General features: G+C 41.3%; 5 protein-coding genes and 2 long non-coding RNA genes across 8 annotated transcripts; 2 read left to right on the forward strand and 5 right to left on the reverse strand.

The window, feature by feature from the left end:
- Positions 1-1,943: 1,943 nt before the first annotated feature.
- LOC105927355 lies at positions 1,944-5,954 on the reverse strand. The gene is made up of 4 exons (XR_001166275.3): positions 5,799-5,954; positions 2,901-2,992; positions 2,474-2,770; positions 1,944-2,374 (listed from the first exon to the last, which is right to left on the reverse strand). It is a non-coding gene; the product is annotated as an uncharacterized LOC105927355 (long non-coding RNA).
- A 7,979-nt stretch (positions 5,955-13,933) lies between these two features.
- On the reverse strand, positions 13,934-25,880 carry narf (nuclear prelamin A recognition factor). The gene is made up of 12 exons (XM_012864081.3): positions 25,565-25,880; positions 24,964-25,043; positions 24,799-24,864; positions 23,351-23,479; positions 23,121-23,253; positions 22,836-22,970; positions 21,236-21,354; positions 18,896-19,025; positions 17,016-17,088; positions 16,718-16,855; positions 14,979-15,136; positions 13,934-14,880 (listed from the first exon to the last, which is right to left on the reverse strand). Exons 2-12 carry the CDS (start codon positions 25,030-25,032, stop codon positions 14,633-14,635), a joined length of 1,398 nt encoding a protein of 465 aa, XP_012719535.3. The 5' UTR covers positions 25,033-25,043; positions 25,565-25,880; the 3' UTR covers positions 13,934-14,632.
- Positions 25,881-29,737: 3,857 nt separating this feature from the next.
- Positions 29,738-35,161, forward strand: LOC105927369 (cytochrome b-245 chaperone 1 homolog). Its single transcript, XM_012864084.3, has 6 exons — positions 29,738-29,885; positions 30,720-30,807; positions 30,936-30,977; positions 31,087-31,257; positions 31,348-31,492; positions 34,479-35,161. Exons 1-6 carry the CDS (start codon positions 29,808-29,810, stop codon positions 34,627-34,629), a joined length of 675 nt encoding a protein of 224 aa, XP_012719538.2. The 5' UTR covers positions 29,738-29,807; the 3' UTR covers positions 34,630-35,161.
- hexdc (hexosaminidase (glycosyl hydrolase family 20, catalytic domain) containing) lies at positions 35,157-43,157 on the reverse strand. 2 transcript variants are annotated; one of them, XM_012864078.3, is made up of 12 exons: positions 43,005-43,157; positions 41,132-41,226; positions 40,941-41,056; positions 40,267-40,354; positions 40,007-40,171; positions 39,747-39,930; positions 39,528-39,599; positions 39,057-39,255; positions 37,123-37,284; positions 36,944-37,051; positions 35,696-35,785; positions 35,157-35,574 (listed from the first exon to the last, which is right to left on the reverse strand). In XM_012864078.3, the coding sequence occupies exons 2-12, from the start codon at positions 41,213-41,215 to the stop codon at positions 35,403-35,405; spliced, it is 1,440 nt and encodes a 479-aa protein (XP_012719532.2). In that variant the 5' UTR covers positions 41,216-41,226; positions 43,005-43,157; the 3' UTR covers positions 35,157-35,402. The 2 variants fall into 2 exon arrangements, with proteins under 2 accessions (XP_012719532.2, XP_021172925.2); XM_021317250.2 differs by lacking the exon at positions 43,005-43,157 and adding an exon at positions 41,812-42,668.
- Positions 42,786-82,038, forward strand: uts2r2 (urotensin-2 receptor 2). Its single transcript, XM_012864083.3, has 10 exons — positions 42,786-43,012; positions 43,181-43,425; positions 44,542-44,768; positions 47,800-47,875; positions 47,991-48,033; positions 52,888-52,952; positions 53,640-53,696; positions 54,078-54,231; positions 65,167-65,290; positions 80,329-82,038. The coding sequence occupies exons 2-10, from the start codon at positions 43,358-43,360 to the stop codon at positions 80,463-80,465; spliced, it is 951 nt and encodes a 316-aa protein (XP_012719537.1). The 5' UTR covers positions 42,786-43,012; positions 43,181-43,357; the 3' UTR covers positions 80,466-82,038.
- Positions 80,052-101,700, reverse strand: LOC105927357 (urotensin-2 receptor). Its single transcript, XM_012864063.3, has 2 exons — positions 99,480-101,700; positions 80,052-80,518 (listed from the first exon to the last, which is right to left on the reverse strand). Exon 1 carries the CDS (start codon positions 100,622-100,624, stop codon positions 99,527-99,529), a length of 1,098 nt encoding a protein of 365 aa, XP_012719517.3. The 5' UTR covers positions 100,625-101,700; the 3' UTR covers positions 80,052-80,518; positions 99,480-99,526.
- A 24,807-nt stretch (positions 101,701-126,507) lies between these two features.
- On the reverse strand, positions 126,508-127,978 carry LOC110368627. The gene is made up of 4 exons (XR_002428245.2): positions 127,906-127,978; positions 127,675-127,734; positions 126,643-126,720; positions 126,508-126,550 (listed from the first exon to the last, which is right to left on the reverse strand). It is a non-coding gene; the product is annotated as an uncharacterized LOC110368627 (long non-coding RNA).
- Positions 127,979-144,179: the final 16,201 nt, after the last annotated feature.

Genomic DNA, 144,179 nt, shown 5'->3' on the forward strand with positions numbered 1-144,179 from the left:
CACGCTTACCTTTTAAACTTCCTGATTTTTACTGACAGGCTTCATAAATCCAAAGAAGATGTTAAACGATCTTGGGTCTACATGTGTAATCATGGTTGAAAAGACATATTTTTTCCTGTATTGCCGCTTGCGGCAGTATGGAAATTTTTCACCTGATGTTGCAAACAACACAGTATACCTGCCCTGACTTGTACCTTCATGGACATATTGTTGCAGCGGCTGCTGGTGTGTGTGTGCGTGGGTGGGTATGGGGTGGTGTTTTCGGGTCCACAACAGATGTGCAGAAAGCCTTTACCAAAAAATTAGATTTTGCTTTTTTTTTTTTTTATTCTTCCACTTGTGTTCCAAACTCGACATCTATTGTCATTTTGATTTCAAAACCACCGAGGACAGCTCATTTAGCTTTGGATATTTGCCTTTCCCTATCAACCTTGTCAAAAAAGACACTATTTATGGGCAAAGCATCTATGTTAAAGCCAATTCATGTAGATAAAGTCACGTTTGGTCTGTTTGTTCATAAACTCTATTTACTTCTAATGTTGGACCTTGGATCTGGGAATGACTTTACCTTTCAAGCTGAAAGCTAAAAAAAAATAACCTTCATAACTGGAAACAGAGAGTTCTCCATGTACACAGAAAGTCGTTTTTTTGTGCTACCTGTTAAAAGAGTCAACTAGAAAGGAAATGAGTTAGATTTCTGACATTTGATATTCTGTTTCGTCAGAAGCCCTGATGTCAAAGTACAATGTGGCTGTCAGAAAAAGATGCCATTAAACAAGTTTCTTTGTGCTTTTAAAAGTTTTAGAATTGTAATCAGAGACGCACAATAACTTTTGCGACGGTTACATAAACATATCACATTACTGTTTGATTACATAAAAAACACAGACGCATTAATAGTGTTGTGTATTGCTCATAGCAGTTAACCTGTTCAGTACCGCGAGCACAATCATTTGCAGATCTCACTGCTTTCCTGACTTTTAAGTGGAAGAGGAGTTGGGAATGATCTCCTTCAGAGGTAAACAACATTGTTGTATTTCGTATGTCGCGAGTTCCCTCTTATAAAGATTTAGTTTTAAGTTAAGTTCAGTCAGGTTAAAATGGACTGATTCATTTTCATGGTTCACCTCCTAAATATTTCGAAGTTCATAGTTTCAACTTGATTTCGCTCTTGTTCATTTATCTTTTTCTTTTTCTTTTTAAAGTCATGATGTCATTCACAAATTAGCATTGGCTTTATTCTGATGGATGCATTTCCAAAACAGTTGCTCCTGTTCACATGTTTTAAAATATGTGTAATTTCTACTGCTAAACCGGCGAAATGATCTTCCACACATCAGAATCATCTGCCAATCCATAATGCCAGAGAGAGGAAGAGAAAAAATAATTCTGATATGGGCAGAAATGCTATATTATAACTACCTAACTAAGCAGGAAAGGAGAATGTAATATTCACACTAATACTATAGATTAAGCTTGTGATATCATCTGAATACCAAAACACAATGAGCACAAGAACATCCAAAAACTAAAAACAAAAAGGAAATGAATTTGTGATTATATTAAAAGTTGCAGACCAGACTCTTTGGTTTGATATGTCAGCATTACAAATGACAAGTAAAAATGTTTTGAACTGAGTATTTTTCACAAATAGGTGTGTGTTCTTGTGCTTGCAGCTGAGTGAGAAGATTTTTTCGCATTTTACTGGCAAAGTGAGGACTTAAATGTAAAGTCAGGCCTTTTTTTTTTGGTCCTTACTTTTTTATGGGCTAGAGATTAGGTTTAGGTCAGGCTTAGACCACCGCTGTGTGTGTGTGTGTGTGTGTGTGTGTGTGTGTGTGTGTGTGTGTGTGTGTGTGTGTGTAAAAGCTGAATCCTAGGAGTAGGTGAATGGCACTCGCTGAATGTAAAATGTAGACAGATTTGGAGTATAATAATACCTGTATGTTAAGAAATATCTTTTATTTACAAAAAAATGCAGTATTTACACAGTATGTACCTTTGTTAGAATTGATCATAGCACCAAGATAACTCACTCTATGGATAAAAAGCTTGAACATACAGATCATTTAAATGTACACAAAGCTACCACCAGCAGCAGCTTAATCACAGGTGGCTGATAGTCCAGGTTTCAGGTAAGTGGACAAGGGACTACTACTGTAGTAGTAACCTTCTTGCATTTCTTATAGAAGTTGACGTTCTGCTGTTGGCTCACTCTTTGGTGTAGATTGCTTTTTGGACACTTCAATGCACTGTTTAATAAGAAACACCAAAATTGCCACAACAATGATGGTAGCAAAAACACCCAGTATGCTTGAAATCAGATGTGTTGGGTTGCCCGGCTCATCACCACCAGATTCGCCTGTCTGACTTTCTAAAAAAAAGAAAAAGAAAAGTAAATACACCTTTATTTAATCATCTTGCTCTCATATGTGATCAGAAAACAGACTTTTAGATGCTGAAAGTAACTCACCAGAGGCATCCACTCTTATAGGAGGAGAAAGGTCCTCACCAAGGTCTGTCACAACGTAAACTTTGACATTTTCGTCTTTGGAAGCATTAACGATGGTCAGTAACACGTGGGAGTTATTATTCCAGTCACAGTTGTACTTTCCTGAGGCATTACCACATTCAATGTTACTATCTGGATAATAACAGTGGCAGGCTGTAATTGTACAGGTCCTGGAAGAATTTAATTTAATTGTACAGTTTATTGTCACGTTGGCTCCCTTTTCGACTTCCACTTTCTCTGGGCAGTCCAGTGACACTACTGAAGGAAAAAAAAAGCAAAATGAGGGAATTAATTAATTTGATTATTATTATTATTGCATTAAAATTAGTTACTCATGCTGGAATCTCCAAGTATCAATTTGCGATACAATTGGAAATAAAATAAATACCTTGATCTGATGCAACACTGTGTTGTAGGAGGTAGAGCAGACTCAAATGCACCCAAAGACAGGACATTATGGAATGTCTTCACTGCTGGGAACTGGAAGAAAGAGGATATATTAACCTAAAAACATGGACCTTCTACTGTGCCTCAGCCTGACTAATCTCTTAACATGTTGCAGATTGATGAGCAGCAACAGCTGCTTCTCTGAAAGTGTCTTTGCCGTTCTCTAAGCGCTCAGCAAACAGCCAAACTGCTGGCTTTTCTAGAGGCGGCCACACATGCGGCTCTTCAGTTCATGAAATCAAAGGCTTGACTTTGCTATGGCGTCTCTGTTTTGGCTCTGCTGCTGGCAGTGTAGGATCTGTTGGCGTATGTGGTTCGACTTGAATCATTTTAGAATGTGGAAAAGACAGTTTATATATATATATATATATATATATATATATATATATATATATATATATATATATACTGAAATGAAATTTAGAGCCTTAAAACTGAAAGAAGATGAACGTTTTGTTTAGCCGAAGCAGGACCAAGTCGTTGTGTCGCAATTTACAAGGACGTTTCTAGTCTTTCCGTCCAAGTCTTGAGTTAACTCGCGAGTAAATGCATGAAGGGCCAAAATCAAGTCCAAAGTGCTAAACCTTAAATTTTGACTCTTACGTAAACAAGTGATGTTTGCAGACATTTAAATTAGACAAATTGAGACTATTAATTGATGTTAAAAGGTGTGTTTGATTGCCAGAACAACCAGCAGGAAGAACTAAACTTGACTGACTGAAAAGTGACTGAAAAGCAGAGTGGATGCTCTTAATTAAAGCAATTATCAACTAACACCCCCAAAGTGTTTCCAGCCGGGTGTAAAGTTTTGTCTGGAACTCATCCGGGACTCATCTTTTGGCACATAATCTAAGGGATGAGACAACATTGTGCCTAAATTCAAAGGACAAGTTAATGTTGGAGATTTTTTTTTTTAATCAAATTACTTTACTCTTTAGGAGAACAAGTTTTTGTGTGCGGGTGTTTAATGAGGTAAAACTCAAACTCCAGATAAAAGTGTGAAAGTCCGTCAGCGGTACACAGGTCTCACAGCGGCCCAAAGGAGCTGTCACAAACACCGACAAGTCCCGGCAGCTCCTTGGCATCCCTGAGTTAAATATTTCAAGAATTTCTAAATGTTGTGAAATCAGCAAGCAGATCAGCCGGAGGCAGCTGCCGCCATCAGTGCTCAACAAGAAACCAGATTTATGGATTGTCACACAGAGATCCGATAATGAGTTTTAGTTTTGGCTATACCATTAAACGTCTTCTTGGAGTCAAACTGTTCCAGATTTCAAGCACCCACCTCCCATTTTGTTGTACTACAACCGCAAGTCTGAGCGTATCGTCATAGGATTTTATGTAACAGAAAATCACGACGTACCTACTACATCATTCTACAGAGGAAGGAAATGGATAAAAAGAATAAACTATTGCAGAACTTCACATTCACGCCATTCTTTCCAGAACCAACTTTTGGTACTCTGGGGACTGAAATGTTTCCCCTCTCATCTAGGTGAAATGGTTCAAGCTGGATGGAGAGTGGCTGTAAACGGTCATATTCAACCTTGTCAATGATTCTGGACTTTGACTAGGTCATTTGAAGCTAAGACATTTGCAACTTCTAAAAGGTTTTCATCCAGCTTTGCCCTGGATTTCGCCCCATATAGATCTTCCCTGTCCCAGCTGAAGAAATTCCTTCCCACAGCATGATGCCACCACCTCCATGTTTCATGGCAGGTTGGCAGCATAACTCTCAGGCAGGTATAAATCCCTATTTCTTCTCTACACGTAGGTTTTGGTGTGTAGGTCCAAAAGAACATTTTGGTCTCATTTATAAGAGAAGAGCATCTTCTTCCACTTGTATGCGGTGACCACCAATGCTTTTTTGGCAAACTGCAAACGAAGCTTGTCATGGCTTTTATTGCCACTCTCCTATAAAAAGGTCAGATTGTTAAGTGCGTGACTAATAGTTTTCCTATGAACAAGTTCTCCATGGGCCTCTTGGCTGCATCCCTGATTAGAAAACCTCTGAGGCAGGAAACAGAAACGGTGGATTTATCCACAAAGATGGACTCTGATCATTTGGAGACTTTTGAATCGGTTGCACTGTATTTCATTTAGGGGCATCAGAGTCTGTTGTTTAAATTCCCAACGAAATTCGTAAAAGTTTATGGCTGAATTTTAGCAGCTGTAACGATGCCTGTACATTACACATAATCCCTTTGCTCATAAAGTTTCCCCGGTACGATGCCTGGTGAGAGACCTTGGCCAGTGCGGCGTTGATGTGACCAACAGACGGCCTTCCACTGCGACGCGTTTGTTAAAAATCACAACCCTCACCGTCCTCACATTTAATTCTAAATACAACACATCTGTCTCCGCCTGATCAGACACACAATGGACGGCAAGTGCTTTCACTTTTTCAACACATAAAAGGAGATTTCTTGAACAATGGACATCTCCTTTCACTTAAATCCACATAAGAGATCTAAATAGGAAACATGAGGCGATCACATGCTGGGTTAAACACATGAACTTTACCAGGATAAGTTAAGAAAATCAAAGCAGAAAATACGATGACTACATAGAAGGTTAGATTCGGGGATACGGACAAACCTAAAACACATTAATAGTATGATATCAAGTTGTGTTGTGCAGCCTAGCTTCTTAAAACAGCTGAAACAAAATATTTCTGGAGCACGGAGAAAGATTTTAAAGCACTAACTCAGACTCTGGCATCCTCCGCGTGACTCCTAACGTGCAATAACTATCAGCTAATGATTAAATGAATCACGCGAATAACTGCGCACACCAAAAGAATATTACAGGAGCGCCTATTGACGAGGAGTCCACTTACTTGATGGAGAACGTCGCTGTCAAGAGGGCATCAGGGAGGGAATCTGCAACAGGTTACATCGCTACCCACAAGTGAGAGTGGATACAAGAGCTGATGCCACACTGCTTAGAACGAGCGAGGGAAAGAGAGAGAGAAAGAAAGCATTTAAAAACGAGGAAGAGGAGAGTAAAAAAATGTGAGGGAGGTTGGGATAAAGAGCATGTTGCTCAACAATGCGGTCAAAGCTCAAACCGCATGAATGAGAGGAGGCTAACGTTAGGATACGAGCAGGAAGAACTCCCCTAACCTGATGGGGAGGATGCTTCAGGTGATGGTAAAAACAGGTTCTCAATTAGAGAAAAAAGAAGGCGCACTTATATTCCCTATCAAATGACTCCTTATTGTTAGGCTAACCCTTATCACAAACCACAGCGGATGAAGATTTTCAGATTTTCTTTTTGGGAGTCAAGATTTTCCTGCTGCAGCCATAACTGCAAGAATCGGGGAGTGGGGTTTGCGGATAGACAATAAAGCAACATCCATCCATTGAGCACGATTCAAATGAGCTACTCAGTGTTCACAGATCGCCAGAAAAAGCTCACAGCTCTTCCTGGTTCAGTTGTCAAATTCTGTCTGGAAAAAAACAAACAATCGTCTTTATTCACTTTAATCAGCATATTGATCAACTGTTTTAGAACAGCTGCGTTCCTGAAACAGCTGCTACCAGCCGCACATTTGAATGCTTTGGTCGTCAGATGGCAGAATGACTCTGATATTTGTGAATGGAAAGATTACAGCTCGGGTTTGAAGATTAGTTCTGACCCAGCTGAAAGATGTGAGCAGCTGCACTCAGGGAGGAGACGAGAAGGGCCTTCCATTGGCTGTCAAGGTCAATGCTTATGTATTTTCTGTGAGGGATTGTCAATGTTCGGATTAACTTGTGTTTGTCATGTCTTATGCAGCCTGGTGCGGCACTGTGTGAGGAGGTGGTGGCCTCAGATTCGGAGTAGACGTGTTAGAAAATGGATGAATGGATGGAATAATCGAACCACAAGGCAGTCCATTTAGACTATTCTCCACATTGGGGTCACTTCTAACCTTCGTATTGTAATCGCACCACTGCAGATTCAGATTCAGCATGACTTTTTCTGGCATGAATTTTCATTATTACTGGAAATAAATATTCACTTGCAACTGTAAATTAAAAAAAAAATCCTTATTATTGCTGTTTTGACAGGCACCACGATAAAAATGGAACGAGCACACATGCATGCAGGGTACTCGTACGTACAGGGAAGCCTCTAATGAACTCGGCCCCATCTGGGAATGATGCCGATAGTTTCTTCAAGCTGCTTCCCTCAATTCATCAATTTAAGCACAAGCATAAAAATAACCTCCAAAAATGCATCCAGGCAGCATGTGGAGTGGACTCAGCTGCAGTATAAGTAAGTGAGAGACGGTTTTATTGGAAAACTTCTCAGTGTAGACTTGCACTCATCTGCTGTGGTTGCAACAACGCCGACTCTGCAGGCTGTGAGCACGTCCTCAAATGGCACCTTTCTTCTGCGTCTGGCCCACAAAAGCCCTATAAAAAACAGCTTTTTATATGTGCTGATAGATGAACGGCTGGCACGTCAAGCCTCTTCCTGACTTGAGAAAACGTGACGGTGCGGTGAGGCAGAACCGTGTGCAGCTTAGCTTCTCCATTTAACAGAGACGCAAGGCAGACATCGTAGAACAGCACAGACGATAAACGAGGATGCATCAGAGAAAAATCAACTGTAGTGGTGCCGTTGCCAACATTGTTCTCACGCACAATGCCGGTCTGACAAACTGGTTGGCCGGAGCTCCTGACTTGGCATTTCTCAGGAATTGGGTGTTCTGTTGGGGCATGCATGAAAAATAATTGAAAGTCATCCCAGAGAGAGACAAAGACAGAGAGAGAGAAGAAAACAGTAGCTCGGAGGGCCTTATAATAGCGTTCAGCGAGTTGTTTGGAGTGAATCTGCTCAAAGTTACACCTGAGGTGTGACTGGGGGGCATTGGGGGGGTTCATTGGTGAAACAGTTGAAGATTAGCACCATGAATGGGCGGAAATGTGCCAACATTACTATTAAGGCTAGATAATAAATTCACAAGAAATAAAGAAAAGAGATTTTTTTTTTTTATAAATATTAAAAAGTAGGGGACCGAGGACAGAGCCTTGGGGCATGCCGGTTGTGACAGCAGATGCATGGGAACTGAAGGACTTTAGTTGAATTAACTGAGTGAGACCAGAAAGGAAAAAGTAAAACCAGTCAAGGGGGCTGTCAGTGTTGCCAGTTGAAGATAATCTGTGGAGAATGGAGGGACAAATCCTAACAAAGGCGGCACTCGGGTCCAGAAGAATGAGAACTGAAAGTAAACCAGAACCGGCTGCCATCAGGAGGTGATTTTTATGAGAGCCGTTTCGGTGCTGTGGTGGGGACAGAAACCAGACTGAAATTGCTCATAGAGGTCATTATGAGTCAAACGGGAGCGAAGTTGAGACGGGACTGTTTGTTATAGTAGTTTGGAGATAAAAGGCAAATTTGAAAAGTGGCGGATGTTATTGGAGTTGCTTGGATCGAAGCCAGGTCTCTATGGCAAAGGGAGTGATAAGGGTCGTTTCAAAGAAAGCGGGAACAGTTCCGGTGGTAAGTGATGCGTGAATGATGGCCGTTATGAAGGGGAGAAGAGCCTGGGGCCAAGATTTGACAAAGGGTTGTTTGGATTGGATCGAGGCTGCAGGTACAGGGTTTAGATATACACCAGATTTCAGAGCCATCAGAGATGCTTGGAAGTAGAAAAGTGGAAAATGGCTGAGAGAGAGGCAGGATTTCAGAAGAGAATGTTGGTGACTTATTAGAAAGCAGACACTGGTGAATCTTTTTGATTTCCTCATCATCAACAAACTAAATGCAGGACTTTGAAAATGTTCTTGAACTTTTATTAACTCCATACATCTTCCTATTAACTCTCACCTGTTTCCCTAACCCTGCTGAGGAGAAGCACCTCCTCTGTTTACAGTAATGCTATCACCACCACCAGGCTCTCTGGTGTTAGCCATCGTCTATGCATCGTGTTTTTCTGGAGACCAGATTTTGGTCTCATCTGACCAGAGCACCTTCTCTCACATTTTGATCTTACTTACATGTTTGAGGCAAACTGGAGACTGGATTTCCAAAAGCTTTCTTCTTCCCACTCATTCATGAAGGCCAGATTTGTAAGTAAATAACTAATGGTTACCCTGTTAAAAGATTCCCCCGACTGAGCTGCGGATCTTTGCAGCTCCACCGTGGGTCACTCAGCTGATTCTCTGATTAATGCTCACCTTGCCTGGCATGCCAATATGTTCAGTAAGCCATTGCTGAGCGATCTTTCCATCTTTGGCTAAGAATCAGTGAGGGGTTCAAATGGGATGGTGTTATGGGATGTTGCCTCCCGATGACCTACCCTCTCCACAACATTTTTCCTGACTTGTATACAAGTGTTCTTTGGTCTTCATGATGCTGTTTGTTCTCTAATGGTTTAATGAACCTTTGAGGCCTTCAGAGAAAAGCTATATTTATGCTGAGATTAGATTTCACACAGTGGGCCTTTGGTACTAACCAGCGTCTGAATGCAGCTGGTCTCCCTACACTTTATTTTGGTTCGTCAGATTAAAGGGGCTTGGATACAAACGCATGCCACACTTTTCAGCTCTGTATGTGTAAATGAATTTGTAAAATCACGTATCGTTTTCCTTCCTATTCAGAATGGTGAACAAATTTGTGCTGGTCAGTCACATAAAGTCCCAGTAAAATAAGTGCGTTAACTGTGAAATAACTACTGTGCAATAACTATTTAATACCCTGTGCAATAATCCTGTACAATAATACAGTTATCCCACTTATTTTAGTATTTCTTTTTTTTTATTTAACAAACAGTCTTTTACCTGTTACCACTTTAATGTACGACCTTAAATCCACATGTATATAAGTCACCATAATATATCTGGATTGCGCTGTATATACTCCATGCACCTTTTCTTCCTTTGTGCACCTTCTGTTGATTATAAGAGCCGATGTGACATGTGAGTTTCTCCATTGTGAGATCAATAAAGTTTTATCTTTTATCTTAAAATACATATCAGTGCTTAGTGAGCTAAACCCGACTTCCCACAGAACGTAGCTACAGCATATGACATACTTACGCTGTCATCCCAAATGGGATTATATTCTGTTACAGTGAGCTATGTGTGGTCCAACCTTTTGACAATAAGATGTTTGCTCCCAATTTAATCAACTATGCACAAAGTAAAAAAAAAAAAAAAAGGCAGCCGCGAGAGTGAAAAAACAGCCTAGGGCGATACGTTCAGGCAGTCGGTGGACGTGACAACTATCAACTGTCATTTTGAGCCTTGAGGCTTTCAGCCAACGCAGTCAACATGAACTACAGTCAATATGTGGCCTTCTGGTTTCCTGGTTATCTCTCTGAGCAGATCCCAGTTGATCAACATGTGCGGACAAGCTCTTCACATGTTTGGGTTGACACAAGCATAACTCCCATTACAATCTGTGACTTTTGTTTTGCTTAGCTAATAAACCTATACATTTTATTTCTCAGTCATAGGCAAATCAAGCCTCATGAGAGACATTTATCTCATGAAGCTTGATGCACTAAATCATTTTCTGTCAAGAACTTGTTTTAAAAGCACCGATCACATGACTTTAATTACTCCAAATGCTTGTTTTGTTCCAATGTTGAAGCATTTTATTAACAGTTGTATGTCACCACCATTATCACATCACCAGCCTCTAAGTCATACAAATATACAGCTATGTCAGAAAATATTTGCATGCTTGCAGATTATTTCTGGTTTCCGTTTTATTTTTTTTTTGCACTTAAATGTTTCAGATCAAACAAATGTTCATATCAGACAAAGAGCATGATCCAGGGTTCCACTAAATATTCATCTACGTCCCTAAAGCAGCAAACCATCACACTACTGCTAGTAGACTCTTCTTTTGCTAAAATCCTTTTACTTTTACTGTGGTTCTCTAAGTTAGTTATTTTTTACACATACACATTTTCATTCTGCATATTGTGAAACATTTTTATTTGTCCCACAAATGCTCTTCATCACCGCCTGTATTTAAATTTATATCCAGCTTGTATTATATATGAATACAAGCTTGACATGACAACAACATAGCATGACCAACACATACTAAGTTTATGTGCTTTTATTTCATTTTGCTTTACAACAATCTTTGTTAGAACATGGAACTCTGGTTCTGGGAAACCCGACCTTTGGCTCTCCATTTTAACTACACAGCTGCGAGTAAACAACTGGGGTTGTTTGTGCTGCAGGTCCCCTAGAGGCGGAACAAAGACACACAGGACAAACTGTAAAATAGATGTAAAACTACTGATTACATCTATTTTCTTTGTTTTTTACTTTCCAGTTTGGATCGGCTAAAGGGTTGGTGGTGCTTTAACTTCAAGTTGCTACATGGTGAGTAGAGATATGGGATCGAGGCCCTTAGTTTCACCCACTGTGGCCAATGTTTACATGGATGGGGTGGAGAGCAGGGAGGGGAACACCACCATCTCACTGGTTTAGATGCATGGCTGACACCTGGGTCAAACCCCAAATCCAAGAAGTTGAGGCATCCACTCAGACAGCAGCACCGAGGTTACCAGAGAAGATACTGAGAACAACATGTTACCTTTTCTGGACCGTGAGATACACAGTTGTAGGAAGATCTCAAAACAGATGCTTACCAGACGCCCACACACACACACACACACAGATCAATATCTGCTTTCTGATTCCCATCACCTGCTGGTACACTTACTTAAACCTGTCAGAACTCTTGAGGTATCAGGCAGACAGCATTCCCTCAAGGAGAGACTAATAAAAAGCGCGGCAGGAAATCAGTGCGAGCATGTGGTTATCCGAACTGTGCGTTTCTTACGTCGGCCAACAAAATTAACAGGATAAAAAACAACAACCTTGTGTCTAACACAGAGGAGAAAAACATTGTCATCCCGTATGTGTCAGGAGTTTCTGAATGACTTAAAATACGACATGCTGGTAAATTTCAAACCTAATAACACTCTCAGACAACAAGTTGTTCATCCCAATGAGGGAACAACCAAAGCGCAGCTGAGCGGCGTTGGGTATGTGGTGTGATGCAGCGAGGACTCCTACATCAGAGAAACCAAAGTACATAAAACGCATGAAGCAGCACAGGAGAAGGTCTGTCATTAAAGTCTGCTCCTCAACCTTCAAGTGCTGCTGAAGTTTTCATCCACCAGTTCTTTTACAGGACTGTCTCAGAAAATTAGAATATTGTGATGAAGTTCTTTATTTTCTGTAATGCAATTAAAAAACATGAAATGTCATACATTCTGGATTCATTACAAATCAACTGAAATATCGCAAGCCTTTTATTGTTTTAATATCGCTGATTATGGCGTACAGCTGAAGAAAACTCAAAAATCCTATCTCAAAATATTAGAATATTTCCTCAGACCAAGTAAAAAAAAAAATTATAACAGCAAAACAAAATCAAACATTTGAAAATGTCCATTAATGCACTCAGTACTTGGTTGGGAATCCTTTTGCACAGATTACTGCATCAATGCGGCGTGGCATGGAGGCAATCAGCCTGTGGCATTGCTGAGGTGTTATGGATGCCCAGGATGCTTCAATAGCGACCTTTAGCTCATTTGCATTGTTGGCTCTGGTGTCTTTCAGCTTCTTCTTCACAATACCCCACAAATTCTCGATGGGGTTCAGGTCAGGGGAATTGGCAGGCCAATCAAGGACAGTAATGCCATGGTCAGTACACCAGTTACTGTGGGAATCTTATGTCGTCTCTTAACCACTACCATACTTGTGATTTAGTTTACTGAACCAAGCTGAGTGTTTTTCAAGGCTCAGGAAACCCTGCAGTGTTTCGAGTTAATTAGACGATTTAAGTGATTAGTTGAATAGCCTACTAGTATACTTTTTCACGATATTCTAATATTTTGAGATAGGATATTTGGGTTTCTTAAGCTGTAAGCCATAATCAGCAATATTAAAACAATAAAAGGCTTGCGATATTGTAATGAATCCAGAATGTATGACATTTCATGTTTTTTAATTGCATTACAGAAAATAAAGAACTTTATCACAATATTCTAATTTTCTGAGACAGTCCTGTATGCTCTTCATGCACCTTCAAAGTTGGTGAAGTTCTCCCAGAAACGTTTGGATTGCACCACAGGAGAACTCATTTACCTGTGGAAAAGGTTGTTTTGCCACCCAGCTGATGGTATAGACTTGTTTTGTTTTTTTCTGAGGCATTTTAGCTTGTTTTTTTAATATATAAAGGACAAAAATGTACTGCAGAATATTTTGACTGCAGTAGTTATGAATCTAACAGAAAATGCAGGAATTGCTTCATTAGTATCCCCATTCATGCATCCCGTTAAAGCAGATGTCCCTCATGTTACTTATTTTTTAACCAAGTCGAATTAATGTGCATACCAGTGGCTGATGCCACAATAGACTGAAAACAGTGGCAGATCTTTTTTTTTTTTTTCCTATTTAAAACAATAAATAGGAAGAAAGAGAAATTCTGATTTTTCTGTATGACACAAAAGTCGCAAGATGTTGATCTGGCTTTTACTTTCCCCGTTTGATTATAACTTTGACAGAGATTGTTCTCGACCTTCGGCCAAACTAAATGCTTTCCCCTTAATTTAACATGAAAACCCCTCCCAGTCTGCTTAATCATCACTTCTACCCAGGGTCATCCCGTGGCTGACTGTTAGATGGATGCCCCCAGTATTTAGGAGATGATATAAACCTGTTTTTGTGAAGTTTGCAGACAGTTCATGAGAAAAAAAAAGACTGTATGTTGCCGTCTACTAGAGGAGTGGTGGCCCAGTGGTTAGAGCAGCATGCATGTGCTCTGAGAAAGCTGCAAGAAGCTGCCCACTGCTCCCTAATGGATGGATTAAATACAGAAGCCAAATTACTTTGCACTGTACAATTGCAATAACAAAAAAACATTTTTTCCCCCATCATGACTGCAGGTGATAAGACATCCCAGTTCTTTATAAGCACGAGCATCATCGACAAAAAACACACATTTGTCTGGAGAATATTGTAGTTCTTTATCTTTCACAGGTATGTTTGATCTTTGAACATGAACACAAATATATAACTTAATAAAAAAAAAGCTTGCTTTTGGAATTGACAGAAACAGATGACGTGGATAAAAACATGAGTACCACTTAAAATACCTACGTTTCATAGCCTAACCCCTCTGTGTCGGCAGAGATAAGATGCTGTTGCATAGTTAGCTTTGTGTCGGACACAGTTCACGTCTGTCGTCATGACAGGAACAGAGCAAACAGCTGAAACACAAAACAAAAAACAGCAGATCCCACGCTGGACAGACGGATTTGGATTACATTAAAACGTCCCCTTTGGTTCCACGTGTTTGGGAGTTCCTCATGTCATCCTACAGCCCTGCATAGTGATGAAATTCCCACTCAGCTCTGGACTTTGCATGTTCCAGAACGGTTAGCACATGATGGAGTTTATCTGTTAGCTTTGATCCCGACATGCTGATGTTGCTGCTTCGGTGAGCAGGAATGGAAAGTGTGTGTGTGTTGCTGTGGACTCTGGACCCCTCACATCTTCTTAGCTTAAGGTTTAATACAGAGGCAGACAGCGCCCCCCTGTGGTTAAATGGACGAATGACCTGTAGAGACCTCTGGGTCCTTTTTGCTGCGTGATCCACAGCTCGCTGGTTGCAAACGGGTTCGTGGGAGTGGAACCAGGCCCGCTCTCACCACTCCATGTGTGGAGGCTGCGTGTGGCTCTGGCTCTGACCTCTGAACTCTGTGTGCAGCAGCCTGCTGGCCTGTGGAGAGTCCTGGCCCTGCAGCCAGTCCTGATACAGAGTGTTCAGGATGGGGTTCAGTTCTGGTAGGCGGACAGGCAGACTACTGTAGACTTCCTCCATCTGCTGGACCAGGGCTTTATCAATGCGCCCCGCCCCCTCGCTCTCTGCCTGACCTCGGCCACTCAGGCACCCTGAAGTAGAGATGAGATAAGGGGGGGAAAGGATCAGAACTGAAGCTCCTTGGGGGATTAAAGCAGGTGTGGTAGAAAGCGGCAGCTCTGACGTTTACCTCCAGGGCAGGACAGCACCTCCACCAGCTGGTAAGGGACACGGCCCTTCCTCATCCGGTGCACCAAGGTCTGGATGTTCCTGAAACCGTAGATGGCAGCAAACTGCAGCAGCGTCTCCCCGTCCCGCTCCAGCGTCACTTCCTGGAAGTCACGGTTCCTGTAATACAACCAATAATTTCTTCTAGAGAACTGTTTGCGGACAAACAGCAACACTGCATGCGAGGTTTATGAACAACCAAACGTGACATTACATCCATACAGACAGGAGACTTTGCATGACAGATGAATGCATTAAAAACTGTTCATACACTCAGATCTCAGATACAAAATTCAATATTTTAACTACAATTTTTTTTATGACCGGTGAAGGAACCAGTGCATACTTGTGACGTTGAAGGGAAAGGATAGCTTTCAGATTTTGTTTCCCCCAAATAAAAATCTGGAAAGTGTAGCCTGCAATTCAGACCCTATCTGATTCAGATCTGACCCCCTTAAATAAATTCCATTCCTTCAGAAGTCACCTACTTAGTGAATAGAGTGCATATCTGTGTGACTAAATGTTGGGATAAATCCGGCGGCTTTAACCATCAGCATCAAACGGCATCATGGAGAACAAGGAACACAGCAGGACTGGTCAGGGAAAACATTTAAATCAGGGGTAGGTTATCAAATAATGTCTCAAGCTTTGAAGATCTGACAGAGCAGTTTAATCCATCCCTAGAAAACGGAGAAGTCTATAGCAGAGCTGCAGACCTGCCCAGACATGGCAGTCCAGCTAAATTAACAGGCTAAGCAATAATCAGAGAAGCAGCCACGAGGCCCATGGTAACTCTGCAGGAGCTGCAGCTCAGGAGGGAGAATCGGCTGACATGGCAACTAGTAGTCTTAGACTCCACGTCTCTGGAACTTCATGAAAGAGAGGGGGGAAAGGAAGCCATTGTTGGTAGTAAAAAAAAATAAATTAAAAAAATAAAAAAAAAAAGTCAAAAGAGGTTGCAGTTCTTGTTAGATGAGAGCAGATTTGACCAAGACACCATCTCTGCACATCACTCAGACCCCACTGTGACACATGGTGGAGGCAGCATCATGCTGGGGGAATGCTGTTCTACAGGGAGAAGGACGCTGCTCAGAGCTGATGGATGGAGCTAAATACAGGACAATCCTGGAAGAAAATCTGTTAGGGCTTCTAAAGACAGGAGACCGGGTTAGAGGTTCACCTTCCAGCAGGAAACAAACAAACATCCAGCCAGAGCAACACTGCAATGGATCGGATCAAGGCATATTTAGGTGTCTGAATGGCCCACTTAAAGTCCAGAACTGTATCCAACTGAGAATCTGTGGCAAGAAATTGCAGGTCACAGACGCCGTCCAATCAGATTGATTTTAGGTTATTTTACAGAGAGTGGACAAAAACGTCTGTCTCCAAGTGTACAACGCTAGCAGAGATATACAGCGATAAACGTGAATCTGTAAATACAGGGGAAGGTGGTTCTGCCAAATACAGACTCAGGGAGGCTGAAGATGAATGCAAGCCGCACTTTTCAGATCCTTCTTGGTTAAAACAAAAAAAACATTATCCTCTTCCTTCTATTGCACATTGATGCTCTGCTTTAGGTTAAGCCATTACATTAAATCTCAAAGGTTTACAGTGTATTTGTTTGTAATGTGACAACATGTGGAATCGTTCAGTGAGCATAAATCCTTCTGCAGGGTGCTGCGAACCCATCGGGACCCTGACCTGAGGGTTTTGTAAGTGATTTCCTGCACATCCAGACCGAATAGCTCTTTAGCTGTGTGTTTGAAAACATGTTCCAGGAATCCTTCAGAGCCTCTACCGTCGTGCCTCATCAGCGCCTCCTCGCCGCCTTCTCCCAGCCTGCAAAACACATGAAACAATTACTAAACTCTGCCTAAATCAATGCAAAGAACACGCACACTTTAAAAACCCTCTTCTATAGTTAACCTCATTCTATCGATTGTAAGAGGAGTGAATTAGAAAACACCTAATTGGTCAAACTGTATCATCTTCCACTCACACTTGATCCAGCGGAACAGAGTCCAGCTCCTCCACGGATGTTCTCCTCTTCTCCATCAGGTGATAGATCTCCTCTGAAACGTCAGTCACACAATGAAACTGCATCATCTACAAACAACTTTACAGTTCTCATCATTTGAATGATCTAGTCAGGACAACGAAGAAACGCTCATAGAATGGTGAGAATAAATAGGCTTTAAATTTTAGCTAATTTTAGACATTTTATGTCAGATTTTTTATTATGGCTTTGTTGTAAAAACCTGCATTTGTGAAAAGAGACTAAATTTACGAGGGGCATTCGTTTACTGCAATTTTGCACCATTATTATTTTGCACTGCCAACATTGAACTTTTCAAATGAATGCCTTCTTTTGCACCATTATCTTTGCACTACAAACATGGTTCAACATTCTTTTGAACACACTTAAAAAAAAAAAAAAAAGCTTTTCTCCTGCACTGTTACATTATCACTGCTGCATTCTATATTGTATGTTATTGTATTTCAATGGCAATCTTATTACATTGTCATAAGCAGTATGCAATGAAATGTATGCATATTAAACAACAATAAAGTTTATCTGAGTTTAAGTTCTACGTTTCTTTGGCAGTGTCACAGCGCCACCAATGGGCCAGGCATACCTACTACAGTGCCTTCAGTGGTGCTGTGTCCTCTCGTGTGGATACACGTTTTTTTCTTAGTCGTTTATAAAGTTTGCTGTGTTCGTCTTGGTGTAGGTGGAGCTTTGAAATGAAAAATATCTGATCCCAGGTAAAGGTGCAGGAGCAACGCATTTTTAAACAGTCGTTATGGGAATCTCTGACTAAACAGAAAGCCTGAAACCTGCTGATGTTGGTCTGTTGTGATTTTGTCAGCAGCATCCCCAGCAAGCTCGTCAGCTGCAGTTTACATGCCCTTTTTGTCCTTTTAATAGGAGCCGGTTTTTGTGTGTTTTGTGCACACAGCCTTCCAAACAACATTTGACAAAACAGACGATGTGTTTTTCCATCTTGTACGACGGTGTTGACAGTGGTCATGTGACCAGCTGTACGCACTTTGCCCCCACGACCGCCCTCGGCTTAGTGAGCGCTGAGACGAGAGCAGCGGAAACACCAGCCAAACGTTCATGATGCTCATAGCCTTTACGTTTACGGAGCCGGAAAACAACCTCTGTTAGGTCAGGTAAAACGTGCAACAAGCACTCATGCTGGTGAGTTTTAAGTCAACACTACAACTTGTAAAAAATAAATAAAATGAATTTTATTTTTAAGGTCTTTCTGCTTTGGGTTTATAGCAAACATGGGCACCAGATATTAAGAATATCTAGTCTATCGGAAAAATTTAACATTTCTTTCTAAACAAGGTTTGATTAAAAAAGTTGCTTTTGCCTGAATAACAAAACTGAACAGAGGTCCAATTTTTGCATATAAGCGTGCATTTCTCAGTTTTCTAGAAAAGCGGAATGCTCTCCTCGGCTCGGCTGAGCATGTTTGCAGATTTGCTGAGCAGTGCTTGGAACTACTCCAAAAATCCAGATCAATTGACTGATGTCAGATGTGAGCTTCAGTACAAATAGCTTGAGGGCAACGGGTCAAAAACTGCGTCTTGTGGTTATCTCAGGTTGTGGACGTTTGTCCCCGGCTATCTGGGTGCTTGTGTGCAGTGTTTGGGTTTCCTACGTGGCTTACAGAAAAAAAAAAAAACAGAACAGAACAGAGAAGGAGGAAGGAGGTAAAGCTGTTGAAGAGGAAGTGGCTCCTGCTCAGTGGCTTGAATAAAATGTACTCTAACCGAATAATTGTCATTCCTCCACAGGCAGGGAAAGTGTCTGCGTTCCTAGAGACGCTGTAAACGGCACCCAGGAGCAGCTTTAAGGAATCTTACTTGAGGTGAGGACACAGTCCACATCTCTGGTCTCCATCAGACTGTTGTAAAACTCCTCTCGGACGGCCTCCAGCTTCTTGTCAAAGCAGGGAGCCACCACCATGTGGTAAACCTTCTCCGGACTCAGCTTCTGTGGGAACACGAGGGGTAAACAAAACTAGCGGTGGAAAATATAAATAATAATAAAAGGAAAGAAGAGAACTGAAATATATTTGCCCTGAACAGACATCTGGACAGGACACTCTCAGGTAACAGATTCGGTCTCTCCATCAGATCTTTGTAGGCTTTTAAACCCTGATGTTTGAAAGGTCTCCATCCCCGTTTATCCAAACTCACCCCAAAGATGGCCCGATGTTAAAAGTCCTAAATCCAGCCGTTTTGAACATTTAAGTGTGTTTGGCTGCGGTCTTTTTCTCTCTCCATTCTACAAAAGGACACCTTTGAAAGCTTACAGAACATCGCCAGCCCTTGGCAGAGCTTGATAGAAGTCATGTTCTGGGTCTACATGCGGTCAGGTAGCCTTGTGTAGCTGTGACATCTACCTCTGCTACCGGTACCAACAGCATTCTGGACCACGTCTCAATAGCAAGAATCAGCAGAACGGCAGGCATATGATCCACTGCTGCCTGGACGGCACCAGAACTTGAAGGCACAGACCCATTTGTGTCCCAGTTGGGCATTGGTGAGTGGAGGTACTGGTGAGGGGACAGAACCATGGTTATTTATCTAAGCGTTGCTTGTTTCATGTGGAGGCCCTGCCACTGGTGCTCCAGCCTTTCCCCAGGTAAACGCATGTGGACTCAGCTCAGACGTGACCCTCTACCAGAACTCAAAGGTTGTGGTTCTGGTAAGGCCAGAGATCAAACTGCTGTGTCCAGTCCAGAGGGGTTCATCGCCCTACTGAGACACGGCCACTCCATCATGTGTATTTGTAATTTTTCTTTGTATATTTGTACTTAAAATGTCTTCACTGAGAGCAAATTAAAAATCAAACTCAGATTCCTTGTTTGGAAGCACAAACTTTAAAAAGCAGATTGTGATTCATTTGATCTACTGCTTTAATCATGACCTTTTAAAGACGCCATTTATTTATCTCACTCTGCCTGGGTCCCTAATGTTCAAGCTTACCTTTATTATTTCATCTTTTTGTTTTCTTTCTTTTATCTCCTTTACTGATGTGTTGACAGTATCTGTATGTTCTATGCCACTGAAACGTGATCAAAATGTCCTGTTCTGAACACTATAAAGTCGTTCTAATAAACAGGATATAATTAAGGAAGGATTGGGAGCGGTAAAGAGAAATGGTGAGGAATTTTTTTTTTCCTCAACTGGGATCACAGCAGCATCGACTTGTGGGTTATTTAAAAATAATTTGAACTTATTTAACAAAAGGCAAGATTCTACAAAGCAGCATGTTTAGGTCAGTTCCTTGAAAGCATGGTGAGTTAGGGTATATGATGTTAATTTACAGTAAACATGATCATTGTCTGTATAAAATACAGACAATGACCAGTTTACAATATCAATCAGTATAATCTGCTTTACATTATAGCACAGTTTACAGCAGCTAGACCTGTTGCCTCCAGGTTTAGCGCCCCTGCAGGCCACTGGCAACATTGCACTGTCGCAAAATTAAACAGCCTCCCTCCGTGTTTTGGAATCTGATAGCAGACAAGTTTTTGACCCAGTTTTGGGAAGGGCGGCCCGCAGGGAGCGTCGACACCCTCCAGGTGCTGTATGTGCGAAGTTAATTAATATATGTCAAATTAAGCCAAAGCTTGGGTCAAAGCTAACACAGTGCTGCTTTGAAGCTGAGGCCAAACTGAAACACATTTTACTCATGTTCTGACAAGCAGCAATGCATGCCATATAATAATTATCCAATAAGGACAATCGTTAAGGCCACATAGTAATAGTTTCTGTCTAGATCTGTTGAGCATAGCAGCTGGAGGGTTGGATATGCTGCCTGCTGACATTGCTTGGATTTTTGTTTGGCTGAAACAATGAAGTTGACTGATCAGCAGCTGTGCTCTGTCACGTTGGTTTGCAACTCAGTTGACATGTAGACAGGAAGTGCAAACAAAGCAAAAAACAAAAAAAACTCTGCTCCGAGTTATTATGGCCAAGGATCTCTGCTCTTATCAACCCACATAGCTTCATTTGATTATTAAATGTTACATGCCTCTGAATTTGACCAAAACTTCAATCTCAAATAAGGATCACACAGCTGACAGGATTTTTTTTTCCTAATCTAATTTTTCAAATTAGATAATAGCAGACTATATTAAATGCAACGCCTCACGCGGACACCTTTGACGGGACTGGAGGAGCTGCACTCACCTGCTGTTTAGAGAAATAATCTTTCACCAGACAGCCCATGATCTGCTGGGGAGACCGGGCCGTACAGATGTGAGGGGTGACCAGGCTGCCCAGGACGCGTTCTGCATAGCGGATCCAACCTGCACAAAACAAATATAAGCATGAGAAACGACCCATACAGTCAGGCCTGTCCATTATCCCACCAAATCATAGTGGCTACCCATTTCAGCTCCGTAACGCATTTCCTAACGTGTGTATATCAACCTACTAAACATTTAGTTTATTCACGATTAACATAATACCCATTCAGGTCCTGCAGTAGAATAAGCACACCAAGAAATGCCTCACTGATAAAAGTTTATTTAACGTGAGCGACACAATCCTGACAGCAGATACACGGCAGGTCAGTGGACGGTTCGATACAGCTCCCGCGTCCTATCTCTGCTGTAGGGAGGGGTGAAGGAAGAGCTGCCTATCTGTCTCCACCAGCACTCCATCCCTATCTGAACTTCTAAAAACACAATCGGCCCCTTTTAAGCACACAGCACCTAAAGGTTGCAGGGCACCTTACCAGGAGGCAGGGTAGTGTTCTGTTTCTATTATTTTTAACTCCGCTCCGTTTCCGCCACAGTCACCAGGGTTTAAAAAAAATAAAAAAAGACACGCAATTTAACCCATAAAGACGACAGGGAGGCTGCATCTTCTTAACGACCCGGAGCAACTGTGGAGTTTTATCAAATGCGGTTCCCAAGGACTCCAGTCAAATATACTTAGCCATATATTTCAGTCTTCCCAGCTTAAAACCATCTGCAGTTTAAGTTTTACATCTTGGAATTCAGTTTCCAGCCTTTTTGTGAGAAACCAGCCGAGCAAATCCTCCAGTTAAACGCATCTTTTAGGTTTAAAAAAAAAAAAAAAAAAACTGCTGTAAAAACTTTTTAAAGCGTTTTTGTTTTCAGGCAAAACCAAAAAAAAAAACGAGCTCCACCCTGCTAGACTTTTAAGATTTTTAACGTTTGAAAGAAAAATGATGGAAGGAACGTTGCTTTGGGACACGTCCGGTTAAACCCGTTATTTAGTCCAAAGTGTAACCATTTTGAATAGAAAACAAAAATATAATTAATAATAAAAAAAACAGATAGATTAAGGGGTTGTAATCCTGATCTGAGCTTCCGTTTATTTCTCCTCCTGCTGTTGAAATGATTTCAAACCTGCAATCACGTCTGTGGGTGGTGTTTAAACTAACTCCTTGTGGGTTAGACAGATAGACACCGTTGTTCTTATACTAAATGATAGATTCACTGCAGAGAATTACAGCTTACGATTTTTCTCACGACTTCAGGATTACTACAATTTAACAGGCATTATTGGTCTGATTTCACTGTTTTCAGTTGCTTCCTCGACCGGTCTCTCTCTCTCTCTCTCTCCCAATGCAGTCCGAAGGCAGAAACGCCTCCTTAGCCGAATGAAGCTTTAGGAAATACGACGTTTCAATGGAATATTGCCGCTTTGCAACTGAACAATAAGAAAACAACAAGCAATAGACAACAAAAAGCCTCTCCGACGCTAATTGAGTTTGCCCCCCCTGGCATGGACAGAACTTCATAGCGAGAGAGCTCACCTGGGCAGGAGGAGGTGAACATGGGCAAGGCGTGAGAGTCATGGTGCCTCCTGCGATACCTCTGAATAAACTCCTTCTGGGTCTCTAAGATGCTGAAGCCTGCTGCCACGGTGGTGTCAAACACAAATGTTACCCCTGCAGGAAACGACAACAAAACCTCAGCGAACAGGCCACGATGAGGGGAAAATAAACAGGTCGCATGTGTAGTTAAAGCTCTAAAAATCTCATTAGAGGCTTTGTTTTTCTTTATGGAACTTATTCTGTGCATTAGATGAGTTGGCTCACCGACACTCTTGAGGAAGCTGCAGAGTTTTTGTGCTGCTTCGGTGACGTCCAAACCAAACTGGACGGCGAAGAAGGGCAGCGACTGTGGACACACCGACGCCACCACCACCCTGTGCTTGGACGTGTCGCATTTCTGCCAGCGCCACAAAAAAACAAGACAAAACAACAACATCGTGAGCTCCAACCGTTTCCCCCCCCTCTCCTCGTCAAACCTTCTGTGTGGGACACACCTTATTGAGGGCCAGGACGCGCTCCACCTCCTCCAGGTTCTGCTGAGAGATCCTCAGGGTGTCCTCCTCAGAGAGGCAGCCGTCACAGGAGAGACAGGCGCTCAGCAGCAACTGGGGTCCTTTATTTACCTAAAGCGATGAGAGCGTCTCAGATGACAGGCCGCACACGTTCCCCCTGACACTTTTATTTCACATCTGGAGCTCATGCGGGGCCTCGTAAAAATATTCACACCCCCTTGAACTTACGTTCTGTCAAAACGGCAAACATCAGCGTACTTTATCGCGTATTTATACGATAGATGGACCAACACAAGGTGGTTTTTGAACCCTTTCACAAATAAAAATGTTAAAAATGAACGCATCTGTTGCAATAAAGCCATATTTTTCATACTTGGTTTCGTATCCGTCATTAGAACACTTCCAGCACAATCTGAGACTTTTAACATCTGGGGTATCATCAGCAGACGTGGGCCTCTACTAATGTGAGACTCCATCCAACAGGCTGAACACAGCACTCGCCTGCAACATGTGCATTCATGACACACTGGGCCAGAGGACTGCTCATCAGAGAAGCAGCCAATAAACCCACGGTTACAGCTGAGGAACCGCAGAGATCTACAGTTCAGGTGGGAGAATCTGTTAACAGGGCAACTATTAATTGCACAGCTCCACAAATCTTAATGGAAGAGTGGCAAGACTAAAGATGACTCTGGAAGAAAAATAATAATAATAATCACAGAACGCCCTGTTCACAGTTAGCCACAAGTCTTGCAGGGGATAGGAAAAAAACAACAACTCAAAAAAGTCAAATAAGAGCTGAGTTTGGCTTTTTACCCTAAATGCAAAATATCAGAAAACTAGAACTGCACGTCCCTCTGAAAACACAGTGACAACGCTGTGATGGCAGCATAATAATAATAATAATAATAATAATAATAATAATAATAATAATAATAATAATAAATAATAATAGTTCTTCTTCCAGTTGGAAAACAACATTAAACATCCAGCCACAGCGCTACAGATTCGATCGAGGCATTAATCAAACTAAAATGTGCTCTCGTCCAATCGGACTCGTAAGGAAGAATGGGCAAAAAAAATGTCCGTCTCCAGATGTACCGAGACCTGCAGCTGTGACTGGTGGTTCTACAACCTCAGGGGTCGCTGAAAACAAATGCACGTGACATTTTTTCAGGTTTCAGTTTCTAAAACTAAAAAAAAAAAGAAGATTTTTTTTCCGCTTACCCACAACTTTGCACCCCTTTTGTGTTGGTACATCACAATAAATCCTAATAATCCACCCTATAATCGTTCTGTTGGTCACGTTCCAAAGGGTGAAAGCTTTCACTGGGAGTGAGTGCCTCTTTTCAGGGCGCTGAGTAAAATGAAAGGTAAATAGGAGGCGAATCAATGAAGAACAGCCTGGTCAGCAGTCAGTCAGTCAGTACCTGCCCGTTGACCTCCTGGCTCTCTGGGTCCGGGCCGGCGCCATCGTCCCCCTGCTTCTTGTTGCACTGCGTTAAACAAACAAACAATCGCAGAATTTCAGCGTCCGGACAACGAGTCTCCAGAAACAACGGCAAGCCAGGAGCTGATTTTCAACACATTCCTACCTGTTTGGTGCAGTTTTCACACTTCTCCTTGCGCTGCGCTATCTTGACCTCTGACATTTTCCCTGTCATTGATGGCAGTCCTGGTAGATCAGATGGGGGAGAGAGAGAAAAAAATAAAAGCATTAGGTCGTTTTCCTCCCTGCGGGGTCTCTGTGGAGAGCAGCCCGACGCTGCTACTGTTTCTGTTGGGAGCCCCACCCTCGGGTCCCCCCCTCCTCTGGCAATCCAGCTTATCAGGAACAGAACAGCCTCCTACTGCTGGGAAAACTCACAATGAACGTCAATCATCATGTAAATTATACACACAGCCACAAAACCAAACGCATTATACACCCGCGCACTCAAACCAGCGGTAATGCCTTAAAGTAGGGCAGGCCTCCACTGTAACCCGCAACTAATCCAGTTACTGTAGCTTATTGCCCTTTAAAAGTAGCTTTGAAAACAGATGTATCACAATTATTTGACTCTTAGCGACGTTTTTTTTCTTCTTCTTTGTGGCTAGAAATGACCTGCTGGTTTAGGACGACGAAGGCCGCGTAGAAGAAGGCGTAAAACCTGTTGGTAGCAAACACTAGGCTGGCTGTAAGTGGTAACAACTCACCGGACGGTGCTGCTTCCTTGCGCTTCGCGACAAAGACCTGAAAACCCGCAGAGGACAACGCAGGAGGAGGAGGAGGAGGTGGGGGGGACGGGAAGACTGCAGCGCCGACACCGTTCAGTGGCTAAACTCTGCCGGAACTTTGCGGTCTGTCCTCCCTAAAGAGTCCACGTGGGGGTCGGTGTCACTGACCCGTGCCTCGGCGGACCTGGTGTATCAGAAGCGACTGCTGCCCGACGACGGGAACTGCTATGCGAGCCGCCATTCGCGTCTATGTACGTCCACTTCCATTGTGAAACCCGGAGGATCTTCGGCGCGTGCGCGCACCGAGTGGCGTCACGCGCGGAAGTTGCGACGCAAAGCCTTTCAAAATAATTGGTACCAAGAAAAACGAAAACGGCAAAAATTTGATTTGACAGTCCAATGATATGCTGCCTTGTTGCTCAAAAATACAATAGGACAACATAAACATAGACTAATTGACCAAAAGTCTTATTTTAATTTATTATTAATAATTTATTAGTAGTAACAGTGGTATTCGAGCTTCATTTAAAAGGCATGTATAAAACAAGGGGCAGGGGTGCCTTCAGGAATTACAGGTCCTATCACAACAAAAAAATCGAAATCATCCCAAAACCTTATAAATTCGTAAAATGTTTTTTGGGGCCCCTCTCAGTCAGGGACCCTTGGAATTGTTTTAACATTTCCCCCCTATACAACACCCCTGCAAGGGGTCAACACATTTTTTTTTACATAAAGCCATGAACCTTGACAAAGACATTAAATGATGTCTTTATCGTGTCTTTGTAATGTCCATCCATCCATCTTCTTCCACTTATCCGGGTACGGGTCGCGGGGGTAGCAGCTTCAGTCCCTCTCCCCGGCCACTTGGGCCAGCTCCTCCCAGGGATCCCAAGGCGTTGCCAGGCCAACCAAGAGACATAGTCCCTCCAGTGCGTCCTGGATCTTTATTAAATAACTTTCTGTCTGTTAGGTATTGTCCAGTGAATATCATCTTATATAAGGACAATAGTTAAAAGGGTAAATTTTAGCACTGGCATTCTAACAGCAAACCCTGCACACATATGGAATAAACAAGTGACAACTTCTCAAGTAAGAATTTAACAGAACTAAATGTTCATTCAGGGAACACCATTAAAGAATGTTGTTTATCTGAATTAACGCATTGTAATCAACAAATCCTCTATAAGGCTAATGAAAGTTAACTAAACTAAGCAAAATTAAGATTAAAGAATCTAAGGAATTATGTAGACAAAAGATCAAAAGCAATAGTTGTAAACCATCATATGAATGATCCAGTGAATCTTTGGTTCCCTTAGTTCTTCAGTGAACCCAAGTTCGTCTTAAACACAATGCAACACCAAGTTAGATAAAGCATTTTTGACAAAACGTTTTAAAGAATGATTTGTACATTGCAAAGTCATAAGCTTTTGTTTTAATGATTTGTGGAAATAAGTAATGCTGAGTTAACAGCATTGCATTTCACACATTCGGGGAAGTCAGGATAAAAAAACAACAACTTTAAACTGTACTTTTCACATGTAAACACCACCTTAAATTTGGTTGGTTGAGAGTTCCAGCCGCTACATGTGACATTTTAGATGCACTCACGACTGTGTTAGAGCCCCATGCTCTCGTCCCAGGTGGTCTTAGAGAGGACACGGGCAGCAGCGTTCTGGATCAGCTGCAGCTGTCTGATCGACTTTTGTGGGAGACCTGTGAAGACACCGTTGCAGTAACCAATTAGACTAAAGATAAATGCATGGATTAGTTTTTCCAGATCCTGCAGAGACATTAGTCCATTAATACTGGAAATGTTCTTCAGATGATAGAAGGCCAACTTTGTCATTGTCTTCAGGTGCCTTTGAAGGATTCAGGTCTGAGTCCATCACTACATCCAGATTTTGGGCCTGATTAGTGGTTACTAGCTGAAGTAACTAAAGCTGTGTTCCAACTCTTGATCGCTCTTCCATTGGTCCAAGAATCATTACTTCAGTTTTGTTTTTATTCATCTGTAGAACATTTTAGCACATCCATGCATTGATTTTTTTTATTAAGCATTTACTCAGCGCTTGAATGAATATGACACAGAATCCCTAAATAAAGTGATATCACTAAAGAGTACAGTTTTGTTCTGCACTGGTACACCCAAGAACAGTCTTTTGTGACTTTACCCAGCAAATAAATGTACTTACTTAGGTCACCGTTTCTTGAAAATGGACATAAAAGTCAGCCGAAAAATGCTTTGGTTGTACTATTTACTCCTCCTATATGAGTGCATTCTCAAATAAAATAGAAAATCATGACGTATCGGTATGTAACCATTTTTAAAATCACTGACAGCAGCAAACTACCAACTATTAACAATAATCAAAATAGGACAGTCTCTCCCACAATGGAGAGCAAATAATTCTAGGTATATAGGTTTTTATGTCCCTTAATTAAGAAAATTAGAGAGAGGGCACATTAGTGTGGTGCAAATTAGTGTGGTGCAAATTAAGAGAGCCAGAAGAAAATTTAGAACATTTTGCAATGAAAAAAAAAAACAACCTACACAACCTGATTAGACGCACAACATGTAATTGCAACATATTTATGAGTTGGTGAGTGATAAATATGAAGAGAGAATGGAGTAAGCATTGATGCCAGCTTGCTATCTTATTGTCTTTATGCAGGAGATAATAGCATCAGATAATAGCATCGGATAATAGCTTTCAAGTTATTGCCAATGGGATGAGTGACATGAAAGCTGCATAAAGTAACATTCATCATGGTTTCCAGTACCGCAGTGACTAAGCCAAGGCCACTCTCCCTCCCATTGCTCACTGGTCGGTTCCTGTAGATGAATGACCTCCATTTGCGTGAACTACTTTGGAGCATTGTGGTCTTTGATTGTCCATTAATCACTTTCCAGCTTTTTAGGTTTCTCTCTGCAGTAATTTGGTTTTCGCTGGTGTGAACGGCCATCAGCTTGGACACTTCTTTGACTACTTTGTTGTTTTGGTTTGCTCCCATCTAGCTTCCTCCATATCTTTTCCTCAATCACCAAGCACGAAAATGTCTGCGCCCCGTTGTTGGAGCATACTGTGAATTTCCGTGCTTCAACTTTTTTTTTAAAAGCTCAGAATATGCTCAGTTGCTGTTGTAAGATTTTTACAAATGACAGGTTGGATTCTTGTAACAGTCTCTGATGTACCTCTTATCCATTCAGTCACCAACAGTCCTCTGACATCACATTTTTGCAACCCTGGCCATGTAGACTGGATACCTACTTGTACCAAGCAACCCTTACTAATAGAAAACCTTAAGTGAATAGAGCTGAGTCGAGCTGTGCTGAGTGTAGGTACTAACGGAAAGGGGCCTAAAAACTTCAATAGTCCTATGAAGTCTGAATTTCAGTCTATTTAGGAGCATGTTCACTCAGGATTTGACTGCATAAAGTGGAGAGAAATACATAGTTAGCTTGTATTGGTCAAACTGTTTGCATTGCAACCGTTATAAAATCTCACTGATTTCCTAACTTTCAACTTGAATGTGCTCATCTTGTTTCTTGACAAATTGTCTTCCAAAACCTTTTGAATGCAGCATTTGATTATTGTTGGGCTGACAGCTACAACTTGGAATACAACCAACAACAACGCCATTTTGTGGCATTGTTGTTGGTTGTATTCCAACATCCTTAGGCTATAGACAAATATTGAAGGTCACTATATTTACTCTGATGCATACAGCAAGAAATGTTATTTAAACCCGAAACCTTCCCTTGGTTTTGTATTTGTGGAGGTAATATTGAAAAATAATTATTTACTTAGTGGTAATTCTGACCTCAGGTGTTGTCATGTTGTAGCTATTTCGGACTGGGAACTTGGAAAATCAGATTTTTGAGTACAACAAGAAAGAACTGTAAAGTGACATATTGCAAAATGGTGCAGCAATCATTATGTTTTTTTTTTACTTTCTATTTCTTGTACACATTATATAAAAAAAAAAAATCTAAGCTATGATCAAAACGTTTTTAACCTGCCTTTATCTGCAAGACCCCAAGCTTGGCGATATGGGGAGCCACTGCTGCAGACACTAGGGTCTTTTCAGCTTTTATTTTGAAAGGCATTTTGGCCTGGGAGCCCATCCAATGAGATGTCACGAAACCAGGAAGGAAAAGTCGCCCGTAGCAGACGGTTGTTGCGACAAGACGAACATGACTTCCTCGTAGCTCATTCAGTGCATGTTTCGTCGTGTAAAGAGCGTTTTTTATTTTCTACAAGTTGAAAGCATACAGAAAAAAAAAAAAAAAGAATTTAAGGTAAGAAATTACAAGAATAGGAAATAACTGCACTTATATTTTATCCTGGTGTGAGACGATGAATTAGAGAGCATGATATGCACCTTACAGCATTCTTCATGATGAAGAAACAAACAAACAAAAAAAAACAGCATCTATATTCTGTTTCAGCTTCGGTTCAACGATCAGATCATCCAGTAAAGAGGCAGAGATACTTTTGTCACTATTGAATTAATGCCACGAGATCAGCTTCTTTCTATGCTGCTCAATGTGGCTGAAACGTGTTAAAACATTTCCATATGTAGATTAATATGCTTATTTTGTTATTAATAGTGTTTTTAATGTAGGTAAATAAAAAAAAAACGTATGGCACTAAAACCTCCCTTAAAATAACTTATGCTAAACTGAGTCTGTACCATCAAGGGATCCTTGATCAGATGTAAGGAGTGTTGCGGATTTGTGGTGAAACAGGAAGTCACTTCAGCTTGGAGGAGTAGAAGAAATCAGTCTGCAGCCTCCTCATCCTACCTCCTCCTTTGTCTTTGACACGAAGTTCACACGATCGTCAAGCGTTTGTTTATTGGCACAAGCAGGGGAAAACGGGTCATTTAATTACTGTTTTATAGGTTCACCTGAAAATCTAAGCTATAATTGCTATTCTTTGGTTTGTTTGTTTAGCTGAAGTTTTGGAACAGTAGTTGAAATGGATTGCCACTTAAATCTAGTTTTTAAAACTTCCGATTTGCAGTTCTTTTTGTGAAGAATTTAAAGAACACCTCTTATTATTATTATTATTATTATTATTATTATTATTATTATTATTATTATTATTATTATTATTATGCCTTATTTCAGATGGGCTACATGACCATAGAGACGAGCAGCCCCACTCTGCTCCGCCTCAAGCGATCTCCCGGCATCCGCTCATGGTCTCTTCTTGTCGGTAAGTTTGTGCTTTGCAGCGAGCGATCCATCCGGCCGCCTGTGACGCCCACAGGCACGTTGAAGTTTTCCTCGAAGCTTCAGTGAACCCGTAACATCTTGAGAATCCCAAAACCTTTTGCTTTGCAGGTATAACATCGGTAGGGTTGACGGCCGCATACTACAGCTCAGGTAGGGAAACAGAACCTAAATAACTTAACACGCTGTATATGTATGTCCTACACTGGCTTCAAAGCGACAAATGCTCTCCGTTGCTCTCTGCATGCCGTGGCTTCTCCAGACAGCGTCCCGTGGAAGCTCTTCTACGTATCGGGCTGCCTCTTCGTGGCCCTGCAGAACATGGACGAGTGGGAGGAGGCCGTGTTCGACAAAACCAGGAAACTCATCGAGCTCAAGACCGTCAGCTTGTACGCTCTGGTCCTGACGCTGTGGAGGAAGGGACAGGAGACAAGTCAGTGAAGCCGCTAAGTGTTCAGCGTTCAGAGTGGGATAGAGGACTCCATTAGTGCTGTCGGACCTTAACGCTTTCTCTCTCTTCCAGTCGTGCTGGACCTGACGCAGCTCTGCGACGTATGCGTCGAGGAAGAGAGGGTGCGCTACTTGGGGAAGGGTTACCATGTGATGCTGAGGCTGGCCGCTGGCATCTCCTACCCCCTCACCCAGAGCGCCACCATGGGGGGACCCAGGTAGGATATCCGCACGACTGAGACGGATTCGACAGGAAGAAAAGCCAACATACGTTTCTGTATTGTGGCAGGAATAAGCTAGGATCAAATACAAAAGCTAATAACCGACAGAAAGATTTTGCCCTTCTCCCTCTCCAGTGGCTCGTATTAGATGATCTTTAAAACATCCCTTGTTTATCGAGGAAAGGCTTGAATTCCTGTGGATACATGTCTATGCCTCTCTTAAAGTCCTAATCTAACATTACCATCAATTTTTCGGTGTATCTGTGTCCTTTCCGTTCGTACCAATTTGCTGCTGATACAGTAAATTTCCCCATTAAGGGAGGATTATGCTATTATATTCTTATTCAGTTATTTTAGAACTCTTAATCCACAGGTAATTAAACCTTTTACATTTTTTTAATAAATTTTTTTGCCACTGGTGGCCACACACCAATCACTGACCTTCTCATGGCTTGTTGTTGGAGAATGTTGCTCCATCCTCCCTTCTTTGCCGGTCTTCTTGGACAGAAGTGGTTTATGTTCTCAACACAGGGCCTTTGTCCAGGTATCATCGCTCCGCCGTGTGTGCACATTTGCTTAATAAACCCGCCTCCTTGTCGATCATGATTCTGGAGCTCCCTCCTGAGTTTAGGGACGTCCCGGAGCCTGAAAGTCTTATGAACTGCACTTCTTCTCATTGCTTTGATACAGAGAACCACTTTCAGCTGGCAGACTTCCTTAGCGGGGGGAGCAGTTCCCTTTGCGTTCTGATGCTAGGGGATGATGTTTGCGTGTTTTTCTACGGAGGGAGCGGTCGCTGACACAAGAAGACCATGGTTTTAAGCACATCCACCGATGTATTATACCTCAAGCAGTCCGCTGCTTAGAGTGGGGACCGAGCATTTGCTGCTGCTGCCCCACCCCTATGGAACTCACTGCCCCAAAACCAGCAGGAACTCAGACTCAGTACAGAACTTCAAATCACATCTCAAAACCCACTTATTTAAACTTGCCTTTCTTTAGTGTGATTTTTCGTATATTTCTTTTTTTCTTAAAGCGTCTTTGAGTGTCCAAAAAAGTGCTAAAAGTGCGAAAAGTTTCATTTTATTATTATTATTATTATTATTATTATTATTATTATTATTATTATTATTATTATTATTGTTGGAGTGATTTCTGCAGGGTTTTTGGACAGCTTCACCTGTGCCGATCACACGACCATACTGAAATGAGGTCAGCTGGTCATTCTGTGTCAGGGCAAAATTTCACTGAAAAATACATTTTTGTTAGAAAGTAAACTTTTCAAACCTTCTACGGTGAATTAATGTGTGTCTGATGTTACAAGTTTTACAGACATTTATGTCGCAGCTAAGAACTTCAGGATATAACCCCAGAATTACATTTCCCCTTTCAAAATGAGTTTCTCACTCTTTTTAATATTTAACTTTCTCTCTCCAATGGACAGTTTTTGTTTAAAGAGGCACCCGCAATTTTAACTGAGACCAATGACGACTACGTTAATAACGTGCATGAGGCCCCCTTTACAGGCTGATTGTTACTGATTGGGTAAAAATTGCTGGTCAGTTGAACAGTGATCATTTCCCCAAATGTGGAGGGGACTTCAGCAGCTTGACTCTCCTCCAAATCTGTACTAAACATTCAATATCGGGATGCAAATAAACACCAGATCATTTAAGCAGTCACCATCCAGAGCGAGGAAGGTGTGATATTCATTCAGCTCGAGCATGACGTCACTATGGGAGATGTTTGAAGGGTTCCCTGCATGTAGAGCTTGTTTCAAGTCTCCATGAGCTCAGGTTCTGGGCTTTGGCTCAGCCCGGGACTTGTCAGCCAGGCCTTGGTGGATTTACAGGCCCGTATGGGTCATTGTTGCTGGGCCCAGTTCAACTTCAGCTTATTTTTTTTTCTTTTTACCAGATGGTCTCACATTATTCTTATTCCCCTCTGTTCCACAATAGTGTTCATGGTGGACGATGGTGAGCTCTCCTGCTGCAGCATCTCCACACCATGACACTTCTGACTCTGTGCGTCATCGCGGGCAGGAAGTGTTTGCTTTCCCAGGAGTGCCCTGTTTGGTTAAACCAAACACGTCTTCTGTCCTGCTGTTCATATAGTTTGGTTTTAGACATGTCTGTCTTTAGTCTGCGTTCTCTCTTGCAAATTTTAGTCTGGCTTTCTTGTTTTTCTTAAAGCAGATGTTTCCTCCTGGAACATCTCCCATGCAGTGTCTGACATTTAGGGGTTTCTGGAGACATCATTCAGCATCTGGCGGTCTGCTTTCAGGGTGCCCTTGCTTGGACAGCACAAACCTCTGCATGTTGGCTCTGTTTGCTTTGGATGTTCTCCATGTGTAGACTGGTTCACCAGTTCACTGGGATGGCAGCCCTTCCTCATAAACCAAAGAGCGGAGATGCTTCGTCTGTGGAGCTGCTTCACTCAGAACATTAGCCAAGGAAGAGTATCAGACTGAACCATATGTAAAATAAAGTTGAACCCAAAAACAGCTTTGTGCCCAGATCAGATCTGGTTGCCTTCTTCTAGCAGTGGAAGTGGGAAGGTATACAGATCTCCCTAAAGAGGAGAGAGTTTGTGCTTTTAGTGGCCTTAATGTGGTGGGAGACGAGTATCGCTTTTGTTCTTTACTGTCCTTTGATATCCGTAGATAAAATCTAAAGACGGATGTATGAAAGGGACATTCTTGTAATTGTTGCTTTTAATTGTAAAGCATGGGAAAAAGACATGTTGTATCGTGTTTAAACAGTTAGAAAAAAACATGCAAATGCACATAGATTGGAGCTTGTGATCTTGGTATGGCCATCTTGTTTTCTTAAAATCTATATCCAATTTCTGTAGGTCCAACAGGTTGTCTTTCACATAACTGCATGTACATGCAAACCTTTGCCGAGTGGTGGAAAGTATGGAATTAGCTCCTGAATGATGTGTAGGAACCCTTCATGGCATGTCTGTGGTTGTTGCCCTGCAGCGACGTGGAGGCGGTGGCCTCTCTGGTGAAGCGCTTCCTGGGACTGGACGAGACGCAGCGGAAGCAGCGGGACTACGAAGACTACGGCGAGGACGATAACGATTCCGCCGGCGACAGCAGCGGCTCGGACGACGAGGCAGACCAGCGCTGACCCGTGGGACGTGCAGCGGCGGTGCATCTCAGGGTGGATTGAGGAAAAGCCCCACGACAAGATATTGTTGAGGACGAGGCTGTCCACACATTCTGACCGTTTTTTTCCCCTGTTTATGCTTTTTCCTTAAATGATGCCCACATAATCTGGTTTCTGCGAAGATTAGGTGTTGAGAACTAATTGCTGTTTTAAGAGCACGAATCAGATTATGGATGCGGGGTGCCTCCCTGTTGAACTCATAACAAACCTTTGTTTGGGAGACGATGGAAAGTGCCTTTTCCCACAGTTTTCTGGACCACCCTGCCGAGCATGAGGAACCCGGTTTCTGGCACAGACCAAAAGCAAACTGTGTGACGTGGTTAAACCTGCGGCTGCTCCGTTCTTGATGTTCAAACCGTTTTTGTGTGAAACCAAAGACTAAATCTCAGGTAATCGCTAGTATTTAGTCAAAATGTTCTGATTTTATGCAAGTTTCATGATTGCTGATGTTTAACCCCTAAATAAAGAAACAAACTTGAAATGAGAAGTATGAGGAAATGTTGGACGATTTTTATTTCACTGTATTTGTTTTTAGATTTGCTTGACATTCTTGTCATTCTTTGAGTTAAAAACATCTGTAGTTCCTCTTATCTTCCATACACTTACCTCTAATCACATGAAAAAATCAACAAGGAGATGCAAAACCACATACAAAAAGAAAAAAAAAGTCAACTGTGCTTGAAAGAAGTAATCATAGTCCGATATCGACGCTGAAATCATAAAGCTCGATTGTGTCATGGCACCATTTCCTTTACGCAGTCCTGGATGGCTTCTGTGATACGCTGCAGCGGAGCCGTTACCGGGCCGACGTGCTCCTCTATCCACTCCTCGGCCGTGGAATCAGGATAAAGATTTACCATCTCCTTTCTCAGGGCCTCTACCTTCTCCTGTAACGTGTCCAAATACCTGAGACGGAACCAGAACACAGCCCAACAATAAGCTAGCCTGTTGCGCAGACTCCACAGCACGCAGAGCAACGAGGCTCCTTTTCCCTGTAGACGTTCAGCTATTAAAGAGAAATACTTACAGTGAGGCTTGGTTGTGAATATGCATGGAGTTTGACGGGTTTACCATCTTCCTCTGTCTGTGGTAGGGACTGAACCACCCTCTCACAAACCTAGAAAACATAAATGTTTCAAAAGCAGGAGCTTGACAAAACTTAGATTAGCTCTAAACACATTGAAAAGGAAACATCTACGCCTAGATTAACGAACATTTAGGAGCAGGGAAGCACAAAGACCAGTCCTAATGGGGGATGGGCAGCTATTTTGTGGAGATTGGAAGTAAATACACACACCGTCTTTGTTAGAATTTGTAGACTCAAGATGCCCAACACGATGGTCACAACCATCTTCCTGTGTAATTGGTTTTGTTCTAAGATAAGCGAGCTCGTGGTAGCTTCCATTTGTACTTGGAATACGAGGCGCCCCAAATCGGATGCTGCAAAAGCAACTGCAGCACCTACGAAAGCTGGAACTCCAGCTTGGAAAAAAATCAGAGCTTCTCTCACCGATTCTGGCCTTCAAATCCAAACCGGCTGCTGTGTGCATATAGGAGCCAGTGAAGCAGTAAAAAAAAAAAAAAAAAAATGTTGCATTGCTGTCATTATGTATCTTATTAATTTGCTTGTCAATAATAGTACTGTACTTGTTAGTGAACATTTTGCTACAAGATGGAGGGAAGTGCATTGTTATTTCTTTTGATATTAGCAGCTGGTCATAGAGTACATTAGCAAAGATTTTCAGATCAATGTTCTGACTTAGGAGGTAAATGGAGAGCTGCATATGGAGCCATACCCACTTGTTCCCCAACCACTGCCATGCACTTCCATTTCAATTTGGAGCTTTAAAAAAATATTTATTGCCTGGCCTGTTTTGAATAATTTCTGTGATCGATGCAAAGATTATTGCAGTTTATCAGCTTTAAATCGCAGTTCATCTTACACTAATGAATTTGCTTTGTGTTTAGATAGTTGGCATCCTAAGTACCAGCAGTGCTGCTCACACCACTGTTTTGATACCGTGGCTTTGGTGTTTAAATGAATTATATACAAAGAAACTTTTCTAACTGCGGTTACCAAAAAAAAAAAAAAAGAAAACTCCACTGATCTTCTCAGCGTGCCTCTGGAACACAGTTTAGTTTTCAGGAAGTTATTTAACAACAAAACTACTGAGACGAATCAAACTGGGCTTCTCATCTGATGAGCAACTATAACAGTTGGCAGAGCGACGGAGCAAATTTCCCAAAAACAGACTGAAAACGGCAAACAACTTACATATTGCTTTCGAAAAATCTCAAATCTTCTGAGTCGAGCAGGGAATTTATCTCCACGATCAACTCGGCCAGCTTCCTGCCGGGGAACAGCGACTCGCCGGCAGATGTTCTGAAATCAGCGCAGAGACAACTCTTAATCTAGAGCGCCACCCTGTTAGTCGGAGCGGGGCTGGACCTCACCTCTCCATGGCTTCCACCTCCACTGAAGATACTCCCAGCGTCTCGGTTACTTTTCTCTGGGCCTCGGCGCTGAATTGGCCATGGGTGAGAGTCTGCAGACAGGATGCCAGGGAGGGCAGAGCTACTGGCAGCAGCTCACACAGGACTGACAGATGGTCGTACCTGATGGTGGGAGAAAAAAGAAAAACTGTGGACTCACTGGAAAAAATAATTAGCTCACAAAGAATCAAGGACTTTTCCCTCCACGTTAACTCATTTTGCATATCTGTTTAAAGAGCTAAACACATTTTACTGGGATTTTTATGTCATACAGCAACCCACGGAAATGATGTATCCGAAACATTTCACAGCTGAAATCTGAAAAGTGTGCCATGTGTATTCAGCCTAAATAAATCAATACATTCTAAAGCCATTTTTAGTCTCATGGTGCATGTGTTTGCCAGTTTTGCACATCTATAACCCGAAAGGTTTGTCCATTATAAACATAATCAAGCTCAAATTGGGTGGAGAGTGTCTGAAACAGCAACTTTCCACAGTTTCTTAATTTAATTTAGGTGTGGATTTTTGAACGGGCCATCCCAACTCATCGATACGCTTTGATGCAAACCAATCCATCCATCCATTTTCTAATGATCCCTTCTGGGGTTGTGAGGGGTGCTGGTGCCTATCTCCAGCTGTCAATGGGTGAGAGGCGGGGTACCAGGGGAAACCAATCTATCTAAGCATATTTATTTAACCGTCATGTTTTCCATTGTTATCCTGCTGGAAATTATATCTGTGCTCCAGTTGGAAGTCAGTTACTCCCAGGTTCCCTTGCCCTGCAGCAGAAAAACCTACCACAGCCTGATGCGTCCACCGCCATGCTTCAGCATGTGGATTCTCTATTCAGGGTTATGTGGAGTATTAGTTTTTCTCCACACATAATTTTGCATGTTATCCAAAATTTTTTTTAAAATGGTATCATCCCATCAGAACACCTTTTTTTTATTTTTGCTGTGCCACCTACTTGGCTTCCTACGGATACTTCTAAGCTGGACGTCCTGTGGCAGTTCCAACAACTTATTGCTCTTTCAGCAGTGACTTCTGCAGCTCCTACAGACTTACAATAGGCCCAGTGGTGCAACATCCATTCTTGCAGGATGAACTGAACAACCCTCTGTCATAATTATAAAGTGTGAAACACCCAGAGTCAAACTTCACTACAATTTCATCTCAGGCCTGCCTGCTTTCCTCGTTGGTGTTCAGTTCATGGTGCTGTGTGTTCGCTAATGTTCTCTAACAAACCGCTGAGACCCTCGCAGAGGGGCTGGATTACTACTCAGATTAAATCAAACCCAGGAGGGCTCTGTTGCCTTTTAGGGTGACTTCTGAAGGCAGCTGTTTGCACTGGTTTCTTTTAAGGGTATAAGAGGGAAGGGGACTGAAATCTAACGCAAAACTTGCTACTTAGATCTTTATTTGTAAAACAATTTAAAACCATGTATCATTTTTAGTCCATTTCAAAACTACACTGCAAAAACAAAACTAAAAATAAGTCAAATCTTCTTGAAATTGATGCATTTGTCCTTGATTTTAGCAGGTAAATAAGATGATTTGCCAATAGAATGAGATTTTTACACTTAAAATAGAAACAACTCATCTCCATCATCTTATTTCAAGTGAAGGATGTCTAATTGTCTTATTTTAGGGGTGAAAATACTCACTCCATTGGCAGATCATCTTATTTACCTGCTAAAATCAAGGATAAATGCACTAATTTCAAGAAAATTTGACTGTTTTTGTAGTGTATGAATTAATTTGTGCATCACATAAAATCAAAACAAAGGCGCATTGAATTTTGTGGGTTTTTTTCTTGACAAAAATGCAAAAAAAAGAAGGGACTATAGATACTTTTCCAAACCACTGTAGTGCACCTCTTCAGATCCCATTGTTACCTCTGCCAGCCTGTGAGGGCCATGCCCCTCATGTTTATGGCCGACGGCAGAGAGGCGGCCACCTTCAGCCACTGCAGGTGGTTATCCACGTGTCTTTGTGTGCAGGTCACGCAGGTGTGCACGGAAGTGGAGCCTTTGAAGGCGCTCGCTGCCCACAGATCGGACATGCCGGCGCCGCAGTACTTCTCCAGCAAAGACACTGAAAACACAGTCAGTGATATGTTGATCACAGCCCAGCAGAACAGCTTACCCCCTGCAAAAAGCTGCGTTGAGAACGCACCCAAAGAAACTGAGTGAACTAAACCCAGAATGTGGTGTGTGTGTGTGTGTATGTGTGTGTTTGAATTAACTTTCAAAAGATGTACAGAGGAAAGTTGGTGGTGCAGATCCCCCCCCCGGCAACAATAAAGAACAACAGTTCTTTGAACAATGAACGAACGGTTCTGAGCCGCACCGGGAGAATCATCTTACCAGTTCTTTCCACATCCAGGTTTGGGGTGTAGTCCCACAACATGGGCTGCACAAGTCCTACCAGACCGCTTGCTGTCATAAGGGAGAAGGAAAATCATAATCAAGAAGGGTTCGAGCGAAGATCGTCTACACAGGCGGACTAAAGGGAACACAAGAGACAGAATGTGAAATGTTAGTGATTGGCTGATTTGGGTGGAACAAACTGTATCTGCTCCTCACCTTTCAGCGTGTCCTGGCTCATGCCTCTCATCATATCATCCCACATGATGATATTCATGTCAGGCCACGCCTCTTTGATAGCCTTGGCAACCCTGGTCACGTGACTGAGGAAAAGCTGTTCGACCGAATGACCAGTTGTAGCCAGCCAAAGCTTGGAGTCCTCCCCCTCTCCAAGAGTGTAAACCTTAAAATGGTCAAGACAAGAATCCAGATGAGATGCGGACAGAGTTTAAAGCCGCCAGCCAAAGAGAAACTCCTACCTCATCTGCCCCTATGTGGACTGTTCTTAGCTCTGGATGCATCTCAACCACCTGCCTCAGCATCTCCATCACCAGCTTCACCCCTTCCTCTTTGTGGGGATTAAGGGTGCCAACGCAGTGCGGGACCTCTCTGAGGTGCCAGAGTGGCCGGTGCTTCAACACAAACTATGTCAAGAGGGAGCAAATAACGGACACGATACTTCAAAATTCAGAAATTGTTTCTAATTTAAAAAGAGACTATATTTAGGGTCGCCCCATACCTCCATATGGCCAAAGGTCTGTACGAGTGGGATCACCTCCATGCCCTTTGCTTTGGCAGATTCCTGAATGGACAGCAACTCCTCTCGGCTAAAACCCCAACAAATGACATTTGTGACGTGATGAATATACCAAATCCTGTTTAGCACACAGATCAACCCCTTGATCTTGAACTTTTTCAGTTTTAGTCACCCTACAGCGATAAATGGATGGAGCTAAATACGGAAGAAAACATTTTAAAGGCAGCAGAAACCTTGAGACTAGAGTGAACGTTCCCTTTCCAACAGGAAAACAATCCTATATATAAAACCAGTTTATGTTTGGGATTACAGACTCGTTTAGATCAGGGGTGTCCAAACTTTCTCAGGTGGGCCAAAAAAAAAAAAAGAAGGAAATTTTTGTGTCAAAACGACCCAATCAAAGCCCAAACCTATTTCTAACAGACTGAGACGACTCTGTTTTTCTAAAACATAAAATAGCAAAGAAAAAAAGAAAAAGAAAAACAGAAATTTTGATTTGTAGCATGACAAAACATGAGAACATTTGAACTTTTGAAATATAAAGCAACTATAAAGTCAAATTAAGTGGGCCCCTTGGTACAGAAGCCCATCACATTATAAGGCAGATAAAAAGAAAGATGTAGAAGACCATCCAGAGTTTTTAACACGGTCTGCACCTGTAAGCGGGCTGCGCCGTGGCTTGCAGGAGACGCAGCTCTCCCTCATAAGGGAACATGTCCTCGTACTCCACCAGCAGGCCGTCCACGCCCAGCTTAGAGAACAGCTCGATCAGCTGAGAGGGCGAGACGCAGTGAGCAGGAACAGCCAACCAGGTAGTGGATGTAAATGTGAGAAAGAGATGGCTCACCTTGTGAAGGTATTCAACCCGTGGTGGGGCGCCTTTCAGATCTAAGTGAACAAGTTTCTTTCCTTTGGGCCAAGGTGGACTCATTTTGCCTGTAGCTGAAGAAAAAGCGTTATATAGCCAGAGCCATCAGGGGGTGCTGGTCATTTTACCCCTTCACAATTTCCTGCTCCATTTCTGTTCACACGGGACTTCTCATGACTGCCAGAGGTGCTCTGGAAATCCAGCAGGGCCAAAATTTGTGACCGGTCAGGTCTTTTTCAAGCGTTGTTTACGTGTTGTTTTGGGGCTGTTTACAGGTAAAAATCTAAAGTGGATTTAATTTGCAACAAGTGCGCGAACATTGTAATGTTTCTAAAACCCTTGTGCCTTCGTTGGTTGGGTGACTCCTTACCCTACTTCTTCCAGATGTGAAATGTAGCTTCCTGACACAACCATGTTTCTTACCCGCTTTAACAGCCAGTTATGAAGTACAAAATGGGAGCAGAGCTTGCTGAGGGGGTGATCTGACCCAGAGTGGTAAAAGAGTAGCGCAATACCACATGTTTTGGCCCCAGTGGCTTCTTCTTTGAAGTTTAACAGCAGATTGAACCCAATTTGTTGCACTACCGCCTGCTTGAAACTGAACCCCACCTACATTTAAAATCCTATCTTTACAAAGCATACAATAACTGTAAACCCACCTTCCTCTTCTCCACACCTCTGAATCGCTGTCGCTGATGGATTCCCCTGCTGCTTCAGTCTTCTGAACACATTTACCCTCTCTCTCTCTCTTACCTCTCACACCTAGTCAATACGTGCTCCGCAGTTTCATCCTTGTGACAAAAACTGCAATGACCCGACTGAAGCTTCCCAACTAAATGTAGAGATTGACTCAACAGTGTTGTTGATTCTTAATTCTTAACCTGTCAAAAACCACCTGGTCTGACCTATCCACACCCTTGTATTTAACCACGCCCACTTTTTCTCGAATCCTGTATAAATAGCAGTTTTTGTCTGATGCACTGTTGCCAGGTCTGAACTACCTCCCTCCTAGTCCGACCCTTCCCTTCTTGCAACACAGATATTGAAGTCTGCCTCCTCCTTCTGTGCTCTCTCCTTTTTTCCATCCTTTCTGCTCTTTCACTGACTAGTACACCTATGTGAGCAGGTGCCCATACCCCCCCCCCTCCATACCCACCACCGTAGAGTTAACTTGGCAGACGACATGCAATAGATCCTGATGATGTATTGCCACCTCTGACTCAAAGCTACAGCTGACCTAGAATCACTGCATATCAACATGTTGTTTGCATTATGCCCTAAAAGCCATCCTATTGCCATCAACAGAGTGCTTCAGGCTCTACTGCGTAACCTGACTCATCTGCAGTTTCCCTTTCATATGCAACCCACAACTCTAGTCTGTTTACTGACAATCTAGCTGCTACTTTATTACCCTTCCACTCTGAACTTGATTTCTCCTGCCTATTCTTCTCCAAGCGACACATTTTTAAACCGGGTGCCCTGTCAAAGTCGACCAATAATTACCCATTCACTGCTTTCTTTTTAACCACAAGGCTATTTCTCCTCCCTCCGGCTGAAGGGCACATAGAGGTGATGACCTCTCAAGCACAGCCTCAGAGCTCTGGCCTGAATGACATCTAATTCTGTCAATATGGATGTAAGGAAATTTGCCATGTAAATAACATCGGAGCATATATAACGGTTTAAGTTTATAGATAAGAACTGATTTGTTTACAGGTAGGACATGAAAATAGGAATAATTTGGCCACGCGATGGTACGAAATGGGGACACAAAAATGCGAAGTGGCGAATTGACCCTTGGCCCCACCAGTAGATTCAAGCAGTTTCCTTCCCTGCTTCCGCTTACACCTACCTTGTCAGGTAAGAGGGATGTCGGCCGATTTTTGTAAACTATCCGAGAAACTGACGATAAAAGGCGAGCTCCGTGCAAAGGGGGTCTAAACTGGAGTCTGTGCGGTTTAAACTACGCCGAGAGCCAGGAAAGCAGATCTCTTCTCATAAAATCTAACCTCTGTTTGGTTTGTGCAGCGGTAGCGGAAGCGCTCTGCACGTGGTCCAATGGAAGCGACGCTTTCTCTTCCGGGGGGACCAATGGGGTGGCGCGACACAAGGGGAGCAGGAAGTAGGTGATCGTCAGGCTGCTGTACGAGTTGTTTGGCGGCGGGGTGTTCGCTTGGTGGCTGGCGAGAGACGCTGTGAGGCGACATGGCTCTGCTACGACTGAGGACCGCAAAGGGTCCGAATGCGGCAGAGATAGAGAGAAAAATTAAAAGGTAAGCCGACGGAAATAAGCCAATGTTCGCTGCAGAGGAGGCTGGACACGCAGAATGGGGCAAAAAAAATAAAAATCAAAACAAAAAATCCAGTGGCCAGTTAAAGAAGTTTGTTCTGCTTGATTTCATTAATTCAATCAGTTTAAAAAAGATTAAATAAGAAACAACATTGCGGTGGAGACTCTTGCCCGGGTTTAGCAAGGATACAGTGCTTTGCAAAAGCATTGACGTCCCTTGAGCATGTTCCCATATAAGTGAAGTTACAACCGGGGGGCATTTGTGTTCAGCTAATTTTAACGCTGATGCCCCTAAATAAAAATCCAGTGCACGTTCACCAGGTTACAGAGAGCCCACCTGTATGTCCACACAAATACAGCTGCTCCATGAAGGCTTCACAAGTCTGAGTTCACTGGGGAACTAAAAGAGTCATAAAGACCAAGGAACAGCTCAGGAGAATGCTTTATTCATCTCACCATCATGTAGATCTTTGCCTTAGCTGTGAGCTTTCCAGAAGGCAGCCAATATCCAAATCCTGCAAGCTAAAAGTTGTAGAAAATACATTTTCCTTTGAAATGGTCATACATTTCTGAACTTCCCTGTCTTCCTTTTAAACACTCTGATTCTGGAACAAGTTTTTAGGTCACACAGTTACAGCTTCTACACCAAAGAGGGTTGCTGCCAGTGCGTTTTGGGATTAGGATCTGGTCTTCCCGATTCTGATCAACAATCGATTTCTTGGTGCTTTTTGAAACAAGTTGAACTACCCAGCAACACAATTGTTCCAGAGTCTTTGGACAGAACACACATTTACCAGTCACAAAAACCGAACCCTCCAGATAAAGCCGTGGAGCAGAACAGAGACTTGAAGTCATTAGATTTTTGGCCGAGAAGCTGTTCCGCTCTGAGTAACAACTTTTGCTGCACAATAAATCACAACTTCATCAACACTTACACGCTTATTCATCACAACATTATTCCTTATATCCTGACGCCCTTTTAACCATAATTTTTGCAAACAAATGCAGTTTGAATCGGGGTGCATGTTGTTATGCTGCACTTGTAATGCCAATCCCACTAAACTGAACCCAAACCCAAACCTCTCTCTGTTCTGATCAGAGGGAACGCCCTGAGGCAGGGGTCCTCGTGGCGGGGGTCTCGGGGGCTGCTGGCCTTGCTCCTGGTCGCCCTGTGTGCCTGTGCCGTCACGACGTGGCTCTACTTGGCTTCCTTGGATAGCGACATCACAGAAACCCTGGCCAGCCGGAGGGAAGTGATCTCCCCTCAGCCCAGAGTCTACAGCGTCCAGTGCTCCGAGGACTACGAGAACTACCAACGCTACCCAGGTCAGGCGCTGGTCCGTACAGTAGACTCAGTCCAGAAAGGTGTTTTTCAGGGTTGGGACGAAGCAAGGCTTTGGATCAGGATAACTCTGAATGAAAATACCATCGTTTCACCGGCAATTAAGCCCACAAATGAAAAGCAGTCTAATTTATTTTAGTTTAGAATGAAAAACAACATTATCACTAACATATTGATTGTTGCAGCTATAATTACGTTATCTAGGGCATAGTAAGGTCCAAAAATTAGGATACCACATCAAATATTCAGTTGCTGAGTAAGAAATATTTACATCTGGGTGTCTAATTAGATTTTTTTTGTTTTTTAATTTCTGGAAAAAAGTCAAAACCTAAACTTGAATGAACCTAAACAACAACAAATAACTTGGTTTTATCCTCTAAACCAAAGATGGAGACAAAAAAAAAACATTTTTCTTCCGAGGAAGACGTTATGATACCGAGCAGCGTAATGTCACTCCCTTCAGTTCGCCTGTCTCTTTACTATCAGCTGTCTGAGGGGCTTCTTGCATGCACAGCCCATTTCAAGTCATCTCAGAGATGCTGGGGCCTCATTTATAAAGCTTGCGTACGCACAAAACGGGGCCTGAAACTTGCGTACGTCACTTTCCGTGCAAAAGTTGGGGTCTAGGAAAAAAAAAACCTTGAAGGGAAGATGTTGGGTCCTCACGGCAACTGTGATCCATGCGTACGCTCATTTTAGAGATGGAGAAATTGACAATTCAGATGGTAAAGTGTTGATTGATGTCAAACTGCAGCGTGATTCCTCTCAGAGATTCAATTTCACTCCACATCAGACTTTAATCATATCTCAACTTCGTCACAAACATTCAAAACCACAGTGTGATGTATGCTTGCGCTGGTGATAAGTAACTATACAAAAGAACCAAATAAATCAACAAATTCCCATAAGCCATCTTAAATTATACATAAAAGTCAGCACAGCTTTTTATTGGGGTTTTCTCTTGTCACACTCCTCCAGAGATCAACAGATAAATTGTAACAAGGTGTGAGGAAATTACTTTAATTGCTGTAAAGCTGGGGATGTCAAACTCGTTTCTATACTGGGCCACTTTGGCATCATGAAGTCATTAAAAGGGCCGGTTGCAAAAGTATAGATACTTTTGATTTCATAATTTCATTTCGCATAGAAGTATAAAAAATGCACAGTAACAGTATAAAAGTAGTCCCAGTTTATACAGTTTATCTGTAAAAAAAAGTTGATGTTGGGGTGAGTTACGCTTTAAACTCATGATTCTGCATCACTTTCTCTCTTTGGACATTTCTGGGTGGTTTTAATGTGTTGTGGGAAAACTGACATCTAGTGTCAGGATGCTGGTACTACACAGCTAAAAAAAAATCAACATTCGCTACAGGAGGCAGTTTTAGCCACTTTATACAATTTAAAAGGATATATACCCCTACTTTATGACATGATATATGCTTTTTGGCTCTTGGGGGCTGGATAAATTGCCTTGACGGGCTGGACTCGGCCCGTGGGCCTTTAGTTTGACACGTGTAATGCTGCTGCGCAGTGGCTGCATTGTCACTGCTGGAAGACCTTGCAGCTGGGAGAACAGGGAGTTCTTCCCCCCCCCCCCCACCTTTCCATTTCTTATGTCTTCTCGGAGAGCTCCTATGTCAGCCTAAAAAATCCTAAATTAAGAGTGATTAAGAGAGCAGCTGAGATCGACTCTGAGTAAGGAGACGACAGAAAATCTTAGTGTGGAGATTTTGTTGTTTGGTGTGATGCTGTCTTCTTTAAGCTGTGATTGGTTGATACAAGAGACAAACAAAAAAAACAACACAAATGTGCTTCTAGCGACCAATGGCCAGAGAGTAACCAATTAGACTGGATACGTGTTATAATGATTAAACTTAGCAAAATTAAACAATTGTCAAACGGCATCAAAATGTTTGAATGGACCGTATTTACATCCTAATCATTACTTTGCTTGTCAGGTTTACACCCCCCCCCCCCCCCCCCCCATACTGGTCATTTTACTACTACATCTATATGATATTAATGTGTACCCCCCTGTCAGCACTTTACTGGGACTGCCTGCTTGTATAAGACTAATAAACTCTGTTTTTTCTCCATCAACAGAAATCGGTCGTCAGTGTCAAAAGAATGACTTAAAAATTAAATAGAATTTGTGATCCGATGGCGCAGGGGTAGCGCGCACGACCCATGTACGGAGGCCTTGGTCCTCTAACGTGGCCGACCCGGGTTCCATTCCGGCCTGTGGTCCTTTCCCGCATGCCTTCCCCCTCTCTTAAACCCCCTTTCCTGTCAGCCTACTTTGTAAAATGAGCCACTAGTGCTGCAAAAACCCCCAGAAAAACAATATATATAAAGAAATTAAATAGAATTTGTATAAAATAAAGATATAAATATTTTAATGATACATTTAGCAAAACTGCAACAAGCGCGGTTGGTTTAGTCTCTTCTGCTTTACTCCAGCAGGTGGCACTACAGACTAAAGTATGTTTTTAACCATGACATGATTTTTAAGAAGCTAAGTCTCACAAGTCATTGCAGCAAACAGCAGCAGCATTTGTACCTATGATGTTATGAAGAGATGTTTCATAAAGCTGCTTGAAAAGAAGAAGAAGTCTTATATTGTGTAGGTGGCACAGGTAATGACACAAAGCAACGCTGAAATTAAAGATAGAGCCACTGTGTTTGTGGCATCTAAACTAAATTAGATCAGCTCCAGCTCAATTTCTGTAACTCTTGGACTTGTTAAATAAGGAATGGAGACTCCCAGACTACGGACACAGATACTTTGAGCACAACAAAGTCTTCCTTTCAGTCCAGTCTTGAGAAAGGAGGTTGCTTCAAATTCTTCTACAATAAAAGGAAAGCCAGCTTAGCCTCTGAGCAAAAACTTCATCAGGTTACAGCAAAGCCCAGAATTGTGTGGCGTTTTCATGCACTTAAGTTTTTACTTGAAGCCTGTCTGCATTTGGATCTCAGCTGTGTTATAAAACGCTGCCTGGCGTCCTCCTCTCTCAGGTTGCACCCCTCAGAAGTGTGGCCGGGCTGTCACGGACGGCGTGGTGACGAGCGAGGAAGCTCAGGCCCTCAGGAGGTAAATGCCAAGCCTGGCTGGACTCTTTGTGTCCCTGATTTGCAAGTGCATTTTTTCCCCCCTTCTTTCCATGCAGTTGCATCGGTTCTTTAAAGTTTTTGCTTCTGACACACAGGTTGGCTGAGAGGGGGCTGGCGCTGGCCGGGTCAGAGGGAGGAGTGAGTATTTCACTGACCATAACTTAACGGCAAGAACTAATAAAGCTTAGCCAGGGAATTCACTATAAAGGAAATGGTTTGGTCTGTTAGTATTACTACAATGTTGTCTCCTCCAGAATCAGGAGCTGTTAGATTGTCCTCTTTATGCAGCATTGGAAAGCTCGGCACTAAGTAGCTCTGTCCCCAGTAACAAAGTCAAGATGATTTAACAATTAGGAAAAAAATGCTAATTTCAATTCAGGCATTTTGGTTTTGGAGGTCCTGTAATGACCCGTCCTTTCATTTATGTTATAGCTTCATCTCTTGCAAAAAGGGACTCATGCAGAGGGGGTGTGGAGCATGTACCCGCAGCTAATTACAAGCTCAAAAGAACAAAGCTGGAGCGCTTGTTTGCGTTGATGAGTAGGAGCCTCTTTGGCACTGTGCCTGAAGGCAGTTTACTCCTTCAGGAGAATGTCACTTTTTTTTTCTGAATCAGTAAAGTGTGTATACAAAATTATTCATACCCTTTTAACTTTTTCAGAATTTTTCACATTACAGCTACAAACCTGAATGTACTTTTTTTTATCAATTTATTTTTTGATGGATCGGCATAAAGTATTGAACAGTTGTGAAAAAAACTACTTATAAAAAAGACAAATACAAGTCTGGAAAAAAAAACAAAACGTGGCACACATTTGTAAACCTAAACCATTTGTAACTGACTCAGAGGACCAGAAAAGGTCCTGATTGAACTTCTACACGAGCCACGTAGGGGACAAATGTGAAAGAAGATGCATGCAAAACAGTAGTTATGGTGGAAAATGCCCTGAAAACACAATCCCTACTGCGATATGTGACTGTGGCAGCATTGTGCTGCCGGGGTGCTTCTCTGCAGCAGAGGCAACAGATCAGGCCAGAGTTGGGATGATAGATGGAGCGAAATATCAGGCAATATAGAAAGAAAACATGTTCCAGCAGAACAGCGGTCATAAACAGCCTGAGCTTCAATTGAAGGGTTTAAGTCAAAGCGTATTCTTGGCCTAGTCAAAGTGCAATTAATGTCTGTGGCAAAACTCAAAAAGCACCGTTCTTAGAGGCTCTCTGAGTGTAGCTGAGCCAGACCTGTGTTGGAAAGAAGAATGGGCACAAATATCTGTTTCTAGATCTAATTTCGTCTGCCGCATAAATAATCAAATTTATATATTTTGGGGCAAATTTTTATCAAACAAAATGTGGGGTGCAGGTTCCTTAGTCTGGGAGTCTCCATTCCTTATTTAACAAGTCCAAGAGTTACAAATATTGATCTAATTTAGTCCAGATGCCTCAAACACAGTGGCCCTATCCTTAATTTTAGCGTTGCTTTGTGTCATTACTTGTGGCACCTACAGAATATAAGACTCTTTTTCTTTTCAAGCAGGTCTGTAGTTCATACTTTATGCTTAGATGTCCAGAAATTAATTTAGAAAATGCAGAAAAGAATCAGAAAAGAGAGTTGTCTAGAAAAGTCTGGAATTTCGTAGTGACAGCTATGCTGTTCTTTTCCGTCCAGCTTTCAGTGATCAGTGTGTATGCACTAACCTTCTGAATATGATTATAACATTTAAGGTGCTTTTCCCACACACACAAAAAACCTGGACTGTTTTTTTCTTTTTTTGTACATAGCTCTTCAAATCCTAACTTGGAAATGATGAAAACTTTCGCCACATTCTTATGGAGAGAGCACTTGTGTTTACATAATTAAGTGGGGAAAAAAAAAAAGACACTTTTTGGCTTCTTTAAGCCTAAACCTGGCTTACGATAAAAAGATTTGCTCTATTTCGAAATGCTCACCAGTGTCGCTTATCTTTAGAGCCCAGGGCTGTTCGGTTTGGCCTCACTCTTGATAAGCTGTGAGTCACCCAATCAGCAAATGCTTTTCCACTGGGGATTCCCAAAAATAGCCCACAGCTTAAGGAGGTGGAGGTTTTTTCCTCCCTATAACATTGTATCAATCTGCTGGGATGGGAGCGCTTCACCTGTTTTGACAACAGGTTGTCTGCTCCCATCATCAGGTTGACTCCATCTTGTCCGGATGTGATATTACAGAGTTATAATGCAATGTCCAGGATCACACAAAGGCAAACAAACGTATTGGCCAGTGGATAACTTAGAGGAGCGTTTATCCCTTTTTAAAATACAGGGCCTTGGCTTCGCCTGAGCAATCTCAGGGGGATAACTGTGGAGGCATGTCTGTGAGCAGCGGAGTCTCGCCGTGCCAGTGGGACATGGCTGGCACTTCTTCACAGCCTCCTGTTAATCAAACAGCCGTGGGCTGGATCACTAACAAAGCTTCAATCGGCTGCAGCTCAGTGATCAACGGGGCTCTCCAATTATATTTATTCATCCGATTCTCCAGTTCTGTTGCTTTTTGGGGCTCGGAGATCAGTCGAACACGCCGTGTTGGAGTTAGGCTCGGCGTCTCCGTGCCTGCTCTCTAGAGGCGCAGAAGGAGAGAGAATCTGCCGCTCCGCACGGCCCATTTTATTCTGCTAAATCATGGAAGTTTTGTGCTCAAAGAGAGCGGTTGAAAATATTCTGGTTCATTCTCGAACCCTGTTTTGATCAGATCAAGTGCCGTGCAGAAATATTCATACGGCTTAAACGAAGTGCTTCATAGCTGGGAAATCAAAAGGGAGGAACGTGATGCGTGGGTTTTCAGTTTTTCTTTTTGTTTTCTGGCATGTATTTCTTTTCATCCCGCCTTAGTCAGTGCTTCGTTGAACCCCCTTTGGCTGCAGTCGTTGGAGGGATGTCTTGACCATGAAATCTATTGGATGAAGACCATCGCCGAACAGCGACTCTGACTGGGCCATTTCAATGAATAGGCTTTGATCTAAAGCCTTCTAGTGTAGCTCTGGCTGTATATTCAGGGTGATGGTCTGTAGAAGGCAAATCCACGTCCCAGACTGAAGTCCTAGGCAGCCTTTAACAGCTTTTTCTTCCAGGGCAGCTCTGTATTTAACCCTCCTGTCTTCTTATCAACTCTAACTTACCTCCCTGCCCATACTACACTGCAAAAACTGATCTAAAAACAAGTAAAATGTTCTTAAAGTTAGTCTATTCGTCCTTGATTTGAGCCAGTAAATAAGATTATCTGCCAATGGAATGAGTATCTTTGCCCCTATAATAAGATAATTAGACATCCTGCACTTGAAATAAGATGATGGAGATGAATTGTTCCTATTTTAAGTGGAAAACTCTTATACCATTGGCAAATCATCTTATTTACCTGCTCAAATCAAGGAAAAATGCACTCATTTCAAGAAGATTTGACTTATTTTTAGTTCTGTTTTTGCAGTGTAAAGAACACCCCCACAGCATGCTGTTGCCATCTATGTTTCATGATTGAGTGTGATGTTTTCAGGCTTATTTGCAGTGTTTGTATTCCACATCACATTTGTCCTTATTTGACTAGAGGGCCTTCTGCCACATGCTACTGTTTCTTTTATGTGGGAAATCCACGTCAGATTGTCTGGATCTGTACGCCACGTTCAGGGAGTCATGAGAAGGAATTCTGACAATTTCACTCACAAGCAGAGTAAGGCCTTATCCATCGGCTCGTCCTCTACTTGCATGCAAGGGTTTCAGCTGTGTCAGACTCACCCAGTAGGAATTGAGATACTGTCTTTTGTAAAACTGTTAGTTTTTGTACTTCTATTAACCGATAGGCAGCCTGTTGGGAGGAAAACGCCAAAACATCCGACGATCCGTTGAGTTTAGAAGCCTTTTATGCCCAAATCATTCATAGATCAGCGTGTGCTGACTTTAAAAACAAAACATGCTGTTCTAAAAATGGCCAGGCCCTGGACTAAAACGAGTGGAAAAAGCTGGCAGAACCCAATGTGGGGGGGGGGGAGCTTTGGAAAGTCTCTCAAGAAAGGCCTGACGAAACTTTGCACAAGAATGTTTTCAGTCTGGGCTCCACAGAAACAAAATAGAAAGAAATGAGACATTTCCCAGGTCTTCGCAAATAAGAAAGTTTGATGGACATGCTGTTGGTGTCTGGAGTCCTTCACTCACTCTGCAGAATTCACCTTCAAACGCCGCGTTTATGAATATTTCATCAGCAGGCAGTGAAGTGCTGTGACAGAACCCCTCACACTTGTGACAAGTAAGAAAATAATCTTTCTTGATAGCTAAAAATACTGTTCAGGTTGGACTTTTAAAGTGTGTCGCTGCTGTATAATGCAATGTTTGTGCACTAACAGCGAAGGTTGAGCCTGTTGTGCTGGGAAAAAAATATATTTACAGCTGCAGCTGTAGACTTACTGCAGGAGAAAGCAATTCCAGCAATTAATATTTAGGCAATTAGTAGCTTTGTTGCACATTAAGGACGTTTACTTTAACAGCTCACCGTAAGATTTAATTATCTAAATAAATGTATGGACTTTGATTCAGATGTACTCAGCTTGTTCAGATTCTGCCACCAACATACTTTTCAGATTCCTCTTCCTTCTAGCTGTAGAGGGCGCTCTCGTTCAATAACCCGGTGCAAAGGAGACGAGGACTCTAGCAGAGACATCCAAATGTCCCAGGCACGCTCTGCCTCCACGCTGGGGGGCTGATTGGTCCTCCGCTTTATAAAGAAGCTGTTTACACAGAGTTCAGACATTTTAAGCGAAGCGACTGAAAGCAGCAAGGACACCTCTGAGAAAATGACTTCTTTTCAGCGGTGTCCCCGAGGATTTGCCGAGCGGTAAACAAGTAAAGGGCAGAATCTGAGAGAACGGCAGCAAAACAAAAGGCCGAGGAGGGGTTTGCGGTGGTTCTCGAAGCACGGGGCCACACGTGTTTCAGTGCAGTTGAATTGAATTGTGCAATTTCTCGCCGCAGGCTTCCATACTGGACCTTCACTCTGGAGCTTTGTCCATGGGAAAACAATTTGTCAATATATACAGGTGGGAAACTGCACCTTGCCTTTATTTGTCCATCTCGGTCTTTGCTCCTGCTTTTATGTCTGTGTCTGCAGGTACATATACATACCAACACACGTGGCGCATAATTGTTACGTGGAAGGAAAAAAGTTTTTTAAGATGTTTTGAAAAATGTAGAAAAATTCAAGGGGTGTACATACCTTGTGTTTGCTCATGCTTTGCTAGCTGTGCATGCAGACGTTAAGCATGCAGTATTTTCAGCCATATTGATATCCCAGACTGCACGGTTGGCCATCAATCTTTGAGTTGTCCCCTCACAGTCCAATGACCGATCCGCGCCTTCATTCATCAATCTTGGCAGAATCCAGCTTTATTCGGATCATCTGCCCTCAAATGTCCTCCTCCCATCTCTCCCCCGTCCCACCGGGCAGGTGGCCGACTCTGGCTTCTCAAGAGACCATCTGGCGGCTTTTAATCAGGAAATGCTGACTTGGTAGTTCGCACACCTTTCTCATTCTTTACGGCCTGTCAGAAACCTGGGATTTCCTGCCGCGCAGCAGTCAGTTGTGTAAAATCTGCTGTGTTTTATTGTTTGGCTGCAACGCTTCTGTGAGTCGCCGTGTTCTGTGTCCTGCTGGAAAACTATTTATACTAAATGAATCTATTTATACTAAATGAATCCTCTCTTGCCCACCCCATCCCCTGCTGCAGGTATTTCGGGGATCAGATCACTGATGTGTTCACAGAGGACGATTTCAAGCTTTACAGGTACACACAGACAAACATACATTTGACATAAATAAATGTAGAAATATGCAAAATGGAGTAAAAAAATGCCAGCTGTATGATGATAATAAATGAAAACTATTTGCCGATGAAGAACGTGACAGATATTTACAGGTGTAGTAATCCAGGTTTGTGTTGTGTAGACACATTGCAACAGGAGAGGATATAATGCAATGTAAAATACTACTATATAGTGTAATATAGGTTTCAGTTGCTCAACTTCAGTGAAAATATTTAGCTGTCAACATCTCTCTTGGACAGCCGTGGCCACCAGTGTATAAGAGTCATAAATCATGCTGCTCGAAAAAAAAAAAATGAAGTCAGCTTTTAGCTTGGACTCATCACATCCATTTTCACGATTAGAGACGTGCGGGGCCGAATCCAGGCCGTCATCGCTGAAACGTTTGGTTTGGACCCGACTCTGATGTACCTCACCAAGCCCACCTTCTTCTCCAGAATCAACAGCACCGCCGCCAAGACCCAGCACGACGAGTACTGGCACCCGCACATCGATAAGGTAACAGACCAAGACGGAGCCACGAGTTTGTTTGGCCGCAGATAACGGAGCACACATTTGGGTTTGCCTAACGAGCGATTGTGACTCCACTGTTCCTAGAGCTCCTACACAGGCTGGAAAAGTTGAATCCGTTTACACCACCTTTCCTGCTCTTTGTGTATTTCATGTTTTAATAAAAATCCGATCAACATAGACATACAACAAACTCTCCTCCCACCCTACCCGCTCTGTACCAGATCAGTATACACACGCTTACATCAGACCGCTAAATGGACAGAAATGTTACAAACACAATCTCAGCGTATTTAGTACAAAACCATTTATGACTATCTATTGCACCAAATTATACTCTGACATACGTTCAAAATAAAATATAAATGGCTGCCATGTGTCTTGAAATTCCTTGACAGTCCCTTTCAGAATATATCTAATCTTTTCCAGATGTGTGTGACTCATAACCTTTATCCATTGTCCTTTTGTCGGGACATGTGAATCCTTCCATCGGCACAAAATGAGTCTACTGGCAAACAGAGAGCAAAAAAGCAATCATTGTTTTTTGGTACTTGCTAAAGAAAAGATCCACAAGTCCCTCTCTAAACAGCGATGTGAGTGGAGAAGGGTGTACGGTCTGTCCACATATCCCAGAGAAAGTGTCAAAAATAGATTGGCAATAACCGTGTAGCTGTGGACGAGTTCAGTGTAGCTGAAATTGGTTTACAGTGATTACAGTCAGGATCCATATTAGTTTTAATCTCGGACAGTTTGTCTTTGGACCAATGTAGACGATGTACAGTCCATTTCCCATCTCTGCTCAAGAGAGGCCAGACTGGTCTCATGGTACGAACTGAGAAGGGTACGAATCGTACTAATCGTACCTGTCCAGCATCAGATCCAACATCGTATCCACCAAATGTGTAGAGGCGCACAAAGAAAAAACAATCAGTTCGACATTACTAAATGTTTTGGTTGCAGATGTTAGAAGAATTGTGACCCGTGGAGATCACATTTCTGCACAGTCGGTTCAAAGGAGGAAATATATTATCTAAAGGAGATCACAAAGTGATTGTACTCCTTTTAAGACCCAGGCATTAAAAGCTGTATTGGTTAATGAATGGACAAACGTGTGATCGTTTTGTGCAGCCAACAGAGTTAAACGACCTCCTAAACGGAGCTTGACCGTGTGGATAACAACTGGATTAAGAAGTATTGGTTAAAAATAGGTTGTTTAAAATGCAACCGAGAGCAAAGAAGTGCAGGGGGCGAGCTGGATGGGATGGAGGCCCTCTCCAGAGCCAAGCAACTACCAATGAGAGCAGGCACCCCTACACTGCAAAAAGGGAACTAAAAGTAAGTAAAATCCTCTTGAAATTAGTATATTTTCCTTGATTTGAGCAGGTAAATAAGACTATTTGCCAATGGAATAAGATTTTTGCACTTAAAATAAGAACAACTCGTCTCCATCTTATTTCAAGTGCAGGGTTATCTAATTATCTTATTTTAGGGGTAAAAATACTCGTTCCGTTGGCAAATAGTCTTATTTAGCTGCTCAAATCAAAGGAAAATATACTAATTTTAGGAAGATTTTACCTACTTTTAGTTCCCTTTTTGCAGTGTACATTGTACCGCATTGGAGTTCAAATAGATCAATTTTACCCATAATATAGATTTAAGAGCAAATTTAAATGACTCAGGAGTTTTAAATAGGTATCCCCAATCAACATGGTCAATCCAGCCTATAGAGATAATATGATGTCATCATAAATATGAGCGGGTAGAGTAGGAGTGTACAAAACAATCGGCTAAAACTGAATAAAAACGATTGTATTTATTTTACAAACTCTGTTCCGGTGCGACAATTGTGGGGACCACTCGATTCACTTTGGCAAGACTTCGCAACTGACTTCTGTCCTCTTTGGACAGAAGTAAGGGGTTGAGTTGCGAAGACGCTGAGTTTGCGGCTTTAAATGTACTCTGGTCCAAGGCGGAGTCAGTCCTTCTGTCCATGGATCTGGAATCCTTGTACTTCCTCAAGGTTTTTGCCATTCTGCTGCTTTACAGGACAAATCATCCTTGAGTACCGGAGTATTCAACATCAAGTCAGCAAGGAAATAGAAAGCCACATAAGCAGTTACAGCGGAGCCCATGCGAAACACATCTTATTCCTCTGCTGCCATCTTAACTTTATTTAATTTGGTTTATCCACCGTTTGTTCATCTAACCGGCCATTCGTTACTTTATGTCGATGTGTTTTTTCCATTTATTTGTCCATTTCTCATCAAACGTCAGTCCATCCATTCATCTGTTCTGCACTCTTGCCACGTTTAAAGCCCAACAGTAGTTAAAGACAAGGACTGACCAACATTAAACTTACTAAATTATTTTCTAAAAGTAGTTGAACACCCCCCCCCCCCAAAAAAAAAAAAGAAAAAAGAAAAGAAAAGAAAAGATGTTTGCCCTGGACAGATTTATGCAGCGCCCACGGCCCAGCAGGGGAAAGGCCGTAACGTGGTGGTGATCTGTTAAAAGAGACACCACTCTAGTCCTCGATATCTGTGGTAAGTTACTCTGTGGACTAACGAGAGATGTCTGGTACTTCTTAGTACATCTGTCACATCTGGGCTCCGTTTCAGAAAGCTGGGTTTGTATTCAGAGTCATTTCTGGGGTAAATTCCTGCATACTCTGGCTTTTCTGTTTCAGAAAGCTCAGAAGCCTTTACCCTGAGTCAACTTATAACAACAAATTACTCCGTGAAACAACCGTGCTAGTAAGCAACGTTGTTATTGCTAACACTGACTTTTTCCTCCTTTTTTAGCTGAGATCTGCACAAGGAAGTGTCAGGAAGGCCTGTCCTTTTCTGGAGGAGCCTGTATGCTGGAGCGCAAATACTCCACAGAAATCTCTGTCAGTAGAGGCTGATCAGACCACCATTAAATGTCTCATTATTTCTGAATTAATACATTTTAAAGTGTTACCGTTTTCCAACACTGTCATTGATTTATCTCAATATTCTCAGCCCACACATTGCTCTTATAACACAAGGGGACGCTCTCAGTTCTGAACAATGTCTTTGCGCTGCTCTTCGTTTTTATGCCTAAAGCAGTTTTTTAATAATGTAGGTGATGCAGAAAATCTGTCAGAGGCAGCTTTATGTCGTGCTGTCAGAATGTTACTGTTGCACTCAGTTTTAGCAGAGTTAAAAGGTGTTTCATAGTCTGAGACCCACCAGATTCATAAAAGAACTACACAGAATGAAAGCGATAATTTATTCTATATCAAATTTGGAGACTTCCAGATCAAATTTTCCATTCATATTTTTTTTCCACTTAAATAACGCCACCTTTACTTCAACTTAAAATGTAAATATAGCCTATATGGTTAATATAAAGTGAGGTTGGCCCAAATTCTACAAGAAAATCAGTGGCAACTAATTTTTAGAAGGATGGCTGAAGCCAAATTCTTGAAAAAGATGAATGAACATATTAGGTGTTTCAATAACTCACATATCCCATCAATAATGGGAAATGTCAATTATAGCCAATCAATGCTTTAGTTGAGTATGGTAAAACATAAGAAAAACTTAAGTGAATTTCTCCATTGTGAGATCAATAAAGCCTATCTTATCTTATAACTTAACCTTACTTGATTAAACTGTATTTTCATACTTCATCATGATTTGCTGCCATGTCCTTTCAATGCCTGTCAGGTTGCACCTAGACGTGTAATCAGTAATCAGCCCCCCCTTTATGGGGGGGAGGGTGTTGAATGACTGAAGTGTGAGAACACACATTTAATTCTCCGTCAAATAAGTTATTCCACTCATGCAATGATTTTTTTCAGCAATTCTCTGCCGCTGACTCGCTTTTTCTGCAGCAACAGCATTGTTTCTTTTTGTTAATTATTATTTAATATTTTCTATATGCCTTCATAAAAGATTTTTAATTCCACTCGCGGGTAATGCACACTGCCAGGCTTCTTATTTCCTTCTGCTGCCATGGTAAATCACGTTATCACGTTATCAAAAACGCTGTATGACGGCAACCCTAACCCTATGAGGCCATTCTTTCTGAAATGGCGCCCTGATGTAAAACTAAGATAGCACTTTAGAAACAAAACAAAATACCAACATGCTGTAAGGCTTCTTTGCTGCTTATAACATAACCTTACCTGATTAAACTGTGTAAAGCTGCCCTACAGCTTTACACTTCTTGTAGGTTTTGGATAACTTACAGTGCATGGTAAATCTCTGAATGGTATGAAAATAGACAGCTGAATAAATATTTTGAAGTGGCCAAGTCAAAGAACTGACTTCAGTATTGTGACCATGCTCAAAAACCCTTGTAGCTGCATTTGAACACTTCTGCACAGAAGAATGGGTCACAACCAGTTAAGTTTAGAGTGTAAATACTTTACCACATAGGACAAGTTGGTTTGGCCTGTCTCTCTTAATACATCCATCCATCCATTTTCTAACACGTCTATCCTTTATGGGGTCACGAGGGGTTGCTGGTGCCTATCTCCAGCTGTCAATGGGTGAGAGACAAGGTACACCCTGGACAGGTCATCAGTCTGTCGCAGGGCATCACAGAGACAGACAGGACAAACAACCATTAACGCACACACTCACACCTAAGGAGAATTTAGAGAGGCCAATTAACCTAACAGTCATGTTTTTGGACTGTGGGAGGAAGCCGGAGTACCCGGAGAGAACCCACGCATGCACAGGGAGAACATGCAAAGACCCAGGGTGGACTCGAACCCAGGACCTTCCTGCTGCAAGGCAACAGTGCTACCTGCTGTGCTGCCCTCTCTTAATACTTCAAATCTTCGTTTGAAAACAGTTTAGACAAATGTTCTAAACTGACACTGGACCGAATGCGCCCATGTTAACCTATGCAGAAAATCCCTTTTGTTTTATACAAACTGTAATATCGGCTCAAACTACGGTCTGCATTAAGCTTGTTTCTTTTTTTGTGGTTGCCCTGTTCATCTTTAATAGTTTCTTCAAATGTGCCGCAGGTTCCTTCTTATGCGCTTTTGTGAAAGGGTTCTCATAATGCATGCGTCGGTTTTCATCAATATTCATGAAGTGGATCTTTAAAGGCCTCAGTGCTGCAGCCATTGTTTTAAGGCATTTATTTATCTGTGGTGTGAGGAAGACTTTGGTTCCGATTCAAAGAAATGTCTCTTCATGGAGGAAAAGTTCTTTGCGAAATAAATCTAAAATGAAATGTATGTGATAGCGACTAATAAATTAAACAAGTTAACAGAATGGTAGATATTGTAACATTATTTCTTCAACCTATTGCACCAAAAATGAATAAATGCAATTATTGGCATTTACTTAAATGGAGGTGGGGTTCCTCGATATTGTTTGATACCTGTTTTTTTGCGTTAGACACAGATATGCTTGTTGATTGGTAGGAAACAATAAGCATCCTTCCCGATATGAACCTGTTTTTCTTGTTTGCAAAATAAAAAAATGGAAAAGCAGCACTACAACTATCGTTTCCTCTACCTTATTGTTAGATTGCTTCCATTTTGCCCCTTGGCATTGTCCAATATCTTGTATCGGGCTTCAAAGCCACATTGACAGTTGCCTCTTCACTCGTACCTCCTGGCCCTCAGCAACAGGAAACAAACAAATCAGAGAAAAGCGCCGCTGCTCTTCGCCATCTGTCTATGCCACTATTCTGAGGCCAATTGGATAACCCAACCCTCATTTACATGCAAATAGGCTCTGACTTCTTAAGTGGTGTGGCTTTTCTGGTCATCGATCATAAAGCTGATATGGTGTCAGAGGTACACTGGAAGTGTGATAGAAGAGAGAGCATTTTATCATTCGTGGCAGAGATGGACCTGCCTGTATCCTGTTGCCGACACATTAACATTCCTGACCTGACCTTGGCTCTTTGTTGAAGTAAAGCTGGACCCTAATTGATAACCAATAAAAGCTGTATAATAGCCGTAGCCCCCCTTTTAACATAACTTGGATCACTAGTGTACTGAAACCCATCTCAAGATGTGTTTTTATTTTTATATTCTTATACCTCTTGTGAAATACCTGTTTTTATATTCATTCAAGGCATTCTGAATGGGTCTAGACACATTGTAAATATTAGTTGGGAAATAAAAAAAAAGGCAAGTTACAAAAAGACGCTTGCATTAATAGCATTTCTCTTAATTTCTGCAAGAGGGATTAATTAAAGTATTTGAATAAATGGTCGCTACCCGAATACAAGTTATCACAAGTTTAGACAAAGAAGCAGAAAAACCTGCAGAACAAAACAAGCAGTAGTGTAGTGCTGGTTGTAACAATAAGATTTTAGGCCAATAGCAGCGTATTAAAAGAAAACAGCAGATTTGATCAAATCTACGCTGATTCAATAAAATCGCAGTATGCAATTCTTATCAGCTCAAGAATTGATTGATGTAACACTCTGTAGGTTGGTGAGTTTCTGTATGCAAGGTTGATCCCTGAGGTCATTGTTCCAGTTCTTCTTGAATGTTCAGCGAACCAAATCTAAACATTGGGCTGGCCGGGTGTTTTCCGTCATGGCACCCAGAATCTGGAACCAGCTCCCTCTGGATCTCCACTCAATCGCTAACCTGGGCCTTTTTAAATCCAAACTTAACTCTCAGTGGTACTGTGGCATTTTATCTCAGATTTCAGACTAATTAAATGTTTTTTTTTTTTTGTCTACGTTTGAATAATTTGAATGTTTTTATTGTAAAGGTCTCTGGCGGTCTAGTTGGTTGTCATAATGGACTATGTAAATGAATAAATTAATCTACACAGAACCTACAGCGAACCAGACTTTCCCCTTAAAAGCAATGAGTTGAAGACCCCCTTCTGACATTTTTCTCATTATATGCATTAGGAATAAAACATTTCTTTAAATTATGAAAGATCCTCCTATAGCTCACGATTTTCTGCTGAACTGCACGGCATTAAGTTAGCCACACATTGTGGCCACTATTTCAGCAACTTTTAATCATTAAATTTGAGTAATACATTTTCTTTGCCATCTAAGATGGTACTTTGCTCAACCAGTCTCCCTATTCCCCTACTTACAAAACTGTTGGGATTAATTAAACTGGAGGAATTGCATATTTTAATAAGGAATGGACATTTAATCAGCTCTTCATACATGGCTGTAGAGAAGGCTGACTTTGTGATGCAGCAAAAATTCAATAATGCAGTAGGAACTGTTTACGTTGCACAACCCACAAGAGCACACAACAAGAACTGCTTGTACCCACGAAAGGCCAGCATATAAAATGGCACGTAGCTTTAATGAAACATCAAGCCCTTTCAAAGTCCATTGATGCCATTTTAGTGTCTTGTTTAATTGCTTTTAATTGACCCTTCATAAAAAGGAACAGCAGCATGTTTTGCTGGGAATTTTAGGAAATAATGAAACAAATTTAAACCAGCAGAGGTAACCGGCACTCTAAAGCATTTCAACCTGAATTGTGGAACACTGCTATAGCCTCCTATCACACAGGCTTTGATAAAAGCAGGTTCTCCATTCCCGCTTCTTTTCTGTTTACATATGAAAAACTTATTTTCAACTTCAGAAGAATCTTTTTATGGTGCAGATGGAAAAGAACACCAAGCACTGACTAAATGATCTAAGTGGTTGTGTTCAGTCTTACAAAATACCACAAACGATTTTTGGAGATAGTTTGTGGTGTCAGTAGGCTTAGAAGATTTTAAACTATGATCCATTTTAATTTCTATTAAATAGTACAGTAATTACCATTAATACTGCAGCGGCTGGGCTCGTCTTGCTCTACACCAGTTATTACACAACTGCATACTCTCTCACTAGGGGCTAAACACAGAACCATTGCCTGTGTTGAACAACAACATCAAATCTAATCAATACTGTTTATTTATGCTGCAACCCTTAAGACATATTGAATTATGGATATTGAAACAACATTTGGACCCAATGTTGCACACGTCTTGCCACATGCACTGGTTCTGCTTTGATCAGCATATGTGACCAGACCCATTCGATAGCTGTTCCCTCACATAACCTAATCTGACCTGTCTTGCTTTCTGTGGCCCCATATTCTTTTGCTCTATAGCCCCAGTTTTTTCTAATGGCCCTGTGACTTTGGGACAGTAGAAGGAAACTAGAAGATAGAGAAGGCTATGCTAAAGTGTTTCAGTCTAATTTCTTACCTATGCAAGCATTTTCCAAACAAGTCGGGGGACAAGGTTTTTAAGTGCAAGTCAGGGTGAGGTTAGACTAAAAAAATCGCACTAGAACTCACAGACCAGGGCAGGAGGGCATTAATCAGAGAGGCAGCACAGAGACCAGAGGTAAACCTGAAGGAGTTGCAGAGCTCCCCAGCAGAGACTGAGGGATATGTCAATGGGACCACAAGAAACCCTACACTCCATAGAGCTGGGCTTTATGGAAAAGTGGCCAGAAAAAAGCCACCGATTATTTAAAATAAGGAGGCACGTTTTGAGTTTCCCAAAGGTCTCATTGACAATTTCCAAAATGTATGGTGTAAGGTGCTCGGGTCAGATGAGATTAGAATTGAACTTTTTGCCCAACCAAGAAAAGGATACATCAGGCACAATTCCAAGAAATCCCATCACCCTAAAGGCCCATTCATACCTCACGTAAAAGACGGATACGTGTGGAGTGTTTCATACGTTCTAACCGTCGATTTCATCCGTACTTTGACACGAAAATTGGGAGCTTACGATTACGGACGAAATGGATCAATACGGAGCAATACTACCGAAAACGGTGGGGGCGCTATTGAGTTTGTAGTACAAAATGTCAACAAAATCACGAAGAAGGTTATAATTCTGGGCTTTAAACAATGGCGGGATTCAAGGAACGACTTGCGGAGCTTGTCCGCAACTACCCACACATATATGATGTGTTGTGTCCGGGGCACAGGGACAAACAAAAAGTTTACTTACGGAGCAAATACAACAAAATCACGTCTTCGACCGTCGCCATGTTTGATCAGTGACGAATCATTGGCACCCAGCACTGCCACCTAGAGGACATATTGGTTATTGCGCACCTCAACGGACGGAGGTATGAAGGAGTCAACGGATAGAACGTACAGACGTGTAGGCCAAACGTAGGGTATGAATGGGCCTAAAGAATGCCATCCGTACAATACATCATGATAGTGGTAGCATCATGCTGTGGGGATGTTTTTTAGCAGCATGGAGTGAGAACCTGGTCTAAGTCGAGGGAAAGATGGATGGTGAGACAGGTTCCCCTTCCAGCAACCATGGCCCGAAGCATACTGCTAAAGCAACACTCAAGTGGTTTAAGGTGAAACATTTAAATGTGCTTGACTGGCCTAGTCAAAGTCCAGACCTCAATGGAATTGAGAATCTTTGGTTAGACTTGAAGATGAAATTTGTCCTCTGCATTTAACCCAACCTTTATGGAGCAGTGCGATGCCACTGTGCGGCACCCGGGGAGAAATCGAGGGTTAAGGGTCTTGCACAGGCACCCAGAGTGGCAGTCTGTGGTAGTCAAACTAGAAACCATCTCAATCCATTTTAAATTAAAGTTGTGAGGCAACAAAACATGAAAAAATGGCAAGGGAACAAATACCTTTTGCAGGCTATTGTATCTAAGATGGATATGACATGAAATTCTTACCAGCTGTCAGCAACAACCCAATCAGTCAACATAACCAAAGAAGTCTAACCATATCATGTCCATTAATCAAGTTATTTCTAATAAAGAAATGACACAGGAAAAACATTGCACAAATAAAGAAAATGATGTGCAAAGTGGCATGAAAAGTCATGATGACAGCAGCTTTAATCTGTTACTCATTTTGAAATCAATATGAGCTGGTTCAGTCCTGATTAATAGCTTATAAAACCACTTCTCATTACCATCATGTCACACATACAACCTCTCAAGATCGGCAAAACCAATGAGGTTTCTCAAGACCGTTGCAACCTTAATGTGCTTTTTGTTGCAAAACATGCTCACGACATTGATTAGAGAAGAATTTCTAAATTGCTCAAGGTTCCAGTGAGCACTATTGGGGCCATAATGCTCAAGCAAGCTTCCTGCCTGTACGATTTCAGATGGAGGAGTAAAAAGAATTGTCCAAAGAGTCAAGGATCTCCTGAGGAAAGTTTCAAAGAACACAACGAGTGTTCTTTAAAACAAAGAACACTCATTCTGCAGACATGGCCTGTATGCACTCTTCCTAAGACTCCCCTGCTGAAGAAAAAGCATGTTCAGACATTTTTGACATTCGCTGGACAAACCTGTGAAGTACTGGGAGGATATAGTCTAGAGGTGAAAAGGCACTGCAAGTAACCCCAGAAACACCATACCAACAACTTGGACATGGGAATATTATGGATTGGGCTGTTTTTTAACATACAGCTCTGGCAGAGTTCAAATAATGAATGCAATGACTACTGGACAAATGTGCATAGATTCCTGATTAAAATCTGCTGCCATCAACCAAGATGGTGAAGATGAAGCAAGAGTGGACATAGCAGTAAGACACTGGCTTTGCTCATGCTGAAAGCCACTGCACAGTATGTAGTAAAACTGATTGCACTTTGGCAGGAACTATTGTGGTGTCTTGTCGCACCGTTACTGAACACTCTTAAGCTATCCGAGTCTCTTCCTTGTATGACACCAGCATTGCAGAAATATCACCGCTAGTTAAAACAATGGGCTGTCCACGCTACCCCTCACTTCACACACATTTATCAGCTTTGCTCTGTGATCCTTTAATGGCTTAAAGATGTACCGGTTATAGATCAATTTTACGTCCAACCAAATATTGCCCTCAAGCGTTTCATGCATGACACAAATTCCTAATCTAGAGTAAAAAGGGCTTTGTGGAAATGGGCCAAGCTGTTTGGTAAATTAGTGACCACTCATGGTTCGTCTCTCTATGTCTTCCAGGAAACGTACGGCTCTTTTGACTACACTTCCCTCCTGTACCTGTCCGACTACGGCTCAGACTTTACTGGTGGAAGATTTGTCTTCATGGACCTAAACGGCAATCGAACTGTGGAACCACGGGCAGGTACTAGCAGCTGGCTTTCATTTGCCTTTCTCTGTTTAGACGGCATGTAGGGGAGCAGCAGAATGGGGAAAAATACATCCCCAAATAACTTTCCTCTGATAGCATAAAAATGTTGACGAATGATTCCCTCCAGATGTATCACCGGTAAATAAAATCACACTTGTCTTTTTTTTTTAGTCCAAACGTCTTTTGCCGACAGCAGTATTTTAAATTCTGTTACCCCCCAGCCCCCCAGCAGCAGTCCCTGATGACTAGTTTGTTTCCTTCTGATTAAGTTAAGATGGAAAAGTGTTTTGTTCGCATGCATTTTGCACATTTTCTGAAGATCACATCGAATTAGTTTCTGTGGTATATTGAGACCCCGACATTAGCTTTTAATGGCTAAATCCCCTCATGTATGTATATCCTGTAATTCATTTACTAATTCAACTTCAAACACAGTGAAGCTTGACCTGCTGTAACCTACCTGCCTCTCTGATGGGGGGCTAAGTGCACTAAAATGGGACGTAAAATGACTATAATCCTCTCTAAGTGGGTAATCAGCAGTCCTGAGCTCTGTACAGGGAAGATTCGGGGAACAGGGTTTTACCTCACTGCAAGTACTCAGAGGGTTAGACATCCTCCTCTTTTAGGAAATTAAGTGATCTATCTTTAACGATGTGGTTCTTTTGTATGAGCACTTAACCAAAAAAAAAAGCGATGGAGAATTAGAATAAAGGATAAATTGACGTATTGGATTGTCTATGACGACAGAAAACACAACATAAATCCTGGAAATTTCCCAAAAAATATCAAGAATTTTAAAATGGGGTTATGAGATTATGATGAGGTTTTAGAAACTGGTATTTTCGACGGTCAGTCAAAAGGAATCTTGGTTATATTTCAACTTAACTTTGATAAAATTCCCTCTTAATTACTTGCTTACCTCCAGGCCACGGTGCACCTGACCATTAGTTGCACCTAATTACTTGTGCATCTACATTCTGATCCTAAGCCATGGTTATATATGGAGAAATGGATCATAACTGATAGACAGAGGCACGTGAAAAGAGATTACTGCATAGGGTGGCAAGGCTTTAGCAATCAGGTGAGGTGCTCCGTCAATCGGAGGAGCTCAGAGTAGAGCTATTACTCCTCAAAATGAAGAAGTTAGTTGGAGGGTTCAGGCTTCTGATCTGATCAGGTTATCTGGACAACTTTCTTTGGCCGTACTATTTTCTGTTGGTATTTAACATACCAACAGAAAATAGTGCATAATTATTGTTGTAATGTTTTAACTCTCGGTTTCTCAGTTATTGTCTGGTGAATATCAGCCCGATTTGGCTTTGATATTGGGACGATTGGTCAAAGAGGGATTCGAGCACTAGCATTTTCTAACAGCTAACTCTGCACCTTTAAATTAAATAAACAAAGGACAACTTCTCTTTAGATGTAATAATTTAGTAACAGAAATAAATGCCTGTCCAGGGAACACCATTAGTAATGTTGTAATATGGAGCTTGAAAGGGCATGTCATTTTGCAATGCATTGTGGGATGAGACGCAAAGTGCCTAAAAATGGACTATGCTAAAAGCCGATGGACTGTACAGAGACGAGCTAGACCCGAAGGTTTGCTATATCAAAACAATCTCAAGGATTGGTGGGATTGATCCATGAGCATGATAAATGGACAAAGAATTTACAGGACATGCCACCGCTCACTGCTATTCTCAGAAGCTGAGCTTGTTTTCTGTCTTGTCAATATACGGTAGTTTTTATACCGGCGAAGCATTTGGAAATGTTACGTCTTTAAGGGCTCATGGACAAAGCAACTTAGCGTGGGTCCAGGAACTCCGAACTCTTTGTCTAACAGAGATAACTCATAATTTCAGAGGTACGTAAACAACACACCTTCACCTCACAGTGCTCCTCCTCCGCTCCAGTGTCTATGCTAGCAGCCTGCTAAAAGCTTTGTGTAAAAACTGCATAACAAGCTCTGATTTAAACTTACCAGTCTAAAAATGCCATGAACACGCACACGTATCGGGATATGGCGTCGGAAGTGAGGTTTGGTCGTCTCATGGCTGCTATCCACGGTCCATTTGGCGTCTCGTTAGTTTGGAGATTCGAGCTCCTTGGCTTTGATTCCATGTTGGAAAAGGGAAAAATCTCAACCCATAATTCTTTTCCTTGACATGATCGTGTGAATGAGTGTTACAGTTAATGACACAGAACATTTGCACCATGTTTTATACTTTTTTTTTTTAAACAAAAGATCAGAAAAAGACTGGATGTTATGTCACCCTTTGAAGCCCAGCATTTTAATAAATAACTCTTCTTTACTAGGCTAGTGAAACTTAAGTAAAACTACTAAGCAAAACTAAGATAAAAGAAACTAAGGAACTATGTACACACAAAAGGACAAATAAAGATGATTCAATGGATTTTAGAGTTCAGTGAGGATCTTTTAAGGGAGATAACCAAAGTTCATCTTAAAGAATTTGAGATGAAGTCAAATTAGCTTAACTAATTTAGAGTAACAATTGGCATGTGATTCAGCCCATTCGCAATGTAATGCAATTAGCTAAAAACACTATTTGACAAAATAACATTTTAAACAATGATTTGCGAAATTAAAAATCAATAACCTTTAGGAACATTGATTCTTGTAATTATTTATATCTAAAATAATGAAACTTCGCTTATTGCTCCTTTTTTAAGATGGTGGATGGATGCTTTAAGGTTGGGTGACCAGACATCCTGGCTCCCAGGGAATATCCTCATTTTGGACGACCTGTACTTGGCAAAAACCATCTCCAAAAATGTTCCTGATTTCAGCATTTTATAAATGAGAAAAAATGTTGGGCGCAGTAAGAGCCATAGGACGTTACTCAAATGACAAAATTTAGAACAGCGCTGCGAGCATGCGTTCCAGGGATCTTGGAGTCCTACAAACACAGACATGGCAACAAAAAAACATTGCGTTGTCATTTGGCAGAGTGACTCACAATATGATAATCGTGACCATATAAAGGTTTTTTTTCCCCCCATTGATTTTCCAAAACCACAAAGAATTTGCAAGAAATGTCAAGGTTTGATATGAGCTTGTAACTGAGAGGACTTTACTCTGGTATCTGACCAAAGACACCAACTTAGCAACTCTGTCATTATATCTGAGGACTTTTTAGACCCCTCTAGCAACTTTTATTCAAAACAGCCACCAAAACCAAATCTAGTGGCTTTTCTTTGTGTTATTGCCGATTTAGCAGTGTCACTTAAAAGCAGCAATCTGTCTACTGTTACTGTCTCACAACAACTGCTAAAGCTGTGTGAGCTCCCCATTTTTCCCTCAGTGCCGTCTCACAGGCACAGTCAGCTGCCTTGTCCTGAAAGCCCTGCATGCAGTCAGAGCAGCGAGAAGACCTGCTATGTTTTCACATTACAAATGTGAAACGCAAAGCTGCTGCTGATTCTGCCCTGGATTACAAAGCTGGATATAAATATAATAAATATAGTTTTTAATCTAGTCTTTTTTCCCTCTGAAACTGTTGCACTAATTACCTCATTACCACACACCTTGAATCAGTTATTTACCTCGTTCAATGTGAGTGCCTCTGATTTGATGACTATGTTTTTGGTATAATTAGATGTACATAGTGTGGAGTCGGGCAATGCATACTAATGCACGCATTATTTCATAAAGTAATGTTAACGTATGTTGCATTTGAATGAGATTTTAACAACAGTTAAAAAAATCTATTAATCGGATTTGGTTTTTAAGCCATATCGCCCAGCCCTACAAACAGCCTGTTTCTGTGGCGGCTGGCTGCACGCTTCGATGTTTGAGTTCACAGAAAGGAGACCGTACTTAGCTTTGGGTCCAGTCTGAGGAAATGTTGTGGCTTTTCAATGCTGCTGTAGACAGCGTAAATAAAGAAGCAATTTGAATCAGGAGGAAAGTTTTGTAGAAGCCAGGAAGCATCCTGCTGTGTGGGTGGTCCAAGGGAACTGCTACAGTCTCACATTTCTCCTGGCTATCAGATTAATGTCTAATATTCCTCATGGCTGAGGCATTACATTAAGAACTGCAAGTAAAAGGATGCTAATACACTTTCCAAGCAATAATATAATGGAATTAAACAGATCAAGCTCGATTTATACCCCTACATTAGCTCTGGTGCCAGATAACAGTTAAATATGTTGACAAATTAAAAATTTAATACAGAGGCATAGTTTGAGAGGGTGGTCAAATGTATCACTTTATAGGATAGTAATTAAGATAAATCTAAGCAATGATGTTTGATTGTTGGTGGGAACCCCTAAAGTTGTGATGTGGCAGTTAGTTTTTAACCTTGATCCAAACCATTAACTTTTTTGAACATGTCAAAATGGAAAATATTGAATTGATATTTGTTAGATGGGAATGCAGGTGTTATGAACAAATGGAAACTAGCTCAAGCTGACTTCTGTGCTCTGATTTTTCCCATCATCTTCTCCTGATTATCTTGACATCCTTGAAACAAAAGTCAAACTAAATGTCATCCTCTTGAATATTCATAATAATCACTGGATGAGATTATCCAGCTTTGTTCCCTGCACAACATTTGTAAATGGAATTTCTCCTGAATATTTCAAAGCTTAGTGAGTCTGCTCAGTATGGAAAACAACTCCTCTGGCCTTTCCCACTTCCTGACAGCTTTACTTAGTCTTTATTGTATTTGACACAAAGCAATCCCATGGTGCTCCTGTCCTCTTTGTCCCTTCTTTCCCTAATTTAAACACATTGTCTTCTGTCCCAGTTTAGCTCCTTTGCCTCCTTTAATCAACAGCAATTTGACAAAAATGGCCTTTTGTCCCCAATTTTCTACCTTTTGTCACACCTCCTTCCCTTCCCCTTTGTCACTTCTAGTCTGCTCCATCAAAGTCCTCATGTGCCGCTCAGGAACCAGTCTCTCGCCGCCTCAGCGAGCAGTAGTGAATCATCTTGGCCCCTTGATAGCATCCTGTGATGAAGCAGTAAAGGAAGTTAACCGAAGGTCACATTAATATAAAAAATGACTGCAGCTCACTGATGTTGTCAACAGTCTTGTTTCATCAAAGTTAGAATAACCTTCAGACAACGGGGGGAAGATAGTATGTGGACTATCTTCATTTGAATGAGCTGCGCTTGCTAATGAAGTTGCAGAAATAACAAGGCGGAAAAGCTGGGCAACATATGACTGCACCTTTTCATCTTCTCACATCACATCACCTTTCCAGTGGCATGCTAGGCAGGTGGCTGACATGTTTTGAGAGGTGAGCGCCAGCTCATCAGATTCGAATGGCTGATGGGTTTGCAAAGATATTTATGGATCTTCTCAAGTGGCACTAACTAATTAGGTGTAATTAAAACATCAGGAAGCCAGTCAGGAATCAACCATCAGAGTGAAGAGCAGTCAAGAATGTGAAGGAAATATTAACAACAACAACCAGACAAGGTGAGGTGAGGTCATCGTGCAGAAAATTAAGTTGAGGGATAGATTTGCATCTTCCTCTTTTTTTCCGTGGGCCCGAATGGAGTTCAGAGACCCTTCACATGGGTGCAGGGTAGAATCCAAGCTAAGGACTGTCTGCATCCTGTGAATCAAAAGGAAAGCAGCACTGTTCTTTCTAAGCTGTGCAGCAGAAAGCTGATGCTGACATGGAGACATCTATTGACAGCATCGCAGAACTATCATAATGCCGGTTTGCTTAATTTGTAAATCAATTGTAAATAATGCCAGACCGAGCCTGACCTTCTGAAATGCCACACAATAAAGCAGCAGACCAACCGTTATTAATTAAATAAAGCAATCTACAAAAACTTTAATAGCCTCATATCAGAACATTTACTCACATCAATCAACTCTGCGGTCACATCTGAGCAATTTGGCAGGTTTAGCGTCCGCTTCAGGTTACACCAACTTTCTTCATTGTTTCACTGGGAGATGCTAATAGCCGTTAGCGGCTTCCTTGTTTTTACCCCTGCTGTGCATGCACAGTACGTACTTCTGTTAATATCGTAAATAAACATGAAAGGCTTTATTATTTTTGTTTTTATTGAGTAAAAACAAAACATAACACCAAAATAACAATACGCCAGCAGGACGTGATAATCTTTCATAAGAACTTTGTATGCAACCAGAGTGAGTTATAGACATAAATTAAAAAAAGGCAAATAACGTGGCTATGCACCTTTAATAGGGAACATTAATATCAGTTTATTGGTGTAATTAAAGATTAACTCCTCTAGTCAGTGGCGACATGACCCGCATATGCCTGACGTGCATCATTTTTGGTAGATAGTCCGCTACAGCGCCCTCTAGCTTCCCAAGTTACCAATTTGAGTCCTAATTATTTCCAGGAGAAATGATTACATTAATAAAAATCAAGTGTCCTAAAGATTATTGATTTTTATGTAGCAAATCATTCTTTAACATTTTATTTCCTTAAGTAATGTTTTATCTAACTTGGAGTTGCATTGTGAATGGGTTGAACCAAATGTTGTTCTAAATTAGTTAAGCTAATTTGGCCTCATTCCATATTCTTCAGGATGATCGTTGGTTCTCTAACTTGGATCTGCAGTAAACCAAGATTCACTGAATTATTCTGATGATGATGACTATCTTTATTTGTCCTTTTGTGCGTACATAGTTCCTTAGCTTCTTTACTCTTAATTCTGCTTAGCAGTTTAGTTAAGTTTCACTAGCCTAGTAGAGAGGATTTGTTGATTGAAATAAATGTTTAATTCAGATGACCAGCATTCTTTAATGGTGTGCCCTGGATGTGCATTTGTTTCTGTTAATACATTCTTTACCTTTAAGAGAAGTTGTCACTTATTTATTCCATATTTGTGTAGAGTTTGCTGTTAGAAGAATGTCAGTGCTCAAATCACCCTTTCAACTATTGTCCTAATATCAGCTGATATTCATCGGACAATATCTAACAGGCTGAGAGTTATTTAATAACTTCAAACATATGTAATGGCACAACTCTGTTTTGCTGGAAGGTGGTCCTCTGTCACAGTCTCTAGTTGTATACAGCGTCTAGCGGGTTGTTTGCCAGGAATACCCTGTATTTAGTTGAGTCCATCATCCTATCTGCTTGAACCAGCTTCCCAGCTGAAGAAAACCATCCACACAGCGTGATGCTGCCAAACTTCAAAGAGGAAAGTTTCTTTCTTTTAATGATATGCATTGTTTAATCACAAATTACTTTTTATTTGGTCAAAAGGTTGAAGTCTTACCTGACTACCTCCTTCCGTTACGTGCTTTGTGCCTGGCTTCTTAGTGGATCCCTGCAGCTACTCCAGACCTACCATGGGTCTCTTGGCTGCTTCTCTGGTTAATTCCTGTGCATATATTGTTGCCGTATGGGCTATGGCAACTACAACAGGGTTAAGTTCAAGGCAACTGGACTTTGCTCCGTTTTTCTGAATAACTTTTGACACCTACTGTCAATTCTGGATGCTCGCAGTTGAGCAACCTGGAGTTTGGGAACTGCTGTTTTTAAGCACATGGAGGCTCCTCCTAGAATCACTCAGAGTCAGAAGCAAATCAACGACCCACCTGTCCCCTTTCTGGTTCATTTGTCTGTGGTTTCATGTGAGTTGTTTGCTTGGTCACCTGAATCCTGATGAAACCACTTATGTACTTCCTTTGAAATGAGTTTCAATGCAGGGACGTTGTAGACACTTAAGTTGTTAAAACTGTTGGAAATCTTGTACCATACTTGGTCCGGTGTTTATGAGACATGTCGAAAAGACAGCAACTTGCAATACATGGAAAGCAACAGCTTCCTTTGCACCTCAGACGCCTCAACGAAATTATCTGAGAAAGCAGGCAGAGCAGCTCAATGGAGTCCCTGCTGTGTGACACAGTCTGCTGTTAGAACGGCATAAAAGATAAAACCAAACAAACTTGGAGGCAAAGCTTGACACAGATGAGAGCACAGTCTGTGATGGTGCTCTCATCTGCATCAGTGCAAAAAAACTTAAGACTTCCTGTAGATCTTCCTTGGATGTAGCTGACAGACCTTTGTTGTGCCCTCTCTTCGTCTCCTTTCATTTCTCTCATCTGAAAGTTGCCTTTGTTTTGCTTGCAGTTGTCTGTTTTTAACTTGCGGCACTTAAGATCAACGCTGCTGTTATTGGACATAACCTTCCCTTAGTGTTTGATAAAACAAACAGCTTTCTTACTTTTTCAGAAGTTGAAATGTAGGAAGAGACTGGCTAGCTTTAAATGTCGTATAGATGTTAGTAGATTGGATAAAAGGACACCAAAGGTCGGAGTCCACATGATCTGACTCTAATTGAAAACATCTGCTACCTGTTAGGTTGTCCTGAAGAAAAGATGTTCAGTTGGATTTGAGTTCCTCTGTAGAGTCTGTTGCTGTAAGACAATAGGTTTGTTTTGGCTTTAAATAACAAATAAATACAAACAGGCAATTATTAACAAAATTAGTAATTTGTCTCTCAGTCATCTTGTTTTTTAATGGATACCTGCCTTTTGAGGTGTTGTATTATAGAACACATTTTCTTTGCCCAGACAAACCTCATACTGTCAACTGTTCTGAATGGCATATGCCACTTTGAAAAGTGGCATGGCAGATATCACTTTTTGTTGTAGGTGCTGCTGTGGATTTGTGTGGAAATATGTCTTGTTGTGTCTGCATTTTACATCTTATCTATGTGCATCCTGAGTGTCTGTCTCAAAAAGATTTCACTATGGTAACACATGACAATAGAGATTCTTGATTATCAGCTGCTTAATTAAGAGCCTATGGGAACGATCCATATATTTATCTGATACCGTTTTACTGAGTTCCATCACTTTTCTTTCCAGCAACAAATCATTTAGCATTTTAACAATGGGGAAATTTGGAAATTGGTATAAAATATATGAAAGTCAGCAAAATGCTCAGAAAGGTTAAGCTACACAATTTTAATAGTTTGAAGATAAAATTTGGAATATTGGAAAATATGTAGAATTATTTTAGGTGTATATTGAGAGCTGATGGCAGGCAGAAAAATATCCACTTTGTATATTAAAGAAAAATGGGAAAAAGAATTGATGGAATGTGGCAGTCAGTGGTTTGTAATCTGTAAAACTCAGTGCACAGCGACCTGTTTACGGGTATGGAGGGAATTCAATTGGAAAATTATAGTTAGATTTTTTTTTATAACCCCTAAGATTCGTAAGGAAATGGAATTCAGCCCACAGCCTTGCTGGAGACTTTGTAGTCAAATAGATGTGGATCATACACATATATTCTGGACTTGCCAAAAAATAACAGAATATTGGAATAGCATATGCCTTTTATAATAGGGTACAAAATACCCAGAAGGTGTAAAATGTTATATTTGGGGTGCTTAACTTACGACGTACTTCAAGACACATACCTGGTAAAAATACTGTTATCAGCAAGTAAAAAGACCATTACTAGATTATGGTATAAAGAGGAAGCACCGACCATGACGCAGTGGTTATGCATTGTGGAGGAAACTGCTTTAATTAAAAACGTATTTATAAACTGAGACTGTAAGAAACATGGCTTGATTATTAAAAACAATGTGGACACTATCACTGCAAGCAGATGATCATTAGAATGCCGATATGAATGAATATGCTGATACAATGATGTATGTTGTTCCTTTTCTACAGAAAGTTCAGTAAAAAAATAAGGTACAAAAAAAACATGAGCACTTTTCAGTTTATCATGATAAATTCGCAAAACCTGCGACATTGTCGTCACACTACTCTAAAATAATTTAGTACATCTTTATAATTGTTTAGTGCTTTCCAAATAATCCTACTTACCCTAACTAACGAATCACTTTAACTTTTAGGAATTCAAAGCACAGCTCTGTTGCTTTTGAGACAGAAAATCACTTGCTTATGCGACTGTTTTCATAGACTCGATCTTCTGTTCCCACCTGCTTTAAAATAAATGTTTGATGTCTTTATAATTGGCTTTTGCATTTTATACAATCTTCTAACGCAAAGTAATAACCTTTGCTTTTTACTGATTCCAGTGATTCAGTTCACTTAAACAGTTCTTTGCTGTTATTCAGACGGAGCATCATTTGCATGTGTGATCTGAGAGATAATAAATTCATGATGTGCATGCAGCACGTGTCCATTAAATATTAGTGAAAAGGTTTTTACATGCATTTCCTTTATGAATATTGAATAAGTTATGGTATTTGCTAAATTTGGCAATTTAATTACATATTTAAGTTACAGTTTCATGAATTATTTATTACATTGAAACTTTTTCACTTCTAGGCCCAGTTGGCCAACATCATCGTTAAGCTGCTCTAAAATAACCGGATGTATTCTTATAACTGAGTGCTGCATTCTAATCAGCCCTAACACTCTAACCAATTAGTTACATTCGCCTTTACCAATGTATTACGCTGCTCTGTTGTTAGAACAGTTTGTGTGCAATCTTTTTCTCTGGATCTGCTTTATTCAGCTACTTCGGAACCTTTCATGCAGCTTTTTTGTTTCCAGAGGTTTTATCTCCTTAGTTTAACATAGTAAAATAATTTGTCAATTACTGCCGTTTCATGCGCAGCGTGTAGTTTGATCAGAGCCCTGTGGTGCATCATTTTGCTGTCATTCCACATGAAAATGGTGTAAATAAAATGTAATGAAATTATTGTATTATAGTTGCTTCACATTATCATCAGCCCAAAATCCATGTTCATAATAAAAAGATAAATGCTGGGCATTATATTCATGTTTAATCAGTGTCTTGTTCTGTTACATCTTTTTACTTTTAGCCACAGTTTGCAAGCAAAGTTGTTTTCTTATAGGTTATTTACTGTGCTTTATGGGCACCAGATTATGGTAAATCTATACTAAACCTGATGAGAAGTCTCCTATCCTTGAAGTTCCTGGTCTGTCAATAAGTAATTTCCTTCAAACAGGCATCTTACTTAGGGGATAACACACTTCTGTCCAGTGCCCATAAGAAAGAAATCTATGAAATCTTTATTTGTCATTGTCTTCTGCACTTAACCCATCGCCCTTAAGCCTGGTTTATGCTTGACACCTCCGCGAGGCCAAAGGTTTCCGCTCCGCGTACTTAGGAGAATTCCTAACTACGCAAACCGTCCCGTGTGGAAAAACATGGCGGACGAGCAAGCGTTCCTTCTGGCGGGGGTTTGTGAACACTGACATCTTTATGATTCGGTCCATAAAGATCACAGTGATCAACACATTTTTAACAATTCCTGGACAGAAATCACCGTCACTCTTGGAAGAAAGGAAAAGGCTTTAAAATGTTGAAAACAACCTGTGGTTTCTACTTTTATGTGTAGTGGGGGTGTAGTACACTTGGCATAGGAGCACAACGCTGCCCTCTAGAGTCTGGCAGAATAGTGTTACTTCGGAGGAAAAGCTGCACAGAGCGTAGATGAAGCAGACGTGTCCGCACATCTAGTTTCCATTCGGGACGTACGTGTGTCAAGCTTAAAGCAACCCTTAGACAGCGGTGGGCAGCTTACAGCTAACATCCTTTGCTAGTCCCAGGGGAAAGGAACGAGTTTACCTTGGATTTCACAGGGCCTTTTAGAATGGCTGTCCGTGCATTGCATGTTCAAGCTTCCAGCTGGTCTTAGCAATCTCCTTATGGAGTGTGAGCTCCATTGTAATGGTTTTCATCACAGCATATTCATGTTATGCGTGTACTGTCAGAGTGACCCAGTCATAGTGCAGACCTAAATCCAAAGGACATTGATTGCAAGGCTTGAACACCTAGCTAAGCGTCAGCTTTTGGGCAAAGGAGAATAGGGTAGAAATGCCCATTCCTAGATGTACTAAGCTGCTAAGGAGAAAAGTGACTGCAGGATATGCATTTCATAGAAGTTTCCTTTTAGTTATTTTTTCTAACAAGAGTGTTTTAAAAGCCGAAAAAGAGAATCTAACGATCCCGAAAAATAAACTATGATAAAATGAAGTCGAATGGTTTGATTTTCTCTCGGTATTATATGTTGTCCTTTAAAGCCTGGTTTGGCTGTGAGGACAAGCAAAGCTTACTTTTCCTATGCTACTTCATTGATAATGCTGTATTTAATTTAAGCCCTGGAAATGACCTGGAAATGTTCTGCCTAAGCCTCTTGAATTTCATTGGCAGTATCTCTCCTTTGTGCTTTAGTTAATCTCCCCCACTGCCTGTTCTGAGTCTGTAAGGTTCTTCACAGTAAACACTGTAAGCATTTATACTGACAATTGCAGGGGATTATTTACAGATAATTCTATTTTGAAGTTATCTAAAGCCATGCAGCGCATGCAATGAGTACCCTTGTTTCTCAGTTGCAGTCCTTCCTGCATTGCTGCTCTCTCTCTTGTTTGTGAGTTAATTGCCTTACCACCCATTCTTGACTTTTTCACGGGGAATTCCTTTGTTTAACAGTGAGATCTAATTTTCCTTGACACCATCTAATCTAATAGGCTGCCAAGAGGATTGCAACTCCCCCTGAAAAGCTCCCACAGAAGAACACACAGGGACACAAGTTGTTTGTGTTTCCTGAGGGGGAAGTAGAGCAGACAAACAGAGGCGCAGCGATTCCAGCTTTATAGCCTTTCATTTATTGAGAGAACCTCTTTAAAAACATGAGGCAAGAGCAAGTTTTAAAACTACTTTGATAACTTTGAAAAAAAAAAAAAAACATAATTGTGATGCACAACCACACTCCAACTGTATCAACTTTTATGCAAATCGGATTGTAAGATGGACCAGACCAAGGAAGATCCACACTGGCTGGTATGTGGCAACAGCTCATTAGCTGATTATGCCTGGGATAAATAAAGAGAATTTCAGAAGACTTCACCATATCACAATGCTTTGGTTAAAAGCAAATGCTTGGATGAGGTTTTAAGCAAAGGAACCTAGCATAGCTTTTGGGAAATAAAATTCTATAAACCCTCTGAGCGTACCCGACTTTCTTTGTTCTTTCTCCAAATCTTATATTTTCTACTTGTAGAGTAGTCCTTTTACTTTCTACAACTGTTGAGCAGTCATCTGTAATTATGACAAATATTTTTATTAGATTTCTAAATATTTGAATGGCATATGTCATCATTTTCAAATCGTTTCAATTGTTTTCAGGCTTCTAGGTCACGATAGTTGCAAGCTGCATTTCTACTGTAGGAACCTTTTTCTGGAACCTCAGTGGTTTTCTAGTGTAGTTTTTCCTCCCCGCTGCGTTCCCACTGAAGGAATATGTATGAAATCAAACACAATAAGGTAACATCCAACCCGAAAACCACACTGCTAGAGAGGTAGGACTTTTTGGATGGACCTTGAGGTGAAGATGGAGTTTTGAACTAGGGAGGATGCTGAGCATTTTCCCAGCCACCACAATATTTTTCTACCTAGGGCTGCTAGATTTTAATACTTCACCTACCTAAAAGAAGATATCTAGCCTTTAGCGATTTCTGTGAAAGGATTGTAGAGTAGAAACTACAGCCGTAGGTGAGCTGCACTTTACCTGCCATAACACTCCATTTGAAGCTGCGCTCAGCAGGTGGAGCTCCATAAATGAGCACTATTTGAGTAAAGGGCATCAAAATGCAGTGTTAAAACAACGAAAAAACAATCTTGTGCATGTGTGCTCTCTGTGGGCAATGCTGTGGGACGGGGATGTTTTTTAAAATTAAAATAACCGCAAATCGTTTTTTAAATGCCCATCCCTAATTGCTATTCCCACTACAATGCATTCGTGCTTTAAAGTTTAAGATCATGTGAGGACACATAAAAAATTAAAATGACTCATATAATTGAAAAAAACATTTTTAATTGAGAAAATGCGAATGTAAAACCTTTGTGACTTCATATCCAGTGTTACACATACCCCAAAATTTTAAATGGAGATGGGGTGATTATGTCACCCCACCGCACAGTGTACTCTGTAGCCCTATTAGCAACACAATGTCTAACGAAGGTTGTATAGTACTGTGATCGGCCACTGGTCCAATGAAGGTGCAAATAATCGGTTTGTTGCTGCAAATATCCTAATCTAGACTTTAAGGTAGGGGTTGGTCAGAAACCTGTAACTCATTGTTTGAGTTCTGAATCTATTGTCATTCCTGATGATTATTTTTCTACAAAGCATAAATACTGTTGGAGTCCAAGTGTAGATGAGCACTGTCTCACGAACCTTAAGATATGTAAAGGCTTGGCTTAGTTTAAGACTGGATGCACTGCTAACACATTAACAGTTAAAAAATATTAATACCCACTGCAAAAAAAACTCTCTCATTCTCACTTTTGTCTTTTAACTTCGGCTCAAAACACAATAATGTGTTGAAATAAATGACTATAAGAGGCTTTATATGTTGGAGCCGTCTCATAAAACCCTGGCTTTGTGTCTGACCCAGTGTCCCTCGTTCCCTTACTTCCACATTAGCACTTCGTTGCTCCCTCGGCTCATAAAGCAACTCTGGACAACAAAGCAGTAAACTTTAGCTGTCACAGTACCTTGCAAAAGCACTAATGCCGAAATAACTGTTTTTGCATTATGTGTTTTTCTACCAATTTTATGTAATAGACCAACACAAAGTATCACGTAATTGTTACATTGAAGGAAAGCAATGCACAGTTTTCAATTTATTTGTTAACCCAACATCCAAAAAGAGAAAAAACTACCACTTAGCACAATTCCCGGAGTCTCACTTTAATTAAATTGACTAGAAAAATAGACCCAAGAGTGTTTAAAATCTTCTGTTTAGAATTACAAATTATACATATTTTTTTTACAATTTCTGTAATAAATATGTCAAACATGTTTTGCTAGATAAACTATTTTGAACCTGCTTTAGCATCTGTCTTTTACAGTTCACCTACCGCTTGACTTATATGTGGTAAACATCAGTCCACGATGTTCATAGCTTTGTGCCAAACGTCCCAACACCAAATGTGTTATGAAAGCCTTAAGGCAAATGTTTCCTGACAAAATGAGGCTGCTCCTTGATGTCTTTTGTACATTCATGTTCTTCTAAGGAGTTAAATAAAAAAATCTGTTTCCTGTCCAGGGCGAGTCTCTTTCTTCTCCTCCGGATCAGAGAACCTTCACCGGGTGGAGAAGGTAACATGGGGGACGCGCTACGCCATCACCGTCTCCTTCACGTGTGACCCCAGTCACGCCATCTCTGACCCCGCCCTACCCTGAGAGGCGTCCACGGATGATTTAGGACGGCGCCGCCCAATGCGCTGGGGCGAGCCCTGCAACGACAGATGGGAGGAAAAAAAAAAAAAAAGAACATTACCAAGAGGAGGGAAATGGTTTTGTTAAATAATCTTTATAGGTGAAGCGGCTGCAATGAAAAGCAAGCAGATGACGAACACAGCAAAGACGGATTTGTAAACGACACACTTTGTGATGCTTTTTTTTGGGGGGATCCAGGGAGAAAGCTACTTGAAGAGCCAGAAGAAGTTATACTTCAGATGGTAAATTGAGCTCTGCTGAAACAGTAGCAGATCTGCTCTCTTTGTTTGAGTGCAGGAGTTAAAAACATCCATACTTCTAAAATGATACTAGTGCACAAGTTGGGATTTAAGGGCACAAGTTTCTTCATCATTCCACCACTGCTGAGGGTCCGAGTCCTCTGAATGTACCCCCGTGGAAGTTTTGCTTCATATTCCAGAAATGTTCACGTCCTGCAACATTTCCTTTAAAAAATGTTTTTCTGATTTCCAGCTACATGCCAACCATCTTACTTCAAAGCTCCTCTTTATTCATTTTCATAGCGAGACTCTTCCTTCAGCAAGAACCTTCTCTATATTGTGAGACATTAATACTCAAACCTGACACCTAAAAATCAAAGCTCTTACACTGGATACCCAGTGCTTCCTAATTGCAGCTTTATAGAGCTTGCCTTCCTGGTTACTGTGTCTCTGAATGCAAAGATTTTCCTCTTACCTTCGGTACCCTTTTAGATTTCTACTTTCCTTTTGTGCCACTCTCATGTTTCATCAAAGTTATTTTAATATCAGCGATAACCTGAATAAATACCAAATGATGTTCTCAATTCATGATTTCAATTACTAAGTGAATAAAGCTGTCCAATCCAACCTGGCAGTATGAAAAAGTAATTACACCCTAAACCTAATAGCTATTCTTGGTGCCTCCAGCTGCTGTCAGGAGTTTGAAATGTGTGACAATGAGTCTTTCACATCTGAAGGATTTTTAGCCCGCTCCTCTGTGTAGAATTGTTTAAATTTAGCCACATTGGAGGGTTTTTGAGCTTGAATCACCTGAAAACTGATTTTGCTGTTTACTCAGGTTATCTGTGTTTGATACAAAAAAAAACAAATAATAGTTTGATCAATGCAAAAAGAATCTGTAAGGGAGCATTTACTTTTTTTTTTTTTTTTTTGCACCAATATTCATCTTCCAACAGTGTAGGTTGTTGGTCCAGTTGCAGTGGAAAGTTGTCAGGGTTCCCGCAGGTTTTCTTATCATTTATTTCCAAATCCCCGCAGCTCCAAGTGAACCCGGTTTTAAGAAGCAAATCTTCAGCGACTCTCAGGGCCCTAGTTTGTCTCATAGAAGTGAATTTGTCTTTGTCCGCGTGCCAAGCTCTTTTCTAATCTTGCCGTTTTGACGTACCGACCCGAGAGAACTCAATGTGCCAATGGCTCGTTTTAGCACACAGATGTAATGTTCTCCTGTTTACTTTTCATTGTTATTACACCATAACACTTGAGCGAACATTTTGTATTTATAAAATCAGCCAAGATTACTTGTGTGTATGCCTCCATTCTTATCTGCACTTTGGGAGCCACTCGAGGAAATTGCTTGATTGATGATCGGTGTGAGGAGTCATCTTCCTTGCCTTTCCTATTTTCCGCACAGCTGCTGTAGCCAATCCTTTGTTTCCGGTCTTATTTATTCTTAATAGATCGTTTGGATTGGTTTTAGAGTCAGTCATCGAAACGTTATTTCAATTTCATGACATTTTTTTTCAAAGTTCAATATGTATGCTTTTTGAGCCGCGGTTTTGAGAGACTCCTGGGCATAGGAAGCTCACTTTAATGGCTAAACATTTAAAAGGGGGCTGTGACATTTCATTTTGCAAATATGTGGACCTCAACACTGAAAGCGCCAGCTCAAGTATGTCAAGGGCGTTGGCAAATATAAGTGAACTGGAATTCCTCTGAATAAACACAGTCATGTGAACGATTATTACTCGGCCGAAGTTAAACAAAGTAGTTTTCTGGGGCCGTTCTTTTCCCCCGCATCGTTTCAATCGCCACATCCGTTCCCATGGTAGAAATGTACTTTGGAAAATGATCCAGGTAAGGCGTGCATCCTACGTGCCTCCCTGAAACTTATTACCCCGAACCCGATGTCTCTCCTCGCCGGTCAGTGGTCTGACCTGATGCCGTTGGTGTAAGTTACGTAAACTGGCACAGGAAAAATTGGGAATTGCCCAGCTAGTTCCTCCTACACCATACTCTGCTTTTTCCTATGGAGTGGGCAAAGGAAGTAGCCTGACATGGTTATACTCAATTCTAGTCAGAATTTGAGTCTGATACTGCTCCATAGAGCTGTGATTATGGGACGTGTTTCGAACGAACCAGGAAAAAAAATTCCTCTGCACTCAATTGGATAGACCTACAACTAAGCGACGCATAGTTGTTGTCAACGGAACTCAACGGTTAGCTTAGCATAAGAAGATGAGCGTTAACGATTTTTGCCGGTGTTGCAAAAAGAATGTAAGGATCCAAGGAGTCCTTCAACACACGAACCTGTCGATATCTTCTAGAACAGACCGAATAGCAGAATCTACACACCTCAACTCTCCAGCGGCAGCCATCGTTGTTGTAAACAAATTCAACCCATCGCGCTTTGGTGATGTGGTTGATTACGTTACTGTTGATCATCTGTCCATCATCGTATAAATCCCCCCCTGACAATTTGATTGGTCCGCCAGATATTGGGCGAGCATACTCGCGCTACTATTGAGCAATGCCAGACCGAACTTCCCGACCTAAAACGTTGTGGGCGGGACTAAGTTCGGAATAGGGGGTTTTCAGCTGACGTCACGCTCACGTGACTACTCAGCGCGTCCGCCATATTGGGTGGCAGTCGTTTCGCACCGTTGACCTGCATTGTATGACGCCTTAGGCAGTATTGGAAGTGAACAATGGGGAAAACGTGTTTAATGGTTGGTTGCACGGCCCGTGGAGGTGGAGATCAACGCTCTTTCTATCGCCTACCAGCCGTAATAGTGAATCAGTGCGAAAAAAAAAAACAGCTGTCTGAACAACGCCGTCACCTATGGCTGACACGGATATCCAGGTCCGATTTGGACGGTGTTAAGCTGGAATACGCCAGAGTCTGCGGTGCTCACTTTGTCACAGGTAATTAACTGTTAAGTATTTAAAACATATAAGAAGAATATATTAATAATAGGGCTTGGGCGTTATGACTTATTACTTTCCGCGGCTGTCATGTTGACTGCCTCCGCCGCCTCTACTGCCTGTTACTACCGCATACTGTACTCCCTCTCTCAGCCGTGTTTTAATTTGATTAATTTCACCTTAACTTGATTTCAACCATGGTAAACCGTTGCTGTATTGTGGGCTGTAACAGCGCAACACATGATCGCCATGGGAAAAACATAGAAACAGATTAATTTTCCACCGCTTTCCTGCCTGGAGGCGCAACCACGGAGAACAACTGTTAGTGATAACAAAGAGTCGTCGGCTCGCTTGGATCGCACCGTGGAGGGCATACGGGTCCATATGGTCGATCACGGAACATTTCCTCAGATATACGTCCTTATCTGGTCGCTCTAGCGTGCTGGCGTACTTATCCATTCGCGATACGATAATACGTGTAAGACAACTAGAGATAAGGAAGTGTGCCACCCAATATGGCGGACCGGAAGTTGGCCAGTGACGTCAGTGAAAACACCCTATTGCACCCAGGCTACAAAGGAAGTCTTCTTTGGTGAAAACAACAATAATCTAATGATTCTGACACAGTCTTGACTCCTTAACTTATGTAAAGTCATGCACGTCTGATTGTGAAAATGGAACTGTGAAAGTTTGGAAACCTTTTTTCATGGACAGACTTCCAGCTTTACTGCGTTCTGGCGGAGGAGAGTTGAATGGCAGCTTCTCTGGGGATCATAATCAGGCTCCTACAGCCAGACTGTTTGGAGGGTTTGTTCTTTTTCTATGACAGCTACACTCTGAAACACAATTAAGAGCTCTTCAGGCAGATGTGTAAAAATAATACATGTTCAATAAATTGTTGTTCCTGCAGAGCATTGCAAGCGCATGCGTGAAATCAGTAAATGGACAAAAACGGTTTAAAACACTATATGACCTAGATTGAAATATTTGCTTTCTTTGCGTCTACAGGTGTTCAACCAGATGTCTTTAAACTGAAGAGGAGAAGCATAAACCCAATAGACAAAACTCCTCCCTAAAGGTTCAGGGTAATGTCAAAGGTGCTCCCTGCCATGAGCTTCATTAAAGTTCACCCAGGCACATATAGTGCATATTTAGTCAGGGTAATGAGTAACCTGAGAAAAATACTTCAGGAAACGGATCGTAGAAGCAGAAACTCTTCTGTAGGGAGGAAGATCTTCTGAAACTACCCTGAACCTTCTGGGTGGATTTTTGTGGTCAGAGAGTGCTGAACCTTTCCTTCTGGTTGAATAATAATCCCAGGATTATGTTTTTATAGGCCTCTCCCAGCTTCATCTCCACAACTTATGTTTTTGTTAACTTTAAAATTTCCAACCGGGCAATTGCTGTTTTTGTTTGAGAGGAGCCAGTTAGTAATGTTGAGTAATTAGTGTTTTACGGGGTTTACAACCCGATGCATAAATAAAACCTGCTAACCTTGGTGAACATTTATTTCAGAATCTGCAAAAGCAGAGAGGGTAAACAGTTTTTGAATGAATTTTTAGGGCTTTTCAAATGTTCTTTTTTTTTTAATGTTTCCGCACTGTTTAAAACGTTTAAAACCCTGCAGGATTGCGCGTCATTATTCAATGTTATGTATTAAAAGAAACTCTGCACACAGGTACAGCAGCATTCAACTGTGTGTGCCTGTGTGTAATGCTCCTTTGAGTTATCTCACATGCTTTACTTATCAAACATCTGTGAATTTGACACATTTTCTCTGACTTAGGAGTCACTTTCATTCTGTTTCAGAGAATAATCGCTCTAAAACAGTCGTAAGTTATCATTGCTCTACCGCAAATGCAATTCAACACGAAAGCCTGTGTCTGCTAAATTTGGGAGTTTCTTTTACTCCGTTGTCTTTTTTGGGCTGACTTTACCAAAGTTTTAAACAGTGACTTGCTGTGATATAATCTGTTAACATCTGTTATTTTATTGCTGAAAACTGTAATGTTTTGTGTTATTTGGTTAGTGTTATTTTCCTGCCTCTTGGGTTATTTGTGTTCTAGGTTTGTGAGTCCTGTTTAGCCGGTTCATTATTTTGTTATCTGTTTTCTGTATTAGTTCTGCGCTTTGTCCTCATTGATGTCCTTGGACTCTAGGTTTTTTCCCCCCAGCTCCTGTCAGTTTCTGTATTGCTTCCACCTCTGGTTAATTAGTTTCAATTCCGCTCACCTGTTATCCGTCTATTTAAGCCTCACTCCCTCCTCAGTTAGTTGTCGGGTCGTCACATTTACATACCCATGCGCTGTTCCTTGTGTTCTGCATTCTGCCTCGGTAAGAGCCCTGACACCTTACGTCTGTTTTTGATTAACCTGTTTCTGTTTATCCTGCCCAGTTTGTTCGCCTGTTCCCGTCAGTTGTTTTTGGATGTCTGCCTTTTTTGGATCCTTTTTGTGTTCATCATTCCCTGAATAAATCCCTTTAAATGAATTTCTGTTTCGGATGATTATCGGGTTCAGTCCCACACCACTCATGACAGAACGACCCGACCAGTTTTCATGAACCCGTCTCCGAATCAGTTTTTCTTTTTTGGAGCAACTGCGCTCTACTCACCGACTCACGGCATGCACTCACCGGATTTCTCCCTGGAGGCGGAGGAGGAATCCATGCCAGGATCCTCTTTCGATGGAACCAGGTTGGCGATCTGTCCCCCCGGAGTCGGTCCCAGACGTCACCTCCCTGGCAGCAACACTTTTTTTTTTGGAGGTCAGCGCGGAGGTGGTGCAGGAGCTTCGTCCTGATCTTTTCCCGGAGCCGACCCCATATCCTTTTCCTAACACGGAAGCACAGGGATCTCCGCGGGACCCGGCGGCTCCATTCCGTCAGAAGAGATCAGCGTCCCCGCTTTGTCCGCGGTCCGGCCGTCGGAGGAGAAAACGATGGCTTGTCTGTAACTCCTCCAATGGTCCCGAGCAGCGGAGTAACGAGCCGGTCCAGCCACATTCGGCTGCTGAGTCTCCGTCTCTTCCGGCAGTCTCCATGGCCCCTACTGCCACTTCCTGTCCGGCGGTTCGGCTTCCTCCACCTTTCGGCCCTGAGACGTCTGTAGCTCCTCCTAGTGGCGCTCCAGATGCCAGCCATAAATCTTTGGAGGATAAACTGAGGGCTTACGCCCCCATAATAAAACGCCTCAGAGAAGCCCTTTTCAGCCACTATTCAGCGGAGCTGGAGGTCAAATTAAAGGAGTTGGAGGGAGATTATAGAACTGCCCTGCGGACATTCTACAGCCGACCCACACCTGCTCCTAAGTCTCCAGAGGGGGCCCTGGAGGGTCCGCCTCTGCCCAGTTCTCCAGAGAGGGCCCTGGAGGGTCCGCCTCTGCCCAGTTCTCCAGAGGGGGCCCTGGAGGGTCCGCCTCTGCCCAGTTCTCCAGAGGGGGCCCTGGAGGGTCCTCCTCTGCCCAGTTCTCCAGGGGGGGCCCTGGAGGGTCCGCCTCTGCCCAGTTCTCCAGAGGGGGCCCTGGAGGGTCCTCCTCTGCCCAGTTCTCCAGGGGGGGCCCTGGAGGGTCCGCCTCTGCCCAAGTCTCCAGAGGGGGCCCTGGAGGGTCCGCCTCTGCCCAAGTCTCCAGAGGGGGCCCTGGAGGGTCCGCCTCAGCCCAAGTCTCCAGAGGGGGCCCTGGAGGGCCCGCCCTCAAGCTCAAAGACCCAGTGTCCAGTGCCGGCTCCCTGCAGCTTTAAAGCCCGGTGTCCAGTGCCGGCTCCCCGCAGCTTTAAAGCCCGGTGTCCAGTGCCGGCTCCCCGCAGCTTTAAAGCCCGGTGTCCAGTGCCGGCTCCCCGCAGCTTTAAAGCCCGGTGTCCAGTGCCGGCTCCCCGCAGCTTTAAAGCCCGGTGTCCAGTGCCGGCTCCCCGCAGCTTTAAAGCCCGGTGTCCAGTGCCGGCTCTCCGCAGCTTTAAAGCACCGTCATCTACAGCCTGTAGCTCGGGGTCCTCTTTAGTTGCCAGTAGTCAGGCTTCCCCTCTAGCAGCCTGTAGCCAGGCTTCCCCTCTAGCAGCCTGTAGTCAGGCTTCCCCTCTAGCAGCCTGTAGTCAGGCTTCCCCTCTAGCAGCCTGTAGTCAGGCTTCCCCTCTAGCAGCCTGTAGTCAGGCTTTCCCTCTAGCAGCCTGTAGCCCGGCTTCCCCTCTAGCAGCCTGTAGTCAGGCTTCCCCTCTAGCAGCCTGTAGCCCGGCTTCCCCTCTAGCAGCCTGTAGCCCGGCTTCCCCTCTAGCAGCCTGTAGCCCGGCTTCCCCTCTAGCAGCCTGTAGTCAGGCTTCCCCTCTAGCAGCCTGTAGTCAGGCTTCCCCTCTAGCAGCCTGTAGTCAGGCTTCCCCTCTAGCAGCCTGTAGTCAGGCTTCCCCTCTAGCAGCCTGTAGTCAGGCTTCCCCTCTAGCAGCCTGTAGTCAGGCTTTCCCTCTAGCAGCCTGTAGCCCGGCTTTCCCGCTAGCAGCCTGTAGCCAGGCCCTCCCTTCAGCCGCCTGTAGCCAGGTGCTGTTGTCAGCCTGTAGTCTGGCGTCCTCCCTAGCCTTTAGTCCCGCACCAGGTTCTGCTTTCTTCCTCTCTAGGGTCCGCCGACGGTCTCAGAGGGCGCTGGTCCGCCGACGGTCTCAGAGGGCGCTGGTCCGCCGACGCCCGCCGGAGAACCTGCCACGCCGGGGCCGTCGCCCGGGACGGCCGCCGGAGAACCTGCCACGCCGGGGCCGTCGCCCGGGACGCCCACCAGACTCTTGTTTTTTGACTTGCGCCCAGTTCTGGGTTGCTTTTGGTTAGTTTTGTTGTGTTTGGACTATGGCCCGCCATCCAGGACCTCCCTCCTCCCGCCCGGTCTGGGTTGTTATTATTTTACTCTTGGTACGTGTTTGAAGGACGTCTAGAATCCGTCCTTGAGGGAGGGGCTCTGTAATGTTTTGTGTTATTTGGTTAGTGTTATTTTCCTGCCTCTTGGGTTATTTGTGTTCTAGGTTTGTGAGTCCTGTTTAGCCGGTTCATTATTTTGTTATCTGTTTTCTGTATTAGTTCTGCGCTTTGTCCTCATTGATGTCCTTGGACTCTAGGTTTTTTCCCCCCAGCTCCTGTCAGTTTCTGTATTGCTTCCACCTCTGGTTAATTAGTTTCAATTCCGCTCACCTGTTATCCGTCTATTTAAGCCTCACTCCCTCCTCAGTTAGTTGTCGGGTCGTCACATTTACATACCCATGCGCTGTTCCTTGTGTTCTGCATTCTGCCTCGGTAAGAGCCCTGACACCTTACGTCTGTTTTTGATTAACCTGTTTCTGTTTATCCTGCCCAGTTTGTTCGCCTGTTCCCGTCAGTTGTTTTTGGATGTCTGCCTTTTTTGGATCCTTTTTGTGTTCATCATTCCCTGAATAAATCCCTTTAAATGAATTTCTGTTTCGGATGATTATCGGGTTCAGTCCCACACCACTCATGACAGAAAACCTCATACAGCAGAACTGGACACGGGTTGATTTCATTTCAAATCTGTTATTTCCACAAAGTTTGTTGTGGCTTTATTTTTGAAATGAATTGGAGATTATGTAGAAATGAATGCAATGGTTTTTTGAATACTGGATATTGAATATAAAATACGGAACTAAATTGATTTCACTATTTGTTTTTCTACAGCCGTTCTGGACTGACTTCTACTGCTAGTTTGCTTGTGTTTCAAACAAAGAGAAGATATTTCAGCTGTACAAAAACATAACATGAACATGCTATGGAGAAGTTTAAATGGCTGTAATGTACCCTATCTCTAGTTTTAGTACATCCCAGTTCAAAGCAGCAATGTTCCCGCAGGCAGTTCTGGGGAGGAGTGAACTTCTCAACTGTAGCGGACTTCATTTCCATAAGCTCGGTTTTGCACCCAGGAGTTCAGATACACACAAAGAACTGCATGGGTTATATAAGAATTTCAAAGGGGAAGGGGGTTCAAGGTAACGTGGTTGAGGAAACGTTTGACAGAGTGAACAAAGCAAAGTGTATTCCTACAGCTACTGTACACAACCAATGCACCAACAGCAGAATTTCATTCCTCTCCAGGGGGGAGAAAGCTGCATTCACTGGAAGAAGGAGGAAGCATGATGATTGGTTTATAGATGCAGAGCACAGTGCTATAAGAGTCCCAATTTATGTGAATGGGGGGTGTTGGACATCTAATTTTTAAAATTTTACCAAAGTCGTCGTACAAGCTTAGGTAATGCCGCGCTGTCATGTTCACTCAAAGTAGCGATTAATCTCCAGATTCTCTAGTTTGCTGTGTTGAGCATGCTGCTTTCCACAGAGACCTGCTCTGCTGTAGACTTTCAAAGCATGGCTGTTAGGCTTCACTCAGCAGGGTATTACTCAGAGGACCACTTGGGATTGTCAGAGCCCACCCTTCCCTGGCACTGGATGCTAATTGGCCCAGCACAAGGGAAGCACGGGCAAAGAAGGATAAGGCAAGTTGTAATTTGTCCTTACTTCACAGGCGAGGCAGGTTCATTATTTACAGATGGACCCGGCACCGCTGATGTGGCTAACAAGCGACTAGACAGCATGCTACACACTGATGCAAGAGCTCGCCCCGTCAATGCCGCCAGATGTAAGGTTGTCTTTTTGCAGTGCTCATTGTGTAAAAAGTGGATCTCACAGTGATTTATAAATGATAAAAAACAGGATCTGTCAAGTCTCATGGGATTTTAAGTGAGAAAGTAAAAAATAAATCTTCACAAGATGGTCTATCCCTGCTTAAATAAAAAAAAGAGGTGAAACATTGGCATCAAGGTGTCTTTCCAGTTTGTCCCTGAGTAGAAATTGTCAAATGCATTGCAACATGTAAATGATATGAAACTATTTTTGACACCAATTAAAGCATAGAACTAATATTGTACTGAGATAGTTACTTTTAGCTTTTAAAACATTGTTTAATACCCAAATAGAGTTTAGTGGGTTTGCATTTTAAACATAAACAGCATCCTGTTGTTTAAAGTTATTTCAAGAGCTTAAAATGTAAATTAGAGGTGCACAGATCGTGCAGCCTTGTTCAGACAAAGCTGAGTTTGGGTGCATCACACTAAGAAGTTAGTCGTATAGGGGTTCCCATTTAGACGAAGCAGACGCAAAACTGACTACACTTGAAACCTTCTCCCAGTGGAAAAGTCTGAAGCCGCCCCCACGGCAGCTCCATGTTTACATCCCGATCCGTATAACCGGCTACAATTTGTGCATGTTAGCCAACGTAAACCATGGCCTTCCCTCATCACTCATGCGCCATACTGCAATAGTGCAGTGAGCAGAGAGCAAGGATACAGGAGTAAATTATTACTACCATTATTCTTGTTGTGTATGTGTCAGAGGTGGGAGTTATGTACAGGTACACATACACACACAAACATACATGTTCACAGTATGTCGAGTGCAGAGAATGCTGGATTTAATGAGTATTAAATACGGTGTTATGTACATGAGGTAGATGATTTGGTATACATTATATACAATATGACACATTTAACAGTACGAGCAGCACTGAAACAGAGAATAATTGACAAGTTGTCTGAATAGAGGCAGGATTACTGGATTTTTGCCAAGGAGTTTTTCCTCTTTCCTGAAGTCCACAATCATCTAGTCTTTTCATCCATCGAATTCCTTTCTAACACAAAGTGAACAATGATGATTCCCCCCCAAGCACATGGGGAACTGAAATAAACAGTTGATTCATTCCTTCCTCGAAAGACATAATTTGCAACATCTGAACTCAGTTCTCAGAAAGGTGTCACCCCTAAATTAGCCGTGTTCCATATAGTCGTGCTAAGTGAACTGGCTATTTACCGCTGGTGTAGGAAGACATGCATCTATTTCTCTGCATTTTGTGTATCAAAATTCTGAAGAAAAATAAAACATGGAAAATTTTGTCCAGGCATATAGACATACACAAACATTTGATTTTTAGATTAGGGTTGTTTAGAAACCTATGAGTTTAAAATGTTGGAATTCCTATTTCGGGCAATGTTATTTATTTATTTATTTCTGAGTTGGACCTCTTTAGATGTGTGAGTACAAATGGAAAGCACTGTGAGTGCGCTTTCTTTTGATATCAACTTTCAAGGATACCAAGGACCTAACAGAAATCACAAGAAAGGGAAAACACTGCAGTGACCACGTGAAGGCCTGGGCGTAACCTACACCTTTGTAAGCAGGAACAGCTACAGCAGAGCCACAGGATGGTGTATTCAGTAATAATAAGGAAGGTTGCATATTTAATAGAGGAGGTCAACAATTTGATAACATTTTTGTAAGTTTGATTTGTGTGTTTTAGTTATGTCATAGCTGCTCTCAATTAAAAAAAAAACAACAAACATCTCACCCAACCGTCAGGCTCGGTAGAGGAGGGCTGATGAATAGAGCTTGTTATACAACTACAAAGATTGTGGTGAAGCAGAGAGAGATAAAGTTTATACATGATGCTTGGGGCGCATCTGTATGTATTAATCATATCATCCTCAATAAATAGAAAATTGTCGGTCTGAAATTTATTAAAATTTGTGCAAAGGGATTATTCTTTTCAGGGAGCCTAAATTGCATCAAATGAATGAGAGGAATGTGATGGAAATATAGTTCAGAATCATATCAGAATCACAGCAATACTACTTCAATGGACAACTGCATGATTATATAGCATCTAGTCTCTAAAAGAATAAATTATAAAACTATTAGTTATCACAATATTATGATGATTTACTAACAAAAAAAGAGAATTCTGGAGAAGTTTCCACTCTCTGTCTGGAAAGTTTATGCTGCTAATTTGGATTTCTAAGTACTTCTCAAGAGTCTGAAGGTTTGTAAGAACACGAGAGGGGTCCCAACAGAGGAAGGCAAATGACCAATCAAAGCACTTAAAACCACCTTCGCCCAGTCACACTCACAAAGGCTCACATTCACACACGATACACAGAGCGGTGGGGGCGATACGGTGTAAAGTGCCTTGCCGAGGGTCACACCGTCATGTGGCAGGAAGGAGCTGGAATCAAACCCACAACTATCATATAGCAAAACATAGGCGGTTGGAAGCTGGTTGAACATTTGATCCTCTTGGAATTCAAGAGCACATTTTATGCAAACGAAAACACTGTGTTGTAAATAGATTCAAGGCTGTTCAGCTGAATAAGAACGACTTTTATGGAAGTGGATCAAACTTTGAGTCGATTAGGCACGCTTCTTGTTTGGTGTGTTCAGCAGGACGGAGATGCATCATGCTGTCCGTGTGTCTGTGGCTCTTCAACTTTCCGTCTTCAGATTTTATCATGCCAACTTTGTTTGCCAATTTGGAAAGTCTTGAGAGAGTCTGCGTGATTGAAAGATTAACTAGTCGTGTCAGATCAGCCGAGGAATCTTTGAGCGTTCTTGGTCAGAATATGGAATGTGTCAAGTGAAATAGGGTGTAATTACTTTTTCCATGACTCAGAATGTTTAGTGATGTTGCTCCAACTAAACATGTGCTTTTATGCAGTTTTCCTTGATAAATCCAGCCAGCACACTTGATAATGCATCTAATTGCTGACAAGTTAATGTAGAACATGTCGTTTTGGGGGGGGGTTTGTTCATACTGTTTTAGTGGGTAGGACCACCTGTTAAAGGTTTACTGCATTTATAGTCTTCATATTATGCATTTTTAATCAATCCCTGTGGCAAAATTAGGCAGTCAGTTATATTCATGGGTCTGGTTTATTTCTCTCCAAGAATAAATTACATGAGCTCAAGGGATGAGGATATTTTTTTAAGCTCAGAAGAAAAACCAACATCTTTCTACCAACACAATCTTGAATTTTTCATGAATCTTGATGGTACAAAAGAAGTGGGACCGTTTCCCATCTCTCCTCTGACATTGTATAGCACAGAGAGATTGGCCACAATGAATTTATGCATAAGTTTGGGACATCTGACATACAATACGTGGGCACACATACACGATACCATCCGAAATATTTCCCCCACCCATTGGGACATTGGCTTGAAAATGTCACAGCTCAAGATTACATTCAGATCATTTTCATAATGACAGAAAATCTGGCGTTTTTCTCAGTGCTGGGTGTGAGGACCGCAGCGGGCGTGTTCAGACATGCATTACAGTAGCATCCATTTTATTCTGCCCTCTCTCCGTGTCTCCCCCTCAGAAGGCACGAGGTATGGTTCTGCATCAACCCTCGAGATCAGTGGTTCTCAATTCCGGTCCTCCAGGGCCGTTGTCCTGCAACTTTTATTTGTCACTCTGCTTCAACACACCTGAGTCAAATAATCAGGTCATTAGCAGGACCCTGGAGAACTTGACTGCATACTGAGGAGCTGATTCAGCCTTTAAATCCGGTGTGGCGGATCAGGGACACATCTAAAAGCTGCAGGACACCGGAATTGAGGACCACTGCTCTATAGTAACATCTCCAATGTAGCATAAACACTCCATGACCCCACAGCCTGCGGAAATGCCACTATCTTAAATTAGCTCAACACATTTGTAAAGCATAAAGTTACCAATTTCACAAGAAACTGCCAAAGAGAAAACCACACAAACCTTTGGGCCTGACCACCACTGCAGATAAGAACAGAATGAAAACACTCGTCCTGGTAAAAATCATTCGTTTTTAGGGATGTAAAACACAGTTTATGTGTGGATGAAAGCATAATCACTTAAAAGTGTATCCTTTTCCCCAAATATCCGGCTTTGTGTGGACTAGGTGTAAGTCTGGTTGGTTCGGTCCAAATTCTTTTATCCTTTTTTTCTAATCTAGTCTAAATTTTCTTTCGCTCCACCATTGTGTCCTGTCTTTCTGCTGTTGTTGCCTGACTCTTTTATTTGCATCGTGTGTAAGTAACATTTTCGCATGCATGTCTAGGCAGCGGGGTGTGCCTGATATGATGAATTAATCTGATTGGATGAAGAATGACATAAGAGATGCTGATTGGCCACAGGCGCAAAAAGCTGTGCCCTGAGGGTAATCTTTAACTAACCAATCAGAGACCAGCATGAAGTCACATGGAGGCGCACGGCACTGAAACATTAAAACTAAGGACCCAAATAAAAAATAACCCCAAATATAATGGAAATACTGAAAAATCAAAAGTCAGAACATATATAATAAATAATTTTATGTCATAATTTAGTTGTACTGTGTTAACTATTTGATAGTGTTGTTTACTGACTATGAAGTTTGGTTGTCCTTAATTTCATTTAATTTAATATTTTTTGTTCCATGAAGGACACTAAAATAAAAATCTGTTTTCTAACCCCAAAATGACTTGTTTTGTAAACCAATTGAGTATTTTCAGTTCACTCTCAAATAACCCTAACAAATGAAATTATTAACGTTAACCCAGTTTTTGGGTTAAAACCCATAACCCAACCCTATAGTTCTAAATTAACCCAGGCCTGGATCAACTGTGATCCAAGACTGCCTTAGTAAAAATAACCTAAATGGGATTATTTTGTGGTTTACTAGCAATAGTGAGTCCTGACCAATTACACATTCAATTGGTAAAATACTAATGAATAAAAGTCAGATATAGCCACCTTTACCGTGTTCCATCCATCCATTTTCCATCACGCTTATCCCTGTTGGGGTCACGAGGGGTGCCGGTGCCTATCACCAGCTGTGATTGGGCGAGAGGCGGGATACAGCCTGGACAGGTCACCAGTCTGTCGCAGGGCAACTTTACAGAGTTACGTTGCAATATTTAATTTGTTTATTTTTGTCTCGCCACTAGATGGTATTCTCAAATTCAATAAATTTGGTTCCACAATAGAACCGGTGACACTGGGGCCATAAAACATATACAACTGTTATCTACTATTTTAGCCTTGAAGTCCCTGTAAGCACAATATATTGCTATCAAGGATGCCATAGTGATAATCAAGTCAGATTATACTAACGTGTGCCAGCGCTGTACATATCGGCCAAGCATGCACCAGTGCGTGTGACAAAAATCACGTTGGGGCAAGGCCTCCCAGAGCCCCTAGAAATGAATTGCTGTGTGCAAAATTTGAAAATGGGAGCCCCTGGGATAATTTTCAACTACTGAAACTGTGCCAAGGGGCAGGGCTTCTGAAGTGCCAGCCTGCTGAACGTCACAGTGATACTCAGGCTGCTGATTGTACAATACTATTAGGACTTGGCAATATAAAGTCCTTGCACTCTTTTTTTCATGTTGTTTACGGAGGGCGGTGCACTATCGCCCACTATGGGCTGCCCAACTAGAACAGAAAACAATGTGCGATCAGTTTAGAACCTCAAACCCAGAAACCAGAACATGTAAAGGAAAACTAAGGACATCAACAATTCAGAGCCTCCGCAAGGAAAGGTGACAGATTCACAGCTAGACTGAATGAGTGTCAACCACTGCAGTCCTCCTCACATGTTTGGTCACATCCACCAATATCAGATATCACCTTCCACATCCGCACATGTTACTGTGAGTCAGTGTCGCAAATCCCCTCATGAATGCTGACGCAAAGAAACGAGCCTGCTGAGAGAATTCTTTTAGTATCAATCAAAAGGCTTTGTGGCTTTTACAGGCAGGATGTTAACCATAAGTACATTTTTTTAGTCTTCAGAGCTATTGGGAGTTGTGTTTTAAAGAATTTAAAACCTACTGACATGCCTGAAGCTTGTAAAGAAACGTACAGAAATCAAAGAGCTGCAAATAAGCTCATACAAGATGTACCATGAGGCTGTTTCTTTGGCACAGCTGGTTGATTTTGAGCACCAAATGGTAAAAAAAAAACATTTTTACAGACAACTTTATTGTTTATTATTTAATTTGACAGTGACAGAGAGTAATTTATTCAAATTCACCATCAAGATAAGCTAAGCCTTGAACCAGTCCATCATGTGTCACTCCACAAGCTGATTCATTATAATACCCAAGACTTCTAATACAGCTAAAACACATCAAACAATATTAGATGTCTCTGGATACTATTTATCCTCCACAATATAAAATCAAGTCATCAGCTTTCTATCTGTAACCTCATTTCTGGTCCCCCAAATGGTCACTTGCGGTAGCGTCACTAAATGGATGTGAATCTCTTTATGGTTTTATTAGTCTCATGCATGAGGCGATACGGGGGCCTCATGCGCTTTCGAAAGGATCTAGAAAAACAAAGCTGATGAAAGACGCATGTTTACACCACCTAACAAAAGTGTTCATACCTCTGGAACTGATTGCCCTTTATTTTTCAAGTTACAACCTCCAATATTCATTGTATTGTGAGGCAGAAGGTCTGTGCTTTGATTTAGTCAGTCAAACACAGAATATTTTTATATCTACACTATTCCACTATTCACTGGTGTGAACTATCACCTGAATCTGATGTATTTTGTAGTTTCAGGTTTTCTTCAAAAGTTGCTCTCCATCTAGCTTTATCCATCTTCCTGTCAACTCTCTATAGCTTTAAAGTACGCGCTGAAGGAAATCTATCCCCACAGCATAATGCTGCCGCCACCATGTCTCATAGAGGGAATGGTGGATTTAGGAGTTTCTGCAGTGTTAGTTTTAACAAAGTGTACCATCTAGTAAGGCTGAGCGATAATAATAAAAATAATACCTCAACGTTTTTAGGCTGAATGCTGATATACAATATTTATCTCAATATGTTTTCTTTTCATGAACTGATTATAAAACGATATCGCTGAATCCCAAATGTCTCACAGGCACAGTTCTAACAACAGCTGAGAAACATATCAGAAACAGCTGATAAAATAACCTACTGGAATACATAAAAGTATAACTATAACACAACATAGACCATCTCAATATAGTCTCATCTTATGTCTTTTTAAATAAATCTTAATTTTTTTTTGCGGGTCTAGTGGCTCGCTTTTTATGAAAGTAGGCTGACAGGAAGAGGGGTAGAAGAGGGGGATAGACATGCGGCAAAGGACCGCGGGTCGGATTCGAACCCGGGTCGACCGCGTCGAGGACTAAGGCCTCCATATATGGGCTGCGCCACAAGCGCGCCCCATAAATCTTCATATTTTTTACATCTCGATATATTGCCCAGCCCTACCATCTCGGTCAAAAAGTTCAGTTTTGTTCCTCATCTGACCAGAGCACCTTGATGTGTTTGCGGCGTACGCTACATGGCAAACTTCAAACATCACGTCTTTGGCTATTCTCACAACAATTGACTCTCCTCTTCTGTCTATTCCAAAACAGACGTGGAAACTTAATGACTAACAGTTGTTCTGTTGACAGGTTTCCCCACATGAGCTTCAAAACTTATCCTACAGAGCGATCACAGACCGCTTGGCTACTTTGTTGATTGTATTTCTTACCCAGCTTAATTGGGCAGCCATGTTTTAGAAAGGTCGGTCCAAACTCTTTACATTTTCCTATGGATGAAAAAAATACTATGTGAGATGCTCAAAACTTTTTATGTTGTTTTATAAATTATCTCTTCTTTATAATTCTCCTCATCTTTGTTCACGAAACTTCTGCTGTGTTCCTTGGTCTTCATGATGCAGTTATTCTTCTAATGTTCTCCATGATACCTCTAAGCCCTTTGAAGAGCTGCTGGATTTATATCGATATTAAATCACTCTCTCCTGGTCTGTGTTTAATCATGAGGTGTCTTCCTGAAAGGTAACTGGCTGCGCTGGACTTTATCGTGGGGTATCAGAGAAATTTGGTCGGAATTTAAATGCATGGCAAACCTCTCAATTTTTTTTGTCAAAGATGTTAAAAACCATATATCCTTGTCCTTCGACTTCACAATTAATGACTACTGGTGAAATCACAGTAAAACAACTGAAGTTTTTGATTCTAATAATGGGAAAATATTGGCTGTTGAACCATACGTCCCATGTGGAATGGTTGGACTCTCTCGTTGAATCTTAACCCTAACTAAAGTCACTTCTACAAAACTTGTTTGTTCTGATTCAGGTTTTTGAGTTCAAATGTTGGGACATTATTGGACGGATTCTGTGAGGTGTAGAACAACACATTTGCTATAGTGGGAATTTATACAAAGAGGGAGATTCGCTTTATTGTGAAGTGAAAGGGAACCCATACATGGTTTTCAAATTTATTGACAAATTAAATTCTGGAAAGTGGTTTAGATGACACCGAAATTAGACTTATTGGGTACCATACAAATGCTCCATACGTGAGGCGGAAAACCAACTTGGCATCATTGTGCGTTCCTTCAACATAGACAGGGAAAATAGTCAAAGTTGATTGGAAGATGGATGGTGCTTGAGAGGAGGTTCACTTTCCAGCTATTGCTAACCTAAACAGCCAGAGCTAAAATGTAAGGATTTAGATCAAATGCTGTTTAAGTGTTAGAATGGCCCAATCAAAGTCCAGACTCAAATCCAACTGAGAATCTGTGGCAAGACATGAAATTGTTCTTCAGAAATGCTCACTCACACATCTAATTGAGCTTGAGCTATTTGTCAAAGAATAATGGCCAGACATTTAAGTCAGGCAAAGCAGCTTTGGTTTCTCCTCTTCACAGTGACGCACAACTGTGTTTTAATGAACCACATAAAACCACAATTAAATGCATCAAAGTTAGTGGTATAGTGATAGGGGAAACAAAAAGTTTCATGGGTGGGAATATTTTTTCCAAGGCGGTAGTTTTGTCCGTGCATACTTTTATCTTTTGCGCACATCAGCACCAACTAATTCATGCGCACTGCTCGTTAAACGCAAAGCCCAACGTGAGCTATCTTTGCGCACTCTTCTCATACTGCGCTCCCTCTTTTTTTTTTTTTTTTTTTTTTACTCTGGTAGGATCGAGTGTAAAACTTCCTACCTGTGACATTTTTTTCTCCCGGGAGTATTTTTCCTCTACTCGAGAAGTCACCTGAGCGTCCCCATGACCAGCGTCTCAGAGTTGAACTCGTACTGGTTGCTGGAGGACCCCGACTTGCCCCAGGAGTGCAGACTGGGCGGCCGATGCTTGAACGACGACGTGTATTTGTAGAAGCTCTTGTGCCTGTTCTTCAGGTACTCCCTGTAGTTCTTGGTGAGCAGCGTATAGAGGAAGGGGTTGATGCAGCTGTTGCTGTAGGTGAGACTCGCCACAAGGTAGTTGATGCAGGTGTGCGTTTGCGAGGCCAAGCTCAGCGGCTTGGTGTGGTACAGGGGCAGCAGCTGCCAGATCCAAAAGGGCAGGAAGCACGCCCAGAACACCAGCACGATGGTGAAGATCATGATGAGCACCTTCTGCTTCGGGGAGCGCTTCCCGCCTTTGCTGATCACCGCGTTGCGCTGGGATTCCAGATAGGTGCGGGCCAGGCGCACGTACAGGTAACCGATGATGAGCCCCGGGGCCATGATGCTGGTCCCGAACAGGACCGTCACATACACCTTATAAGCCAGAGGCGCCCACGTGGGTGCGCACATCCTCTTCACGCCCCCGTCCGGCGTCTTCTTGGTCGTCTGGGCCACCATGATCATCATGGGCAGCGTGAGGACCAGGGACAGCAGCCACACGCCCCACGCCAGAGCCTTGCGGTAGCTCTTGGAGCGCCGCACCGTGTCCAGCGGCTGCGTGACGGCCAGGTAGCGCTCCGTGCACATGACGGTGAGGGTGAAGATGCTGGCGTGCATGGTGAGGAGGTCCAGGCTGAGCAGGATGCGGCAGCCAACGTCCCCGAAGTACCAGTCCTTCAGGAAGTATGTGGACACCACGAAGGGTATGGTGGAGAGGTACAGAAGGTCCGCCAGGGCCAGGTTGATGATGGAGATGTACATGGAGGTGGCGAAGCGGATGGAGTGGCACATCACCACCAGCGTGTACACGTTCCCGGACACCCCGATTATGTAGACCACGGACAGGAGCGTCCCGAAAGTGGAGGTGATGACGAGTTCGTGGTCCACAGCTCCAAGCGAGCCGCCGCCTCCAGCTCCAGCTCCAGCTCCGCCGAGCCGCGGAGTCAGAGACCTGTTGTTCATCCCGCTCGGCCCCCGTCCGCTCTTCTCGCTGCTCAAGGAGTTTGGGTAAAAGCGCGCACCTTTGCACGGCTGGTGTTTCTGCTGCTTGTCCTGCTCTGAGCTCACAGCCAGCTGCTCTCCGCTCCTGACGTCACCCCCGTAACTCCGACACCCCTTATATCATGCAGGCAATGTATAGACTTACATATTGTCATTTTCCAGGTGAAGGAGCAAAGATTTATCATCCGCTAGAATTTATTATGGATAGTTCTGGCTTTACGCAAAGACCGGCGTGACATTCAAACTTCAGTTAGTAGAAAGTGCGCAGCAGAACTGAACATCTTAAAAAAAGACCCCCCCCCAATAAATAAATAAAAATAGAATAAATAAAAACACACCAAAACGAATAAATAGCGACAAAAAACTAAGCAAGCAGGTTTTACGCACAGTTGCACTGATTCCCACATGAACACAAACCACGGGAGAGCCCCGCCTGTAAACATCTGAAAAGTGTGGCGTGCATTTGGAATCAGCTTCTGAGCCAGTTCTTCGCTCCTCCAAAGCAAAGATCCAACCTGGGCTCCAAAGCCAAACTGTTCGTACCAAACCTGCCGCTTAGCATAAGGATCCACTTTTAAAAAGATCTCCCTGTTAATGTGAATGTGCCATTTTCTTGCAGTCAAAGAAGTTGAAGCTGCACAGACAATTAACCTCCTACAGTGCCACAGCGTAAGAATGCTCACTTTGGATCAAAGATCCAACCTCCTTTTTCCTCCCTTTTCCTCTCAAAGGTACCACAGTAATTTGCTCTGTGACTGACATGTAGTTCCGCAAAAAGAGTTTGAAATGTCAATAAAACGTTACATGAGGAGGAAGTGGGGTAACTCAAGTTAAACGGTTTCTGTTTTTAACCCTCTTGCTTCAGGGCTAAGCTCATTAACAGAAGTAACCTCAGGTTTAATCTTTCTGTGGAATGTTTATTAATAAGGGACCAAGCAGCCACTTATGAATTATTTATATATCTTATATATTATTATTTATTTAATCTCTGATGCTTAAAGTTCTACACCTTTACCACTTCAGATGTACAGCATTTTATCTATTAAACAAAAATAAACAAATAAAATTTTCTTGAACTTGCATGCTCTACATGTTTTCCCCGTGGATGTCTGGGCTCTCTCTGACCTATAAACCGATGCATGTTAGTTAACCGGTCTCTCTAATTTGCCGTTTGGTCTAAATATGTATGTGTTCTCCTGTTCAGTCCATTTACCATTTACGTTTGGAGATAGAAACCAGCGCCTCCAAATGGCTCTGAAAGGATTAGGTGGGTACGTGAAATGGTTGGATGGATTAAATACATTTTTACTGACGCACACTTAGCTTTTAAACACAGTCCACATATTTTGTGTAGGATTTTGGTCGACGACATGTCAGAAGTTAGCCTGCTTTATCTACTTCAAAACTGGAACCCTGGAAAATTGACTAACACATAATCATGTTAACATTTCCACCATCCAACTGGTCATTTAAAGTGAAGTTGAAGAATACAGAGGCAGGCCTCTTCTTTTATCGTTCTGCCCACTTTGTGCATTTAACTTACCTCACAGCACGTTGGTCCCATCACCATGCTTGAAAAATGGTACGTTTGGGAGGGAAGCAGATATATTGGCCCACTTTCTCGCAGTCCTCCGCTCAACACCCTTGGACTCTTGTCAAATCAGCTTGATCATGATGTTTGTGCCAAATTCACCAATACAAACAGAATGGCTGACTTGCGATATTTACAGGTTGGATCATGTTGTTCCTCTCTTCTCCACTGCTTGGTGGGAGGGTTTGATTTTTGGACACCCTGCTATATCTGTTGTAGTTTATTTGAAAATGTATGTTTTATTTTCTTAACTTATCTTTAAGCTTCATCTGCGACTCATTGTGACTTTTATTTCCTTTTGTTCTCGTCGATGTTGGACCTGCTCTCGCTTGGCCTCCTTTGTCTTTCTAAATTATTTAACAGCCAAGCAGTCACGAGGCAAAGTAATTTCCCTAGACAGACAAAAGTGTCATCAGACTAATCTGTCCATAGATGACTGAACACAATCCTTTGCCAGCAGCCCTGAAAGTTAGAGGAGAACCTCACAGCTGAGTCACTGAGGACTACAGGAGCGCTGGGAAAATCCAGTCATCAATAAAACATCAGTAAAACACCAGAGTGAAAGTGATATCTGCTCCTTCAGGTTCACAGCTATCATTTTCACTTATCTCTGTTTGCTAACAGATAGAAAACTGCACCGCATTATGTTTGGATTTTTGCACATTTGCCAAAGTTTGTGCCAAGCAAAAAGAATCAAGTTCATGTTCTCTTCCTACTGCAGATAATACCTCCAACACCCGAGATGAGGCAAGGCAGTGTCATATGATGCGATATGATACATGATATTAGGTTCACTTGAGACAAGGTGTTAGCAAGATTTGGGGAATAATTAACAATCCTAAAGGTATTTTTTATACAAATGAAGGGTTAAATTAAAAAAAGAGTGGTTTATCTGTATACAGATGAGGTTGCTTAAAGACCTCTTTCACTAGCAAGGACGACACCATAAAAGAGTGAGTTTAGTGGTTTACTGAAGAAAGAAGTCAAGAGATGAACCAGTTTGGATGGAACGATGCATCATCTGGGTGGACTTGTTGATGGAGGCAAGAGAGGAGGAGAACCAGGAAAACTGACTTTAATCAAGCCAACTTAAGAACCATGGATGAATGGATATATATATATATATATATATATATATATATATATATATATATATATATATATATATATATATATATAGATATATATATATAGATATATATATAGATATATATAGATATATATATATATATATATAGATATATAGATATAGATAGATAGATAGATAGATACGTATATACATACATACATACATAAATACATACATAAATACATACATACCTACATAGATGTTGTGAAATTACATTTAAAAGAGTCTAAAACTATTGCCCGGAGCAACTAATTCTACAAAACAACCAATTCTACAAAGCAAATAAAAAACAAAAAGAAGAGTGAATAGAAAATGACGAATGAGCCAGGAAGCAGGGGAAGATGGATGAGGGTAACGAGGTGCAAATGGGGAAGAGATGAGGGTTAAAGCAGAGCCCAGAACATGAAAGGGAAGGGGAAGTAGAGGAAATATGACAAGCTGTGATGCATGGGTGAGCTTGGTATAAATACAATTCTAGGTAATTGGAGGTGTGGTTGAGGCGTGGCCATGCTCCTGAACCTAAGTTAACGTATTAACTTCCTTTGCAGCTATGTTGTGAAAACATGCTGTTAATTTATTGACTGGAGCAATGGTTCTTAACCTTTTGGAACAAGTACCATCTCAGTAATTATGCTTTCCAAATATTACAATACCAGCTAATGTTCTTTAAAAAAAAAAAAAAAAAACAGGACTTGAAAAAGTAAAAAGAAAAAGAGTATTACTGTTGGCCCTGGATAATAAGTTAAAGGGGGGAGTGGAGTTATGCCCAGAAGTTGAATTTTACTAATTTAAAGTTGGAAAAATTAACAGAAAGGTGTCCAGAGGGCAGAATTCGGAGTGAGAAAACAGTCATTGTCCTAAAAATCACACATGGCTACTTTGGGTAAAAAGCTTAAAGCTGCAATAGGTAACTTTAGTATGAATGTGTTTTTTACATGTTTGTTAAAACTGTCACTATGTCCTGATAGTAAAACATGAGCTGCAGCAAGGGAGCTATTCGTCAGGCTAACAACAGCTAGCGTTAGCTTACCTTGTCCGGGATCTGCACTGATACACGTTCAATGCGAGCCACCAGAGTTGAGAAAGACTCCTGGATAGGAGTCGATAGGCGCTGCCTCCGATTTAAGCCTGTTGGCTGTCGCAATGACCCAGATAGCTGAGAATTTGGACAGGCAAGCTTTACTGACCTTTCTACGTTGCTCTCAAACATCCATGTCATACTGACCGCAACGGTCTAATTTCAGCCTAAATTTGACAACTTTCCACTTCAAATGTGCTGGCGAGAACTCTGGACTAATAAATCTCTGACAACCTGGCATTATTGGAGAACGCTATGTAAGAACTATGTGAGTGTATCATAAATATTCAATGCTGAAACAAACAAAATAAAAACACAAAGCAACACCTTCTCCCATTACAATGCCCTTTATCTGGGCTCTTCATGCCAAGAACGCTGGTACTTCTTGTCACCTTGTGTTGCCCTGGTCTTATTGGTCACATGCAAAGATGGTGGAAATGCAAACTTTTTCAAAACTAAAGCACATGGGAAGTACAGAGAACTGACTGATTCTGCCTGATGTACCATTTCACACTTTCTCCGGTGTCCTTCAAATACTAAATGATGATAGGAGATCAGGGGCATTGTTACAGACACAATGACGTGAGCCGCTGAATGTGAAGTAGAGGTTGTTCTATGCGTTCACGTAATTTCTTTGTGGAGTGTCTGCCTATGAGGAATTCAGATACAGCGGCTCTCAGAGGTTTTAGGTTCTTGTGATGTAAAACAATCATACCATGATAAGGCATTAAAAAAAATGTCCATCTTGAATGTCACTTATATCCTGTATTATTTGACTGAGAAAAAAGTACAACTGTAGGAGGGGAGAATATGAAAAAGGAAAAAAAAAAGCTGTAACAAGCATTCAGACCATTCTGTAATATTTGGTTTCATGCACATTTTATATATACTTTTAGTGTTTATTCTTCTTGGGTACACAACTAACATAAGTTATGTTGAGTTTGATTAACCAAAAATAAAGTCCAGCTGTCCTTGTAGGATTTTCTTGACATCTGTTACAAAGAATAATACAAAGATAAGTCTTTAACCGAAGGTGTCAGTCAGAGGAAAGGGAGTAGAAATAATTAACAACTTTATATAAACACTGACCTGTCCAGGGTGTACCCCGCCTCTCGCCTGTTGACAGCTGGAGATAGGCACCAGCACTCCTCATGGCCCCACGAGGGATAGACGTGTTAGATAATGGATGGATGAATATATACACCATGACACAGTGAAGACAGACAATTTTAATAGGAGAAGATACTGAACAACAGTGGCGTGACTAAAACTGGACGTTTCTCCCGAACGGATGAAAAATCAGGAGGGAAACCTTCTGGGAGGCTGCTCAGAGCCGGCAGAGAGCAACACGGATGAGCTGCAGGTCTTTCCTCCCAAACAAAACGTCTAATCCTTGCTAAAACCCCCCAGAACCATGTGGAATAATGGGCTATGGTCTGGTGAAACTAAACTTGAATTTTTGACCAAATGGCAAATTTGGCATGAAAAACAATGCTGCACTTCGATAGAAATGTTTCGCTTTTTTTTTTATTTTTCACCTTTCTCTGTTTTCTGTTAATTCCTCACTCATCCTCTAACTGGTGCAATACCCTTCTCTGAATCAAGCAGTGCAAACGGAGAGTAGAAAGCAGTGAATCTGTATGAAACGGGGGAGCGAATAAGTAAAATGCCTAATTGATCCAGAATTCTTTGTTTCATGGTTTTTCTTCTGTTGAGCTTTGCAGTCTGCTCTCGCTTTGCCCCACCTGCTTTGTAGCCTGTCATTACTATTACTCTTTGCCCGTTTGCTTTCTGCCATCTCTCAAACTGGGTCTGATTTTAGATTAAAACGTATTGAACCTTCTATCTGGCAGGACCCTATACGCTCGGTGCACCAGAAGCCAGAGTCTATTTTCAGCCACAATAAGCTTGAGAAGCCTTCGCTAGCAGCTGCAGTTCTGCAGATTATTTCAGCCACAGAAGAAAGAATCAGTAACACTCATTTATTTATTCAGAGACTCTTTTACTGTACAATGAAAACCAAATGCATGCCCTGCTGTCTGACCGAAGCGCCCCGAACAGTAAGACAATTCAACAGTTATTCCTGTTTGGCAGGAAAGAGAAGCTTCACCAGGTGGGTGACCATGCATTACTTACACTGTGTTCTGCAGCGCTTGTCACACATACACTGTTGGAAGCATTCTTCACAAGGTGCTTTATATTCGGAGGGAGACAACAGTAAAGTGTGCAGTTTGTTAATAAATAGCCAGAACCGTGCAGTTTGTTTCAAAACTAATTTTGTCTCAGAACGGACAAGAAACCTGGACTGAAAGAATTTCTGTATAGTTATGGATTACATAACCATAGCGTATATCTCTGCAGCACACAAGACAAGCCCAAAGTGTGTATCCTGTTGTGTTTATTCTGGTTACATGTTCAGTCTGTGAGCATCGTTTCCATAGTGATCATATTGGATGTGTGTAAACAGCTTATAGTGACTAAAATAGAAAAAGACAAGGAGAAATGCAGCTATACTTCAGGTTGCCCACATCTCTTCCATTTTTCTGAAGGTAACCAGACATAAATCATTTGGCCAGTTCAACAAACATAAGGTATTTTACCGCTTGACCTCACATTAAACCTGCTTGCATATTTGGAAATAGTTTCAATTCAATTCAATTCAATTTTATTTATATAGCGCCAAATCATGAAACATGTCATCTCAAGGCACTTTACAAAGTCAAGTTCAATCATATTATACAGATTGGGTCAGATTATACAGATTGGTCAAAAATGTCCTATATAAGGAAACCAGTTGATTGCATCAAAGTCCCGACAAGCAGCATTCACTCCTGGGGAACCGTAGAGCCACAGGAAGAGTCATCTGCATTGTACATGGCTTTGCTGCAATCCCTCATACTGAGCAAGCATGAAGCGACAGTGGGAAGAAAAACCACCCATTAACGGGAAAAAAAACCTCCGGCAGAACCGGGCTCAGTATGAACGGTCATCTGCCTCGACCGACTGGGGTTACAGAAGACAGAACAGAGACACAACAAGAGAAACAAAAAAGCACAGAAGCACACATTGATCTAGTAATCTGTTCTACATTAGATGGTAGTAGCGGGTGAGCCGTCTTCTCTGGATGATGTCACAGTTAACAGAACGCCAGACCAGGTGTACCTACTATGAAGAGAAAAGAGAGAGAACAGAAAGTTAAAGCAGAAATGACAACACATAATGTATAATTGAAGAACAGTAGAACTCAATATAGTGAGAAAATTAGATCCTGATATACTCCAGTAACCTAAGCCTATAGCAGTAAAACTATAAAGGTGGCTGAGAGTAACATGAGTCACTAGTTATAATTTTTGTCAAAAAGAAAAGTTTTAAGCCTAGTCTTAGAAAGTGTTGGATGTCTTTTAAGAAAGTTTCCCTTTCTTAAAAGAAAATAATAGCATGTATTATGTATAGCAAACATTTTAGTTTAGTAAAGACTCTATATATCTACACTGTTTCAAAAAATATTGTCAATGCAGGACTGGTTAAAGATTAGTTTCAAACTTCTGCTGAACTAAAGCACCTGAAACTTCTTGGACAGTTTGCAAATTAAGACTGAACAGACACGACAGCCAACTTTCAAATATGGAAAATAAAGATATTTACATAATTATTTTGTCTACCAAAATACTTTACTCGTACAGCTCCAAAAATTGGAATGTTGTAGAAAAGTTCAATATATTTTGTCATGCATTTTGGAAAGGAAAACTCATATTATTACAGAGTTTAATATTTTAAACCTGAATTTCTTGTAATTCTGATGATTTGTGCTTACAGGTAATGACAACCCAAATTCGGCATCTCAGAAAATGAGAATATTGTGAAAAAGGTATAACATATCCATGTGGAAGAGGCTTGCCAAGCAAAATCCTCTCAAGAAGTTGGGGGAGCTTCACAAATAGTGGACTGAGGCTGGAGTCACAACATCAAAAGACACTATGGAGGGCAAAATTTTTGGATGGGGTACAAATGTCACGTTTCTAGTGTCAAGCCACTGCTCAACTTGACGCAACGTTGGAAAAGTCTTACCTTAGTTAAGAAAAACAAGAATTGGACTGTTGCTCAGTGATCCTCAGTCTTCCTTTCAGATGAAAGTAAAGTTAGCATCTTGTTTAGAAATCAAAGTCCCAGAGTGTGGAGGAAGAGCGAGGAGGCACAGAATCCACGTAGCTTGAAGTGCGGTGTAAAGTTTCTAGTCAGTGTAATGCTTCTGCCCTGTTCCCATGTGTTTTCATGCGGCTCTGTTGTGGTTGTGGTGCGGCTGGCTGTGCGCTGGGTAGCTCCGCTCATTAGTGGAATCAGCAACACCTGCTGCCGCTCTAATTACTGGGAGTTGTTCCACCTGCTGTCCTCACCATATATAGCTGCCTCACACAGCCAGTCCCTGCCAGATTATTGAAAGCCACTGTGTGAGTAAACCATCCAGTGGTCTTTGTCTGCTAGTTGCTTTGTTTATTGGATTCTGCGTGTTTCACCTCACCCTTGTTGGATTGTCCTGCTGGCCTCAGAAATCTGGACACCGACCTTGCGTTCTGTCTCCTGACCGAGCCTCTTGCCCAGCCCTCTGACTATATTTGCCTGATTCTGCTTATGGTTCTGATCCACGCCTGGACCTGGACCTGTTGCCCCACCTGATTCACCCAGTTGGATCAGATCCAGTACAACCTCTCGGACTCTGAGAAGGTCACTGGCTTTTGTTCGGTGCCCATTCACTCCATCTGAGGCCTAGTCCACACATAGCTGGATATCTGTGAAAAAAGATTTTTATGACATTTTTATGCGGTTATGTCTTTTAATCTCTAAAAAATCTCTAAAAACAAATGATTCTCAAAAGTGGAGATTTTCAACTCTCTCGTTGAGCTTGTGTGTACACGAGAACAAGGAGTTTTAAGGTGCGTTCACCCTGATTGTGTGTACAAGGCCTGAGTTGTTCCTGGCCTTACCTGAACCCCATAGATCTATGGAGTATTACCAAGAGAAAGATGAGACACCAGATCCAATAATGCATATGACCTGAAGGCTTGCCATCAAAGCAACCTAGGCGCTTCTTTAAATTTTATTAATTTTTTTGTTTTTATTGCTCTTTTGTAATTTTTGGGGACAGGGAATTTGCGGCTTTCATTGTCTATCAAACATGACAATAAATGAAAGCTTGGAATATTTCACTGTGTGTAATGATTCTATTTGAATTCACTTCCTGAAATGAGTAGGAGGGTGGATGGGTGGGTGAGACAGGTGAGTGAAGTAACAGAGAAGAAGATCCTAAGGAGCTGCAGGAGGTCTGACAGCAGAATCCACTCGTGGAACCTTTCTGGGAAGACATGGAGTCTGAGGGCTTTCACCAGAGTGGAGAGCAACGAAAACTGCCTGGTCTTGGACCGGATGAACCAGCAATCTGTCATCCTGCTGTTGTCTTCCTGCTCTTTTTAAGTGCCAAATATTCAGGCTTCACAAGCAGCAGCTGTGGAATGACACCCCAAGTCACACCCTGCAGAGAGGAGGGGGAAGAGAACACACATATGCACACACACACATTTAAAGTACACAGCGAGGCCCGTGCCTTGTCTTCCATATACTGCCATTCATCTTCAACTCTTTCTACGACCTAACCCTGACCCTGACCTAAACCTAATTAACACCGTAGTGCTAAACCTAACCTCTAGCCTAGAATGAAAGTGAGGACCAACAAAAGGTCCACTTTACATCAAAGTCGTCACTTTACTAATACAATGAGCAAAACATGTTATCGCTCAGCTGCAAAACACACACACACACACACACACACACACACACACACACACACACACACACACACACACACACACACACAGCTCAGTCAGTATGACACGGAGCAGTTTGGAGATATTAAAGTGTTTCTTATCAAAAGCTTTTTTGTTACAGTATTGCGACACAGGTGCAATGTTATTCATACACCTTGCAGAACAAATATGTCCATTCGACTAAACAATGTGTAGGAAGCATTGATTTTGAAAAAAGTAAAGTCAGAAGAAAGATATCAAAGTTTAAAGACTGCTTTAAATCTTAATCTGCCAGGGGTATGAATCATTTTTAGAAACCCTTAGAGCGGGGGAAGGCCAACAGCTAGAGAGAAAGGTCTCTTGTAAATGGGCAGATTTTAACTATTTAAAACAGCTCAAACTTGGAATATTTATATCCATGGGATTCAACTGGTTATTAGGAGAAGTTAAAAATCTCAAATCCATATCTCCACTCCACTGGTGGACTTAGAGTGAACTGATTAGTCACAACTGACACGTTTTTTTAAAACTTAAGCATCTTAAGACCAGCGCTCTTTGGCTGAGAACACAGTGCCAAGTGTAACAACTTCAGAAAAAGTAGAATATCCTAGTTTAACATCCTCCTATATGGCATCGTTATCACACCTAATATTAACTAGAACGGGGAGTATGTCTGACTCCTGGACAGGAGAACACAGAAGGCCCCTTCAAATCACAGTTTTGCAATAAACACGCAACTACATTATTCAAGGCAGGATGCTAAATTCATGGCCCGAATGTCCTTTCAAAACAGGCCACAGCAGTTGCAGAACAGAAGGGGTGAGGCTTACAACTTGCATCATTGTCTTGCATAAGGGTTTCCGGTGTGGGAAACCCTGGAAACCAACTGTCCTAAAAGCTTCAAATGAAGAAAAACGCAATCTTTTGACATTAACATTATCGGAGTAAAGAAATTACGAGAATTCAACCATCCTGTCTAGGTTTTCAAAAAGTAAGAAAACAATAATAACCACTATCTAGAATGACATATCATGTAGTGTTTATGTGATGTTTTAAAACCCATGGCAAAGCAAAGGATGAGAAATTGCTGCATGCTGATACTTACAGAACAATAATTGAGACAAAAAGTAGCAGTGTGTGAACAACGAAGTGAAATGAATTGAATGACTCAGTCTCTCACACCATTGGAGGAATATTGACAGTTTTTTCTTCTTACAAAATTGCTTCACCGTCAAGTTTGCAGAAACATGTTTCAGACGCTCTCTAAAGGGCCTGAGATTGCATTTCAATCAGTTTTCTGCCCGGGCCATTTCAAAACATTGATTTGCTTCTTTTTCAGTCAATTCTGTTAGAGATATGGTGAATGTTACATGTTTGTTCAGTCTTATTCCATGTCTGTGTGTCAAACATGTGGGTCAAACGTCTATAACACCAGTTTATCTGCGCGAGTGAAATATGTTCTGTCATTGCTGTTAGAATAATTGACGCCATGAAATTTAAGTGTTCATGGATGTTAGAGACGGCATGCTCTGGCATTCATACATTTTCCAAGGTCGTCTGGCAGAGCATCTGAAAGATTTAGATAACATTTTAAACTAGGCCAAGCCAGAACTATTTATGCCTTAAAAGTCCAGTCCAATCAAATAAAACACAAGGGGAGACTTGATTAACTCACAGTTACTCAGATTAGCCAAAGTACTGAGGATAATAATAGAAGGGATTAAATGTATTTATTGTAAAGAGTGTATTTGGTTCTTGTACCTTTGGCAACCAGTCTGTTTAAAATAAGGTAAAGGTAGGTTTTGACAACCAGTAAATGAGCAGATTGACAGGTTTATGGGTTTCACCGGTAAACCTCATTCGCTTTCATTTCTGTCAACCACACAAGTAAATGAAATAACTACTGTACCTTTAAGAAGGATTGCTTGAAATTGTTTTATTTTCATTTTGTTTGGACTAATTGGACCGACACTGCGACACTACAAACTACCCTTCACTAGAACAGGAATGGACAGAAAAGCCAAGGAGAAGACGAGGAGATGGAGCATCAACTAACATCAGACTTTTGCCACAAAAGATGAGAGAGGCATAAAACACTTAATTTCAGATTTGATGAGTATATTATGATCCTGATAAAACATTGATAGCACTCTGTGTGTTATGTTGGGCTATCTGGAAAGGACAACTTGTTGTGCTATGAATAGTGGACATTGGCGCTAGGACAACTCTGAACAGAACCGCCCAGGGGTATCAACACCTACGAGCCATGAGGAAGACATCAAGACTAAACAGACGGTTAATTAAGCTGTAGTTGGCTCTAGGAGAATCCAGAGCCAATTACTTGATGTCCCTTACTTGCCATTTAATTTGACTACGGCTAAAAGGTTTATGTTGCATCATTGACTTATTACCATGCTGTTATATTACTATTGGGTTATTTTATGTTTCCTATTTCACCAACCTACATGATCGGGTTTTAATTTCTGTCACAACAATCGTACTGTGATATTGAATTATTTGGATAATTGAATTATTTCTATGATGAAGAATGAAAACAATTTGCTTCCGAGTCACACCAAAATCATTGTTTTATGCAGTCTTTTGCTTTGCTGTAGGTCTAACAAGAGGTCTGATTAGCACTAAACATCCTTCAAAATTAGGTGGTAATGTAATGAACCGAGACAGGGGACCCAGTATTCAGCCAGAGAAGCAGAGGTTCAGAAAAAGGCTTTTTATTAACAAAAGGTAAAACGGGCTGAAAACCAATAAATGACCGTCAAACCCAAGAATGGACGGCAGCAAACTAACAGTCCAGAGCCGATGAACGGCAAGCTACAAAACAAGAACGGGTCAGGCAAACTCTAAATCACAGGACAGATTAGATCAGGCAACAGGCAGGCAGTCCGAAACAGGCAGGATCAAAAACAGGTAGTTTACAGGTCAGGCTGGCTCAGATCTCCGTAGGCAAATAGGGTCAAAACCAACAGACAAAAACAGAAAACATATTTGCTGGACTAAGACTCACCAGTAGGCACGGAAAGATGATGTGGCACTGATGACTGGTCTGAACACAGTTTATACGAAGGTGGAAACAGGTGAAACCGGTGAGAGATAATTGCAGGCGGGGTGGAGCTGAGCAGGTGTGCTGTGTGAGTAATCAGACCAGGCATCAGTGCCGAGATCCTAGCAGAACTCAAAAACAAGACAGAGACAGAACATAAACAATAACAGAAATCAAACAGAAAAGACCCCAAAACAGAAAACTAAACAGTGGCAGAAACTCAAACTATTACAGGTAAAGGTAATTTTTAGATTCTGCCTTTAACATCTGTTTCTGTGACTAAGAGATTGGTAACTTTGGATGGATGGATTATCCATAAGAGCTGTTTCAAGTAGGGGACCTTAGTGGATTGGTACTGAGAGTAGAGTTATTTGACCGTAATAGCATATAGGCTTAGATTACCTAGTCTAAGGTAAATTAAAAATAATGTGTGCATAGGAATGTAGTTCCACCTGTACTTAATTAATTGAACCCAAAATTGTAAACAAACACTAAACTTTTCTGTGGGAGAAAATGTTTGGGTTTGAGATGTCTTTATTATGTCTGCTCTGGTCAGCTGATATAGCAGCGTGAGAAGGAGGTAGGGGGATTCGGAGGAGAGCTGAGGTGAGAACAGACAAGAAGGCAGGCTGCGGCCTAGCCAGGGGTGTGATTACTTTGTCTCTGCTCTGGTTCTCAATAAAGTGCTGGAACTTGATGGAATCACAGTTTCACATTAGTCAATCAGTAACTGGGAAATCAGTTATCATTTATTTCCCACAACAGCTGTGACAAAATAAAAGAAAGCTTAAACTGAAAACCTGTTTGTAAAAAGGATGAATTTTTCAGCTCTTGTGCTTTTTCCCCAACTAGATAAAGATACTAGTTTCAGACGCTGTTCATCTGCTGCAGCCAGTTTCAAGGCCAACTCCTCCTTTGTCCTCCACTTGTCAGTTTTCAGTAAAACTGACAAGTGGATGATTCTGCACACGTATACTGTGCAGAATCATTCCAAATTTTCTCATGAGGTATTTTGTAATACATCCAAAAGCAAAAAAAAAAATCCAAATATGTCACTAAGTGCACAGCAGTGATTTCTACAACCCCTGGTTTAAAACATAGAACTCAGTAAGTTCCTTTCCCTAGCAAATAACCAAAATGATAGCAACAAAAAAAAAAGTGAGCGCTGGATTATTTGTAAAAAACATGCACAAATTTCTACCCAGGTTGGTTTCTTCTTGTCAAAAATCACTTTGAGTTTTTTATTATTTGATCAGTGGTCATAACTAGCCATATGTTTTTTTTTCTTTTGATTTTTTTGCAGCTCTTTTGGCTCGCTTTTATTGACAGTGGAGTAAGGGGGGGAGACATGCGGCAAAGGATTCGATCCCGGTTCATCCGCGTTCAGGACTAAAGGCCTTCAAACATGGGTTGCGCTACCCGCTACGCCACGAGCGCGCCCATAACTAGCCATATTTTATTAATTGGACCAAATTATGAATACCAACAGCCTAATGATGTAAATGTACTGACGTGTAATGATAGGTGTAACTAGTGTGAAAAGAATATGGAAGGAGCACTTTGAGGAGTTGATAAATTCGAATGAGAACAAAAAGCAGAAGAAATTACCATTGTGGGTTAGAAAGAAGCAAAGATTAGATAGATTGACCCAAGGACAGCAATGAAGAGTGGAAAGGTAGTTGGTCCTGAGGATATACCTGTGGAGGCATGAAAGTGTCTAGGAGAGACAGCAGTAGAGTTTTTGACTGGGCTGTTCATTGAGATTTTGGAGAGTGAGAAGATGTCTGAAGAATGGAGGAGAAGTGTGCTGGTACTGATTTTTAAGAACAATGTAGATGTACAGAGTTGTGGCAGCTACAGAGGGATGAAGTTGATGAGTAATGCAATGAAATTACAGGAGGGAGTAGTAGAAACTAGACTGAGGTTGGAAGTAAGCATCTGTGAGCAGCAGAAAAAAAAGTACTGCAGATGCAGTGTTTGCTTTGAGGATGCTGATGTTGAGCACTGAGGGTCAGAGGCAGCGGCATTGTGTTTTTATAGATCTAGAAAAAGCACATGACAGGGCACTGAAAGAGGAGCTGTTATATTGTCTGAGGAATTCTGGAGTCGCTGAGAAGCGTGTTAGAGTAGTGCAGAACATATTTAAAAAACTGTAAGACAGTGGTGAGGTGTGCCGTAGGTGTGACAGAAGAGTTCAAGGTGGAAGTGGGACTGCATCAAAGATCGGCTCTGAGCCACTTCCTGTTTACTGTGGTGAAGGACAGGTTGACAGATGAGGTTAGACAAGAATCTCCACAGACTATGAAAATTTGCAGATCACAGTATGATCTTTGGTGAATGCAAGGGACAGGTGGGATAAAGATCTAGAGAGATGGGGGTGTGCCCTGGAAAGGAGAGGAATAAAGTTTAGCTGTAACAAGACATAATACGTGTGTAAATGAGAGGGACCCAAGTGGAACCGTGAGGTTACATGGAGCAGAGATAAAGAAGGTGGAGGATTTTAATTACTTGGGGTCCAAAGCAATGGCGAGTATAGAGAAGAGGTGAATAAAAGTGTCCAAGCAGGTTGGAGTGGGTGAAAAAAGTGCCAGCTTTGCCTTGCCTGACATGCAGCCCCATATCAGTGACTGTAGAGTAGGTAACAGTTAAGAACACAGCTTTGTTTGTTTGTTTCATCAGGATTCCTTTAAACAAAGTTCCCATGATCATCTCCTTGGCCAATGGAGATTCATGATTTGTCCCTGGCTGCATCCCACTTTCATCCAGTCATCCACACTCCATGGCTGCTTCTTTAGCCCAGTAGTACCTTCTTTTCTTCTGTTTGGGTCTTAATGCTTGTTCTAGTTTGTCTTTATCCCGTGTTATTCAGTCAGTTTCCCACAGTTCAATCACAAAAATTCTCTGTTGTTTACGATGTGTATTTTCTAATTTCAAGCGATATTGCTTCAAGTTCCCTCCCCCCAAAGTGCTGGTGTGTTCTTTGGTTTATCCAGATGTTTCCCTTTAACAAACTGAACATTTTGTCATATAGAAGCAGAAAAGATAACTTTAAGCCTTAAGTCTAAACTTTTAGTTTGGGTGGAAAAGTAAAAGGTGGAAAGGTTCCACATAAGGATGTCTGTTGATGTCTACATGTGGTTGAAAGAGGGTACCGTTGTTCAAAAGCTTAACCAAGGCTGACTTCCAACCTCTTTGTTTATTCTAAATTTGGACAGCTCCAGTTGGCTAAAAAAGGAGAATTTGTCCTTTCTGTTAACAGGAATAATAAAACTGAGATGCAAAATCTCTTTTGTGAAGGTGCCAGGCAGCAGCACCACAGTTCTTCATTAAAGACAGAAGTTCAAACAGACAACATAAAACAGACTGGTTAAAACAACTGGCAATGTGAATCAAAGCTCTATGAACAGCAGGAGCTTCCACTAACATTACATGTACACTCAATGCTCAAATAGGCCTTAATACTGTTGTAAAATGAGCCCTTCTTGGCAGGTAATCCAGTTTAACTCCAGTTTAACTGTAACTCTCACTAAAAGGAGGGTACAAATACTTTACGAGCATTTACAACAAAACCATATTGTGTTTGTGATGTACATAATTTGTTTTGTAGCTCCTGGTGAATTTGCCTCCTTAATTTGAACATAATTAAGGAGGCAAATCAGTTAAAATGGCCTTACAAAGAAAACATTATTGCTTCTTCCGATCTTTTGAGTATACGAGCATCAACCATATGCAGCAGGATACTCTAAGTTAACATTTTGGGAGAAGATACGTTTGCAAGCAAATATTAAAGTTGTCTTCATTTTCAAGTATTGATGAACATCTTGATTGTGTAAGTCTTTTTCTTGCAATAATCTTGAAGTAAAATCTAAACTTTACCAGTAGTTTTGTAAAACATTCAAAGTGATAGTTAAAAGACACATTTTCTTCTAAGAAATGTCCAAATACTTAACTTGTACTCATTCAGTCATCTTAAAAGTGAATGAGGATTCCTTCTTCGATTATGAAAGATTGTTGGTATAATCAGAACTGAGAATGAGTTTGAATTCGTTTGAAGATTGAGATTTTTCTGAATGCTGTCCAATACAGATCCCTAATGTTCTGTCGCACTTACTGAGGGAGCCAAGCCTTGTAAAACAGTAATTTTCAGCACAAAAAGTAAAAACCCTGCGTGGGATACGTTTAGGCTTAAATAAAAAAGTTATGCAAATGGTAAATCACATGAGAGCCAGTTTGGACCGCTGAGGGATGCTCTTGATAATATTCAAGGAACTGGGTGACACTTAGAATTTATTTTGCTTTAGAGTCAAATAATTTCCAAACTATATGGCAACTTCTGAAGAGAGCTCAATATGTAACAGTCTCCCAGACAAAACAGAGTGGTTGATGGTGTCAAAAGCAATTGAAATATCTAAAAACAAAGCACCTAATTTTACCATTTGTTCTAGGCTTAATAAAGACAAGGACAAGGTCAATGGATGTCTCCTACCCTGGCGTGCTGAGTTGATTATTTTTTTGCCAACATTGGACATTTACAGATACTAAAGATTATCCCTACGTGGATCAGACAGATGGAAAGACAGAGTAAAGCAAAAAAACACACTTCCTGCAAAGCTCTGCAGTGTCTTCCTTCACATTTATGCAGAAAGCAATTTGTGCTATAAATCCAGTTCATTTTTGGAAACATCTTTCCTAAACTGCTTTTTTGTTCTGCAGCTTTGCAGCAGGCTAGTTTTTATTTAACGGAAATCAATTTTCTTCAAAGGGAAGCCATTCCATCAACAAATTGACAGCCTTTGTCCTTTTCTTGTGTTTTCCTGGCTTACCTCTTGAAGTCTCTCTAAGCTGAAAATCAATAATATCACCACGTTTATTGTACTGTTTAGTTTTCCATGCTTTAAATGGCTTTAGTTTCCCTTTAATCTTTGTCTCAAATCTCAGCTTCTTGGTTGCTCACTGTTTGTTCTGGTTGTTTGGTTCCTGCTGTTTGGGTGAATCCGAACAACAAAGGCACCGGTTGGTCTGTAGCTACAGGGATTGCTGGTGATTATTTTTTCCCCCTTGATGAACCACCTGCTTTTTTAGTATAGTAAAACACCACAATTGTTGTTCCCTGCTGTTGTACTAAAACCCACGCAAGAGAAGGGCCAAAATGTTAGTATTTGTTGTTTTTTTTCTCCGTTGAAAGCAAATATTTCACAACCTTTTTTGTCTTACTGCACAACCTAACATGAGACCAAACTTTTCCTGCTTTAGATAAATCAGGAGTTGTTTGGTTTCTTTAGAAAATATGTTTAATCTCAAAATATTCCTCCTGACAGACCTGACGTACCTCGGCTCGGTTTTTCCTTATCTCGGTTATCTGATAATGAAGAGCGCATGAGCAGACCGCGTCCTCTCCTTACAGCCAGCTGACATTTCAGACATTCATAAAAATACTAGCTTCCCTACTGTGACACACGATTTCCACAATGATTCTGCTTAGCAGTGTGATGAAGCTCAGCGTCTGCCGTTGTTTCCTGCGTCTGTAAGCCCTGATTAGACGTTTGTTTGTATTATCCACTTCCCAAAAGCCGACTCTGTCAAGTAAATAGCTTTCACCCTGGAGAAATTCATTGCAACCGGATGCATCAAAGTCAACAGAACAGAACAGCTAAGGCAGAGGTTTGGCAGAGTTTAGCAGGGAAAGTTAGGATGGGATTGATAATTTAAAATGGTTTACTTTTAATGTGTTTTCGCTGTGTTTTAAGGTTTGACTGAGGTTAAGATTTGGAGCTCACAGGCTAAGCCTCCTGCTAGCAAATCTGAAACAAAGCGAGGGTTTGCGGATTTGCTTTAAGGTTATGACAAACTTTATTTCTATAAGGGTTTTGTAGACCGATGGAACATAAGTGTTTGTGCTTCTGGTCTGTTCATTACAACAAAATATTGCTTAAAAGTCTTTTTAAATAAACTTAGAATGTTTGCTAGCATTAACTGCTATTAACCCCCTTAATAACTCGCTGCTAACCCTAGTTAAACACAATTAAGGTTTGTTTAAACATGTTTGTTTTTATGCTTAGTGCTACGAGCGTTAGTAGAGCATTAATAGGGAACATTAATGTCGAAGTTAATGGTGTTTTGTGTAACTTAAGATTAACCCATCAAGCTAATGGCCACTTGGCCCGGATGTCCCCCAACAAATCTTTCCCGGTCGATCGTTTACTACAGCACCCTCTATCTTCTTAAGTTACCAATTTGAGTCTTAATTATTTCCAGGAGAAAAAAAATTATATTAATAAAAATAAGTTTCCTAAAGGTTATTCGATTTTATTTAGCAAATCATTATCATTTCCACAAATAATTTTTATCTAACTTGGAGTTGCATTGTGAATGGGTTGAAACACACACCAAATGTTCTACATTAGTCAAGCTAATTTAACCTCATTCTTTAAGATGAACTTTGGTTCTCTAACTTAGATCTGCAGAGAACCCAAGAGTCACTGAATCATCCCTGTGATGGTTTTCAACTATCCTATTTGTCATGTTGTTCTTTTGTGTGCACATAGTTCATTTGTTTCTTTAATCTTAATTGTCTCTTGGTAGCTTTAGCTAAGTTTCACAAGCCTACTAGAGAGGATTTTTTTAAATGAAATCTATGGTTACTTCAGGTAAACATTATATCAAGGTGTTCTCTGGACGTTCATTTATTTATGTTGATATGTTCTTATGCTTGAAGAGAAGTTGTCACTCATTTATTCCATATGTGTGAAGAGTTTGCTGTCAGAAGATCGCCAGTGCTCGAATCACCGTTTCAACTATTGTCCTAAAATCAGCTGTTTAGGCTGATATTCACTTGACAATACCTAATTGGCCGAGAGTTATTTAAAACACATTAAACAACTTAAAAACATGCATAATTGCACAACACCCTGCTGCTGAAAAACATCATCACAGTATGATGCCACAACCACCTCATTTCACTATGGGGATGGTGTTCTTGAGGGAATGGGATGTGTTGGCTTTTTGCCAGACATAGTTTTCTTTGGTGGCCATAAAGTTCAGTTTTAGTGCCATTGAATTAGAGCACCTTCTCCCAGAAGGTGGCTCTGGTCAGACAAAAATTCGACTCCGACCCGTGGTCCTTTACCGCATGTCTCTCCCCCCCTTCCTGTCAGCCTACTGTGTTAAAAAGCAAGCCACTAGAACCGTGGACCCCCCCCCCCCCCCCCAAAAAAAAAAAAAAGCACATTGTAATTTCTTGAATATGACTGTACCATAGACCTTTTTAAAAATATATTTCTTAGGGCACACTAATGAACTTTCCCTGAGTCCAACTGCTCATAAAATTGGGAAATATTATAGAACAATAACATGAGTAACTTCTGATTGCTAGCCTAAAATTGTGAGTGTAACAATGAGCCATACTGCTATTTCTTTCAACAGGAAACTTCTGTCTTTAAAAACAAGTTAACTCTCCTGGTGCACTTTGTTCCAAAGTCGGCACGGTAAGGATGATAGAGACTTCAGCTGGATTTGACAAACTGTGAGAACATTAACTTAAAGCCTCCAAGCAGCTTAGGATCAGAGCAGAGAGTTTTTTTTAATAGACTATAGTGTTATCGGTTCTCTCGAGGCCTAATATTAGAGGCTTTGAGTGAAAAAGTGGAGTCAGATATGGGATGAAATGGAATATATTATAGAATACCTGATTAATTTTGAAAAAATTGGAGGAAGCCACAGCATGTCATTTTGCCTGAGAGATGCAGACACCCTTCCTCCTTCAGGTCAATCAGAAATTTGTCTTTCAACTCAGTGCTGCAACGGAATAAGTTGATCTGACAACGTGGAGCTGTGAAACTATCTCAGCTACCAAAAACATTTTCAGACAGGAGGTGAGTGGATGCAGAAATTCATACTTCTCTGTAAAGTATACATAACAATGTGACATTAATAGCAAATAAAATGGCCACTTTGCTTTTGTACACCTTGTTCAAGAAACCAGTTTCTTGAATGACTGGTAAAAGCAGTCATCAGAAGATGGGTACACATCATAAATGGTTGGACATGGTCAGCATCGATAATCAGATAGGCTGCAGCTTTTAAAAGATGCTCAGTTGGTACTAAGTGGCCCAGAGTGTAACAAGAAAATATCCTCCACACATTACATCATCACTGCCCTCCTGAACCATACAAACAAGGCAGGATAGATCCATGCTTTTTTTTTTTGTTTAAAACAAATTCTCACTCTATCTAAATGTTGCAGCTGACACCAAGACTGATTGACCCAAGCAACATTTTTTTCCAAACTTTTGCTTCCTGTTTTCTCCCAGCACTTCCTGTTCTTAGCTGACAGGAATGGCATCAGGTGTGGCCTTCTGCTGCTGTTAAAATCGGAGGCGTTATGAACCCAAGGAATGTTCTCCATGACTCCAAAATATTTGGTAGTGAGCAGATCTAAGATGAGAATGCACTTGACAAAGATAATTGAGACTACTGTGCAGTAGTCTCAGTGAGTTCAAAGATACTGGACAGGGGTGTCTGGATGGTGGAAGAAAATTCAGAGATAGATGAAGCTCTGGCTGGTGGAGGTTTGGAACACATACAACTGGACAACTCAGGATTGCTGACAGAGCGGCTGAAGGAAAACCTTTCTGTTTCAGCACATGGCAAACGGTGAAAACAATGCAGTAAGACACTTTCACGTTTGTGAGAAGCTCCTGACCCAGGCTGGGCTGTAGATGTTTTGTTGGGTGGAGTGTGTGAGACAAGGACGGCAAAGTGCTGTACATAGGTTACAGAGAGAGGTTCCGTTGTTTCAGCTGTATTATTTTTTTCAGTTGAACAAATTATCCCCTGAGTTAAAGGGGATGATCTGAACAGCAGCAACAGAATACATCGGAGTGTTTCGCTTGAGCGAGTCACATAGAAAGCTTTAGAATGTGTTTAAAGCAGGGAGACATTGTGTCAATTGAAAGAGAGGGAGAAACTCTAGATGAGTGAGTTGGGTACAAAATGACTGCTGGGTAATTACAGGTATGGCCCTGCTCCTGAACATAGTTACATGTAAATCTCATGGTTTCTGTAGTTGTTAAGGACCCAAATATAGACAGACCAAAGCAATTTAAAGATGAATTATTTAATAAAGACAAAACACATAAAGTCTGTTATGGCGCAAAGGGACAAGGGGCTTCATGTGTTCAACAGTGTGGGGCTTCCCGGTCAGAAGTATAAAACCGTGTATAAACATGTCAATGCGAATGTTGCCTTGATAAATCCGGATGTATGTTTACGTGTATCTTGGCTCAGGCATTCAGAAAACACCCCACTTAGTGATGTTTTAAAACTGGAAGTGAAAGTCCTTGAACCTGTCATACATCCTACAGAAAAACCTTGTATACACACAAAAACATACATGTGTGGCCACCAGAAGGTTTGGCAAGTGATTGTAGAAGAATCTTTTGTCTGACATAGTTTTTAGTCTATGTCTATTTGAAGCTTGACCTGATTTGTTTCTCCGTGTTGGTCTAATTAGTGGGAGGGATGATAATCTCACATTACAATGCTGGTGTTTTAATTTTTTAATTGTTCGGCTTCGATGCCTGTTCTAAATTTTAACCAGGACTATCATGGAAAGGTGATGTCTGTTGTAATTGTAGAAAACAGTTGCATTTACAACCTTTTATTAAATGGTTCAAAAAGTTTTTATTTATTTATTTGGAATGCTATTCGTTTTCCTCTTTGTATAAGAAAAGTTCGGTTTCAACCTTACCATTGCTTTGTGTTAAATAGGGCTCACTAAAGGTGGTATAGCTACCTGGTGACACAAATCTATGTTCTCTTTGCTTGCTCTCTCTTTGACCAGCTTCTCCTTACAATGCTTGAAGGGGATATGATTCAATTCAATTGAAAAATTATTTATTAATCCCAAAGTGAAATTACATAAAACTGATTCTCTTTAAAAAAAAAAAAGAAAAAAAAATAGAGTTGGTTCAGGGTAGGAACAGCCACCATGCGTCTTGCTGCTATCCAGGTGTCTCTAACACAAGCATTCTGGTATAGGGTGCATTCCAGGTTAGCGCATGACAAGTGGAAGATAATCAGGCCCGACTGGTGTGTGGAATGTGTTTCCCTTTGAAGTGGGTAACCATCACCCTTTGAAGTGGGGACCCATTTGTACACACTTCACAGCTGTGAAGAAGGATGGTTGAGATGATGCTCTTTTTTTTTGTCTTCCTCTAGTTCTTCCAGATCTTCTCTCCTGAAGACTGGATGTTGTCACCGTCATTGTGCCTTGATTTAACTCTGCAAGCAGATTCTGCAGCTAGCAGTGTCAACAATCTCCTGGATAAATCATTGATTATAAGAACGTTTCAGTTGACTGATTTTTTTAATGTTGTTGACAGAACCACAGGCAGTTAATTTCATGAGAATTGAAAGTGCATAGCAATGGCATGCACAGCTGTCATGGCCAAATAAAAGAGGACAACAAAAATTGTCTTAAAAGCTAAAGGTATTTTAGGAAAACACAACTTTTACAATGAAGAAGAAAATACATCATGAATAATACATGTTGTGGACTCTACACAAAAATACAATTAGCGACTTTAAGTTCAGGATTGTTTAGTGTAATAAAACTGTAAACAGTAATAAAACAGCAAAAGTATCGAGACCCATTGTTTGTTTTCCTATTTTTCATCGAACAGCCACAAACTTCCATGTTGTTTTTTTATTCTACGTAACAGACCAACAGAAAATCTATCATAATTGTACAGGTGATATAAAACGACAAAGAGTTTTCAGCATTTTTTAAGAAATAAATACTTGAAAAGCATGGTGTGCATCTGTGTCAACACTTTGTGGAACTGCCTTTTTTTTTGGACTGTTTTTTTTTTCTTTGCATTGTCTCTGGCACATCTGGAGACTGACTTTGTTATTCTCTACTAAACATTAGAAGCTCAGTCAGATCAGATGCACATCATCTATCAAAAACAGTTTTCAAGTCTTGCCATTGATTGTCAATTGGGGCCCAATTTGCACACTTGGTTATGTATCATGTGGTTCTGTAGTTTTATATTTATCTATATATATATATATATATATATATATATATATATTTAGTGCTATTATTGTTTATTAAATAAGCACTGGCATTCCTCTAACAGCAAACTCTGCATACATATGGAATAAATCAGTGACAACTTCTCAAGTATAAGAACTTAACAGAAATAAATGTTTACCAAGGGAACACCATTAAAGAATGTTTATCTAAATTAACACTATATTTCAATCAAGAAATCCCCTCTGCGAAAATAGCTCTTTTTAAGCCTTTGTACTGCCATGTACACTACCCATTTGTGGCAACAATACAAAAGAGGTAGCCTGCAGAAATGTATGCAACATACGATGCTATGAGGCTACTACTCAAACTACCTGGATGGAATAGTGCTAGCAAATGTTGCTGTAACCATATGTCCCGCTGTGCTTAGCAACCTTATATACAGGTGTATGTGTAGTCGTTGAATGGCTTACTTGCAGTTTTAGTAAAAGCTGCACTGAGTATTCAGATTTACTTTGAGGAATCACTGCAGTATTGTCTTTATTTCTGTGTGTTTTTACATTCTGATTTTACTCTAGAGACCAACCTTGTGTCTGGAATAAAGATTGATCTCTACTAGGCTAGTGAAATTTAACCAAAACAAGATTAAATAATCTAAAAGGAACCATGTACACACAGGTCAAAAGCAATAATTCAAAATCATGATTCAATGAATTTTGGGTTCACTGCAGATCTTTTAAGCTGTACATTTCACAAAAATAAGTCATAGGCTTTTGTTTTAATAATTGCCATATGTACTCACGTAGAGATGATAAAGCTGGATGATTGATTTAGTAGTTTAAGAAGCTTTGGATGAATTCAGATTGAGCTCACCGACTTGCACATGTGCTGGGAAAACAGGACTATTGCTGCATTCCATTTACCTAGGTCCTTGGAAAGGCCTAACACCTGAGTTAACAGCATTGCAGTTCACACATTTGGAGAAGTTGGGAAAACCACCCCAAAAAGGTTGGGATTGCAATATAACGACAGCCTGGAAAGGTTTTGTTCACAGTACCTTTTATACATTGTGTTTAAACATGCAAACAATTTGGTTGAGAGTGAGGTCCAGTTGCTAGATGTCACATTGATTTTAGACACTCAAGCATTGTAAAACAGTTTTCAGCCAGGAACTACCATATTGGATCCTACATTTGGTATTAAGTTTCTCTTAGGAAATTGACTCTAGGGGCCCATTCCAATTGATTATTCCAAGTTGGAAGTCAGAATTTCCAAGTTTGCACTGCAAATGGACCAAGCAAGATTTCTTGTGGGTGAACCATTTACACCACAGGGGGTTACTGTTGATCCTTTAAGAAAGTTCTCTACTCTACCCACCCCACCCATTTTTAATGGCACCAGCATAAAAACACAAGAACCAAACCAGGTATTTTCCATTAAATCTTTTTAATTGACACATTGTGGGCGGCGTCACTTGACACATTGTGGGCGGCGTCACTTGACACATTGTGGGCGGCGTCACTTGACACATTGTGGGCGGCGTCACTTGACACATTGTGGGCGGCGTCACTTGACACATTGTGGGCGGCGTCACTTGACACATTGTGGGCGGCGTCACTTGACACATTGTGGGCGGCGTCACTTGACACATTGTGGGCGGCGTCACTTGACACATTGTGGGCGGCGTCACTTGACACATTGTGGGCGGCGTCACTTGACACATTGTGGGCGGCGTCACTTGACACATTGTGGGCGGCGTCACTTGACACATTGTGGGCGGCGTCACTTGACACATTGTGGGCGGCGTCACTTGACACATTGTGGGCGGCGTCACTTGACACATTGTGGGCGGCGTCACTTGACACATTGTGGGCGGCGTCACTTGACACATTGTGGGCGGGCGTCACTTGACACATTGTGGGCGGCGTCACTTGACACATTGTGGGCGGCGTCACTTGACACATTGTGGGCGGCGTCACTTGACACATTGTGGGCGGCGTCACTTGACACATTGTGGGCGGCGTCACTTGACACATTGTGGGCGGCGTCACTTGACACATTGTGGGCGGCGTCACTTGACACATTGTGGGCGGCGTCACTTGACACATTGTGGGCGGCGTCACTTGACACATTGTGGGCGGCGTCACTTGACACATTGTGGGCCAATGTGTCCACTTCATTGGTGTCCAGTTGGACTTGATAGAAAGAACAGAAATCAGTAATAGCGCTCCACATTACATGGGTCAATAAGCTTCTTAGAATTGCAGGTTTCAAAGTAAACCATTACCTTCTGTAGAAGTTATCCTCAACATGGAAGCCAATGACTGGAGTGAAGCAAGCGACGACATTTCATTTTGGGAAAAGACTACAAAATAGAACCACAGCAAGTCAAGTAAGTAAAAATTTTTTATATAGCACTTTTCTCAGATAAAAATCACAGAGTGCTTCACAGTAAAATACAAAAAACAAAAACAGTATACAGCAATACTAAACAGCATTTTAAAACAAAATGGAAAAACATACCAACGAAACCATAAAACCCACATGTCTAATCAAAAGCCTGGTTGAATAGCAGCGTCTTTAGTTGCTTTTTTAATGCAGCAACAGAGTTCAAACAACGTAAAGGGAGGCAAAACATTCCACAGCCTCGGAGCCACTGCCTGGAATGAGCGATCCCCTCTAGTTTTAAAATAAGTGCGCGGGACCACTAACAATGATCGGCCCAATGACCTCAGACTATGGGTCGGAGTATGGAGCTGTATCAGCTGAGAAATGTAGGGAGGAGCTAGACCATGCAGGGCTCTAAAAGTAAGGACAAGAATTTTGAACTGGATTCTATACTGGACCGGTAACCAGTGCAAAGCTGCCAATACTGGGGTAATGTGATCTCTTTTGTTTATGTGAGTTAAGCCTTGCAGCAGCGTTCTGGACAACCTGAAGACGGTTTAGCTCCTTCTTGCTCAAGCATGTAAAAAGACTGCTGCAATAGTCCAACCGTGAGGAGATAAAAGCATGAATCATCATTTCCAACTCACCCTTTGACACCAATAGTCTTAATTTGGAGATATGTCTTAGTTGGAAATAACAGTTTCTAACTAATTGTTTGGAATGGTTCTCATCACTGTATCGAACACAACACTTGAGCGCCTGAGGCTCAGCTGAACAGACTAGCCTAAGTCGGCAATATATTGCTTTATCCGAGGGATTTTACATTCAGGTGCGATAATTAGGGTTTCTGTTTTCTCTGCAGTTAGTAAGTGTTACTTGAAAATATGTTTCTTTTATTAAAAAAAAAAAAAAAAAAAAAAAAGGTTCTTACAGCTCTCAGTCTGCTTCTCATGATGCACGCCTCCAGTTTGATCGATGGGCCAGCCTGAGCCTAGGAACATAATTTTAATTTTCTGAAAACGTCATAGCAACATCTGAGGTGTAGCTTCAACCCTCCAAAACCCCACAGTCTGCTTGAATATCATCATCTTAAATTATAGCACCATATTTTTCAAGCATACAATTTACAACACACTTTGAAAGCAAAGAAGACCTCACAAACCTTTATGCCAAAAAGTCACTGCACAGAAGACCAGAATCCAAACACCTGCCATGGTTCCTGCCACAGTTGAAGGTGTAGCAAACAGCTGACACTTAAATAGATCTATCTGCCAGTGCTGCAGCTGCAGATGATCAACTCTTAATGAACTCGCCTCTCAATGAACCAACATCACTCAGCACTCACTGCAATTAATTTGCATGCATGTAGTGTAGTTTTTCATACATGATTGATGTTGCTCTTGACATATTTTCCTGATTAAAAAGCACAATAGCTTTACAAACAGTTTTCAGCATGAAGCTTTAAGCAACAAAAGAAGTAAAAATTAAATGCTAAAAATGTCTCAAATGACCATTAAAAACCCTCTTCTTTCAGCCATCCTGTATGGCTGAAAGCCTCTTCTGAGCTTATTTACCATATAATGGGCCATGTGGATTGGAGAATTTTGCAACCCAGACACCAAGATGCCATGATACATTAGATAAAAGTAATATACCAATTACTTTTTCTTGTTATTGTGACTCCTAGTTAAAAACAATTTTAAACTTAACATGACAACTAAAGTCAATTAAAAAAAGTCACCACACCACCCTTCATGCCTATGCAAGTTCTCAGTTATCCGGGGTCATTGCAACAGCAAGCGTTGTTGTTTTTGCCAGAAAAATGAAAAAAAAAAAAAAAACAGCTAAAACACTAAGTTCCTTTAAATAAAGGCTGAAAACCCACCTGTTTAGAGTTGCTTTCGAACCATGAATAAAGGAACATTGACCAACATATTCCATGTGTATTGATGTATTCACTTACCGGTCTCACAAACTGTGACCTTTTTGATGTGTTTGATGGTGTTATATTTTCATGATGTAAAGCACTTTGAACTGCCTTGCTGCTGAAATGTGCTATAGAAAATAAAATTGATTGGAAACAACCGGAATGGCCGCTAAATTTGTTAAGGCTGTCAGATCCAATATGGCAAGCTGTGATGAAAACATGTTTATTTTACAAGACACAGTTGTAAGAGTGTGTCTAAAATCAATGTTACGTGTAGCAGCTGCAACTTTAAACTGATCAGAGTGGTGTTTGCCTGTGGAAACTACAGATTTAAACGACGTTCTTAAGAGGTACTACTACGAACAAAACAACTGCTTTCCTGGCTGTCGCCATATCAGAATCCTAAACCTTTTAAAAAAAAAAAAATGTATTTTGGAATCCCAACTTCTCTGTTAATTGAAATGCTGGTTACTTGGGTTTATGCCATTCCCAGCTTCTAGTTATGACTTCTAAGGGTAAGTTGAATGCAGCATAAGCACATTCTATCAAATATTTGCTGCTTCTCCTATATTGCGTATGCTAAACTTTTAACTGGACTTTTTATGGTCTCCTTCTTGCCTGCATATTGGTGATCATTCATTTTTCATACAGTAATATTCACTAAACTTTTAACTTTTTTTTAGTATCATTTTATTCCATACTTAATGATACACATAACCCATGAGTGGAAGTGGTCAAATTAACCTGAAAGTAGGTAAAAAAAAAAGTCAATTAGAACCACTCCAACCCTTCATCCTTCTAAGGTAAGTTAAATATTGAAAATGTCCCAAAATATGTAGCAGCCTGGCTTAGGTGATGATCAAATTGTGTATTCTGCATTATGAGTAGCATAGCAAGGAGATACTGGAGTGTTATTTTAACAAATGCAGCATGTTTTCCTATACATTGAAACAGCCTCAAAAGAGACAGAAACTGAACAGTGAGCTCAGACTTCAGACCTTCATTTTATCAAATAATCCTGGGAACCCTGCTGCACAGGCATCTAAAATCATTCTGAACCCTCTGAAAATAAAACTAATCAAGATCAGTTTCTCAGAGCCAAATCACTGAATCCCACTGATCCACAAGGAGATGTACTGAGGCCGCTGGTATTTTCATGTTGCATTGTGGTCAAGCATCAATTTATGCCTAAATGTCATCTGCAAGCCGGCTTTCATCTTAACATGCCAGGATGGGAATAATTCAGGGTTTACCAACAAATACCACTTCCTATTTTTTGGTGCTCCATTGTACAGGTTTAGTTGAGCCAAGTATGGAAACTTGATATTATTTTTTTAAGATTTGTGCTTGGAACTCATTTGTTTTAATTAAATATTTTTTGTTTTTAACACGGTCCACACAGTGTTGCAGTGGGTAGCGATGTTGCCTTGCAACAAGAATGTCCTGGGTTTGAGTCCGACCCTGGGTCTTCCTGCATGGAGTTTGCATGTTCTCCCTGTGCATGTGTGGGTTCTCTCCGGGTACACCGGCTTCCTCCCACAGTCCAAAAACATGAATGTTAGGTTAATTGGCCTCTCTAAATTCTCCTTAGGTGTGGGTGTGTGCATGAATGATTGTTTGTCTCTGTGTTGCCCTAAAACGGACTGGCAACCCGTCCAGAGTGTACTCCACCTTTGCCCATTGAATGCTGGAGATAGGGTCCAGCACCCCTCAGTAGGGACAAGCATATTAGAAAATGGATGGATGGATGTTTCAACACTTGCTTCCTCCAGTTTCATATTTATGTCTAGGTCCTCTGCAACACTTCATATAGAGCTGAAGTGTACCTCTAACAGGTATTTTATCTTTTTTTTAAAGTTAAGTCTTTAGATCTTTAGTTAAATAGTTTGTCGGTGCATAGCAAAGTATTATATTAACAGATGATAAATCCATCATGTCAATATAAACAATAAAATGTAACTAGAAGTTGCTTTCTTTTTTTCCTGCCTTTTCAGCTTTAACTGCTTCCTTGATTTAGAATGGTGCTGATATTTTATATTCAACTTTATGCATCCTGCTTTATATTTAGCATGTCTTACAATTTACAACACTAATTAGCGTACCTTTGGGAACTCAGCTGGCTCTGATGATTGGTTTGGTCCCCGGCTTTGTTATTCTTCTCCTCAGACAATTATTCAAAGGCAGACTCAGTAATGGCAGCTTGACGTCAAGCCACCACTAGTTTAATCAGTCCCATTAGATCACAAATCATTGCCCCTGGAATGACTGCCAACAAGGAAGGTATACACAGTTTTGACTCAAAAAGTAAAAAATCCCAGTAATCCATTTTTTTCCACTACGGATCATTTTGGCTGTGAAACTAAAACAGTAATGAAAAGGTTCATTTTGCATCTGTGTTCTTTGTGGTCTTTTAATTCACCTGAATGAACAGAAGACAAAAAACAAACAAAAGAAAGAAAAAAACATTAAACCCCCAGCAGGATGGTATGATTTGGATATCTGAAATAAATGCAGATCAATGATAGGTTTACATAGTATCTTCCATATTTATTGGCACCCCTGGTGTGCAAAGCCATCATAATCCCATATAAACAACGATGACACCTTCCTTCCTAACAGCTAGTCTTACCCCTTTTTGGCTGAAATAACTTCTTGCAGCCATTTTCTTATCTCCAACATTGTTCTCAGGAAAGTTAATTTCACTCCTTGCTTTCAGCTTTTATATAGGGCTTTCTTTCATGTATAGTCTGTTTCAAGTCACCCCACAACATCTCAGAGAGATCAAGATCAGGCCCAACATTCCCGATTTCTTAATTATCCACCAATCTCTGGTGGATTTACCGGTATGTATTTATTTTTCAGTTCTGCTATAGCTTAGCTCCCCAAACTATATCACTGCCAGTGCTAAGGTTGAGGTAATAATGATGAGTAACAATCATCTCCTGCAACCTGTAAATTTCTTATTTTTCCATTATTGAGGACTGAAGTTTTTGCCATTGCCACCCTCTGAACCTGGATCCTTCATTACCACAAAACATGTCAAGTTAAGCTTTGTCCAATAATGACGGACGCTTCACAGCCACATGTCTGAAAAAGGTTGATCTTTCCCACTTCCCTCTTCCTGGTACCAGCCCCAGCTTTACGGCTCTGCCCCATCATGGCAGGACAGAAGAAACTTTTTATTTATTTATTTTGCGAAAATATTAAATAAACCAACAAAATGACTTTAATTGCATAATCAATATAGTGGAAATAAAGTTTCCACAAACCCCTGTTAAAACCCTGTTTTGAAATGTAAAAAAATAAGACCAAGATGGATAATTTCAGAACTTTTTCCAGCTTCATTATGGCACAAATGCCGTTTCATTCAACTAACCTTTAAGAAGAAAAATAAAAACAAACACTTGCGATCAATTCTTAAGATTCCGATTTACCATTAAAAAGTTCAACTCTCTTTAAAAGGATTTGCATTCTTTAGGTAAAGCCAATAGTTTGCAGAGTGGTTACAGAAGGCAAAATTAACCAAAACATTCTTAGTGTACAAAAGGAATGGCCAGGAACAGAATCCATTGTATACACACGTAGTGAGGAGTCATTAACAATTGGGAAATATTGAACAGTAATGTAAGTTGTACTGAAAACTGATGTTTCTTCTCAAGTGATTTAAAAGACTGAAACTTATCAGGACAGCTGCCTAGAGCCTGACTGCAATATTGAAGGAGCTGCTGGAACTTCTGGCTGGTTATAAAACCTCATGGAATACAGTTTTTTGCTCTAGTGAAACCAAAGTTGAATTCTTGGCCAGACTCACAAAACAAGTGAGGACATCACCAACAGAACCCCAGAGCATAATGCATGGCTGTAAAGCTCTAAACAGGCAGGGGACCCAAACTTTAAGCTGGACATGGGGTGCGTCTATTCAGAGGCTCCATCCTTCGAAGAACACAGACTTCGTGGGTCGTGTCCTTTGTGGGCTGCGAGAACAAGAAGACCAGAAGAAATTGACTGTGAATTTAGACAATCGAGCCATCATGTTGTCCCAAACTCTTGTCTGTACAGTGAGCTGTCTGGGTGACAGTCTGAGCGGTGGCTTGTGGAACGTTTCTCAATGGCTTGTCGCAGGGGGAACACGGCGAAAGGCAGGCAGGCAGGAGGAGGTCTGGCAGGATAAGAAGGTGAGTCTTGATCGGTGCAGAAGTGAATGTTAGCAGGAGTTCTGGGAAAGGCTCTCGGATACACAGCTCAGTCGGCTTACTTGAATATTCTCGGGAGTGTAGGAATCAGGTAGAAGCTGGGCAAACATCCAGCGGTAGAGGAACCGGGATCTGGAAGAGAGAAGCACGGATGAGTCTTCGGAAGCAAGATTAAAAAAAACAAAACAAGGTTTAGCAGGAACAAGGTCTGGTCAGGTTACCGCTATGATTGAGCAAACACTGACACTTTCCTCAATGAAATTAGTCGGGTAAATGTGTATGAAAACGCTAAGCCCCAGGCTTCTCAACAGCCCCAAGCTTTTGAATGGCAATGGAAAAGGGACTTTTGTTACCGCTTGCTTCCTCGCTGAGAGCCGCCATTATTGTCTGAATCCAAACAGTCGCTTCTCTGATACGTCACATCAATGAAAATCTTGCCCGTCGATCCTGACTGGCCCATCCATTTTATGTGGTTTTGAAATCCCTCCGTATGGCAGCGAGTCCAGATGGATGTGTGGAGATGGGTGGAGGTCAGCGGGAATATATTAAGTCATGCAGGAGAAAGGGGGAGAAACACTACAAGCCTCCACACAAAGCTGTGCACCTGACAGAAAAAGATAAAAAAAAATGTAAGTAAAAATTCATACTCCTTTAACACTGTTTTATTGTGATTGGAGAGAAACTAGTACCATTTTATATCAAAATCAAACTTCCCATTTCAATACTTTCACTTCTAAATCTGCCAGACGTATGTGTGATCTTGAATAATCATTCTAATGAATACTGAAAAAATTCCAGACTATTCCTTGACTATGTCCTTTGTGCCTTGCTATCATGGTTTTAAAGTATTAACACCATGAATTTATTAACTTTTGAAAGTTTTTAGATATTTTACGTTCATTACAGATATCCTTTACTGAGCCGTAATGGTCAGGGTTATTTGCTCTGCAAATATAAACACGTAAGGCGTTTTGGTACGTAGCATCGTTTTTTTTTTTATGGCTAGCTCTCAAGCATTGCTGCCAATAAATAAAACCTAAATTATTTTATTATTATTTTAGGACTACTGTAAACATATTTAAAGAACTGCGCCCTAAACTAAATTTCTAGTCAAAATAGACAGCGCACAAGCAAGGTATTTTTTTTCAAGATCTCGGAACATCTTTCAAAAGTGCAAGTTATCGGAGAAAAAGGTTATTTTACATCTGCCAGGGGATTGAAAAACTCTGTCTTGAGCACAGCAAAAGATTCAAAAGAAAGCTTTAAAGTCAGCGGCCAGAGTTTGCATATTCTTAGCAGAATACAGTATTTGCACTTCAATATCACAGCTCAGGTAGACAAAACCTCTCTATAGCAGCTTCTATAGTTTCTGTCATTCATCAAGCTGCCGATGATGTGGTGTTTGGAAAGCTTGACAGCATGCATCATTGCCCATGTCAGGCTCTGTGACTCATCAGCTTCACACACCCAGCGAAGAACAGGAGGATCTTGATAAAAAGGAAGGATTCTTTTGCCCGCTGTAGATGCAGAGTTCAGAAGTTCAGTGGAAAGTATAGAGAACAAGAAAGGATCATGTGCGGTTCCACTCTGACGTTTTTAGGGCAACTCCTTTGTTCTTTTGCAAGGACATATGAAGTTCAAACACAAACTTTTTAATAAAAGTTTTCAGCAGCCTGAATAAGTTGATCATTAAAAGTGAGAACAGCTTTTTGTGTTTTATTTACGTTCAGAAAAATCTCTATTTTTAATGAAGTAGCCAGAAATGCCTCACTAATGGAACTGTTAATAAGCTGCTGTGCTGTCTCCAAACTGAGAAAGAGAAGGGCAGAAACACAGAGGTCCTGCTAAAGGATAACTTATTCTGCAACTTTTAGGCAGGCAGAAGACATATATTTTATGTAGCCAAAAAAGAAACAACACTCACAGGACCAGAAAAAATAAATAGAATAATATGCAATTTTTTTGGGTCCTCTAGCTGTTGTGAGGAGTTGCTGGAGGTAAATCCAACTGTCTACAAATTAAGATTAAGATAGGCTTTATTGATCTCACATTGGAGAAATTCACAAATTGCCTTAGTTAGATTCTTCGTGGACAAAGCTCTGCCAGATGAAGGTCTTCTTACAGAGCGTAGTCAGCTTTCCCAGGTTTCATTATTGATATTTAGATTTTTAACAGTTTTTTATTTAATTTTTTTTCCTTGAAGCACTTTGACACACTTTACACTATTTACACTTTTATTATAGTGTATCTATTTACACTATAAATAATCTAATTGTTATCAATGTTATTATTTTTTTTTTTAAATAAATAGATATAGAGGGGAGATCTCTGCATTTATCCTACCCATTAGGGAGCAGCGTGAGTGGCACACTGAGAGGCGCATGGGGAGCAATCTGTGGTCAAGGGTCTTGCTCAGGGACCCAGAGTGACAGTTGCAGCCTCTCCAAGGCCACTAGGCCCCCACTCCCACAGGTGACCTGGTGGTAGTAATAATAATAATAATGCCTCTAACGGGAGAGTTTTTTTTCAGTAGATGGAGGCTGGAGAGGCTCATCTTTATATAGGCATCGTCTTTGATACCTGAACCGATGGAATAATGATAAACAAGGGTGTTTTCTTTGCCTGTGTAAATGTTTTTATTAAACTCAAAAAATAAAAATAAAAAAGGTTTGTTCTTCTGTTTTGCTGTTATGTAGTTGGACAGTTGGGTTAGGGTTACAGAACTTCTCCATTCATTAAACATTTCTATTTATTTCTTTTCATGGGTGACTCTCTGGAGAGACTATGTGAGGTTCTTTTCTGACTGCTATTGGATTCAGAAATTGAAACATTGGTTAGAATTTCATCTCTCTTTTACAGTCACTCCCAAACTGCTAGTAATCTACTAATTTAAATGGGGCTGAACAATTGTAGTGCATTTTATCCATTCAGACACATCCTCACATTTTGCAATTTTATCATCTGGACCACTGTTGCATGTTTGCTCTCTGTTTACTTCCTTCTCTTTGAAAGCCTCATTCTTTTCCAGCATTAGTCTTCCAAACAGGATTTAAATTTGAATATTTTTTTTGCAGATCTTCCATCTGTTTTACTGCTGCTTCCTGATTCTTTACAGTATCCGTGGTGTCTCCAATGCTGTCAACATTCTGAGCAGAGCAGATTTTTTCTTGCGAGGCATCATCTACTTGTTTGGCCAAGTAGCTGATGCAGCCACAGCACAAGTACAAGTATCTTTTGTTGATATTTGGTAAACATTCATGACAGCTTTTTTTATTGCTTGACATCTAGAACAGTATTTCTTTTCTTGCTCTACTTTTAGGGATGTTGGAAGATATATATCTATATATTGATATATAGCTATAGTATAGCGATTTATCAAGTCTGATGACCCTTAATCGCTTTACACTACTGTCAATCATTCACACCCTTTAAGTGGCGAGCTATGCTAGTAGCCACAGCTGCCCTGGGGCACACTGAAAGAAACAAGGATGCCATACATCAGCGCTACCAAGCCCTCTGACTACCTGCAGCAGGCAATTTGGGTGAAGTGTCTTGCCCAAGGGCACAACGACAGAGACAGTCAGAGCAGGGGATCGAACCGGCAGTTACAAGACACACTTCCTTACTCTTGCACCACTGCTGCCCGAAAGTTAAGACTTCCATTACTCTGATAAATTAATGATCTGTTGGCCTGTTCACTCCATTAACAACTCTGAAGTCAGTAGACATTATGATTATCAAGGTACTTCATCACACCCTAAACCCCCTAATGTACAGATTAAGAATTTCACACCTCAGAAACAATTTGTACTACAATTGTCCTGCAACGGATATGTAATACACACACACTGCCTGGCCAAAAAAAAAAAAGTCGCCTCCCAAAAGAAGGTCACATTCTAATATTTCGTTGGACTGCCTTTAGCTTTAATCACGCCGCTCATTCGCTGTGGCATTGTTTCTATAAGCTTCTCCAATGTCACAAGATTTATTTCCACTCAGTGTTGAATAAATTTTTCAACAAGATCTTGCATTGATGATGGTAGAGTCTGCCCGCTGCACAAAGCCTTCTTCAGCACATCCCAGAGATTCTCAATGGGGCTTGTACAGTAGGCACTAGGCATGATGGGAGCATCACTTCACCTGCCTCTCTTCTTACCCTGATGCACCCATCACTCTGGAACAAAGTAAACCTTCCAGCTTTTAATAATGCGTTGGACAGTTATTAACCCGATTTTGGTAATTTCTGTAATCTCATTAGATGTTTTCTCTGCTTGATGCATGCCAATGATTTGGCCCTTCTGAAACAGACTGGCATCTTTTCTTTAGTTTCAAGATTCCCTTTAGTTTAAGCTCAGACTGGACAGAGACCAGCCCTCAGTGCTGCTGCCACCAAGCTATGGGCTAAGGGAATGCAGAGCGCATCATATTCTTTAGCTTACGATCACATGGCCTTTTCACTTGCAAAATCTACGATATGAAAGCAAACCGCACCAAACAAAATAATAAATAAATGATAGTCCACTTTTGCTCAAACAAGCGGCACGCAGGACGTTCTTGGTGTGAATACAACATAGACATGTTCAGCTCTTGACTGAACACGTAAAACTTTTTCTCTGTCTTTCTGAAGTTATTACAGGACCTCCTGTATTTAACAGGTACTGTAGATCCTTTTCAGAACAATTAGATACCAGTATTGCTGGTTATACTGGGACACTAAAGGGACCCCTCAACCTGTTCACACATCCTTTTTTCATTGTCCTCTGTTGCTATTTTGTTGGGCAGCTAATAGATAGTAATAGCGGTAGGTTGACTTTTCATCTCCACACCTTCATGGTTATTATACACCAAGGTTGAAAGAAGGCACCTTAGCCAAAGTGTGTTTGTATGTTTAATTCAGCACCAACATTTACCAACTATATACAATTATGTTTTATAATAAGTCTAACCTGGGGGTAAGACAACGCAACACTTAGTTCAATATAATACGCACGCTAATGAAAGCAAAGCGCACAAATACGGGATTCACCTACATGTCATGATTTGTACAATTTGCACAATTGTTTACAAGGGCCACCTTGTCCATGACATTTCACTTTCATTTTACATCACATTTAATAAGTAGGCATTCGTTAACACTATCCTGCTTCATAGAGATTACCGAATCACGACAGTCTGATAATTAAGAGCAATTATCCTGATCAACAGGGAATTATGCCTCTTCTCTCATGACCCTAAAATTAAATTAATCACTGAGCCAGGAGTGTAATTTATCTGAAGCAGTGCAGCAGGCCTGTCAGTCTCTGTATTACCATATCTAAGCCCTGTTCTGAGTTTGTCTCAATCTTGTTCAAAACTCCAAGCTGTGATGTGTGCAAAATGGACATTGAGAAAACGAAAGTGCTTCATATATCTCTTCTTTTTAGAGCTGCAGATTACCCATTCTATGCAAAAATTCTAATAAAAATGAGACAGGAAGCTACATAAAGAGGCAGTGAAAAATCACTGCCAACGACGTTTCACGTTTAAGGGCTATGAAGTTAGAGTTCTGATGTGAGGAAGAGACTAAGGCTACGTTCACATTGCAGGTCTTCATGCTCAATTCCAATTTTTTTGTGAAATCGGAATTTTTTTGCGTGTTCGTTCACATTTCCAAATATATGCGACTTGTATGTGATCTCCTGTTTGAACTGAACGAGTTCAACCGAAGTGTCCCGCATGCGCACTCAAGGACGCGATGACGTCACACGTAGCAAGCGTCCTCAGTGTTTGCGGAAGTAAACATGGATTATAATGCTGGTGCGCATTTTGCGGTTATTCATTTCTTTTCTAACTGGAGCTTTCCCTCCATTGACTGCTCTTCTCATTGTAGTCCGCTATGGGTGTCGTCTTTCTTCCCGCTTCTGCATAGCAGGATGCAGAATAGTGACTTTTGTCGAGTATCGGTGACGCACAGGTTGGATAAATGCGACCCGGCCGTACAGACACAGGTCGCATTTGAAAAGATCAGATACGTATCGGATTCAGAACCACATATCCAAGTGGCCTGGGTCGCATTTGAAAAAATCCAATCTGTGTTGTTAAGACTGTTATAAAAGATCAGATACAGGTCGCATATGGGCAAAAAAATCAGAATTGGGTCACTTCAGGCTGCAGTGTGAACGTAGCCTAAGACTTGCAAGTATTACATTTTTTTTCATGTAACAACACCTTACACACTTCAGTTTAGGATTTTTTGCGATAGACCAACACATAGTTATGAAATGTAAGGAAAATTGTACATAGTTTTAATTTGTTTACAAATAAAAAATCTTTAGGGGGAAGTTGATTTCGTTATACGTCAATCTTTGCCAATGTTTTGCAGAATTAGCTTTTATTGTAATCACAGCGTCAGGTCTTTCAGAGTGTGTCTGTACCAGCTTTGAAAATGCAGTGACAGAGATTTTGGCCTACACTCATCTCCATAAGACAGGGTGGAGAGCATCTATGAACAGCACTTTTCAAGTCTTGCCACAGGTTCCCAGTAAGTTTTAGGTCAGGACTTTGACTGTGCCATTTGAGCACACCACATGCTTTCTACAGCTCACAATGGTTTAGGCTCTTTGTTAAGCTTGAAGATAAACTTCCCCACATTTGCAGCCTGTATTATTTATCCCAATATTGCCCTGGATTTAGCTCCTGCCATCAACTCTGACTGGCTTCTCCTATCCCTTCATCCCCACAGTACAATGCTGCTACCACCAAACATGATAGAGCCGTGGTCTAAGCAGAGCACCTTCTTCAAATGTTAGCTGTGTCTCCATTTTCTTTCTTGCCACTCCTCAATAACGACCAGTTTTGTGGAGTGTGCAACGAGCTGCTCCTCCACGGTTAACGTGGACCTACTGGCTGCTCTTCTGAATAGTGATCTCTTGCCTGAGACTCCAAGTCTTACCAGGTTTGAACTTGTGCCATACTCTTTTAAGCTTCAGATGATGGAATGAACAGTCCACTTTATGATGTTTGAAGCTTGAGCTTTGATTGTTTTATGACATAAACCTGATCAGCACTTCTGCTGCTGTTTGTCCTGTCAGTTTCTGCAGTGACGGTGACGTCATCCCCTGTCTGCTCTGCTCAGCACCTGTAATCAGCCTCGATCAGCAACACCTACGGTTGCCCTAATTATGCGAGTCATTGCACCTGATCTGCTGACTATATATTCTTTCCTCTGTCTTGGTGTTGCTGACAGATTCTGGAAAGCAATAGTGTGAGTAGACCTTCCAGCGTTCTGTGACTGCCTGCTTGATACCGCTTTGTTCTGCCCTGCTGATTTCTGCCTCTTTGCCTTGTCTTTGTCAGACTCTCCTATCTGTCCGGATTTCTGGACATCATTATATCGGACCTGTCACATGACCAAGCCTGTTTGCCTGCTCCCTTTGGAAACCTCAGCCTGCCTTCTGCCCATTGTGTATGACCCAAGCCTGGATTACGGATTCCCCCTTTGGCTCGGCCCCACAACCTGTTAAACAGAGTCATCGTCTGTCGTTTACCTGGAACTTCACTGAGTGTGGTTCAGCCAGTAACCTTTCTCTCTTTCTTCCAATGGTTTCAGCGCGTTTTTTTTAAACATCTTTAAAACTTTTACCCCCTGATCTGTCCACTGTGTGTTTTATGGTGCTGCACGTCCACTGATGGTCTCTTTCAATTCAATTCAATTGAATTTTATTTATATAGCGCCAATTCATGAAACATGTCATCTCGCAGCACTTTCCAAAGTCAAATTCAATCATATTATACAGATTGGTCAAAAATGTCCTATATTGCTTCAAAGTCCCGACAAGCAGCATTCACTCTTGGAGAAGCGTAGAGTTACAGGGAGAGTCTTCTGCATTGTCCATGGCTTTGCAGCAATCACTCATACTGAGCAAGCATGAAGCGACAGTGGAAAGAAAAAAACACCCATTAGCGGGAAGGAAAACCTCCAGCAGAACCAGGCTCAGTATGAACGGTCATCTGCCTCGACCGACTGGGGTTACAGAAGACAGAACAGAGACACAACAAGAGAGACAAAAAGCACAGAAGCACACATTGATCCAGTAATCTGTTCTACATTAGATGGAAGTAGCGGGTGAGCTGTCTTCCCTGGATGATGTCACAGCTAACAGAACGTCAGACCAGGTGTACCTACTATGAAGAAAAGAGAGAGAGAACAAAAAGTTAAAAGATGAAATGATGACAAGCAATGCATAATTATAAAACAGTAGAACTCGAAAGAGTGAGAAAACTAGATCCTGATGTCCTCCAGTAGCCTAAGCCTATAGCAGTAAAACTATAGAGATAGCTCAGGGTATGAGCCACTCTAGTTATAAGCTTTGTCAAAAAGGAAAGTTTTAACATTAGTCTTAAAAATAGATAGGGTGTCTGCCTCACGGACCAAAACTGGGAGTTGGTTCCACAGGAGAGGAGCCTGATAGCTAAAGGATCTGCCTCCCATTCTACTTTTAGAGACTCTAGGAACCACCAGCAGACCTGCAGTCTGAGAGCGAAGTGCTCTGTTAGGAACATACGGGGTAATCAGAGCTCTGATATATGATGGAGCTTGATTATTAAGGGCTTTATATATTAGAAGAAGAATTTTAAATTCTATTCTTGATTTAACAGGAAGCTAAAATTGGAGAAATATGATCCCTCTTGTTGATTTTCATCAGAACTCTTGCAGCAGCATTTTGGATCAGCTGAAGACTTTGAACTGCATTTTGTGGACTTCCTGATAGTAAAGAATTACAATAGTCCAGCCTTGAAGTAACAAATGCATGGACCAGTTTTTCAGCATCACTCCTGGACAGAATGTTTCTAATTTTGGTCAAAAATAACACTAAGATTTTTTACTTTATTACCAGAGGCCAAGTTAATGCCACCCAGATTAAGTGATTGATTAAGAAGTTTATTTTTTGAGGACTCAAAGATTACAACTTCTGTCTTGTCAGAATTTAAATGCAGAAAATTTAAAATCATCCAGCTTTTGATGTCATCAAGACATGACTGCAGTTGAAGTAATTGATTGGATTCATCAGGATTTATGGAAAAATACAACTGAGTATTAACAAACCTTTGGGGCCTTCACAGAACAGCTGGATTTATACTCTAAATTACACCTCAGTTGCACTGGATTATTTATTATTATTATTATTATTATTATTATTATTATTATTATTATTATTATTATTATACTTATTTATTTGAGAGTAGAGTAAAAAAGAAGGGTGTGTGTGAATGTAAACGTTTTAATTATTACTGTAAAAAATGTGTTTGTTGTGATCAATTGCAATGTGTTGGGTTGGTCTGTCACATAAAATCATAACAAAAAAGACAAAAGGTTATGGCGGTATTGTGACATGTGGACAATTCCAAGGGGTGTCAATATGTTTGAGTCAGACAAGAAACCAGGTCCAAAAAAAAAAAAAAAATCAAGAAAATCTAAGTTATTGAGTCTTTTGTGGGCACTCAGCCACCAGCAATTGGTAGTCACTTATGTTGAGTGAGGCATGATTGAAATTCTTTGTATGCCCCAATTTCCTGTTTAGAAGTTTAGTTTTCTTTCTTAAGAAAAATACCTGCTTTAGTCCACGTCTATCGATTGAGACATTAATCAGAGCTGTGATGGTTTTGAACAATTAGCAAAACTGACACCATAAAGAGACAGGAAATAAATGCTTACAAATACAAAATGTCAAAGTCTGTTTTTAGGGAATCGACACAGGCTTATCCTGAAGGAGTCAATATCTAATAAGTTGTTTAATTGTCTGGTTTTGTAGGCTAGAGCCTTTCCTGAATATGAACAATTTTTTTGCTTCTTTACTATTAGGACTCTACAAACAATTGTGAATAAAATGCAGGTGTGCAAGGCTTCCAGAGTAGATTGAGGCTGGTTTATGCCAGACCAAACCCTTTTCTAACCTTTTGAAGATAGGTTGGGATCCTTCTTACCAGATATGTTTGAGCTTTTCTGTCCACAACCAAATGCACATTTTCTTTAAGTTCTTTTAGCAACCTAAGCATTAGTAACAAGGAAACTAAAGATACAGTCAACTGCCATGGAAAAGGAAGTAAACCGACAATATGCAATACAAGATCAGACTAAGTATTGGCTCTCAGTGCCAGTATGCCTATGAAAGTTATATGAATTTGAAATGCATTGTGGTTCTTCTTTCTACAACATTGCTTTGCTTGCACGTCTGGTTATCTGACCGAAGGACATGCAACCAGTGCACAAAATCCTTCTCCGAGCTGTCATCCTTGACTCGAGCGTGTCTCTAAAGCAGTGGTGACCTTTATTTTTGTCTGCAACCTTGCAGCCCAGTTCTTGGCAAAGAACTACTGATTGTGTTGTCTGAGGTTACAATACCTGACTTTGCTTTCAATGTTTCTTTTCAGTCTTTCAACAGTGTCATGGCATTTGATCTTTTGTATTCAGACACACTCACTCAATTTCTTCTCAGGGTCTTCGAAATATTTAACTTTCTACTTCTGCCAGGCTTGTTCTGTGTTGTGTGGATTTTTGGAAGTTGTTCATCACTCCAACTTTTGACACTTATGACATAACTTCTTGGTTTGAGAGTGTTGTTTCTTAGCCATGAGGAATATAAATATAAACTGTGATCTGATTGCCATGGGGAAGGACCTTAGGAAGTGGCTCCAACTGTGAGATCACAGGTTGTCTCCTGAAATCCCAGAGCCGTACTCATGATTCAAATCGACCTCTTTTCTGCAAACCCCTCCAGAGAAAAGGTGATCAGCACTGTAGAGACAATCGCTTGGGCCCGCGTGGGTTTTGCATCGGAGAGCCGCCAATGTTCCTCAGACTGGAATCAAAGCCAAGTGTAGTCGGCCTTCTGTGAAATCAAACATGAAAACCTAAGCAGCCAACCATCGTAGATACCTGCTGTTTGTGATCTCTCGTTCAACTACTTGCAGGTGAAAGTTGACCCGAAAGCCGCTCCCCCTGCAAGCTGTGCAGAAGTCCTCGGGGAGCGTCTAAGCAAACACTGCGGATCCGCCACACTGCAGCCTCCATAGATCCGATACGAGGACAGCGCCGAGCTGGAGAAGCGCCCATGGAGCGGGCACAAAGGAGAGTGAGAGCCGCTTTCTTGCCATCGGCCCGAGACGAGAGCTTTGACGCTGAGCCTGAGTGCTAACTAGATGCCTCTGCAACAACTTACCGCAACTGTACGCCCCGGTCGCCAGAACGGAACACAAAGGCAGAGGTTTGACAGAGATGAACAGGGAAAGTTGGTCTAGGATGAAGCTATTTAAAATAGTTTGCTTCTAACGTGTTTT

This window comes from Fundulus heteroclitus, chromosome 10 (genome assembly GCF_011125445.2).
Source record: "Fundulus heteroclitus isolate FHET01 chromosome 10, MU-UCD_Fhet_4.1, whole genome shotgun sequence".
In the NCBI taxonomy this organism is placed as follows: domain Eukaryota; kingdom Metazoa; phylum Chordata; class Actinopteri; order Cyprinodontiformes; family Fundulidae; genus Fundulus; species Fundulus heteroclitus.

Bases quoted from the DNA above. Each gene is read 5' to 3' on its own strand.
- uts2r2 (XM_012864083.3), top strand. From the start codon at position 43,358: ATGGCTCTGCTACGACTGAGGACCGCAAAGGGTCCGAATGCGGCAGAG. The intron at 52,953-53,639 runs GTGGGAAACTGC...CCCCTGCTGCAG, and splicing joins CAATTTGTCAATATATACAG to GTATTTCGGGGATCAGATCA. The intron at 54,232-65,166 runs GTAACAGACCAA...TATGTCTTCCAG, and splicing joins GGCACCCGCACATCGATAAG to GAAACGTACGGCTCTTTTGA.
- LOC105927357 (XM_012864063.3), bottom strand. From the start codon at position 100,624: ATGAACAACAGGTCTCTGACTCCGCGGCTCGGCGGAGCTGGAGCTGGA.
- LOC105927369 (XM_012864084.3), top strand. From the start codon at position 29,808: ATGTTTCGTCGTGTAAAGAGCGTTTTTTATTTTCTACAAGTTGAAAGC. The intron at 30,978-31,086 runs GTAGGGAAACAG...TGGCTTCTCCAG, and splicing joins GGCCGCATACTACAGCTCAG to ACAGCGTCCCGTGGAAGCTC. The intron at 31,258-31,347 runs GTCAGTGAAGCC...TCTCTCTTCCAG, and splicing joins GAGGAAGGGACAGGAGACAA to TCGTGCTGGACCTGACGCAG.
- narf (XM_012864081.3), bottom strand. From the start codon at position 25,032: ATGACAGGGAAAATGTCAGAGGTCAAGATAGCGCAGCGCAAGGAGAAG. The intron at 23,254-23,350 runs GTGTGTCCCACA...TGGCGCTGGCAG, and splicing joins GCGTCCTGGCCCTCAATAAG to AAATGCGACACGTCCAAGCA. The intron at 15,137-16,717 runs GTCAGGGTCCCG...GTTGTATTACAG, and splicing joins ATCACTTACAAAACCCTCAG to GAACCGTGACTTCCAGGAAG.
- hexdc (XM_012864078.3), bottom strand. From the start codon at position 41,215: ATGAGTCCACCTTGGCCCAAAGGAAAGAAACTTGTTCACTTAGATCTG. The intron at 41,057-41,131 runs GTGAGCCATCTC...TCGCCCTCTCAG, and splicing joins GGGTTGAATACCTTCACAAG to CTGATCGAGCTGTTCTCTAA. The intron at 40,172-40,266 runs GTATGGGGCGAC...CTCTTGACATAG, and splicing joins AGACCTTTGGCCATATGGAG to TTTGTGTTGAAGCACCGGCC.